The sequence below is a fragment of the Schistocerca americana genome, chromosome 1 (assembly GCF_021461395.2).
Source record: "Schistocerca americana isolate TAMUIC-IGC-003095 chromosome 1, iqSchAmer2.1, whole genome shotgun sequence".
In the NCBI taxonomy this organism is placed as follows: domain Eukaryota; kingdom Metazoa; phylum Arthropoda; class Insecta; order Orthoptera; family Acrididae; genus Schistocerca; species Schistocerca americana.
Window position 1 is genome coordinate 381,095,407 of NC_060119.1, and position 144,179 is coordinate 381,239,585.

Here is a 144,179-nt window from a genome sequence, read left to right on the forward strand (position 1 = left end):
TTACACCTTCAGGTCTTCAAATCTTATCTGATGCAGTCCCCAGCAACCAATCCTTCCTTCTCATCCTGTCCAGTAATTTTCCCCTGACCTGGGGTTCTGGGTGTCTTTTCCAAACTCTAGCCCTTTTATTAAACCTCGGCAGCCCTTTTTCTTCACTCTTCTCTCTTTCCCTTCAATCCTACTGCCAGAAGAAGGAGCCAAAAGCTTGCAAACTGTAATACATTTTGTGTGTGTTTTCTCCTGCCTCTGTTTGGTGATTAGGTTTTTTAACTATCCAATAAAATTATATTTTTGAAAACTGATTATTTTCAAATACTCATATGTAGCAACTTTTGTACATTAAATCTATACTTGCTAAATAGGCTACTTCATAAGTTACACAAATATGACCTAATTTATTCATAACTTATTTTGATGATTAGTTTAATCTGACTACATGTGAATTTGATTTGTCACATTTATTTTTAATGTATTTAGGTAGATGTTCAGAACGAAGGAGATAACCTACATAACATCATCAATAAGAAAAGGTAATTTCCAATTATTACCTTCTGAGTGACATGTAGTTTTAATACTATAATTTGACTTTTCATGTTTCTGTGTAACTCTTTAGTATAACAGCAAATTCTGTAATATCATGTAAGCCACCAACCTCATTTTCTGTAGTTTTTATCCTTTCCTTGGTAGTATGTCTGTCCATTGCCTTGAAACTGAGTACCTCATACAGTATTTGATTATCTTTGTTCAAAAACGCACATAACACCACAATTTTGGTTTCATTTTTTCACACATTTTATTATCCTCAAAGATGCTACATGCTTGTTAGCTTGACTGAGACTGGCCACAGACTGCTAATCTTGAGTCACATTTGATTACTTCAAAGCTGGTATATGAACAGTTGTTTGTTGCAGAAACTCCACAATCATTGAAAAAAGGCTAGGTTAAATTTTGCAAGTCAAAATGGACTAACAAGTACTGATAAAATTTTTGTAACTAAAAAGATGGTAATCTAGGAATTTAGAGAAGGTTATGGAATCAGTTTATGCATCCACATTGAGAGCTTTACTTATAAATAAAAGTGTCATATTCACAATTACTGTAAATTATGAAAAACTCAATAAATTAATGAAGTATGTCATATGGTGCATAAAAATTATGTTAATGATTGTAGTGACAAGATCACAGTCTAATAACCACTGGGGCAAAATCTGCTGTGGAAAATGTACCCAGGCTTACTCCTGCAAATGAATATTAATTATCTTATAAAGTAATTAGTTACAAAGATGAACTGCCAGTGTTTATAAGTAGTGATGCCACTACACCCAGAAATACACATTAACTCACAATGTTTTCTTATTGCATCATGTACAGGAATCTAAAATTAGACAGTCTCAAACAAACCCAACTCACACACACAAGATCATGTCACTTGACAGTGTCATGTTTACATATATAATTGATATGAGTACATCTTTCTATACTTAGAGTGACTTGACATTCATCACAGCAAATAAATACAATGTCTAAGTCACCTTGTATCCTCCTGCAGTCACTCAACAGTGTCATCAGGAAACAGTCACAGATTGGCGTTCATCCTTTCCATCATATCATTTATGTATTTAGAGAATGAGAGCAGTCCTATTATACTTCCATAGGGCACTCCTGCCAAAACTCTTGCCTCTGATGAACATTTGTCATTCATGACAACGTACTGGGCTATTGACTGATTCTAATATCGTGTGCAAAAACTGATTCAGTATGCTATCAGAAAAAGCAAACAGACAAAGTGAAGCAAACATACAAATGAAAGTTTCGGAACCGAAAACAACAAACAAAAACAGTCAACGTAAAAAACAAGATGCTGGCATTATTTATTTATTTTCTGATAGTCATGGAAAAGGACTGGCAAAGATCATGAACCAAAAACTAATAAATGAAAGTGTTATTGGATTTGTGAAGCCAGGTGCTCCACTGCGAGAAGTTACTCAGCATATTGACACACACAGTAACTATGGAAGTTGTAACTCTTGCATTATTTTAGCTGGCGCAAATGATGTCTACAAGAATGAGGCAAAATTCGCTTTGCGATCTTTAAGGGAAACATTGGCAAAAGTTATGGACATGAAAGTTTTCGTAATAAGCATCTCTATGAGACATGACCTCATCAAAACATCGTGTGTGAATGCAGAAATCGAAGCAACTAACCGAATGTTCGAGAAAATATGTAAGCTCTTCAGCAATGGGACATATATTAATGCAGACAGTCAAAAAAGAGAAGATTTCACTACCCATGGATTTCATAGAAACATGAAAGGGAAAGTAGCACTGTGCGATGCAATCATAGAACAATTAAACTGAAATCAGCCAGGCTTAGTGCAGCCTCCAATTGTAGCAGCAGCAGCAATGGAATCACCAATTTCAAATGAAGAGCATATTACTCCAATGACTTCAGGAAGTGTTGAAGCGGCAAGAAGAGGATCCCCATCTAGCCTAGTTGCAGTTCCTCAAATAACAACTCCAAAAATTACAGCAGAAACGCCATCACACTACAAGTCAACTCGGCCAACACGAAACAGGAAAGAACCACAACGTTTTTTATGGCAAGTGATTCCAGAGAAATGTTGATTTCGTCTTCTAAAACATCACTCTGGAAGGAAAACTTCAATTGTAAAAGTGTTAAAAATGATATGTCATGTGCAGCTGTCGAACATAAGGTAGGCCAAAACAACCTAGTAAATAAGTCATCGTCAAAATTTATGCTCCTGCACCAAAATGTACAATCCTTATCAAACAAAGTTAGTGAGATAGAAATATTGTTATCAGATGAACAAAAAAAAGTGTCTGTTATATGTGTTAGTGAGCACTGGTTATCCAAACATATGTTACATCACACAAGGATAGAGGACTTTACCCTTTCATCTTTTTTTTGTAGGAAAACCTCCATGCATGGAGGAACATGCATATATGTTAGAGAGGACGTCAAACACGAAAATTTAAAGTTCACTAACCAGCTATGGGAAGAGCAAAACTTCGAAATTTCTGCTACACAACTGACAAATTTAAATATAATTGTTATTTGCATATATAGAAGCCCAGATGGAAACGTAACTACTTTCGTTGAAAATCTTGAGAAGACACTGAACAGTATAAAAATAGTTAGTAAAACAACCATCATATGTGGTGACTTTAATATTGATTTCAACAAGAACTCAAAAGACAGATTAAACCTTGAGGCCTTATTAAAAACCTACAATATACATACAACTATCAAATCCCCCACCAGAGTCACCAAATCGCCAAGCAGTGCTATAGATCAGATACTAATAAATACAGATAAATATTTATACAAATCTGGAAATATGAATACAGGTTTCAGTGATCATTATGCACAGTTTATTGAATTCCCAGTAGAGACTGCAAGAAATACTGAACAACAAATGACAAGAAAAGGTAGAAATTTTAGCAAGCACAACCTACAACACTTCAGGCACTTACTAAAAAAAGAAACATGGAATGATATAGACAACTATGAGGACACATGTAAAAAGTTTGACATGTTCATGGAAATATTCTCCCATTATTTCAATATTTCTTTTCCAGTTAAAAACCAAACATTAAAAACTAAAAAAAGAAATGTTACATGGCTGGTCATTTCAAGAATTATAAGAGAGTGCTTCACAAAGTCATAAAAGAAGCTAAAAAAACAACAAATGATAACCATATAAAAATGGCCAGGAACAAAATGAAAGCCATGTTGAAGATAGTCAGAGAACAAGTAGGAAATGAGTCCTCCCAAAATGTAAATCTCCAGGTAATCCAAGATGGCAAACAAATTACAAATCCAGAAGAAGTAGCAAATTCTTTTAATACATACTTTGCAAATATTAGTGAAAAATTACTATCTGACATAAAATCTTCAAATAAAAATCCTGCTACAACACCATCAAATCAAAATAGAAACTGCAACTCCCTATTTCTTACTCCAACCAACCCTAAGGAAATTATACTATCAGTTACAGAGTTAAAAACAAAATTTTCAACAGGTGTTGATGAGATTCCAGATTATGTCATTAAAAATGTGGGGGACCTCATTGCAATACCATTAGCCCACATTTTCAACAGTTCATTAACAAATGGAGTCTTTCCTTCCTGCTTAAAGACAGTGAAACTAAAACCACTGTTCGAAAAGGGTAAGAAAGAAGACATAGCCAATTATAGACCTATTGCCTTGCTATCTACATTTTCGAAAATACTAGAAAAAATTTTTCATAAGAGGTTGCTAGATTTTGTAGAAAAGTGCAAAATATTATCCACAACCCAACATGGCTCCCAGAAAGTCCGATCAACAGAAACAGCAATATATGAATTTCTGGGTGAAGTACTCAAAGCCTTGATCTGTCTAAGGCTTTTGACATCATAGACCACACTCTATTGCTGCAGAGGCTTGAAAGAATTGATATCAGAGGTATGCCTAACAGCTGGCTTAGATCATATCTTACTGACCGCAAGCAAGTAGTAGAAATACATTTTCACAAAGAAAATAAATCAACAAGACACTATTCTGATTATAAAGCAGTAAAATATGGAGTACTGCAGGGCTCGGTACTGGGCCCCATCCTATTTTTGATATATATAAATGACCTAACATCAACCAACCAGTACCATAGCACTATCCAGTTTGCAGATGACACAAGCATATTAGTCAGCGGGAATACTGCAGAGATACTACAGACAAGACTGTCTGAGGCATTAACAAATGTTGTAAACTGGTTCAACCAAAACAAACTAATAATAAATAAAAGTAAAACAGTAGCATTAAATTTTCATAATATCAAGAGAAACATTGAAGAGGATATAAGAATTCAGATGTCAGACACGGATATTGCAAGTGTGCCTAATACAAAATTTCTGGGGGTCTGGCTACAGGATAATCTTAGATGGGAAACTCACATTGACAACATATTAAAGAAGCTAAGTACCATGTGTTATTTAATGAGAGTGCTAGAAAACTGCTGTCATAAGAACTGTCTAATGACAGTTTACTATTCTAATATACATTCCATCCTAAAATATGGGATCACTTTTTGGGGTAACTTGCCATCCTGCCTAAAACTCTTCAGGATGCAAAAGAGAATAGTGAAAATCATGGCTGGAATAAAAAGGAACAAACCATGTAGACCATTATTGAAAAGGATGGGGATTCTTCCCCTTCCATGTATTTTCCTATTTGAAAGTGCAATGTTTATAACGAAATATACAATAACAAATCCTAGTATCCTCCCCAAAAATGAAAATGTTCATCATCATAATACAAGACAAAAAACTGACTTTCATGTACTCCATACAAAAACCAGTTTGTGCCAAAAAGGAACATTACACCATGGAAAAATTATCTACAATAAGTTGCCAAGAGAAATTAAAGTAAAGACTGATGTAAAAATTTTTAAAGCAGCATTAAAAGAATATCTGTTGACACATTGCTTTTATAGTGTGGAAGAGTTCCTCCAAAATCCTCGAGAGTCTAAGTGATGATTATGCAAATACTGCAACCATTAATATTGGCCTATAAATACATTCAGATGTAATTCTCAAGTTTCTAATGGGGTTCAAGTATAAGTTGTATACCGACTTGCCCAGTATATGAAGTAAAATTCTGTGAATGTAATTCTCTAGTGTACATGTCAATTCATAGTGTAGAAGAGTTCCTCAAAAATCCTTAGAGCTTAAGTGAGGATCATGCAAATACTGTAATCGTTAATGTTGGCTTATACATGTATTCAGTTGTAAACTTCAAGTTTATAATGTGGTTTAATTATAACTTATACATTGACTTGCCCAGTATATGAAGTGCTTTAAAATTTTGTGAACATAATTTTCTAGTTTCTAAAGTGTTTTAATTGTAAGATATACTTTGACCTGTCCAATATCTGATGTACTGTACTGTACATGTAAGATTTACTGGACCAAATAAATACAATACAATACAATATTAATCAAAAAGTCTTTGAGTCACATTTTTGAGAAGCTATTCCATATGCTCAGATCTTCAGTAATAGACAATAGTATGCCAATGTGTCAAAATCTTTCTGGAAACCTGAGAATACATAATCTGCCTTTTGACTTTTGTCCACAGTTTGCAGGATATAGTACAAGAAAAGGACAAGCAATACTTTTTAAACCCTTGCTTATTTGTGGACAATGGTGACTTTTCTCTCTCAAGGAAATTTATTATATTCTGACTTAGAGTATGCACCAGAATTCTGAGGAAAACTCACAATGAGAATATTGGTCTGTAATTTTTTGAGTCCATTCTTTTACACTTCTTACATACAGCAGTCACCTCTGCTTTTTTCGAGCTGCTTGGGACTATTCTCTGGACAATTCACGAAAAATGAAGTTAAGTAAGAGAACAATGCCTAAGCAAAACCAAATTGGGATTTTATCCAGACCTGGCAGCTTATTTGTTTTCAACTCTTCCAGTTGCTTCACAACAGTAGTGGTGGCTATTTCTACATATGTGTGAAAGACAAGCAATGGTATTTCTATACAATCCTCCTGAGTGAATGACTTTTTAAAATCTTAAATTTGAAACTTCACCTTTCCTTTTGCCAGCTTCTATTGATGCACCAGATGGGTTGATGAGTGACTGATTAGCAGCCTTCTTAGCACTTACTGGTTTTACTAATGTGCCACAGTGATTGTCATTGTATGCTTCATGCATCAATCTTTTTATATTGCTTCACAGTCCTTTTTCAGGTCCCTACAACATGACCCTAACTGGTCCTCTGCGCAACTCCAAGCTCGCCATTCCCTAAAAACTGATGACTCCACTTTGGCACTTGACAGATTAGTGAGGGTCTAAGCAAGCATCACTTCTACATACAGCATCAAGATCCCATCCCTGTATACAAACTGACCTACAGCCACTCCTTAAAACCTCAGGCCCCTCACAAGAACTACCACCTCAACCCATAAAACTTCTTATCCCACCCAAATCATGCACTTCCACCTTTTTTACCTTCCTCTTTCTAAGACCCACAAACCCAATAACCCTGGCCAATCCTTAGATTCCAGCTTCAAAGCACCCACTCAAAGTAGACTATGTGATCAAAAGTATCCAGACACTCCCATAAACATACATGTTTCATATTAGGTGCATTGTGATGCCACCTACTGCCAGGTACTTCACATCAGTGACCTCAGTAGTCATTAGACACTGAGAGAGAGGAGAATGGGGCACCCCTCAGAACTCACGGACTTTGAATGTGAACAGGTGATTGGGTGTCACTTGTGTAATATATCTGCACTTGAGATTTCCACACCCCTAAACATCCCTAGGTCCACTGTTTCTGATGTGATAGTGAAGTGGAAATGTGAAGCGACACGTACAGCACAAAAGCGTACTGACACAGACTGCTGACAGTTGAAAAGGGTCGCAATGTGTAATAAGCAGACATCTATCCAGGCCATCGTACAGGAATTCCAAACTGCATCAGAATCTACTGCAAGTACTGTGACAGTTAGGCAGGAGGTGAGAAAACTTGGATTTCATGGTTGAGCAGCTGCTCATAAACCACATATCATGCCAGTAAATGCCAAATGATGCCTCACTTGGTGTAAGGAGCATAAAAATTGGACAATTGAACAGTGGAAAAACATTGTGTGGAGTGATGAGTCACAGTACATAATATGGTGATCTGATGGCAGGGTGTGGGTATGGCAAATGCCCAGTGAATGTCAATTGCCAACAGTAAAATTTGGAGGTGGCAGTGTTATGATGTGGTCATATTTTTCATGGAGGGGGCTTGCACCCCTTGTTGTTTTGCATGGCACAACCACAGCACAGGCCTACATTGATGTTTTAAGCACCTTCTTGGTTCCCACTGTTGAAGAACAGGGATGTTCATAGTGTGTGACCTGTGGCAGAGTGGTTATAAGACAATAACATCCCTGTAATGGACTGACCTCCACAGAGTCCAGACCTGAATCCTATAAAGCACCTTTGGGATGTTTTGGCATGCTGACTTCATGCCAGGCCTCACTGATTGACATTGACACCTCTCCTCAGTGCAGCACTCCACAAAGAATGGGCTGCCATTCCCCAAGAAAACTTCCAGCACCTGACTGAACATATGCCTGTGAGAGTGGCAGCTATCATCAAGGCTAAGGGTGAGCCAACACCACACTGAATTCCACATTACCGATGCAGGGTGCCAAGAACTTATAAGACATTTTCAGCCAGGTGTCCGGATACTTTTGATCATGTAGTGTATATCTGCCTTAGTTTATCAAACCTGCAACCTTCCTTCCTACATTAAAGACATCAACCATTTCCTAGATCATCTGAAATCTGTGCCTGTCCCACACACATCACACACCTTGCTTGTCACAGTTGATGTCATCTACTGCTATATCAACAACCCCCATGTACATCATCTGTCTGTTGCTGTACATTACCTCAACCAGTGCCCATCTGATTGCAGATCTATAACATCCTTGCTGCTCACATTTAACAGCTTTACCTTTGAGGGGCAGACATACAAACAAATCATGGGCACTGCCATGGGAGCCAGGGTGGCTCCTTCTTATCCCAGCCTTTTCATGGGTTTCTTGGAGGAGGCTTTGCTGCATTCCATAAGCCTTCAGCTCCTGGTTCAGTTTAGAAACATTGATGACTTCTTTACCATATGGAATCAAGGTGAGGCTGACCAGTTAAAAGTTTTGGAATATCTAAATACATTCTCCCAATTAAATTTCACGAAGTCCTATTCCAAAACACATGCCACCTTCTGCGATGTTGATATCATCCTACTATTCACATTAAACCAATGAACTAATGACACTACTTACATTTTTACAGTTGCCATCCTTTCCATGCCAAATGCTCCCTCCCCTACAGCCTTGGCATTTGTGACAAACAAATTTGTTCAGATGCACACTCTTTACAACAATACACCACAACTCTCACCTCAGCCTTCACTGGACATAATCCCCCCACCCCAGACTAGTTACAAATTAACAGATTTAGTGGCCCATTGCATCCCATTCTGGTACTGCTGATCCCTCCAAAAAGCAACTTAGGAGTACAACTCTTGTCACTCATTATTATCCTGGCTGTGAATGTATTAATTAGGAACTTCAACAAGGCCATGAATTCCTAAAATCATGCCTTGAAATGAGATCCACTCCATCACATTTTGTCCACCGCACATAGAACAGCTTTTCATTGCACTCCCCCCACCATTTTGGTCTTACCCGATGCTCCTTCTGCTTTCACTTTCTATTGCTCCTACCCCTGTGAGTGCCCCAACAGTAAATATGCCTTGAGCACCCTGCTACCAGCACCAATACAAGCCCTGTAACTGCCTATACTAATAAAGGGAGAGTCACCTGTGAACTGACATGTGTCATGTACCAGCTGTTATGTGCACACAGTTTCGCCCTCTACACTGAATGATCATAGATGGTGAGGATAAACTGGTAATGCACAATATCCATTTGCAGAGCATGCCCTACAGTATTACAGTCATGACCTCAATGCCTGTTTTAACACATGTGCCATCTGTATTCCCCCCCCCTCCCCCCCCCCCCCCCCCCCCCCCCGACACCAGTTCTCAGAACTCTACAGGTAGGAACTGGAGTTACAACATGTCCTTGGTTCTCACCTTACAACTTGCCTGAATTTACATTAATTTCTTCAATCTCAACCTTTCCTTTCATTAACTAGTCCTTTTCTTCACTCCCTTTTAGTTTTCTATATCTTTTATTTTCTGATTTGTCTGTCCCCTCCAATCACAACTGCCTACAATGCATAACACACTTAGCTTTTTGCCTTTATTAGCTCTTGCATGAAGATTTCTCAGAAATCTCTGTCTTGCTTATTAACCTACTTTTCACCTTTGAGATCTCAGCTTTTAAATTTCATCCAAAGCAGTCTCTTAACAATAAGTCATTCCTTCTTATCCTCACCAGTAAGTATCCCCTGGCACAGCATTCTTGGTGACCTTTCCATAACTCTCCCATATTCCTAAACCTTAACAGTCCTTTTCCTTCATCGCTCTTGCTTTTCCTTCAACCCTTCTGCAAGAAGAAGGAGAAGCCACTGTGTTTTCTCCTGCTGCCACTTGTGAGTAGATTTTTTATCCATCCAATTATATTATGTTTCCAATCCTTCACAATTTACAATCAGTTTCAATAAAAGCATCTAATGTGGAAACTGAGCAATGAAGCTATTTCTGAACAGCTGAGATTGTCATGTTTTGGACTACATTAGTTTCACATTTCTTATGTTTATACGAGGGTGAGTCAAATGAAAACCACAATTTTTTTTTTTTAAATATTATTTATTGTGCAGAAGTGGTACAAAGCTGTATCACTTTTCAACATAATCTCCCACATGCTCAATGCAAGTCCTCCAGCGCTTACAAAGTGCATAAATTCCTTTAGAAAAAAATTCTATTGGTAGTCCGCGCAAACGCTCACGCACTGGGCGGCGTACCTCTTCATCAGAATGGAACTTCTTTCTTCCCATTGTCTCTTTGAGTGGTCAAAACATATGGAAATTAATTGGGGCAAGGTCTGGTGAGTATGGTGGATGAGGAAGACACTCAAAATGCAGGTCTGTGATTGTTGCAACTGTTGTATGGGCAGTGTGGGGCCTTGCATTGTGATGTTGCAAAAGGACACCTGCTGACAGCAATCCACATTGCTTTGATTTGATTGCAGGCCACAGATGATTTTTTAGGAGATCCATGTATGATGCACTGTGACAGTGGTCCCTCTAGGCATGTAATGCTCCAAAATGACGACTTTCTGGTCCCAAAAGAGAGTCAGCATAACCTTCCCTGCTGATGTTTCTGTTCGAAACTTCTTTGGTTTTAGTGATGAGGAATGGCGCCATTCCCTGCTTTCTCTCTTCATTTCTGGTTGGTGGAAGTGAACCCAGGTTTCATCCCCAGTAACGATTCTTGCAAGGAAGCCATCACCTTCTTGTTCAAAGTGCTGAAGAAGTTCTTCACAAGCATCAACACGACATTCTCTCATTTCGGCTGCCATGGCACCCATCTTGCAGACACTTTTTGAGACTATAGTTCATCATGCATGATGTGGTGTGTTGGCCCATGACTAATTTTTAAACATGCTGCAATGTCATTCAGTGTCATTAGGCAGTTTTCCTTCACTATGGCTTCAACTGCTGCAATGTTCTGTGGAGTCACAACTTGTTGTGCTTGACCTGGATGAGGAGCATCTTCCACTGAAGTCACACCATTTGCAAACTTCCTACACCGTTCATAGACTTGCTGCTGTGACAAACATACACTCCTGGAAATGGAAAAAAGAACACATTGACACCGGTGTGTCAGATCCACCATACTTGCTCCGGACACTGCGAGAGGGCTGTACAAGCAATGATCACACGCACGGCACAGCGGACACACCAGGAACCGCGGTGTTGGCCGTCGAATGGCGCTAGCTGCACAGCATTTGTGCACCGCCGCCGTCAGTGTCAGCCAGTTTGCCATGGCATACGGAGCTCCATCGCAGTCTTTAACACTGGTAGCATGCTGCGACAGCGTGGACGTGAACCGTATGTGCAGTTGACGGACTTTGAGCGAGGGCGTATAGTGGGCATGCGGGAGGCCGGGTGGACGTACCGCCGAATTGCTCAACACGTGGGGCATGAGGTCTCCACAGTACATCGATGTTGTCGCCAGTGGTCGGCGGAAGGTGCACGTGCCCGTCGACCTGGGACCGGACCACAGCGACGCACGGATGCACGCCAAGACCGTAGGATCCTACGCAGTGCCGTAGGGGACCGCACCGCCACTTCCCAGCAAATTAGGGACACTGTTGCTCCTGGGGTATCGGCGAGGACCATTCGCAACCGTCTCCATGAAGCTGGGTTACGGTCCCGCACACCGTTAGGCCGTCTTCCGCTCACACCCCAACATCGTGCAGCCCGCCTCCAGTGGTGTCGTGACAGGCGTGAATGGAGGGACGAATGGAGACGTGTCGTCTTCAGCGATGAGAGTCGCTTCTGCCTTGGTGCCAATGATGGTCGTATGCGTGTTTGGCGTCGTGCAGGTGAGCGCCACAATCAGGACTGCATACGACCGAGGCACACAGGACCAACACCCGGCATCATGGTGTGGGGAGCGATCTCCTACACTGGCCGTACACCACTGGTGATCGTCGAGGGGACACTGAATAGTGCACGGTACATCCAAACCGTCATCGAACCCATCGTTCTACCATTCCTAGACCGGCAAGGGAACTTGCTGTTCCAACAGGACAATGCACGTCCGCATGTATCCCGTGCCACCCAACGTGCTCTAGAAGGTGTAAGTCAACTACCCTGGCCAGCAAGATCTCCGGATCTGTCCCCCATTGAGCATGTTTGGGACTGGATGAAGCGTCGTCTCATGCGGTCTGCACGTCCAGCACGAACGCTGGTCCAACTGAGGCGGCAGGTGGAAATGGCATGGCAAGCCGTTCCACAGGACTACATCCAGCATCTCTACAATCGTCTCCATGGGAGAATAGCAGTCTGCATTGCTGCGAAAGGTGGATATACACTGTACTAGTGCCGACATTGTGCATGCTCTGTTGCCTGTGTCTATGTGCCTGTGGTTCTGTCAGTGTGATCATGTGATGTATCTGACCCCAGGAACGTGTCAATAAAGTTTCCCCTTCCTGGGACAATGAATTCACGGTGTTCTTATTTCAATTTCCAGGAGTGTACATCACCATACTGAACCTTCATTCATCGATGAATTTCAATAGGTTTCACTATGCAAAAACCAAATAACAGAATGCTATTCTTCCTTGGTGCACGTCACAAGTGGGGTGGCCATCTTTATACTGATACTGCAACGGTATGTGTGCATCTGCACTATGCTGCCACCTACAGGCCATTCTCCATGCTGTTTGTAGCACGCTTACCAACTGACAGGCCAACTGGCAGGCCAACTGACAGGATAACAGCGCGAAATTTTGATTTGTTATTACAAATTTAAGGTTTTCATTTGACTCACCCTCGTATAAGACATATTTTGATTATACAAAAACATCAGATGAGAAATGTATAGGCTGAATCAAGAGATCATTGTCAACCTTTGTTTATAAAACTTAAGATACTCAAACTTGAACAGATGCATATGTGTTTCATCACTATATCTAAAACTGATTATAAAAGAATTTAATATAAGACAAGATATTCATCAGCACAGAGCTAGTGACAGAATGAAAACTGATGTTTCAAGATACAGACTGATAAAAGTAATCCACTTATGAAGAGTCAGATTCCCAGTAAATTACACCTTCACTGTCATCCATGTCTTAGAAATTGTTTCAAAGTTAACTTTATAGCTGGTTAGCTGATAACTCATTTCATAATATAACTAATTTTTGAGGCACTTAGTGTTAAAGTAATGTGTTTAAATTCAAAAGCATGGCTATATGTGTGGAATTATGTTTGTTTGTAATTAAGTACAACTGTGATTATGTATTTTTGTAATTATGTACAGGAGACAAAGCCTGTTCTATTTTACATATGGTCAATTCTGATATTAAAACACTAGAATTTGGTCACTTCTTGTCTTTTGGCCAAGACAAGACACAGTGGTTTACTTAAATGTTTATTGCTGTTACAAATCACTCTGCTGTCTTAAACATGAGTCTGTCATAACATGGGTCATTATAGTTTATACATTCAATATTTCTTTAATATGACATTGAGCATTTAATAATAAACACCTACAACTTAATTCTACTGCCTTAGGAACAGAAATTTTTTTTTTAAATGTAGAAATTAAAGGAAACAAGAAAAGTGAATTGGTGATGAACTGCACAGATGGGAGTTTTCTTTACAATACGTTCTCCACTCCCAAAATTTTTCCCGCCTCAATCTACAGTAACATACTGTCCCCACACTCTCCACCCAATAGTTCCCACCCCATCTGCCCAATCATCTCCTCCCAATTCTCATCTCCCATCCTGTTTATTTGCAGCCCTCTGCCAATGCATTTGCCTGTCTTTCCCCACTCCTCTCACTTTTTGTTCCTTTTTCCCCACCTGCCACACCCACAATCTCTTGATGCTGCACCTGTTGGCAGTCTAGTCACTGCACACTCCTGTAGACAGCATTCATCAAATGGTTCAAATGGCTCTGAGCACTATGGGACTCAACTGCTGTGGTCATCAGTCCCCCTATAACTTAGAACTAATTAAACCTAACTAACCTAAGGACATCACACACATCCATGCCCGAGGCAGGATTCGAACCTGCGACCGCAGCAGCAGCGCAGCTCCGGACTGGAGCGCCTAGAACCGCACGACCACTGCGGCCGGCAGCATTCATCTCTCTTGCCATCCATACACTACTGTCACTTCCACTTCCCCTTCCTTCCCATCTCCCTGCAGATTCCTGCTTGCACCCTAAGTGATGTTGCATTTCAGCACAAGATGCTGGAGTTGGTGGTCGTGTGTGCGTGTGAGGTGCACCGGCTTTTTAGTGTGTGTGTGTGTGTGTGTGTGTGTGTGTGTGTGTGTGTGTGTGTGTGTGTGTGTGTCTGTGTCTGTGTGCATGTTTGTCTCTTTACTGATGAAGGTTGTGGCCAAAAGCTAAATGTGAGTGTCTTTTAATCATATCTGTCTACAACCTGACATATCTTCTTTATGGTAAGTAGCAATCTGTCTTTTCCTACATATTTTGGAATACTTTTTTTACAATTTTTGTACATTTCTACAATTTACAACTTCATTGTTCTATTATTCTGTGTTAACTGCATAATTTTAGGTTTACATGATTTCTTTTCTATGAAATATTAAATATCAGCAAGTGTGCATAGAGAATCATGCTGTCATTTGTTCTCAAAGGAAATAACAATTTGAATGCAAAAAATTAAATTAGTTTTTAAAAATTAAAACAGTTTTGACTGCATTAAAATAATTATTAAAATGAAACTTCCTGGCAGATTAAAACTGTGTGCCTGACCGAGACTCGAACTCGGGAACTTTGCCTTTGGCGGGCAAGTGCTCTACCAACTGAGCTACGAAAGCACGACTCATGCCCGGTCCTCACAGCATTACTTCTGCCAGTATTTTGTCTCCTACCTTCCAAACCTACTGGCAGAAGTAAAGCTGTGAGGACCGGGCGTGAGTCGTGCTGCGGTAGCTCAGTTGGTAGAGCACTTGCTGGTGAATGGCAAAGTTCCCGAGTTCGAGTCTTGGTCGGGCACACAGTTTTAATCTGCCAGGAAGTTACATATCAACGCACACTCCGCTGCAGAGCGAAAATCTCATTCTGGAATTATTAAAATAGTTGCCTGTTTAAGAAGCAGTTGACTTTCGTGTCTCAATGTACAGAATGTTCTCCATTCACCATCTCCAACTGCCAGCATTACTGAAACTTGGTACCATTTTAATAAATGTTTTCTATGTGATAAAGAAAAGAAACTATTTAGATCACAGTTTATCCAATTACTTTTACAAAAAATTATGTTTTTAGCCCTTGCATCATATGGAGTAAACTGTTCAAAATTACTTAAATATAGTGTTACAAAGATTATATTTATGTGTACATACTAGCTTTTTACCAATGGCTCCAACTGTGTATGTGTGTCTCATATTTTGCACACATCTCCTCCTCCTCCCTCTCTCTGTCCACCTCCTCCTTCCCTCTCTTTCTGTCCATTTCCTCTGCTCCTCCATCCCTCTACTTTTGTTATCTCTTTGACCATCTCCTCTCTCTGTCCATCACCTCCTCACCATCTTGGTTGTAATGGATCCAGTGGTTTAGGAGGGGACACACACACACACACACACACACACACACACACACACACACACACACACACACAGAGCTTGATTTGTAAAAATGAGGTTCTGGTGCTATGATCATCCACATCTTCTTTTTTTTTCTTTCTTTTTCTTTTTTTTAATTTTTACTTAAATCAATATTCTAAGGCTTCCTTATCAAGCAATACCTGGCATATAGTTTTAATTTGCCTGGAAGTTTCATATCAGTGCTCACATTGCTGCAGTGTGACAATTCATTGTGGATACATATCTTAATGCTAGTACTTGCAGTCTTTTATACAATGGTTTACAAACTGTCTGACCTTTCGTTCTGTAATTACAATAATGACACTCTTTTTGTTAAGTTAATAATTTTCATGTTAGGACTGTTCGTATACAAATGAACAAACAAATTTGATCATGCCACATGTTTCTCACCTTCATCTTTTCAAAGGCATAATTAGTGGCAAGGTTTCTAGATGCTGCTATACAGGTGCTATTGGTTTTGTTCTGGGTTTGAAGCTGTTTTTTGTGTCTGTCATTTAAAGTTTCATTAGCCCACCAGTAAGAATATGAATGCTCTTTTACTTCATGTTATGTCACTGATGATGCAACTGTCAATATACACAGATCACAAAAAGTTTTTCATCACCTCGGCTCCGAGAGTTCAGGAAGCTGTACAGAAAATTGAAATAAAGATCAACATAAACATCATTTCTCCTTTTAATTGCTCATGAAAACCACACATTGCATGTTGAGAGCTTCAGAGGTGGTGGTCCAGATTGCTGTACACACCGCTACCTCTAATACCCAGTAGCATGTCCTTGTGGGTTGATGCATGCCTGTATTCATCATGGCATACTATCTACAAGTTCATCAAGGCACTGTTGGTACAGATTGTCACACTCCTCAATGGTGATTTGGCATAGATCCCCCAGAGTGGTTGGTGGATCACCTCATCCATAAACAGCTCTTTTAAATCTATCCCAGACATGTTCAATAGGGTTCATGTCTGGAGAACATGCTGGCCATTCTAGTCGAGCAATGTTGTTATCATGAAGAAAGTCATTCACAAGATGTGCATGATGGGGGCACATATTGTCATCCATGAAGACGAATTCCTCACCAGTAGGCTGCCAATATGGTTGCACTATAGGTTGGAGGATGGCATTCACGTATCGTACATCCATTACAGCACCTTCCATGACCACTAGCAGCATATGTTGGCCCCACATAATGCCACCCCAAAACATCAGGGAACCTCCACCTTGCTGCACTCACTAGTCAGTGTGTCTAAGGCGTTCAGCCTGACTGGGTTGCCTCCAAACACATCTCTGATGATTTTCTGGTTGAAGGCATATGCGACACTCATCGGCATGTTGTTGGGACCATCTGTACCATGCTGTATGGTGTTATGGTTTCAACGATGGACCTCATCATGCATGTCAGGAGTGAAGGTGCACATCATGAAGCCTATTTCACACAGTTTGACTCTTTAACATGACATTCTGTGGCTGCACAAAAAGCATTATTCAACATGGTGGCATTGCTGTCATGGTTCCTCCAAGCCATAGTCCACAGACAGTGGTCATCCACTGCAGTAGTAGCCCTTGGGCAGCCTGAGCGAGGCATGTCATTGACAGTTCCTGTTTTTCTGTATCTCCTCCATGTCTGAACAACATCGCTTTTGTTCACTCCGAGACGCCTGGACACTTCCCTTGTTGAGAGCCCTTCCTGGCACAAAGTAACAATGTGGACATGATTGAACTGTGGTATTGAGTGTCTAGGCATGGTTGCACTACAGGCAACATGAGCCGTTTACCTGCTTCCTGGTGGAATGTGTGGAATTGATCAGCTGTTGGACCCTCTCCATCTAATGGGCGCTGCTCATGAATGCTTGCTTACATCTTTGTCCAGGTTTAGTGACATCTCTGAACAGTCAATATCCACAGTCAATGTCTATCCTCAGGAGTTCTGGGAACCGGGGTGATGCAAAACTTTTTTCGATGTGTTTAATATTATATGCACCTGAGGACAGCAGGACAGCAAAAGTTAAGGATGACACTTTTTTTGGGTTTTGAAGAGCCCCTGAGCTACTGGAGAAACTCTCCAAAATATGAGCTGTATTTCTGATACACATTAAATATAGTAAACACTCATTAGTAAGTGCTCATTTATGCACTCTTTTAGAACCCTTAAATAGCAGCATGTACTCAACTCTTTTAGAACCCTTTAATAGTAGCAGCCTACACTCAGCTTTGAATATATTTCAATATATTTGTCCTAGTTTAAGTCTCTTTGCATTCAAATACCAATCAACATTGTTGCTTCTTTGTTTACAATTGATTGAGCATGATGGAAACATCAGGAATACACAGATTATTATTTTGACTAGTCTGAAAATTTATTGATTCTGGTTTTCCTGTAGTTTATTAATGAGCTGGTTCTTTGTTAACCATTTACTGATCTGCAAACAAATGTTTTATATAATCACATCCACATACACATCCATATAAATCAGGAGAAGGAGGAAGGGAGATTAGAATTTAACATTCTGCCCACAGCACAGTCATTTAGAGGTGAACCACATGCCCAGTTTGCAAAAGGATTGGAAAGGGAACTGGCCATGTCCTATTCAAAGGTACCATCCTGGCATGTACTTGGAGCAATGTAGGGAAATCACAGAAAATCTAAGTCTGGAAGACAGGATGGGGATTTGACCATCATCATTCTGAATGTGAGTCCATTGTGCTAATCATCAGAAAAAGAAGTGATCCCATTACTGACCTGTGAGGGATGGACTCCACAGTTTACTGAGCCCTCTGCTCTGTCATGGCTTTATTATTATTATTATTATTATTATTATTATTATTATTTAGTGAATGTAATTGTTCTTGATAACTAGAGTTACTTGATGTGTGCATGTAATATAAATGCAGTTAGATTAAATTGCCAGAGATCCTCATTGGGAAAACATTGTATTAAATTGAGAAATCTTGTACATAAACACTGAATCAAATTAACATACTTGTCAGCTCTATAACATAATTCTAAAAATTTTGCTTCTCAGATTGCAATATCTGGCTGCACACCTAAAGCATCATATATCTAAGTATTGTGCTACCAAAAGACCTGCAGTTTCACAAATGTGCGAGGTAAGCAGTTTGCTTTACATCTTTGTAAATATAAAAGTCATGTATGAAACAGTTCCTACATGTTGTGTTTGTAGTTTTCTGTGTATACTAATAAAATGAAACACATATATTGATTAGTATGAATATTTTTGTAAATACAAATGTTGGTACGTTAAACCCCAGTAAACCACTAATGATATCAGAAACACACATTTTATGAAATTGCCAACTGAATACATGTGACACTACAAAGAAAATACTCACTAAAACTTAACATGCTACATACTTACAGGGAAAACAAGCACTAAAAGTAAATAAAAGAGTTCAGAAACAGACTTACTCTATACTCCAGTCTTCTGGTGATAGTCTTTGACTAATTGCATCAACACACAACACCCCTCACCCCCCTCATACTCCCATTGCTCCTGGATTGTAGTGATATTTATGCCCTCTGTCCCACAAGGCCCTATGTAAACTGGATGTAAAGTAGGAGAAACTGGGTGATTATTCTGTGATGATTGATCTGGTGATGATGTAGTCTTGTCAGCAGTCACATCGTTCAACAAAGCCGATGGGTGTAGAGACTGGTGTAGTGACAATATCAGGTTAACAGCTGCTATGTGACCTTATGTAGGCGTTGGGTGATGATATGGAGCCCAGACCACACCATCCACTGCCTGGAACAGATAGGCCAGCTTGAAATGTTTGATGGAAACCTTGGTATGCTTGCTGTTAGCCAACATCATCACCATGTGTTTGCTGTGGATGTACGAATTTTGTAAATGGAGCTTTTTATTTATTGCTACAAGGGTGGTTTGAAAAGTTCTTGGAATGGAATAGAAAAAAAGTTCTTACATCACTGAAACTTTTTTATTTTTCAATGAAGTCTCCTTGTAGATTAATGCACTTGGTTCAACGACGTTCTAGTGTCTTGATCCCATCTCGAAAATGAGTGTCCTCCAGGCCTGCAAAATAGTTGTCAACTCGGACTACCAATACTTCATTTGAAGCAAATGGGGGAGAAGTTGTTGAGGTTCTGGAGGAATGTGAATAAGGTGTCCTCACATTCCTCCAGAACCTCAACAACTTCTCCCCCATTTGCTTCACCTGGTCCTACTCAATCCAACAAGTCACCTTTCTAGATGTTGATCTCCACCTCAGAGATGGCTACATCAGTACCTCCATCCATATCAAACCTACTAACCACCAGCAGTACCTCCACTTCGACAGCTGCCACCCATTCCATACCAAGAAGTCCCTTCCATACAGCCTAGCCACCAATAGTCATCGCATCTGCAGTGACAAGCAGTCCTTCTCTAAATATATTGAGGGCCTCACTGAAGCCTTCACTGACCGTAATTATCCTCCCATCCTTGTACAAAAACAAATCTCCCATGCCTTATCTTTCCAGTCTCCCACCACCTCCCAAAGTCCCGCAGTCTGGCCACAGAGGAGCATTCCCCTCAGAACTCAGTACCATCCGGGACTGGAGCATCTGAATTACATTTTCTGCCAGGGTTTTGATTACCTCTCATCATGCCCTGAAATGAGAAATGTCCTATCCACTATCCTTCCCACTCCTCCTACCGTGGTATTCCACTGTGCACCGAACCTACACAATATACTCATCCATCCTTACACAAACCCTGCTCCCAACCCCTTACCTCATGGCTCATACCCCTATAATAGATCTAGATGCAAGACCTGTCCCATACATCCTCCTACCACCACCTGCTCCAGTCCAATCACTAAAATCACCTATCCCATCAAAGGCAGGGGTACTTGTGAAACCAGTCATGTGATTTACAAGCTAAGCTGCAACCACTGTGCTGCATTCTATGTAGGCATGACAACCAACAAGTTGAGTGTCTGCATGAATGGCCACCGACAAACTGTGGCCAAAAAACAAGTGGACCACCCCGTTGCTGAACACACTACTAAACATGATACCGCTCATCTCAATGACTGCTTCACAGCCTGTGCCATATGGATCCTTCCCACCAAAACCAGCTTTTCTGAATTGCGCAGGTGGGAACTTCCCCTGCAATACATACTACTTTCCCGTAACCCTACTGGCCTCAACCTTCGTTAGTCACTGTCCTCACCCGTCCAGCCCTCTCCCTGTTCCCATTCCAGCACTATGAAGCTGTCATTTCACTGTCACACCCAGTCTTTTAATTTATTTTTATTTCTCTCTTTTCTGCTACTTACTACCCCCCCCCCCCCCCCCCCCCCCTGCACTCTCTCTCCTGCCCTCCGTCTAAACTGCAACACTTCACTGTACGCCACTCCCACCATACTATCCCTCCCCCTCCCCACCACAGCCTCCTCCTTACACCCCCATTTGCCACTCCCATCATGCACTGGTGCTGCTGCTCGCAGTGTAATTTCAGCTCTCTGAGACTCCAGACGTGTGTGCAAGTTTCATTTGTGTGAGTGTGTGTGTGTATGTGTGTCTGCTGCTGACAAAAGCCTTAATGGCCAAAAGCTATGATTTTGTGAATCTTTTTATTGTGCCTTTTGTGACTCAGCATCTCCGCTATATGGTGAGTGGCAACTTTCCTTCTCTGGTATTGTTACATTCCATTCTGGATTTTCCATTGTTGCTGACAAACTCAGAAAAACGTCTACATCCATCGGAGGCATGTCCATACTCCCAACATTCTGCGGCGCTCACAGTATTCCAAAGAGTTTACAAAACAAAAGAGTTTACAAACTTTCTTGAGGAAAAACAAGTATCATCACCAAGATATATTATTATTTTATAAACGAATTCAGAAATAAATTTAGTAATTACTGTTAGATTGTGTAATTAATAGTATGAATTTTAAATATGCCAAAATTTCTAATTTCAAACATTTCTAAAAGAAGAATAATTTTAATCATACGTACAGAGTACTAACAAATTGATTTCTTTTTACATATTTTAATCCAAAACATAACACATCATATACAAAATCATATGAAGTTTATTCAGTGAAATAACTGACAATGTTCACCTATAGAAGAATCGACAATATACATGGTATCGGTTACTTCTTTAAAAAAAGGTAGCATTAGAGGAGGGTGTCCCATTACAACATGCAATGCCATTGCTGGTTTGGGGGACCCCAAATGTTTTGTTGTAGAACAAAATATTATGAAATTGCTTATCAAAGAGAAAGTGAGAGTCCAAGTTTGCATTACTTGAAATCAAAGCAGCACTTATTGTGTAAGGCAACTGAATGAACCACACATTTTATCAATGCCTTGGAAATTGTAGATTCAATCATTAGCAATCTAAGATGATCTCAAAATTCAGACAAAATATTGTTAATAGCATCACTGTTCAAAACTTCTTGAATTCAAAGTCTGTTGACTTATGGAGCATGTATTTGCACACTGATGGCACATAATGAACAACGTCAGACAATAACATAAGAGTTTGTTTGTATAAAGCACTGGTGGTTAGATGCTATTCTCCTTTGTCAGTTTATACTTCAATGACAAAATATACAAATCACGAACTGGTGTCGTGCCATGGAACTATAAGTCCAAAGGTAAAAGTGTCACAACAAAGTAAATGCGAGTGTCTAATCTTTTTATTGGCTTTAGCATCCAGTGGAAGTGTGGCGCAATCCTCAGAATAGGTCCCAGGTTGTTGAATAAGTCTGCCTGGAGTCTGTGTTTTTCTATTTAACCATGATTTTTATCGATCTCTCCATGTTACATAAGCATGTTTTTCATCACATCACAGGATGACATCAAAATCAGTGTTTTTGGAAACTTGTTATGCTTTGACATTACTGCATGTCTCCTGAGATCAGCACATGTGTTGGCACAAAACTAACTCAGATACGATTGCCGCAATTGGCATTGTGCAAATAATAATGTAGAGTGACAGAGAGTTTCTCAATATTTCTTGAGCATTCTGTTAGCTGGAATAATGCTAGCTTGATTTCCTGTTTGATACATTTCAGCTGTAATTTAGTGACTGTTTCCTCATATTATTTATTTAGTTAAAGATTTTAAGACAGATAGTTCATGATAAAAGTTTGAACATTTGTAATTATTGAGTTTTCATATTTTCTGTTAAAATATAATATCAATGTTGCTGTCAATTAGCAACATATAAATCCTATAATTTGTGACATATGTTTTAACTGATACTAGAAATGACTGTTAAAAACAACAGTAAATATTATAGTTTGTTTTGAAGTAGATTTGCTGAAGGATTTGTGAACACTGATTTTTTACATATTTCTTTGGGTGCCAAACCTATCGACACAAATAAAATTTATAACTATGGAAAATTTTGTGTTCAAGAGCTAGATACATTCACTAGTATCTGTAGAAATGTTTCGTATAATCTGATAGTGGAAACAAGTTCAAATAATGTTGAAATTTGAGTGGTATCATAAACTTTGCTTATTGAAGAAAAAGTTTCTTTATGCCACATTCTATGAAAATATCCCCCTCACAAAATATTGGACACAAAAATTGTTCAATGTTGTGTGACTTTAGTTCACATCTGAAAAGTAGTTTTTTTAAGACAAGTCTTCTTCAAAGTTGAATGTTCTAGAGTCTTTTAGTTGTAAAATTTGCCTTCTTTAGGCTATTACCTGAAAGGTTTGACATTACATAAAATAGTACTATGAAATTTTTTTTCTTTACAAACCACTTAAATAAATCTTGCAGTAAGGCCACAAAAAATGGTAACCACTGTGTGGTTGAAATAAATTACCTGAATAGCAAGGACAACAGTAAGAGCATGGTGTACAAAGTCTAGCCTGTAAATCTTGGCAATTATATGCACACAAAACTTTTAAATAATAAAAGAAAACTCAGTAAATGAAATTACAGTCCTCTTATAGCTAGATAATACCAATAATTTTATGCTCAAAATGATAATTCAGTTAAATATTTCAGAGAAAATATGATTTCCTTTAGATAATTGACAGTTTTTTCCATGTACGAAATTAAGCTTAAAATTTAAGATAAAGTATGAACATTGATTTACATCATTATTTGATGAATTTTTTATCTGTTTTTTACATATTTGTTCAGTGAATTACGCTATAAAATGGTTTCTGGAATATTTACACTGAAACATGTTTAAAAAACATCATAATATTTCAGATGAAAATTAACAACTTAGTACTCATCCTTGGATGAATCTTGTTTTCTTCATAAGATTTTTACCCTAATTCATCAGGCTCTTTGAATATGTTATGGATTTTTCAGTAACATTTACATTAGGTTTTTGAGAAAGATTGGGTTTTCTGTTTGAAAATATGTTATATTAACAAAAATAATCAAATTTTGGAAATGTAATGCAATTGGATGGATAAAAAATCCACTCACCAGGCAATAGGAGGCGATCACACATAAAAGAAGTGTTAAAGTTCGCAAGTTGTTTAAGCCAGTGGCTCCTTCTTCTGGCAGGTGGTTTGAATGGGATGGAATAGCTACAAAGTAGAAGGATTAGTGTGGTTTCGGAAAAGGGATAAAGTGGGAAATGTTGCACAAAACCCTGGGTGAGAGGAGACTAACAGATAGTATGAGTAGGAAAGACTGATCATTGGGGAGTGCACTGGATGAGATTTGAGAACCTCAGAGCTTAAAGGAGAAAGATATGGTAGTGAAAGTATACAGGTCACAAATAAAAGATGTAGAAAATTATAAAGGGAGTGAGGAAAGGAATAGCTACTGTGAAGAACTATTGAGACCAAAGAAATTAAAATAAATTAAGTCCTGATGGATGGCAATAATTAAGCACATTTTGTAGTACCAGTTCCAACCTATGGAGTTCTGAGAATCTGGCATCTGGGGGAGGAATCCAGATCCCACTTGTGGTGAAACAGTTGCTGAGATCACAATTTTCAAGTCGTAGAGCATGATCTGCAGCAGGATATCGTGTGTTGTTAGTACACACTCTCTGCCTATGCCTATACATCATATTTGATAACTCGTGTGGTAGTCATGCCAAAGTAAAAGGCTAAACAGTGTTTACCTAATGGCTGGTATACAACATGTGTCATTTCACCTGTTGGTCTCCCTTTAGTAGTATATGTTTTGTCAGTTACAGGGCTGGTATAGGTGGTTGTAGGATGGCGCACAGGGCAAGTCTCAGAGCAGAGACAGTCACATTGGTGGGAGCCATAGGGTAGGGAGATCAATGCAGAAGGACCATATGGTCTGACAAGAATATTGCAGAGATTGGGAGGACAACAAAAAGCTATTCTAGGTGGGTAAAATGTCAGACAGAATTGACTTCATTTCAGGGCATGATTTTAGGAAGTCATAGGCTTGTTGAAGTGGCTGATTAATACATTCAAGACCAAGATAATACTGAGTGACAAGTGGTGTGCTCCTAATTTGTGTTTTGGAGGGATCAGCAGTGGCAGGATTGTACGTTACGGCCCAGGAAATCTGCTGTTGGGGTAATCATGTCCAGTGAGGGCTGAGGTGAGAATGGTGGTGTATTATGGTAAAGAGTCTCCATCTGAACAAAGGTGTTTGCCTCAGATGCCAAAGATTTGTGGGAGGGACCATATGACATGGAAAGAATGGCAACTGCAAAAATGTAAGTACTGTTATTTATTCATAGGTTTAATGTGAACAGGAGCATGTAGCTGACCTTAGGTGAAGATGAAATCATCATCAAGGAAAGTGGTTTGGGATCTGGAATAAGATCATGCGAAATTTAATTGAGAGAATTTGTTTATAGATTCCAAGAATTTTAATGAGTGAGCCTGACAATGAGTCCATATAGCAAAGATGTCATCAATGAATCTATACAAAATCAGAGGCTAAAGGCTTATGGCTTCAAGTGACCCACTAAAAAATTGTAATGATAGAACAGGACCATCAAAGATTTGCATAACCATAAAAGAAGATTCACATGATAGAAACTTAAGGTATAACATGACATCTCCAAGGTCAATGTGGATCAAAAAGAAAAATTATTCATTCATTTTAAATTTCAATTAGTATTTTCAAATGTTGCTGTGCTGTTTCAGATGTAATTCATTTATATGGGCCAGCAAGAATACTTCCCATGAATAACAATTATTATGTATAGTTGATTCATTACAATTTGCAAAAGGTGTATCTATTTTTCAGATAGCTGCCTTACATATTCGAAGTAATCTCATATCAGTAAGAAAATAACGTGTGTGACATTAGTGCAATCTTACCCTTATGACAATACAGATGGAAACATCAAGATAGTTATCTAAATTATGACATAGTATCTGATAACATAATGGTCAGCAACCTATAAATTTTTAAAACATTTAAAATTTCCCCCTGTTAACTTTGTTGTATTGCTCGCATAGTAGCTGCAGCAACTTGTTAAAAACATATTGTTGTTTGAAAGAGAGAACATTGTGAAATATCTGGACAACAATATTTTGATTGTAAGTATCATGTTTATGAAGTTTAAATCTTTTACATAAGATACATATTTTTGTTTTAACTAAAAGTTCTTTATCCTTTCTAAGGCTTTTCAAACTTGGATACTTACTACATCTGCACTTTTCTTAATTTCCTGTAATATTCTTTCCACTACTTCCCTTTCAAATATAAGTTTACTGTATTTCCCTGTATCATAAACATTTATCTTTCCAATAATCTATTTTGACTTTTATATATTGGAAACCTAGCTCCTCACTTTTATCCTTTCCTTCAGCATTTTCAAATAATAAATCATTTTCACTTTCTTTAAAATTTAAGTCTTCTACTTCACTTTTACACAGGATTAATCCCTTCCAGTTCTTAACAAGTTAACAGCTACCCAAGACACTTCATTTCTTCTGTCATTTTGTAACATGGGATTTACACAAAATAAACTACTTGTTGTCCCCATTTCTTGTTCATCTGAACTTTCAGTCCTCATTAATTTGGATAAACTGCCTCACTGATCTCAGCTAGTATTTCCCAAAATTGTTCATTTTTATTGTTATTCTCGTAAGCATTCCACATTAATCTTAAAAACTCTTCTTCTTTCTCTTCTCAAGTGATGCATAAATTCATCTGATCCAAACTTTCATGGTTTTCTATTCCTAGGCTTTCAGAGACTAGTGGCTGACAAATACTGTTCAACAATGCCCGTTTCTCTCAATGCTTCTTCCCTAAAACCCCCATTACCTACTATTTCACCAATACTTAGCTTCATTACCTTGTCTACATTTATATCAGTATAAAATCTACCCATAACATCGAATATTACTTTCTTCACTATTATATTATCTATATTATCTATATTATCTATATTATCATTATCAGTATCCTTAATCACAATTGGTTCCCTGTTAACATCACATGCACAGTTTTCTGCCACCAAGCACAATCACTCATACAGTATCTACTTATCTTTCAAAAAACGTCCCTAGAACAGAACTTTTATGCTGGTTATCATCCTTCTTTACTTCACTTCCTGCCCAAGTATAAAATCCAGGTAAATCCTCAGTATCCCCTCTGGGCCTCTTACATTTTTGTGATCATTTTTATTTTCCAAACAATCATTTGCCCTCATAGTACCCCAAACATTTTTCTCGAACTCTACCTAGGTGGATTGCCTGTGCCATTCTCAGTTATTGTTACTGAATTTCCACTTCTAGTCCTGTTATAATTATAGGTCCTATAATAATTTGGTTTGCTCACCTCAAAAGTGTGGATCCTCATTGAGAGGATCTGGAGTTTACCTCTCTGTTTCCGCTGTTATCTTACATCTAATTTGAATGTGTTCAATTTCCCCCATCCCATCTTCTACTCCTGTTGTCATCATTTCTTTCCCACTGTGTGTCTGTTAGATTCCCATTATAGTCTCTGCCCAATTATTCTGATTTTTGCATTTACGATTTCCATAATGTCTTCTCCTATAGTTTCCCCTATTATAAATAGGATTCAGCCCCCACTGATTGTTACGTTCTTGGTTGTAGATCTGCCCAACATTTCTATCCATACCCCTGTCCAGTTTATCAATTATTTTAAAAATGAGTCAAGAGAATCGTCTGGCCCATGAATTAGCTCCCACTGTATACTTTGAGGTAATCTCCTCTTAAGAGCATCAATTTGTGCCATCTCTTCGCAAGCTTTTCTTTCATTGTTTCCTAAAATCTTCCAGAGACCCATTCCTTTCTTTGTAGATAGGACTATTTAAAAATTCACTCTTAATCCTGGCCTCTGCTGATTCTTACCATAATTTAGTTAAAGAACTTTTATCAAAGTCCTGGAATGATGTCCATTGACCAAATTTAAGGTTTGACCATGACAAATCTTCTCCATCAAGAAACCTTTTGACAAATTTGATTTTTAAATTATCTGTCATACCAGACACAAAGATGTCTTTACAATGATGTAGAAAGTCAACAGGGCACAAATTGTCACCGGGAAAAATTGTAACTGGTAAGTTTTACCACATAATGCCCTGCTAATAGTCATATTTTAATGACACATTGCTCTTATATTCTTGTATTTCTAGAAGTTTTTGATACTTGTACATCATTATCTACATCCTTTCACACATTGTGAATCTACTGATTTAAATTTGATATTCATCCCCTCATTTGAGTACTTAAATTACTAACGTTATCTACTATAGCTTTCTGACCAACCTGTAGTTCTTCAGTGACCATATAATGATTGGAAGTATCATCAGCCAATTGAGTTCCTAGAAATACAGCCTTGTTTACACCATATTCTACTCTTTCATCTATTTTCTGTAAATTAGCCTCCATCTGATTTTTGAGTTCTAAAATTTGCTTGGATAACTCTGTTTTTATGGGTGATTCCATTCTCTCTGCTCTAGATTCTACATCTTCTTACAGTGAGTTTAACTGTTCATAATTTGTTTTCATGTCTGTTGACAATTGATCCCTGTTGGTTTACACTTGATCACTGTTTGCCTTCATGTCAGTTTGAATTTCTCCTAAGTTTCCTAAAATTATTCTTAAAATATCCCCCTGGGCAGGTGTCTTACCCACTTGTTTGTCACTATCACTTTCAAAAACATCTTTGCTTGCATATGCCATCCCACCATGCCCCCTCCCCCCAACAACAATTGCAACATTACTATTTTCTTTTTTTTCTTTTTTTCTTTTTCTTTCTTTTTTTTTTACATCACCAGTTTCACTCATCTTAACTTTGTTAGTTAGCACTTTATCCCTAAATGTGATAGCTTCTGCAGTTCTAGTGTAGTTTCTCTTGCCTCTTCTTCTGTAGTCTGGTGCATCCATCATTGGACTTGTTTTTACTTATTTTCATCCAGTCATAATCCATGTATATATGATGGTTCCTATGTAGTTTCAAAATGCAAACTTTATAGTTCTTCAATATTCAGGTTCAATGCTTCTGCCCAGCAAAAAAAGTTAATTCATTTGCATATGATAATCAAAATAAATGGAATTTTGTGGCTCTTATTTGTAATAGAGAAACTGTTAAACTCCAGCTATGACATTGTTTGTCCTGGCTGACACCACTATGTATGATGCTGTTCACCTTTATCAGTTAATACTTCATTGATACACTAAAAATCACGAACTGGTGTAATATCATGGAACTGTACATCCAAAAGTAAAAGTTTCACAACAAAATAAATGAGACTGACTTATTTTTATTGGCTTCAGTGTCCAGTTGAAGTGCAGTGCAGTCATCTGTAATAGAGCCAGCGTTGTTGAGTAAGTGTATTGATCTCTCCATGTTACATAAGTATGTTATTCAACACATCACAATTTGACATCAAAATCAGTGTTTTGGAGAACTTGTTATGCTTTGACATTACTGTATGTCTCCAAAGATCATCACAAGTGTTGGCACAAAACTAACTGAGATACAATTGCCTCAATTGTCATTGTGTAAACTGTGCTGTAGAGTGACAGAGTTTCTCAATCTTTCTAGAAAATTCTGCTAGTTGAAATAATGCTAGCTCAATTTCCTGTTTGATACTATATTTCAGGTGTAATTTAGTGACTGTTTCCTCATATTATTTATTTAGTTAAAGATTTTAAGACAGATTACCCTTCTTAGGGGTTGTTTTTTTTACTCGTCATGTCTGGCAATCTGTTACAGCATAAGTCCTGGAACAGTAACTGTAGGTTTTTACTATAATGCAAAAGCAAAATTTAATCAAATATAGTGTTCCATTTGATATTTATTACAGTTTCAAAATAAAGGCTTCTTAACAAATCTGAAATAAGTTGAAACATACTTACAATAATGAAATAAATTATCACAACAAGCTACATGCTTTCTGTCCAAGATCACACAAAATACTGACCCCCACTGCCAATATGGCTGTAACTATATCTACTTTTTTAACAATCCCAAACAATCCTCAGCATAGTTTAGAAACATTTTTGATTAATTGACAATTAAAACTGTCATCCTAAAACAAATGACACATTTCAATGGTTACCTAGATTCTTATATGTTAAACACATGAGTGAATTTTAGTCTTTACATAAGTTGTAGCGTGTATAAATGCTTAGGTATCAAATGTTGACAATACACTTGTTATATTTACTAATTACAGAAGATTCATATCCTAAAATGTTCCTACCAATTAACAGACTACTACACATTAGTGTAGTTAAGATTCTGTAATTATTTTCTTCGTAACTTTTTCACAAGTACATATTTCAATACACCTCTGTGTCATTAATTACTGTTTATGGTTAAAATTTACGTGTTTAATAAGTTTCTATTAAACTGTTATGTTTCAAGATAGTTCATGATAAAAGTTTGAACATTTGTTATTATTGAGTTTTCATATTTCTGTTAAAATATAATATAAATGTTGCTGTCAGTTAACAAAATATAAATGTTATAATTTCTGACATATGTTTTGACTCATATAAGGAATGAGTGTTGAAAACAACAGTAAATATTTTGTTTTGCACTAGATTTTCTGATGAATTTGTGAAAACTAATTTTTAGCTTATTTCTTAGGGTGCCAAAACTAAGATATGTAAATAAAGTTTATAATTATGGAAAATTTTGTGTTTAGGAGCTTGATACAATCAACAGTATCTGTAGAAATAATCTTGTTGGCTTTTGAGTGGTTTCATAAACATTGCTTATGGAGGATAAGGATCCTTAAGACTCTGTTCTGTTATCTGGTCAGAACGAATTATAGTTTGTTATCACAAATGTCATAGGTGGTAGACGAAAGTTCCAAAATCTGAAACCACAGCTCTGGTTGTGATGCCATGACTGGCAAAGTGACAAACCTTCCTTATTGTGTGGAAGACTTGGTGCAGCTATTGGTATACTGTCCATGGGCTGCATATCACATGAAGTACCTGGTACTTGTCCATCATTTGTTGCCACTGGAATAGTGAGACTTCCATTTGAATTGAACTACTATGTGGCATTCACAGTAGCCATCCTCATGTTTAATGTGCTTTAGGTCATCCTTGGCCTTCTTGAGGGTTACCACTTGTGGTGACGAATGATATAGCATGAGTGACATTCAGTCTATACACTTTATTGAATTGTCAATTGAATATGTGTGACACTACAAAGAAGATACTTGCTAAAATAGAAAAAGCAATACACTGGAGAGAAAAACAAGCATACAAAGAAAATATGAGTTCAGAAACAAAGCAGTTCTACACTTCACTTTTTTGGTGATAGTCTTTGACTACTTGCATTGTCATACATACAAGCAATGTGAAAAAATAAAAATTAAGAGACGCTCATAATTTATAGTTTTAGATTGAAATATGTTACACATGTTATTCATGGAGACTATTGAAAAATGATTTTTAGCTAGATAAGAAGAGAAATAAACAGTCAATGTATTTGACTGAAAGTCACACAAAAATAGTAAGTAACTTTACGCTTCATTAGTTCGAATAAAAGACAGAAAATTATAATAGTGAGAGCAACAGTAATAGTTGTAGAAGTGTAGTAGCTGTAGTACTAGTTTCATTGAATTGAACTGAACTGGACTGTTCTTTATTTCATCCTATAGATTATGCTGTGTACAGTAAATGCATGTGTGAGATAGGACATTTCAAAAACAGAAAATATTCAGTATCACTTATTTTGTAGGAAACAACCATTTTTATTCATTTATCCTACTGTCATTCTACAAGGAATTCAGTTCATCATGATATTACAGATTAAGAAACAAAAATGTAATCCATGTATACAGATACATAAATTCTTACCGGTCCAGTTTGGAAAGGATGGTGTGAGTTTACTGAACGTTTGAATGGATGCCTCATAAATCTTCTTATTCTTCCAGAATGCAACTGTTGTGCAGCTGGTAGCTTTGAACAATTTTTAAGTAATTTGACTCAAGCCTGTCAAAATAGATTTTCATTTTATACTTGTTTAGTTTCACTGTCCAAATCAGTGGTGATCAGCTTTCATACAACAAACTTTATACTTGCAGCATAACACATCAGAAAACCACAGACTTTAAGTAGTCTAAATTAAATGAACAAGCTGCAGTAATAAATTGTCCATACTGAATAAATGTTCAAACGGAAATATACACAAGTAACTCTTCATAATGCAATCACAGAACTTTACTCTGTAATTACCAAATCAGGACGGATTACACACTGAAGAACCAAAGGAATTGATATAGGCATGTGTATTCAATTGCAAAGGTGTGTAAACAGGCAGAATAAGGCACTGCAGTCTGCAACACCTATATAAGACAACAAGTGTCTGGCACTGTTGTTAGATCAGTTACTGCTGCTACAATGGCAGGTTATAGAGATTTAAGTGAGTTTGGAAGTTGTGTTATAGTCGGCACATGAGTGATGGAACACAGCATCTCCGAGGTAGAAATGATGTGAGGTTTTTGTATACAACCATTTCACGAGTGTATTGTGAATATCAGAAATCTGGTAAAACATCACATCTCTGACACTGCTGCAGCCAGAAAAATATCCTGCAAGAACAGGACCAATGACAACTGAGAATTATTCAACTTGACAGAAGTACAAACCTTCCACAAATTGCTGCAGATTTCAATGCTGAGCCGTCAACAAGTGTCTGTGGATGAACCCTTCAACAAAACATCACCGACATGGGCTTTCGGAGCCACAGGACCACTAATGTACCCTTCACAATTGCATAACACAAAGGTTTACACAAAGATTTACACTAATATTGGACTGTTGATGGCTAGAAACATATTGTGTGGTCAGGTGAGTCTCATTTTAAATTGTATTGAGAGGTTGGACATGTATGGGTATGGAGACAACCTCATGAATCCATGGATCCTGCATGTCAGCAAGGGACTGTTCAAACTGATGGAGGCTCTGCAGTGGTATGGGACGTATGCAGTTGGAGTGATATGGGACCTCTAATATGTCTAGATATGACTCTGACAGGTGACATGTACGTAAGTATCCTGTCTGATGAGCTGCAGCCATCCATGTCCATTATGCATTCCAACAGACTTGGGCAATTCCAGCACGACAATGTGACACCCCACACATCCAGAATTGCTACAAAGTGGCTCCAGGAACACTTTTATGAGTTTAAACACTTCCGCTGGCCACTAAACTTCCAGAAATGAACTTTATTGAGCATATCTGAGATGTCTTGCAATGTACTGCTCAGAACAGATGTCCACCCATCGTACTATTACAAATCTGTGGACAGCCTGCAGGATTCATGGTGTCAGTTCCTTCAAGCATGACTTCAGACATTATTCGAGTCAATGGCATGTCATGTTGCGACACTTTTGCGTGCTCACGAGTGCCATACACAATATTAAGCAAGTGTTAGGCAAGTGTACCAGTGCACATACACTTTTAGCTATGTCCTGTGATGGCTAGACATTGACTGACAATATGAACATCACTTTTATGAATGCGTACTATGCACTGGCAGTATAAACATTTCTCATTGAAATTGAATCTAAGGCTCCATCGTATTTATTCCCAGCACCTATTTAAAGATGCACATCAGTAGGTTTTCACAAAATGTTAAAATATATGGTCATTATATTTTTGGTACTAACAAGAAAGACAAGTAATGTAGAGAAGACGTATACACATTACACATTAAAGCCATTTGATTTAATAATTAGTTAAATATCCTATGTTATGTAACAGTAAGTTGGGCATGCAGTTTTTCCCTGGGATTTAGCAAAGCCTGGCAAGAATTTTCTAAAAAGTCAAATATTCTGATATTCATTAATTATAAATTTATTCTAATAAAATTTAAACATTTTTGAAAAAAGAAAAATAAGTGCCATAAGATAAACATACTGGATTTTAAATCAATTACATTCTAAGAGTGAGACATTTTCTATTCCTTAAGATGACAATTACTTTCAACAAGTATAAATGAGGAGCTCTAAATGTAAGGGAGGGCAGTAAATTATAAAAAAAAGGAATACAGAATTAGAAGGTACTAATTCTCAAAAATACACATATTCTGGCCAGTGCTCATCTTCAAGATGCACATCATCTACTACAGGTAAAAGAAACATATAAAAATAGATAATAGCATTCTTAGGTTTTACAGCCAGTGTGATGAAGCAAGCTGGGATCTCTTTACTTTCTTTCTTGTTTGCCATCTGCCTCCTTAAGTTAATTTTATTTTCATATTTGCCTAATTACCATTAACATGCATGAGTATAATCTGCATTTCCATAAAAGAGAAAGGTTGTCCCTCAGTCTTAAGGAATATAGCACCGGGTCTAATTTTGTGCTTAGTTTTGTGTTGTGTGTGTAATTCATTTCCAAATTTATTTTGACCATTCCTAGTTAATATCTTTTGCTACAGATCATTATAGGGTGAAATCAGAAATTGTTTCGTGATTTAGATTCTATTGTTGACTTATAAACAAATATAAATTCTGTACTAATTGTAAACATTTGGGAGAAAAACTACTAGGATTCTTAAAGTACTTATTTGGCTCTATTTGAAAAGATATTAGCAAACCCAACCCTTAATTAATTCCAAAATAATTACCAGATTTGTGAAAAGTATCATTTGTATAACTATATCTGTTAATTTCATTATTTAAACAAATAATTTGGCCTAACCCTTGTGGTAGAAGGAACTGTTAAAAAGAAGGAATTTTTCAATGTATTCAGTTAATTGAATGAGTTATGTTTTAATTGTAATTTCTGTTACTTAAACATCAAACAATGTGCAGTTTCAGTGCTTATTATTGTGAGGATAAATAAAGTACCTATTTTTCATCCCATTATAGTCAATCAGTCCATGGCAGATTTTCATACATAAAACATGTATTGGTTAGATTACCAACAATGCATAAACTTAACGGTGGAATAAGTGTAACACAAATAGGCTGTATGTTAGGACAATTAATGACAATGCCTGTTTAATTTATTTGAAAAATAGCATCAAGCGTACCATATTAGCTCTGTGAACTGTGTTGTTAGGTTTTTACTGCTCTCATATGTTCAACAGCAATTTAGTGTAGCAGTATGCTGATGTTGCCTGCAACCTATTAATGAGGCTTATCAAGATTTATCAATAGTGAACCGACCATATAATTGTGTAATATTGGGCGTTAGTGAACAGGGATTGTAAAGATCTGTGAAATGCAATTGTGCAACTGTTGGCTACATCATTTACAGTAGTCAGTGTTGATTTGATTTGATTTGATTTATTACGTGTTCCATAGGTCAACTGTGTTGAATACACAAGGACGTGGAACGAGTCAGTTTTTTTACAAATACAGTCTGATAATCTTATAGCATATACAGAAATTTGAGTACATAATTATATAAAAACTTATACAGTAAATTCTTTGGGCAGCAATATAGAAAAAGAAAATACATATTTTCTTAGAATTATTAAAACACTACAGAAAACAGATACGGAGCACACACAGATACAGATCTCAGGTTAAATAAAATTCGTAGTGGCATTATGTCAACTTGTATTATATAATATTAAAATATTACAATTTATTTAGTTAAAAATTCATCTAGACTGTAAAAAGCTTTTTCTAGCAGAAATATTTTTAGTGCTTTCTTAAACTCGCTATTGTTATGAATCTTTGTCTTTATTTCGGGAGGAAGAGCATTGAAGAGTTTTGCTCCAGTGTAATGGACACCCTTTTGTGCCAAGCTCAAATTTCTGAGTTCACTGTGTATGTCATTCTTCCTCCGTGTGTTATGCTCATGATAATTACTATTTGGTTGAAAGGTACCACCCCAATTTTTCAGCCAAGAGAACAATGCAGTACATCAACACTGAGGATTATCAATGAAGAAATAAAGCAGATGAACATAACAACAGGTTCCTTCTTTAGGGAGGAAAGAGGAATTAGTTTGAGGAAGTTGTGGAACTAGAAATGGCGATGAGAATAATAGTATTTTTGTGTTAAAACAAGGTAGATTACTCAGCCTGGTTTCTGAGTGATCAGCCTGTCTGTCCAGCACCCTCCAACTAGTTCCCATTTCCTCCAAATTGAAGTTGTCTTTTGTTTTGAAAACTGAGAATTTTGTAATATCCACTGTCATGAGATTTGTGCCTCCTGAAAGTAAGTACTTTCCATCTCTAACTTTATATTCCCCATGGATATTCTGTCCATAATTAGCATTTTCTATTAATCTAATAGTTCCAATTAAGAAGGGCCTGTATTTCTGGAATATTTTACCCCAAAGGAAGTGGCTATGGCCATTTTATCAGAGGACTACATGTTCAACCTAAGTGCACTATCATGCTTCTTGAAACACTGTAGCATGATTTTGACTTTGTGATGTGGAGAGTTATATTGTTGGAATACAACATCAGACAGCAAGAATGCAACAATGTTCACATAGCCCACAGCTGTCATGCTGCCTTTGATTACTATCTCATAATACCACCCCATCAGTTTGCGCCCATGGCACGGTGGGCATTTTGAAGAGCTGTTTACACAGATCTCTGCATATCCATGCAGGACCACTGTAACAAGAAACGTGATTCATCCAACAAGATGACATGTTTGCTTTTATCACTGGTCCAATCTTGTTAGTACCATACCCAATACAATAGATAATGTCATCTGATAAACATGGGGACATATAAGGGTCATCTGCTCTGAAGCTAAATGGTCGACAATATGTGCCTGTGTTCTGAATGGCATCCCACATCTACAATATTTCCTACCCAAGGGAAGAAATTGATAGTGCCCCCTGCCCCCTTTGTGCATTTGAGATAGGGCATCAAAAATTTAGGAAAAACTGACCTTTCATAAATATGTTCATTTTGCAGTGTACATCTTTCTGAAGAGTCTTCTATATGTGTATTTGTTCAAGGAAAGGTAAGACAGGTTATTTTCTCTTAAGTGTGCCAAAGTGCAGTGCCATGTCTCTTCACACAGCATTTTTCTGTCACATGGTACTGTATTTTTCTCTGTGTAATTCAAATGTGTATGTTTTACAATGGAAGCCATCAGACCTATACTTAGGACAGTGCAAATTAAAATGTTCTGTGGTGCCCCTCTTGCAACCAGTTGACTAGTATGAAATCTTACCCCTTGTAAAAATAAAATAAACTCGCAATTAATACTGGGTGGGATTATTTGCAACTGGGAGAATAAGAATGCTTCAGAAAATTTGCACTCTTCATTGTTCACTGAAGAGCCAAAGAAACTGGTACACCTACCTAATTTCATGTAGGGTGTCTGTGAGCAGGCAGAAGTGCTGCAATATGATGAGCCATGGGCTCGACTAATTTCAGAAGTAGTGCTTGAGGGAACTGACACCATGAATCCTGCAGTGCTGTCCATAAATCCATAAGAGTACGAAGGGGTGGAGATATCTTCTTAACAGGCAACCCAGCTATGCTCAATAATGTTCATTTCTGGGGAGCTTAGTGGCCAGCCGAAGCGTTTAAACATAGAGAAGTGTTCCTGGAGGCACTCTGCAGCAATTATGGATGTGTGAGGTGTTGCATTGTCCTGTTGGACTTGCCCAAGTCTGTCGGAATGCACAATGGGCATGAATGGTTGCAGGTGATCAGACGGGATTCTTACATACATGTCACCTGTCAGAGTCATTTCTAGACATATCAGAGGTCCCATATCACTCCAAACACACATTCCCCACACCATTACAGAACCTCCACCAGGTTGAACAGTCCCCTGCTGACATGCAAGGTCCATGGATTCATGAGGTTGTCTCCATACACACAAACACACATCCATCTGCTCAATACAATTTTAAATGAGACTCGTCTGATAAGGCAACATATTTTCAGTCCTCAATAGTCAAATGTCAGCACTGACAGACCCAGACAAGGCATAGAGCTTTGTGTCATGTAGTCATCAAGGACACACAAGTGGGCCTTTGGCTCCAAAAGTCAATATTTGTGATGTTTTATTGAAAGGTTCACATACTGACAGTTGTTGATGGCCCAGCATTGAAATCAGCAGCAATTTGCAGAAGGGTTGCACTTCCATTACATTGAATGATTCTCTTCAGTTGTTATTTGTCCCAGTCTTCAGGATCTTTTTCTAGCCACAGAGATGTCGGAGATTTGATTTTTTACTGGATTACTGATATTTATAATACACTCATGAAATGGTCGTACACAAAAACCCCACTTCTTCCTACCTTGGAGATGCTGTGTCCCATCACTCATGTGCTGACTACAACACAACTTTCAAACTCACTTAAATCTTGACAACCTGCCATTGTAGCAGCAGTAACTGATCTAACAACAGTGCCAGACACTTGTTGTCTTATATAGGTGTTACCGACTGCAGCACCGTATTCTGTCTGTTTACGTATCTCTGTATTTTAATATGCATGGCTATACCATTTTCTTTGGTGCTTCAGTATCATCATCATCATCATCATCATTTAAGACTGATTATGCCTTTCAGCATTCTGTCTGGAGCATAGCCTCCTTATAAAATTCCGCCATGATCCCCTATTCAGTGCAAACATTGGTGCCTCTTCTGATGTTAAACCTATTACTTCAAAATCATTCTTAACCAAATCGAGGTACCTTCTCCTTGGTCTGCCCCGACTCCTCCTACCCTCTACTGCTGAACCCATGAGTCTCTTGGGTAACATTGCTTCTCCCATGTGTGTAACATGACCCCACCATCTAAGCCTGTTCGCCCTGACTGCTACATCTATAGAGTTCATTCCCAGTTTTTCTTTGATTTCCTCATTGTGGACACCCTCCTGCCATTGTTCCCATCTACTAGTACCTGCAATCATCCTAGCTACTTTCATATCCGTAACCTCAACCCTGTTGATAAGGTAACCTGAATCCACCTAGCTTTCGCTCCCATACAACAAAGTTGGTCGAAAGTTTGAACGGTGCACAGATAACTTAGTCTTGGTACTGACTTCCTTCTTGCAGAAGAGAGTAGATCGTAGCTGAGCGCTCACAGCATTAGCTTTGCTACACCTCCCTTCCAGTTCTTTCACTATGTTGCCATCCTGTGAGAATATGCATCCTAAGTACTTGAAACTGTCCACCTGTTCTAACTTTGTTCCTCCTATTTGGCACTAAATCCGTTTATATTTCTTTCCCACTGACATTACTTTCGTCTTGGAGATGCTAATCTTCATACCATAGTCCTCACATTTCTGATCTAGCTCTGAAATATTACTTTGCAAACTTTCAATCGAATCTGCCATCACAACTAAGTCATCCGCATATGCAAGACTGCTTATTTTGTGTTCACATATCTTAATCTCACCCAGCCAGTCTATTGTTTTCAACATATGATCCATAAATAATATGAACAACAGTGGAGACAGGTTGCAGCCTTGTCTTACTCCTGAAACTACTCTGAACCACGAACTCAATTTACCGTCAACTCTAACTGCTGCCTGACTATCCATGCAATGATCTTTAATTGCTTGCAAAAGTTTGCCTCCTATTCCATAATCTCGTAGAACAGACAATAACTTCCTCCTAGGAACCCGGTCATATGCCTTTTCTAGATCTATAAAGCATAGATACAATTCCCTGTTCCACTCACAACACTTCTCCATTATTTGCCGTAAGCTAAAGATCTGGTCCTGACAACCTCTAAGAGGTCTAAACCCACACTTATTTTCATCCAATTGGTCCTCAACTAATACTCGCACTTTCCTTTCAACAATACCTCAGAAGATTTTACCCACAATGCTGATTAAAGAGATACCTCTGTAGTTGTTACAATCTTTTCTGTTTCCACGTTTAAAGATTGGTATGATTACTGCTTTTGTCCAGTCTGATGGAACCTGTCCCGACTCCCACGCCATTTCAATTATCCTGTGTAGCCATTTAAGACCTGACATTCCACTGTATTTGATGAGTTCCGACTTAATTTCATCCACCCCAGCTGCTTTATTGCACTGCAATCTACTGACCATTTTCTCCACTTCCTCAAATGTGATCCTACTTCCATCATCATTCCTATCCCATTCTACCTCGAAATCTGAAACATTACTGATCCTATGTTCACCTACATTGAGCAACTCTTCAAAATATTCCCTCCATCTGCTCAAGGCATCAACAGGATTTACCAGCAATTTTCCTGACCTGTCCAAAATACTTGTCATTTCCTTCTTACCTCCCTTTCGAAGACTGCTCATTACACTCCAGAATGGTTTTCCAGCAGCTTGACCCATAGTCTCCAACCTGTTTCCAAAGTCTTCCCAAGATTTCTTCTTGGATGCTGCAATTATCTGTTTGGCTTTGTTTCTTTCTTCAACATAACTTTCTCTGTCTACCTGAGTTCTAGTATGTAGCCATTTTTGATACGCCTTCTTTTTCCTTTTACAGGCTGCCTTGACTGTGTCATTCCACCAAGCTGTTTGCTTCATCCTACTTTTACACACTACTGTTCCAAGACGTTCTTTAGCCACTTCTAGTACTGTGTCCCTGTACCTTGTCCATTCCTTTTCCAATGACTGTAATTGACTACATTCAACTAACTGGTACCTTTCTGAGATCGCTGTTATGTACTTGTGTCTGATTTCCTTATCCTGAAGTTTCTCCACTCTTATCCTCCTACATATGGTCCTGACCTCTTACACTTTCGGCCTCACAATCCCAATTTCACTGCAGATTAAATAATGATCAGTGTCATCAAAGAATCCCCCGAATACACGTGTGTCCCTCACAGCCTTCCTGAATTCCTGATCTGTTATTATATAGTCAATGATAGATCTGGTTCCCCTGCCTTCCCAAGTATACAGGTGAATGTTCTTATGTTTAAAAAAGGAGTTTGTGATTACTAAGCCCATACTGGCACAGAAATCCAAGAGTTGTTTCCCATTCCTGTTGGCCTCCATATCAACTCAAAATTTGAAACTTCCTGGCAGATTAAAACTGTGTGCCCGACCGAGACTCGAACTCGGGACCTTTGCCTTTCGCGGGCAAGTGCTCTACCAACTGAGCTACCGAAGCTCAGTTGGTAGAGCACTTGCCCGCGAAAGGCAAAGGTCCCGAGTTCGAGTCTCGGTCGGGCACACAGTTTTAATCTGCCAGGAAGTTTCATATCAGCGCACACTCCGCTGCAGAGTGAAAATCTCATTCTGGAAACATCCCCCAGGCTGTGGCTAAGCCATGTCTCCGCAATATCCTTTCTTTCAGGAGTGCTAGTTCTGCAAGGTTCGCAGGAGAGCTTCTGTAAAGTTTGGAAGGTAGGAGACGAGGTACTGGCAGAAGTAAAGCTGTGAGTACCGGGCGTGAGTCGTGCTTCGGTAGCTCAGTTGGTAGAGCACTTGCCCGCGAAAGGCAAAGGTCCCGAGTTCGAGTCTCGGTCGGGCACACAGTTTTAATCTGCCAGGAAGTTTCATATCAGCGCACACTCCGCTGCAGAGTGAAAATCTCATTCTGGAAACATCCCCCAGGCTGTGGCTAAGCCATGTCTCCGCAATATCCTTTCTTTCAGGAGTGCTAGTTCTGCAAGGTTCGCAGGAGAGCTTCTGTAAAGTTTGGAAGGTAGGAGACGAGGTACTGGCAGAAGTAAAGCTGTGAGTACCGGGCGTGAGTCGTGCTTCGGTAGCTCAGTTGGTAGAGCACTTGCCCGCGAAAGGCAAAGGTCCCGAGTTCGAGTCTCGGTCGGGCACACAGTTTTAATCTGCCAGGAAGTTTCATATCAGCGCACACTCCGCTGCAGAGTGAAAATCTCATTCTGGAAACATCCCCCAGGCTGTGGCTAAGCCATGTCTCCGCAATATCCTCTCTTTCAGGAGTGCTAGTTCTGCAAGGTTCGCAGGAGAGCTTCTGTAAAGTTTGGAAGGTAGGAGACGAGGTACTGGCAGAAGTAAAGCTGTGAGTACCGGGCGTGAGTCGTGCTTCGGTAGCTCAGTTGGTAGAGCACTTGCCCGCGAAAGGCAAAGGTCCCGAGTTCGAGTCTCGGTCGGGCACACAGTTTTAATCTGCCAGGAAGTTTCATATCAGCGCACACTCCGCTGCAGAGTGAAAATCTCATTCTGGAAACATCCCCCAGGCTGTGGCTAAGCCATGTCTCCGCAATATCCTTTCTTTCAGGAGTGCTAGTTCTGCAAGGTTCGCAGGAGAGCTTCTGTAAAGTTTGGAAGGTAGGAGACGAGGTACTGGCAGAAGTAAAGCTGTGAGTACCGGGCGTGAGTCGTGCTTCGGTAGCTCAGTTGGTAGAGCACTTGCCCGCGAAAGGCAAAGGTCCCGAGTTCGAGTCTCGGTCGGGCACACAGTTTTAATCTGCCAGGAAGTTTCATATCAGCGCACACTCCGCTGCAGAGTGAAAATCTCATTCTGGAAACATCCCCCAGGCTGTGGCTAAGCCATGTCTCCGCAATATCCTTTCTTTCAGGAGTGCTAGTTCTGCAAGGTTCGCAGGAGAGCTTCTGTAAAGTTTGGAAGGTAGGAGACGAGGTACTGGCAGAAGTAAAGCTGTGAGTACCGGGCGTGAGTCGTGCTTCGGTAGCTCAGTTGGTAGAGCACTTGCCCGCGAAAGGCAAAGGTCCCGAGTTCGAGTCTCGGTCGGGCACACAGTTTTAATCTGCCAGGAAGTTTCATATCAGCGCACACTCCGCTGCAGAGTGAAAATCTCATTCTGGGAACTCAAAATTTACCCATAACCTTTTCATACCCTTCTGTTCGATTTCCAATCCTGGCATTAAAATCACCCATGAGCAGAACACTGTCCTTGTCCTTTACTCTAACAACTACATCACTGAGTGCCTCATAAAATTTATCCATCTTATCTTGATCTGTCCTTTCACAATGCGAATATACTGAGACAATCCTAGTTTTCTCGCTGGACACTGTCAAATCTATCCACATCAGTCGTTCGTTTACATACCTTCAGTATATATTAGCTAATAACTTCCTCTTTTGTGTGACATAAAATTAAATATAGGAAACATAAAACCAGCAAAGACCAGAGACAAACAAGTCAGTACACATTTCTTCAGTCACTAGGTCCCTGCATTTTTTCTCCCTAATCTTGCTACAGCTTTACATGGTATGCTTTTCTTTCAGCAAAAGAATCTATTATCTCATCAAAGTTCGTCAAACATTTTGCTACATGAAAAATCAAAATGTCATTGTCTAATACTGAGAAAGCTGTTAATATGAGTAGTACCCAAGACTGTTGTGGTTTTTGGATTTGATGATGTCTATTTACTCATTGACTGCTAGATAAAATGAAATAGGCCTTTCTAATATTGCAGCAGTTGTAACACATGCCAAATAAGTGAGACTCTTTGGCACAAATGGTCATTTTTATATACCTAATTTACATAAATAACATGACAGAATATAATTCATGAAGCACCAATATCAAATGCCTATTATGCGCTACTACAAGAAAAAAGTTGTATGTTAGAAAATAGTTTCACATTTCATTCATATGCTCCAGTTTCTCATAAATGATATCAAAAAATAGCAGTATGTAATTATCATATAAATTTGGAATCATCATTTTCTTCCATATAACTTGCGTGATTCCCTATTTCTTCTCCTTCTTCATTCCCACTAACAATCTTGTCATCACTAATTCTGTGACTATTACTGCCATTGTCAAAACGTATTCTCCAGTTAACTTTACTAACCCTGTCAGAATCACCAGTTTAGTTATCCAATATTTATTCTCCAGTTAGGCATTACTGCATGTTTGTACAATGTGTTCTCCCTGCATTCTGAGAATAGAACCTAAGTGGCTGCTAATTGGGATTGTCAACTAGCCCTTAGTAGCCTGGCAAAAATTTTCCACCAAAATTTCAAATGGTTCAAAGGGCTCTGAGCACTATGCGACTTAACTTCTGAGGCCATCAGTCGCCTAGAACTTAGAACTAATTAAACCCAACTAACCTAAGGACATCGCACACATCCATGCCCAAGGCATCAAAATTTCATTTGGTTGGATACACCAAGAAGATTAATATTTAATGTTCCTTACTTGTTATTCCTGTTAGTTGATTATTTGCACTCTGGTAGTCTGAATCTATGGATTTCACTAGTAATTAAAACAACACTGATCATTCGCACTCCTAGCCAAAAACGTAAGCAAACAGCAATTGCCATTCACCCATTTTGGTTTATTTGGCTCACTCATATAGCCCTGTCCCTTTTGTCTGTGGGAAGTTTTTTTCTTGACGCAATGGTGATTCCTCTGGCAAGGACTTCATATACATTATGCGTCCATTCAAAAATCAACTTCTGATTCATTCAGAAATCAACTTAGAATGTGTTCAAAAATGTTCAAAACCAACAGGTATGTGTTTCAAAATCATATGAATAGTTAACAGACCATCATGTGATAGATGCTAGGTGCTTTGTGAAACAAAGAACCAACATTTTTTTCTTCAAGAATAGAATTTGGTGCCCCCTGAAATTGCTGCCTGGGACAGATACACTGGTCTGGGGCTGCTGAATGGTTTGCTCCAAAGCACTTGTGCCTGGACCAGCATTGTACTCTGTCATCAGATCTGCCACAAATTGCCACCTATCTTGCTTTACAAACCAGTCAACGATTCCAGCCTCCATGTTCTGTGATGAGGCATGGACATCCAACTCCTAATCACTTCAACCAATTTCAAGTTCTTTGCCATGCCCCACACAATTATAAAGTCAATGATGAAAAGAAAAGTTTTTGTTGCTTCCTCCTGAACTGCAGTTTCTTTTTGTTGTCTTATACTGCTTCCTCAATATGCAGACTGAATAACCTTGGAGACACATTATAATTCTGGGTCACTCCCTTCTCAACCACTGCTTTCCTTTCATGTCCTTCAACTCTCAGCTGCAGTTTGGTTCTTATGCAAGATAACACTTTGCTCCTTTTATTTTGTCTCTGTTACCTACAGAATTTCAAAAAGTGTATGCTAATCAATATTGTCAAAATCTTTCTCTTCATTTAAAAGTGTTGTGTAGGTTAAGGTTTGCATTCCTTCAGTCTAACCATATTGTTAGCATTGCCTTCCGTGATCCTGTTTCTTTGGAGCCCGAGGTCAGCTTCTACCATGGCAACCATGACTACTAAACAGATTGTTCTATAATATTTACAACTCTCACTGGAAATAGAATTGAAATTGGAATTGTTACATTCTTCTTTAAGTCTGCAGATATTTTACTTGTCTTACATCTTTTGCATACCAGGTGGGATAATTTTGTCATGGCATTTTCTCCCAAGGACCTCTGAATTGAGGGAATGTAGTCTACTCCAGGTGCCTCATTTCAATTTAGATACATCAGTAATTTGTTAAATTCTTCACACAATATTGTATCTGCAGTCTCCTTTATCTTTCATTCTTGCAACTATTGTGATGGCTGTAGCATCACTCATTCCTAAAATCAACCCAAGATGTCATGCTGGGATGCAGCATCACTACTTTGTATCCTTTGTACAGCCATTCTATATATTCCTTCTGCCACAGCCATTGTAAATATTCCCTTTGCCTTTCAGTCTGTTCTCTTTGCTTAGATCTCACTTGTTTTCTGAGGTCTTGATATCAGACAGCTGTGTCTTTGTTTCCCAAAGGTTTCTTTGATTTTTCTATACGTGGTGTCTATCTTTCACATTGTCATACATGCTTCTTCAGCTTTGCAGTTCTTCAGCTTTGTAGAAAAATGAATGAAATGAGGCTGGACACACAGTCTCAATAGGATGTTGCAAGTTTTGGGTAAGTAGCAAAATGTTACTCTCGATGATGCAGAGAAAGGTTTGGTACAAGAATAGTGGACATTACTTCAGACTATAATTTAAGAAAACCACTGCACTGGCATAAAAGCTCAGTGAACACATAGATTTGGTAACTGAAGGCCAGACTCTGCTTATCATGAGCTGTGATAAAAATGGTGTGCTGGATGATTAATGCCTATCAAAAGCTCATTAGTACAACTTGTGGTACCTTGTAAGAAACCGTTGCCATGGTGACAGTGAAGTTTTCAGTCTTTAGTAAGGATGGCGAGAATCTCTTGAGTAGACACAATCTCAGATTTCTAGAAGTTTGGTACATCAGCTGTGACAGATATGGTCAAGAAAACTTTAAATGTTGCAGTACTGCAGTGTGAAAGACAAAAGGGAACTATCACATTGTTTTATGCTAGAAGATACTGTTGTATGCTAAAATCATCATAGTGGTATACAGAGAAAAAGGGGCTATTTGGAAGGAGATACCGCATAACTAGAGAATCTTAATATGGGTCAGCATATGGGATGTTAGGACAAAAAAGCAGAGGAAAATAAAATTCTAAGGGAGGAATAGGAATAATAATGAACTGAATAAGGAGCAGTAGAATAAAGGGTTATCTGCAACAAACTGAAATAATATATCTGGTGAAATACAATGGACGTCCTACAGTTGTTGTAATTGTACAAGTGCACATATCAAACATAGCTTTTAATGAAAGCAAAGCTGAAGAATTGTATGATAACATTAATGAACTCATAAAACATATATAAGCTGTTGGTAATTAAATCATAACAAGCAAGTGGAGTGCAGTTATTAATAGAGCTAAAGAAAAAAACAATGAGAAAGATTGGTGTTGACAATTGATACCATAGGAGAGAAAAATTAATAAAATTTCATGCTGGACATGAATTATTGATTTCAAATACAATTTTCAAAAACACTTTAAAAAGAAAATATGCTTAAGAGATACCAGAGTTGAAAACTGGTAAACTGATCATTAACCATATACTGGTAGTCTCTAAAGATGGTAGAAATAAAAGAGTGCATTCTGTTTGCTACCACATGGTGCTCTTTTATAAGTTAATTTACATATCTGTCCTTATTCAAATGTAAGTTGTGTCATAGCTTTATGGAATTGATATTTGGATGATGTACAGCTCTATTAAAAACATGGCTCCAAATAGTCATAGGGTAAGCTGCACACACCTGCTTTCATGCCTAGAAGTACGTTTCACTGAAATATTGTTGTTTTTCTGTGATCCACAGCCAGATTACCCAAGCATTGTCATACAATGTGAATTATTAAGTAACACAATTTGAAATGTGTTAAAACAAGAATAATAAATGAAAAAGGGTTGAATCCAAGTGAATAACAGATGTAGTCAACAACAAAGATTTAAGCTGTGTGTACTGATTTCTTCTGTCAGACAAAACACCAAAACTGATGAATGGTAGTCCTACAGAAATCTCATTTAAATAATAGTATTCTCTAATGCAGCAAAATTTGCATAAATGTGTAAACTCAGTGGTAGCAGAGTCTGCTTAGTTAACTAAACATCACTGGTCCATAAAATGGAGTCTCTGAGATTAAGTCCCACATCAATTGACAAGTATTAGTAAAAATTAAAATATCTGCAGCCATTTTCCACCTGGAACTCAACACTTTCCTATATCTACACATCCAGCTGGAATATATAATTAATGACCTCAAACAGCTCTATTGAAGCATTGTCTGATGCTCAGTCTACTGGCATCATCACATCCTCAGGATACTTTGCCATCTTTAATTTACAATTGTTTCTGATGCTACCCAAACTGACTGACTGTTAAAGAGGTAAAATATTAATTATCAGTCTTGACAAATATGATACAGTAATGTACAGTGTGATGCGAGACTTGACCTGATGCATTTGTTTGTTATATGACTGCAGCAGATTTGATTATCTGACACATTTTATTAATAAAGATACAAAACTGGGAATACCTCAGTATATAAAGTAGATATAAATGTGAGGGGTTGTGGAATGATAGCTGTCATACAAGGCTATGAATAGTGATGTGGAAATGGAAATCAATTAATAAGTATTTGAATAATTGGAAAGAATATTTGAAAAAAATTTGAAAGTAATTCATGTATCTGTGCACAATCCTGGATGAATTTTAACTGATGCCAGTATCAACAGGCCTTGAATATCATTACATTCGAGGTCAATAAACATAATTTGCATTACATACTGCTGCTTTCAGTACTGTGTGGTACCAAATAATCACCACAGCCATTGAAGTCGTTGATCTGTCTATAAGTTCTTAAATAAATGAGGAACAATATTTTTAGTATAAGTAAACCAAATTCAATAGGTGCCTAGCAAGTCTGAGTCATTATGTTCACATTAATTCCAGTGTGTTTAGTCTGACACATTTTATTAATAAAGATACAAAATTGGGATTACCTAAGTATATAAAGTAGATATAAATGTGAGGGGTTGTGGAATGATAGCTGTCATACTAGGCTATGAATAGTGATGTGGAAATGGAAATTAATTAATAAGTATTTGAATAATTGGAAAGAATATTTGAAAAAAAAATGAACCACCCAACGTCCCCCAACAATTCAACAACTGCCTGCGGTTCGGCCACTTGGCCCTCCGCTGCGGCCTGGCAACTCGCTGCCGCGGATGTGCTGGCAGTCACAGACCCAACACTTGCACACAAACACAGCCAAACCAGCGATGCTGTGCCAACTGCGGTGGGCCCCATGCGGCAAACTTCAGACAGTGCAACTCATACAAACAGGCGCTGAAGCGAAAACAAGACAAAAGTAGGGTACTGTACGACATACCATGTCCAAGGCCAGCACCGAACCCAGTAAGGAACGGCGTAATGTTTGCCACGGTTGCACACCCTGGCGGAACAGCACAGGCTGTGGAACCTCAGCGCCCTATACACACACGTGAAACAACCGCTGCAACAGCCACACAACAGCCACAGGCAACACCTGAAACCCAACAAGTATCGGTACCAACACCTATGCCCCCAAACAACACGACCCCACTCATGGAAATCACATGCTGCAAAGAAACGCACCATATACACGTAAACACACCCACACAAGAACCCCCCCGAACCCCAAGCCCAGAGGAGGAATAGACGTACATGCAAACACAGGGCGGGGAACACGAAATCACCACAACAGGCCACACAGCAACAACAGAACAGCAACACACAGGAAAACAGTCAACAAGACACAGAGACTGTAACTCACACTACCATCCCCCTCACCACAGAAGTAACACAGGTGCCACAAACTCTGTCACAAAGCACAAATGCCGCTCCTAACAACACACCAATATCCGCACAAGCGGCTGCTAACTCCACAACAGCACCTCAGGCTGCCACACCCAACACCAACACACCACCTGGGGGAATAGGGGGAATACTGGAAACACTATTCCCCTGACACACGACCGTTCAAATCCTTACCAAGGTGCTGACGGCTGTCACTACACTCATCACCCAGCTCATGAGCGCCGAACCCGGGCAATACTGGGCTGTCATACACACTGCCATCACAACACTCTTTCACACTCTTACATAAATAATATGCCACACCTGGCCCATAATGCAGACCCGCATACACTATCACAGATCCTGTTCTGGAATGCAGACTCGATCCACAACAAAAGGGCAGAATTTGCCGCGTTCATGGAGCGCAAGGAAATCCTTGTCACACTACTGAGCGAGACTAAACTTAAACCGCACAAACAATTAAACTTTCCTGGCTATTGTGTCTGTCGTACCGACTGACCAGGTGACGCTGTGGCAGGTGGAACTGCAATTGTCATACACAAAGACATTGAGCACACAAACATAGAGCTCCCTGAACTGGAAAAAATCGAGGCTACGGCCGTCAGAGTCAAGTTCAACGGAGCCTACACCACATTGATATCGGTATACAACAGCCCTGTAGGCATCTCAACACGCGATATCAGCACATTACTCAACATTTCACCGTGAGTAATAGTTGCTGGAGATCTGAACGCAAAACACCCAGAAAGGAATTCTCGCTTATGAAATCCCAATGGCAAAAAACTGTACGAACATTCGCTAGGCAGAAACTACATTATACTAGCGCCGACTGAACCGATGCACATTCCCTACCAGAGGGGACACAGGCCAGACGTGATAGACATGGCCCTCATCAAGGGCATTACAGCGACACTCAACGTTGCCGTTGAAAACAATCTGCCCTCAAACCAACAACCTGTGATACTATACATTGAGGAAACACTGCAGCACACGGAACAACGCAAGATGTTGGACTACGGGCATGCGAATTGGACATTGTTCAAGCAAACGCTTGATAGCCACATCCCACCTATACACGAAATTAACGAAACAGGACAAACTGACGAGGCAGTAGAAACCCTCACTAACGCCATCCGGGACGCAATGTCAGGCACCATACCTGATCGCACCTCACAACAACGCAGTGCAGCCCTGCCCCAGGAAATCCTGGGCCTAATCTCAATGAGGAATCGCCTCAGGAGACAATGGCAGCACACCAGGCGTCCGTACTTCAAACGGCACATTAACAGACTACAGGGCATCATACACGATAAAATACAAACACATAGAACACAACAGTGGAATCAAAACTCAAAGGGCTGGACACCACATGACCTGGCGTGCGGCAACTAGCCCGACACTTCACCAGGGAGAAAATATACACCCCAACGCTTCAAGGGCCTGATGGACCTGCATACTCAGTGGAAGAGAAAGCAGAACGAATGGCTCGAACACTCGCAGCGTCATTCACACCGAACCTGGTACCATCAGATCCAGTGTTCACACTTGCTACTGACCAAGAGGTGACACGCATTCTAGCCCAACCATCGCGCAACGACATTCGACAAGCTAGCACAGCCGAAGTCTCCTGGGCTATAATGCATTCCACTGCTAGGAAAGCCCCTGGTCATGATGGCATTCAAAACCGTGTCCTCCAGGAGTTCACGGATAAAGCAACTGAGTACCTAACACACATAATGAATGCCATACTAAAACACCAACACTTCCCCGCCTTTTGGAAGACAGCCAAGGTCCTGATGTTCAGGAAGCCGGGGAAAGACCACAGCCTCCCACAAAATTACCAACCCATCAGCCTTCTGAGCTCGCTCAGTAAGATTGTTGAGAAGGTGATTCTCAAACGCATCACTAGGCACTGCATAACAAATGACATCCTGAGACCAGAGCAATTCGGCTTCAGGAATCACCACTCCACAACACAACAACTCTACGGGTCGTTGAACATATAACACATGGTTTCAACATAAACAAAGCTACAGGGGCAGTGTTCCTGGACATCGAAAAGCCTTTCGACCATCTCATCCACAAACTCAGCAATGCGGGATTCCCCGACGGGCTGCTGCGTCTAATACACTCATACCTCACAGACAGGAGTTTCAACACTGACGTGCAGGGAAAACAATCAACACGACACGGTATACACGCGGGAGTACCCCAGGGAAGCATCCTAGGGACCCTACTGTTTAACCTCTACATAAACGATCTCCCAACCACACACAACAAAATGATGGCAATCTACGCGGATGAGACAGCCATCCTTGCGCAAGATTGGAAACCATCAAACATTACGTCACGCCTACAGACTGCACTCAGAGTGGCCAAGCCTTGGTTGGAGAAACGGCGTGTTAGAGTAAACGTCGACAAGTGCGAAGCCGTTCTGTTCACTAGAAGACTGAAGCAACTGTGCAAACACCGCTACAGCAGACCAATAACTCTACATGCAGGTCCAATACGTTTCCGCGAGAAAGTCAAATACCTCGATGTCTGGCAGGACCGGAAATTACTCTGGGGGGACCACATACAACACATGACCAACCAAGCTAGCGTGAGGCTCAAACAGCTCTATCCTATGCTCAACAGGCGTAGCACACTGAACAGAAGGGTGTCGAGGTCCATGTACATGACACTTATCCGACCCCTGATGACGTACGCAGCTCCTGTCTGGGGATACGCTGCACCTACACGCCTGCGCCGTCTGCAGCTCATACAAAACAAAGTACTCAAAATCATAAGCAATGCTCCACGATACACATGCATCGCAGACCTTCACCGCGAATACCTACTTGAGACTCTCACGGAGGTAATCCACAAACTCACCACAAGACTATACAGAAACTCCAGACATTTGCAGAACCCATTTATTCTGAATCTGGGGAACTACGACCACAACCATAGATGGAAACATAAAAGACCAAAAGCCATACTTGTAAGGACATAACATCTATGGCCAAGCATACGCAAACATAACGGCACAGGTGAGCATCTGTTAATCAGATGCCATTAGTGGATATCCAGCTGAAATACACTATCGAATAACTGGCACCACACAGGGAAGCCGTACCGTACACTGCATGCAAACAAGCCCCACACATCCCCCACACAGTGAGATGATCTATGGCCGATCTCCCACTACTGTATAACGATCTCGATTGTTCCAGGAATGTAGCAGCTGCAGCAACTGGGACACATCACCATCGCTTGTCACGGTAATGATGCATGATACCCATACCAACAAATCCAACCTCACATGAGCTATCGCAGCTAGTAAGCCACTACTGCTCTTACTACCCATCCCACTGTCGCAGAGGTTTTTTTCCCACGGCACGAGCCATGACACTTTTTTCCCTCTGCTCTTCAAATCGCTACCCTCACTCGCATTTCATCCACTATCTATCACCTGATGGACCGTGTTAATGCGTAGCCTTACCCAGATGCACGGACAACATCACAGCCCAGCATCCTGTTATCCACTTACTAGACAACTAACATGTTTACGGAGGTGACAGTAGAACTTTTGGTTTGGTCACCACGTTGGTGGGGGCGTGGAGGGGCCCCATCTATTTAGTCTTCAGTATGACAATATTAGTACAGGAATGCTCTTCCAGATACAGTGTTAATTATTCTTGTCCACAACAAACCTCTTGGTGCAGGATCTCAGTGGTGAGTGAAATGAACAGATAGGAGATGAACTTATAACTGTGCAAATAAATATTCCTTTTCTGTTAACTTTTTATGCTACTTTTAATGAGCAGTTAAAATACACATTTTTAACAATGCTGGTATGATGGATCCAAGCATATATCTGTACGCTACCACTTCCTGAAACAAAAGGGTGAAGATACATGAATTAATAAATTGAAGAGCATATTCTTACTTTGTTTCATACAGATATTAGATGATGCGTCAAAACATTATCCTTGCCACAAAGCAAATCATTAATTTATTTTGATTTATAGCTCATTCAGTTTATATATAGCTTACATATAAGAAAAGAAGAGTAAGAAAAATAATATGATTCAATAGAAGTGTCCCCCACTGGGCACTGACATCATATGGTGGGGCACACTGGCTGAACTTATTTCCCCTTCTGAGGCTTGATAATCCTGGCCGGAATAGGCATAGCCTTTATTTTTGGCCATTAGAGTTATCCTGAACTGTTATCAAATTATATGGGCATCAGCATCGGGTCAGAGTATTAATGTTGTGCGTTTACCGTGGCTTCCACTCTACAAATTCATGAAACTTGTGTTTAACGGCGTACCTCTCACTTATCCAGTGGGGAGACTGGCCACACATCTGACATCCATCGACAAGGTAAGTTCCTTGCCTGCTTTTATGATGTTTTCAAGCACAGAAAATTCATGTTACACAAAGTAGTGCCATTTTTAATTTACCATGCACACACCCATGTATTGTTTTAAGACACGTGCACTAAACACTTTCCAGTCAGGTTTCGTATGTTTTTGGGTGTCTTTCATACAGTTGCATTACATAAAGTTTCTGTAGTGTCCTTTCCACATACTGTATGCATAAAATAATAAAACACAAATATGATTATTGCAAATACACTTATCCTATTCATTTGCTGACATGCCAATATTGTCACTCATATGTATATTATAGTCTGTAACATATTTTCTCCCCTTTTTATCTATCAGGTCATTACTTGTCATTTAGTTTTAGTACATTTTGTCAGATTTCATTTTTGTTACATTATTCTGTTCCAATATGAGCACACATTTTACTCTCGTTTGGTTATACATACTTCATATAACATCCATACAATAATAGAGTCTGTTTTCATTTATAGTATAAACTGACATACATTTAATTTCAATTTACAGTGGCTTCTTGTTGGAACATATTTAACATTTCAAAAAGAATCAAAGAAGTAAACAATAGTCACTACAATAGATACTATGTGCCACTCAGATAAGTAAGCATGGCCTCGCCTTTCTAGCACACTCCAAAAATGATCTATACACTACAGGGTTGTGAAAATTCTACAGAAAGGCATTTATGTCCTAAGTTATGTCTTGTTAATAGACTTAACTGTGATCCCAAGAACAAAATAGTTTGTTGTTTCTAAGCAAAACTCAAATCTGATGATACCAATCATATCAAATACTTATTCAATGTTTATAAATGAAGCTTAATAATTACTTGTTATGTTCATTGTATAACAGATAACCATTTCATGTGCTGAGGTTTCCACAATTGTATAATCAATATGATATGTATAAGGAGTTTGTGGCACAACTTGACAAGAAGAAGGGATCAGTTGGTAGGACATGTTCTGAGGCATCAAGGGATCACAAATTTAGCATTGGAGGGCAGCGTGGAGGGTAAAAATCGTAGAGGAAGACCAAGGGATGAATACACTAAGCAGATTCAGAAGGATGTAGGTTGCAGTAAGTGCTGGGAGATGAAGAAGCTTGAGTAGCATGGAGAGCTGCATCAAACCAGTCTCATGACTGAAGACAACAACAACAACAACAATGAATGTAAAACAATGTTTACATATGTAACAAATGTGGATAAAAATTTCAATTTAATTCAGGTGTTTAACACTTTCATGAGTGGTTGATGATCACAGTAGTTAGGTTTCAACCCATTTATTATTTGGTAGAACTCACTCCTAGTTCAGCATCATGAGATGTCATGTACTGCAACTTTTTTCTTCTTCACATACTTTCACACTATCACATTCATACGTATCATAAGCTTACAACTGTATTTACTTGTGATGTGGTCCCTTCTTATGTATATGTGGTACCTAACATTCTAAAAGTATTTATCTTCCTTCACTTTAGAATGTGTGGATACATCATTCCCTGGAAGAAAAAACTTAATACTAACTTAAAACTAAATCTTCATAGATAATGGCTTGACGGCTACTAATACTTTATTCATATACTCAACTATGTATTCATTTACTTCAGGGTGCAGTCGTGTTATCACAAAACTTATTTCATGTCATGTGTGTATCTCTACTTACCTTATAAATCTGAACCATAAAGTGTGTTAGAGGTTTAGTGCGGCCTCTTATTCAGTTTTCCACTTATACTGTACTTGTTTGTTTACCTTCAGCAAGACTTTTATTGTCTATCAAGTATGATTGCATTGCATGGTACCGTGCATTTCACAAGTTCATTTATTTGTTTAAAACTGGGCTACATGCAAGGTGAAGAATTGTCATCATCTCTAGACACACAAAAGTAAAATTCTTTATTGTTACAACCACTCACCATTTACACTTTTGACATATAAGGAAAAAAATACAAACAAACACAAAATTTCCTTAACAGCTAACAACACAAATTCTGGAATGTGACTTTCCAGTACCCTAAATCTAAATATTATTACACACATATACAACTTAGGAGGGTATACAGCCCTTCTTTCAGTATATATACATTTTCAAGTCTTTGTGTGGGTAAAGGCCCTTGTCTTTACCCATGTTCGTGTGTACCACCCTGTATGTTACTGGGTGGGGGATTTTAGTAAATATGTATGGTCCAGTGTATAGCAGTTACCATTTATGTTTCAGTTTTCCCCTTTTTTCAATTTTGGATGTGTTCTAAGTAATACCTTTTATCCTATACAAAATTGTGTTGTACGTAATTCCTTTCCTGTATTTAGCACATGTTCCAAGGCTGATTGCTGATTGTCATAGTTTATCATCCAGTGATAATTCCTCTATCAGTATCTTGGGTGAAAGTTTCTCCCACTCATTTACTTGTTTGCAATTGCACGTCAGCTCATTTGGTGTAACTCCAGTTGATGTATGGGGAAGGTTGTTAAGAACTTGTATGAAGGGAGTGACGTATTCAGTCGACTTGGTATGTTTATGAGGTATATAGGTTCTCACAAAGTTGTTGAATTCCTTAAACATCCTTTCTATGGGGTATGCTTCAGGATGAAATTTGGATACTAATAAGTGTTTGGTTTGGTTAGAATCTACAAATGCTTTCCATTTATATCCAACAAAATATAAGGCATTGTCTGCTAATATGACTTCTGGTTTTCATACTCTTACAAAATAATCCTCTTTGATTCATCTTATAATTGAACTGGCTGAAATGGTCTGTGGAGCACACAATTTTGTGTATTTGGTGAAAATATCATACAGACCTACTATATACTTTACGCAATCCTTACCTCTGGCATAGGATCCAGCCATATCCAAAGATACCTCTTCTAGAGGTTTTTTTAGCCACAATGGGATATAGTTTGGAGATGTTAGAATATTTTGTTTTCTGGCAGACAACACATTTTCTCACCACCCCTAGTACTCTTGGGGGTGGGGAAATAACAGCATTTACCTATTTTGTCAGTGCGCTTTTCAGTACCATAATCGCCCCAAGTATTGTGTGTGTATAAGATAAAATCATCCACATATTTCTCTGGCAAACACACGTACCATTTTTCTTGTTCAATTTGGTTCCCGTGGAACAGAACACCTTTGTAAATAGTGAAACACTTTTTTGACTTTTAATCACCCTTTTGCATAAATTTCACTCTTACCTTACTCCAACATGCATCTTCTGGTGTAATTGCTCCATGTGTTTACACATGTGGACATAGTATGAAGGAGTGAAGGGATATTTGTGCCCTCTGTCCCACAAGGCCCTGTGAAAACTGGATGTAAAGTAGGAGAAACTGGGTGATTATTCTGTGATGATTGATCTGGTGATGGTGTAGTCTTGTCAGCAGTCACATCATTCATCAAAGTCGATGGGCATAGAGACTGGACTAGTGACAATGTCAGCTTAATGTAAAGTACACCAGTGGCAAAAAACAGTCAATACCGTCACTGTGCGATAGCGATGGAAATGTTACCAATGATGGCGCCACTAAAGCAGAGTTACTAAATACAGTTTTCCATAATTCCTTCATGAAAGGAGACATAGTAAATATTCCAGAATTCGAAACCAGAACAGCTGTTAGCATGAGTGACATAAATGTAGATATCTTAGGTGTTGCAAAACAACTCAGATCACTTAAGAAAGGCATGTCTTCCGGTCCAGATGGTATACCAATCAGGTTCTTCTCAGAGTATGCAGACACAATAGTGCCTTTCTTAGCAATCATATACAACTGCTCACTTGATGAAAGGTCTGTTCCTAAAGACTGGAAAGTAGCACAAGTCACACCAATATTCAAGAAGGGAAATAGGAGTAACCCATTGAATTACAGATCCATATCACTGACCTCAATTTGCAGTAGGATTTTGGAGCATATATTGTGCTCGAACATTATGAATCACCTTGAAGAAAATGACTTATTGATATATAACCAACACGGATTCAGAAAATATTGTTCTTGTACAACAAAGCTAGCTCTTTATTCCCATGAAGTAATGAGTGCTGTCGACAAGGGATCTCAGATCGATTCCAGATTCCTAGATTTCCAGAAGGCTTTTTGATACTGTTCCTCACAAGCTACTATTATTCAGATTGCATGCATATGGAGTATGGTCTCAGTTGTGTGATTGTTTTCTTGATTTCCTCTCAGAGAGGTCACAGTTCATAGTGATAGATGGTAAATCATCGAGTACAACAGAAGTGATATCTGGCGTTCTGCAAGGTAGTGTCACAGGCCCTCTGCTGATCCTGATTTATATAAATGATCTAGGTGATAATCTGAGCAGCCCCCTTAGATTGTTTGCAGATGATGCTGTAATTTACTGTCTAGTAAAATCATCAGATGATCAACTGCAATTACAAAATGATCTGGAGAGAATTTCTGTATGGTGCGAAAAGTGGCAATTAGCACTAAACAAAGAAATGTACGAGGTCATCCACATGGGTAATAAAAGAAATCCGATAAATTTTGGGTATACAATAAATCACACAAATCTAGGGGCTATCAATTTGACTAAATACCTAGGAATTACAATTACAAGTTAAGTTGGAAAAACCACATAGATAATATCGTGGGGAAGGCAAAACAAAGACTGTGCTTTGTTGGCAGAATGCTTAGAAGATGTGACAAACCCACTAAAGAGACAGCCTACATTACACTTGTCCATCCTCTGCTGGAATATTGCTGCGCGGTGTGGGATCTTTACCAGGTAGGATTGACGGAGGACTCAAAAAAGTGCAAAGAAGGGCAGCTCGTTTCATGTTATCATGCAGTAGGGATGAGAGTATCAATGATATGGTATGTGAGTTGGGGTGGCAGTCACTGAAACAAAGGCGGTTTTCTTTGTGGCGAGATCTATTTACGAAATTTCAGTCACCAGCTTTCTCTTCTGAATGCGTAAATATTTTTTTAACACCCACCTATGTAGGGAGAAATGATCATCATAATAAAATAAGAGCAATCAGAGCTCAAATGGAAAGATTTAGGTGCTCCTTTTTCCCAAGCGCCATTGAAGAGTGGAATGGTAGAGAAGTAGTATGAAAATGGTTCGATGAACCCTCTGCCAGGCTTTGAAGTGTGAATTGCAGAGTAATCATGTAGATGTAGATGTTAATGGCTGCTGTGTGATGTTTGTAGGTATTAGGTGATGATATGGAGCCCAAACCTCATCATCCACTGACTGGAGCAGATAGGCCAGCTTGAAAAGTTTGACGGAAACCTTGGTATGCTTGCTGTTAAGCCAATATCATCACCGTGTTTGCTGTGCATGTATGAATGTTGTTAATGGAGTTTTTGATTTATTGTTATGAGAGTGGCTTCAAAAGTTCTCAGAATGGAATAGAAAAAAGTACTTACATCACTGAAACTTTTTTATTTTTCAATATAGTCTCCTTGTAGATTAATATACTTGGTCCAGTGATGTTCTAGGGTCTTGATCCCTTCTCGAAAATGAGTTTCCTCCAGCACATGTGTGCAGGTGCGCATCAAGAGTTGTGGCACCCATCTTACAGATAATTTTTTCATGTCTAGTTCTTCAGTTAAAATGTGATATACCCTTCCAGATGACATCTGGCAAGCATGAGCAATTTCATGCCCTTTCAATCAATGATTCTCCATGACCATTTTGTGCACTTTTGCAATGATTTCTGGAGTAATGACAGATCTTTGCCAACCACTGCACAGGTCATCATCTAAGCCCTCACAACCAAATTTAAATTCGTTTATCCACTTGGCAGCAGTTGAATACAAAGGAACAAAGTCCCCCGCTATATTATGGAAATCCACATGAATGTCCCGTGCTTTCTTACCTTTCTTTACAAAGTACTTAATCCCCGCTCAAAACTCAATTTTTTCCATCTTTGCAAATCACTATGCGGGAACCTTTGCAAATCACTATGGGGAACAATAACAGAGCCATGTGACCACCACAGCTCTCTTCCAAGAGTACTGATGTGGCATGTGTTTACAGGCAACAGTCCAATGAATATCAGGTGATCAACTCATTGCATTAGCTCTGACTTCTCATGGTGATTCCAAAAGCTTTTCAAACTACCCTCATATTAACATTTAATAAGCATTGCTTGATGTTCTCGAAATTGGTTTGACATTGCTTGTCCCGTAACCAAGGTCTGTTTTTCTGGAGAATATTGAGTAAAGCATCATTGTTCATAAGTTAGTTAGGGATGAATTTCCTGAAAAGTGAGACTAGGCCTAAATATGCCTTTAATTGACTCTTGGTTTGAGGAACAGGACAGTCCCTAATGGCATCAAGTTTTTAGGGATCTGGCAGTATGCATCCTGTAGAGATTATGTTTCCTAAAAAATTAACCTTTTCTTGTCCAAAATTAGATGTCTTGAGATTTGCTGTTACTCCATGTGTGGAAAAGTGGTTCAGTACTTGTTAATACATCTTAAGTGTTCTACCCAAGTGGGTGTGGTCAATAAAAGATCATCCACGCACACTATTACCTTACTCAAAGTTCAGGTCCTAGCACTTTGAACAAAGTGCAGAGATAAATACACCTGCACTTATGTTCGTTCAATCCAAAAGTTAATACTTGAAATTTGAAGCTCCTGCCCCCACATACAAAGGTGGTATACTTCCAACTTTCTTCATGTAGTTTTATTTGCCAATAATAATACCAGAGATTGAGTATAGTAAGAAATTCAGCATCATGGAATTTTATAAGCTGTTCCTCTAAATATTCTGGACATGTTTGTACTGGTACAATGACCTTACTAATGTTATCTGCGTCAAGGACTGAGTGCACCTTGCCATCTGGCGTACTCACAGCCAAAACAGGACTACTATAAGGGGAAAATAATGGTTGTAATATGCCCCATTCAAGCATCCTGTTAATCTCTTTTCTTTCTGCTTTGGTATAGGATATGAAGTAGACCAGAAAGTTACATAAGGATATACTTCCACTTGTACACATATTCCTTAGTGATACCTGGTCTTTTCTCCATTACATGTATATCAGCAAGTATCAGTTCCTTAAATTCCACTTGCTGTTTACGAGACAAGTGCTTTGATTCACATACCCTCGTGTCTATTGTGTTGATGTTTACTTCTTCTGCTGCCGATTGTTTGTTATTGTATGTGTTGGCAAACTTAACTTTGGGATTTACCAATTGAACTTCAGAGTCATGAGTAATTTCAGTTTTACATCTATTAGTGCCTCCCCTGATCAGGTCTATTACAATTAATTGGTTATTTACAGTGAAATGACACGGGCCTTTTCCTATATCAATTTGTACTTGATATGTCCTGAAAGTATCCATACCAATTAAACAATCAACTATTAATTTCTCTACTACCAAAAAAATTGCATCATACAGAAAACTGTCCTAATTGTATAGGAATTAAGGCTTGTATCTTGACTGACATTCGATTTATGACCAGTGGTAGTTTGTACCTTGCAATTTTGCACTGGCAGTATTGTTATACACCCACATTTCTTCACTTCTTGAAAGAATCCCTGTGACATCAAATTAGACATAGCATCTGTGTCAAACACAACAGGTACATCAAGGTTGAATATTTTGGCTTTAATCGTAGCTTGTACCTTACCCTCTGTCAAGTTTTCCTGTGTATCCTCATTACTTTGATACAGATCATCTTTCACATCACTACCTTGATCATATCTGATGAAGCAAGTGTCAATCAGGCTCATGCCCCCACTCTCCACCCAGGTCATAGAATGGGAGCCTACCATAACTGGTTCAAGTTTTCCAGTGTCGTGGTGGCATCGGTCACTAGGATAGGTGTAATGTCTACTATATGCACTGTTGGTGTTTGATTATACCAGTTAGAATCCTGTGAGGTTCTTGACCTAAATTCTCTTTGCCTTTACATGTTATTCGGCCGGCATACGTGCATTACTTTTTTGGCCAGACTCTGCTGTCTGTGGATTATTCGGCTGTCTGCTATTGTTTTGTGTTTGCCAAGTGATTAGCTGACTCTTCCCAGTAGGTTTGTATCTGTACATATTGTACAGGCTGACTATATGCTACTTGCCTGTTGTAGTTGTTTTTGTTAAATTTTTGCCCATTTCTTTTATATCTGCCCTTGAATTTATGGCTTTTGCTATTGCCATTGTGATTACCATTACCATTGCCATAGGTGTATGTAGGGGGTAAGGCTGACATCCGTGTTGTACTACTTGTTCATCCATAAATACCTGTGGCACTATCTGCATATTAACAGGTACGCGGTGTACTGGTCCCTCTTCGTATATTAAATCTATTGAGTCCTGTACAGATAGAAAGTATTCGGTGGTGTGTTCTGGAATGGTAATGAGTTTTTCCTTAATGTGGGCAGGTAGATAGTGATTTAAAATTTTCAGCACATCTACTTGAGATACAGGGTTTATCCAGTATCTGGTTTTATTCAAATATTTTTCAGAATAGCCCCTTATGCTTCCATGGTTGCTATTGAATGGAGCTGGGTTGAATACTTTGTGTCTGAGCCTCTCTTGTATGGCCTAAGTCTAATATTTATTCAGAAAGGCTCTCTCAAACTGTTCACAGTAGTGGCAATGTTCTGCCATGTCCATAGCAGATAGCAGAACGTCACCCTGCATGTATCCAACAACAAATTCAATTTTCTGGGCTTCAGACCAGGTATGAGGTAAACCATTTTGAAATGCTCTGAATAAGACATTGGGGTTTGTTCTTTTACCTTCAGAGGTAAATATTGGAAATTGTTGATGCTTAGGTAATCCTTCATCTGCAAGTAATGTTGATAAATAAGTTGCACAGTCAGTGCTAGGCATGTTTATGTTTGTTCATGGCATAGTGGATAGCAACTGTGCTTGCTCAACAGTACAGCTGTTGGCAAGTGTGGTGGCATTCTGCAACCTTTGCTATCTTCCTTTGATGGACTAGCCATATATTGTGGGTAACTGGTGAAAGTATCTAACTTCTCTAAAAGCATGGGATTGTTTTCTGTCAAAAGTTGTTTTCGAATGTCAGTAGTTTTAGCAATAAGAATGTCAGTAGTTTTAGCAATAATGCCTTGTAACCATTCCTCTGCTTCCTTTAAACCTGAGTCTATTGTAACTAGAAATTGACTACTATCTCTTTTAGAGCTGCTTCTACTGTATCTATATAAATCTTGCACTCTGATTCTACTTTTTCAGCAAGGGTGCTGCCCTTATCCAGCATGCCGTCTTCAATTTTTTCAGTTATTTCCTTTACATTTGCACATATTTTACCTCTCTGTTTTTTTGGTAAAATTTTGACTCTAAAATTAACTGGTCTGCTCTTAGACTTAACGTTTTCTACTTCTGTAGGTAAGTTTTTGCAAACATCTTGCAGCTTACTGACTGCACCCATCACATTTTTTACCAAAACGTCCACTTGGGATTGCGTCTCCTGAATTTTAGAATACACTTGACTAAGGTTTTGTAACTCACCTGCAAGTTGTTCCTGTTTATTGTCTACAAATGATACTCTTCCTGTTAACATACTTATAGTGTGGAATATGTCAGTAATTATTTCTTGTTTTAATTGTTTACCTAGCTCTATCAACTTCCCAGATAGTTTGTCAGATAATTCAGTGCATATTGTTTTGCTCACCTCACTGAACTGTTGACTAATACTATTCTTGAAACCATTAAATTCCTGATTTTGCTGTGTAAACTGTTGTCCTATATTTTCCTGATGTTTTGTGAACTGCTGTGTCATACCCTTAAGTTGTTGTGTAACACTTCCCCGAAATTCCTGTTGTTTTGTGAACTATTGTGTTATTTGTTGCAAGAGTTATGTCAAATTGTGTGTCTCACTAGTATTTACATTGTTTGTATGAACTGTTTCCTGTTCTTGCTTTGACAATGTCGTGAGTAAGTAATCAAAGGAATTTTCAATGTCACACTCTTAAGTTTCACTATTTGAAAAAATGTTTCCTGGTGAGAACTGAGAAATTGTCCCATCAAGCATCATAGAAGTGGCCTCATGATTAGTTATAATACCAATGTCACCATTTATTGATAGTTGGACATGAACCTCATTGTTTTGATTGCCATTGGCCAGTTCATAAGCTGGCTCATGACCTTTAACTGTCGTCAAGCTCGGATTTCCATCTAGGCATATTGCATTTTGTAATGTGCTATCAGAAAAAACGAACAGACAAAGTGAAGCAGATATACAAACGAAAGTTTCGGAACCGAAAACAACAAACGAAAACAGTCAACGTAAAAAACAAGATGCTGGCATTATTTATTTATTTTCTGATAGTCATGGAAAAGGACTGGCAAAGATCATGAACGAAAAACTAATAAATGAAAGTGTTATTGGATTTGTGAAGCCAGGTGCTCCACTGCGAGAAGTTACTCAGCATATTGACACACACAGTAACCATGGAAGTTGTAACTCTTGCATTATTTTAGCTGGCGCAAACGATGTCTACAAGAACGAGGCAAAATTCGCTTTGCGATCTTTAAGGGAAAGATTGGCAAAAGTTATGGACATGAAAGTTTTCGTAATAAGCATCCCTATGAGACATGATCTCATCAAAACATCGTGTGTGAATGCAGAAATCGAAGCAACCAACCAAAAGTTCGAGAAAATATGTAAGCTCTTCAGCAATGTGACATATATTAATGCAGACAGTCAAAAAAGAGAGAATTTCACTACCCATGGATTGCACAGAAACACGAAAGGGAAAGTAGCACTGTGCGATGCAATCATGGAACAATTAAACCGAAATCAGCCAGGCTTAGTGCAGCCTCCAATTGCAGCAGCAGCAGCAACGGAATCACCAATTTCAAATAAAGAGAATATCACTCCAATGACTTCAGGAAGTGTTGAAGCGGCAAGAAGAGGATCCCCATCTAGCCTGGTTGCGGTTCCTCAAATTACAACTCCAAAAATTACAGCAGAAACACCATCACACTACAAGTCAACTTGCCCAACACGAAACAGGAAAGAACCACAACGTTTTTTATGGCAAGTGATTCCAGAGAAATGTTGATTTCATCTTCTAAAACATCGCTCTGGAAAGAAAACTTCAATTGTAAAAGTGTTAAAAATGATATGTCATGTGCAGCTGTCGAACATAAGGTAGGCCAAAACAACCTAGTAAATAAGTCATCGTCGAAATTTATGCTCCTGCACCAAAATGTACAATCCTTATCAAATAAAGTTAGTGAGATAGAAATATTGTTAGCAGATGAACTAAAATAAGTGTCTGTTATATGTGTTAGTGAGCACTGGTTATCCGAAAATATGTTACATCACACAAGGATAGAGGGCTTTACCCTTTCATCTTTTTTTTGTAGGAAAACCTCCATGCATGGAGGAACATGCATATATGTTAGAGAGGACGTCAAACACGAAAATTTAAAGTTCACTAACCAGCTAGGGGAAGAGCAAAACTTCAAAATTTCTGCTACAGAACTGACAAATTTAAATATAATTGTTATTTGCATATATAGAAGCCCAGATGGAAACGTAACTACTTTCATTGAAAATCTTGAGAAGGCACTTAACAGTATAAAAATAGTTAGTAAAACAACCATCATATGTGGTGATTTTAATATAGATTTCAACAAGAACTCAAAAGACAGATTAAACCTTGAGGCCTTATTAAAAACCTACAACATACATACAACTATCAAATCCCCCACCAGAGTCACCAAATCGTCAAGCAGTGCTATAGATCAGATACTAATAAATACAGATAAATATTTATACAAATCTGGAAATATGAATACAGGTTTCAGTGATCATTATGCACAGTTTATTGAATTCCCAGTAGACACTGCAGGAAATACTGAACAACAAATGACAAGAAAAGGTAGAAATTTTAACAAGCACAACCTAGAACACTTAAGGCACTTACTGAAAAAAGAAACATGGAATGATATAGACAACTATGAGGACACATGTAAAAAGTTTGACATGTTCATGGAAATATTCTCCCATTATTTCAATATTTCTTTTCCAGTTAAAAACCAAACATAAAAAACTAAAAAAAGAAATGTTACATGGCTGACGAAAGGCATTAAAATATCATGTGCTGAAAAGAGGAGACTTTATGAAATCTCAAAAACACAAAATGTTACAGAAGAATTTCTGGTGCATTTCAAGAATTATAAGAGAGTGCTTCACAAAGTCATAAAAGAATCTAAAAAAACAACAAATGATCACCATATAAAAATGGCCAGGAACAAAATGAAAGCCATGTGGAAGATAGTCAGAGAACAAGTAGGAAACGAGACCTCCCAAAATGTAAATCTCCAGGTAATCCAAGATGGCAAAAAAATTACAAATCCAGAAGAAGTAGCCAATGCTTTTAATACATACTTTGCAAATATTAGTGAAAAATTACTATCTGACATAAAATCTTCAAATAAAAATCCTGCTACAACACCATCCATTCAAAATAGAAACTGCAACTCCCTATTTCTTACTCCAACCAACCCTAAGGAAATTATACTATCAATAAGAGAGTTAAAAACAAAATTTTCAACAGGTGTAGATGAGATTCCAGATTATGTCATTAAAAATGTGGGGGACCTCATTGCAATACCATTAGCCCACATTTTCAACAGTTCATTAACAAATGGAGTCTTTCCTTCCTGCTTAAAGACAGTGAAACTAAAACCACTGTTCAAAAAGGGTAAGAAAGAAGACATAGCCAATTATAGACCTATTGCCTTGCTATCTACATTTTCTAAAATACTAGAAAAAATTTTTCATAAGAGGTTGGTAGATTTTCTAGAAAAGTGCAAAATATTATCCACAACCCAACATGGCTTCCGGAAAGGCCGATCAACAGAAACAGCAATACATGAATTTCTGGGTGAAGTACTCGAAAAAATTGATAGTGGACAAAAAGTAACTGGCATATGCCTTGATCTGTCTAAGGCTTTTGACATCATAGACCACACTCTATTGCTGCAGAAGCTTGAAAGAATTGGTATCAGAGGTATGCCTAACAGCTGGCTTAGATCATATCTTACTGACCGCAAGCAAGTAGTAGAAATACATTTTCACAAAGAAAATAAATCAACAAGACACTATTCTGATTATAAAGCAGTAAAATATGGAGTACCGCAGGGCTTGGTACTGGGCCCTATCCTATTTTTGCTATATATAAATGACCTAACATCAGCCAACCAGTACCATAGCACTATCCAGTTTGCAGATGACACAAGCATATTAGTCAGTGGGAAGACTGCAGAGATACTACAGACAAGACTGTCTGAAGCATTAACAAATGTTGTAAACTGGTTCAACCAAAACAAACTAATAATAAATAAAAGCAAAACAGTAGCATTAAATTTTCATAATATCAAGAGAAACATTGAAGAGGATATAAGAATTCAGATGTCAGACACGGATATTGCAAGTGTGCCTAATACAAAATTTCTGGGGGTCTGGCTACAGGATAATCTTAGATGGGAAACTCACATTGACAACATATTAAAGAAGCTAAGTACCATGTGTTATTTAATGAGAGTGCTAGAAAACTGCTGTCATAAGGACTGTCTAATGACAGTTTACTATTCTAATATACATTCTGTCCTAAAATATGGGATCACTTTTTGGGGTAACTCGCCATCCTGCCTAAAACTCTTCAGGATGCAAAAGAGAATAGTGAGAATCATGGCTGGAATAATAAGGAACAAACCATGTAGACCATTATTTAAAAGGATGGGGATTCTTCCCCTTCCATGTATTTTCCTATTTGAAAGTGCAATGTTTATAAAGAAATATACAATAACAAATCCTAGTATCCTCCCCAAAAATGAAAATGTCCATCATCATAATACAAGACAGAAAACTGACTTTCATGTACTCCATACAAAAACCAGTTTGTGCCAAAAAGGAACATTACACCATGGAAAAATTATCTACAATAAATTGCCAAGAGAAATTAAAGTAATGACAGATGTAAAAAATTTTAAAGCAGCATTAAAAGAATATCTGTTGACACATTGCTTTTATAGTGTGGAAGAGTTCCTCCAAAATCCTCGAGAGTCTAAGTGATGATTATGCAAATACTGTAACCATTAATATTGGCCTATAAATACATTCAGATGTAATTCTCAAGTTTATAATGGGGTTCAAGTATAAGTTGTATAGCGACTTGCCCAGTATATGAAGTAAAATTCTGTGAATGTAATTCTGTAGTGTACATGTCAGTTCATAGTGTAGAAGAGTTCCTCAAAAATCCTTAGAGCTTAAGTGAGGATCATGCAAATACTTTAATCGTTAATATTGGCTTATACATGTATTCAGTTGTAAACTTCAAGTTTCTAATGTGGTTTAATTATAACTCACACATTGACTTGCCCAGTATATGAAGTGCTGTAAAATTTTGTGAACATAATTTTCTAGTTTCTAAAGTGTTTTAATTATAAGATATACTTTGACCTGTCCAATATCTGATGTGCTGTACTGTACATGTAAGATTTACTGGACCAATAAATACAATACAATACAATACAATACAATGAATTTTCAACAATGATAATTTCCTTTGACTCCATTGTGAATAGTTTTTAACAAAATTATGAACAAATTTTTCCAAGAATGAAATTTTATCTGTATCAATACATTTCAATTAAAATAGGTTCAGCTGCATATTCACTAATGAACTGATTATTATATGACACAGTTTTATAGAAAATTAATGACTTATCTAGCACTTTAATGATGACTTTGTACAAATTTTCATCTTTTCTGTAGAAATGCAGCTTCCATAAAGGATGGTAATTGGAAGGAAAAGAGATAATCTACTGCCAGAGAGACGGTGCCAAGTGTGGCCACATAAGCATACAATGTAACAGCTTCCTACCTTTACCGCTGAAAATCAGCATTCCTGGCTCATCTCATTTGAAGGCAGAATTTAATTTTAATTTGCTTCTTCAATGGTTTTATCATTCCCAATCTCATGGACACGTAACAAATACAATGAAAGTTTTATTAGTTCCTTGTAACAATAATATGAATGATTTATCTCAAAAAATTTTATCTCAATAATTGACAGATCTGTTCATACTTAGCTAGGTACCATCCTGTCACGGTTGCCATTGTATAATGATGTTGGAAATGTAAATGGATTAATAATTGTTTGAATAATTGGAATAATTGATTGGAAAGAATAGTTGAGAAAATTGTGAAGGTTATTTATGAATCTGTCCGCAATCTTGGGTGAACTCTAACTGATACCAGTATCAATCACCTTGAATGTCATTACATTCAATGTCAGTAAATATAATTTGCATTACATGCTGCTGCTTCCAGTAGTGTGTGGTACCAAATATCACTGCAACCATTGAAATTGTCGATCTGTCTATAAGTCCTTAAACACATGAAGCACAATGTTTTTAGCATAAGTAAACCAAGTTCAATAGGTGCCTAGCAAGTCTGAGTCATTACCTTCACATTAATTCCATCATGTTTAGTCTTGAGTGTGACAATGTCAATGTAGGAATGCTCCTACAGGTAGGCATTAATTATTCTTGTCTGCACCAAACCTCTTGATGCAGGATCTCAGCAGTGAGTGATATGATGACTAGATAAGTGTTCAGCTTATAACCATATGAATAAATAATCATTTTCTACTAACTTTGTATACTACTTTTAATGAATGGTTGCAATACACATTTTTATCAATGGTGGTATGACAGAGCCCAGCATATATCCGTAGCTACCACTTCCCGAAACAAAAGGGTGAAGGTACATTAATTAATAAATTGAAGAGTGTATTTCTTACTTTGTTTCATACAGACATTTAATGATCTATCAAAACATTGTCCTTCCCACAAAACAACTCATTAATTTACTTTGATTTATAGCTCATTCAGTTTACATATAGCTTATGTACAAGAAAAGAAAAGAAAGAAAAATAATATGATTCAATGCAGCTCCCATGGGAAAAACTGTTAATAATCTGCCTACGGTTGTTCCTTTGTCAGCAAGCATGATGTTGTCCTCAAAGACCTACCCTTCAATTGCTGTCCACACTGGCCCAGCTCAGCCCAGCTAAATCTTCCCTTCAGCATCTTTTGAAGTATGTGTCCCCCCCCCCCCCCCCTCCAGCATGTACTACATTCTTGTGTGTTGTTGTTAAGATAGCTCTTGATCACTACTGAGACCTTTTGAGATATACTTCACAAAATTTTAATCTATTCAGATTTTCAGATCCACAAACAAACTCCATTTCATATTCCCTTGAATACAGTGTCAAGCTTTCTAATATGTAATAGTGTTATCTGCTGTTTTTTATTCCCCCAGTGCTTACTGAACTCCCTACCTTCTCTCATGCAGGAATGATGACCACTCAGTTTAGTCCCATCAAAGAATAATCATCATTTTCTCTGTCCTGGAGTAAACATACTTTCAACTCTCTGAAGACTGCTACTACAAGGGACAATACCTTGTTTACTTGTGTATCATTTTTCTTCACATGTATTAGAGTATTTTATAAAATACTGACATCCTCTTGTATTTGTGTCCATGTTTGTGTCATTTCAGTTCTCAAGCTATCCAGTAAGCCATATCCATTCATAGTGTTTTCCTCTACATTTGCTAATCATTGATGGCTCCCAAAATTGCTGGAAGACACTATCCACTTTTTTGTTGTTGACTGATTCAACCAGTAACTCCAAACTGACTCATGTTATACATGCTTCTAACCGGCTATTGCCTTGCTGCCATGTGACCCCCTCTTGCAAATTGTCATCTGAAACACATGAGAAAACTACTATCTCTCAAGGATAAAATAAATACTGGTCAGCCATCTTGGTGGCCCTCTCCTGATTTCTAATGTTCTACATATACCAATCAGTGTAACAGGAGGAGGAGTGGGATGGGCTGAGCTCATAAAAATTCTGTGTCTATATTTGCTAGAATAAATAAAGGTATTTCCTTAACACTTCACAGCCCCCCCCCCCCTCTTCCCACTTGGATTCACCTCTGTTGCCACAATGTGTCAGGTGAAAATGGACAACTTTCGTTTTAATCAAATAATTATGAAGAAATATTTCCTTGTTGTGGAATCGTCCAAAGAGCAAGATACCAAAGCAAGGTTGGTACCTTCTAATGCAACTGTAAGAAAAGATAGTCACTGCAAGCCCATCAACAAATGAGTGATACTGGTGTAGCTATGCCTAGGAATGCTTTGCTATGCCACCAACTGGCTAGTCTACTTATGGCCAAGCACAGGACCACTCAGCCCAGTACACAATCATTGACTAAGATGACAGCATCATTTTCTAATAGACCAGCTGTGTAATTAATGTATTAGGCCAGAACACTGCATGAAAGTTATTGGTAAACTGGTAAACATACACTGAGTAAGAGAATGCATTTTGTCTGTATCAAGTGACAAGTGAAAAAAACACACACACATTGAATGACATATTCACAGGACATGTATTTAGTATGTTTTGTGCAAATGATTACCATTTCAGTCACCTCAGTTCAGCTTGTTTCAGGTTGCCTAGTAGGCATTGGGACTGCCATTGGCCCTGATAAATTGTTTCATGTGGGATGGCATTGATCCTTATAAGGTATGAATGGTGTGCAATGCTGCATTCACCTGGTTCCAAAGTTCATCTGTGGTGGTTGGCATTGGGTCACAGTGTTGCACCTGTCATTTCACCATATCACACACATTTTTGATTGACGAGAATTTTGGTGATCTGGTGGGCCAGCGCAAAAGACTGAAGTCCTGTAACACCAAGAAGGCACATGTTCATGCAGCAACATGTGGTCATGCATTGTCTCACTGAAAAATGGAATCTCTTGTGTTATGCAGGAAGGGTATGGCAATGGGTCGCAGGATGTCATTCATATAGGCCACACTGGTCACAGTGCCCTGAACATTCACTAACCAAACCAAAAAACGACCATCATTTTCAAACAAACAGAACTTGGATTGGTCAAAAAACACTATATGATGCAATTCCTCTCCCTAATGATGTTGTTCCATACACCATTGCTGTCTAGCATGTTTCTACACATTTGTCAAAGGTAGGTGGAGAAATGGATGATGCGCACATAACGCATGCAATAATAAAGAGCAATGGACTGTCAACCCTGATAGTGTGCAATGTGTTACACTGTTCCTCTGCTGTGCCAGAGCCAAGGATGGTGCAGATATGTCCTGCAATGCCATTCAGATGAGACGTCAATCTTCTCAGGAGTGTAGCCTGGGTGGTGTGACCTGACCCATCTCATCATGTTCTACGCCTTCCGTGAACCATTCTGCACACTCCTGTTGCACTGCCAAAACGCTTTCATCTTACATGAGCAGTAGTTTCCCAAATACATGCATCACATTCCCTCATGCCAATAATGTGCCCTCTTTCAAACTCACTGATTTGATAGTACAATTCACACATACATCTGCAAGTCATCCTGCACATGTGCTCAAGTCACACTGATCCATTACCCTCAATTTATAGTGACAATGAGAGCTGCAGGCACTGTGAATATGGACATCCTGTCTCTAATTGTTCAAGGTTTTCTGTTTTTCTTTTTTTTTTCTTGACATGAGTGCACTCATGATATTCCCATGGAAATGGATCAGACAGAATTAAATAATTCATCTTATCTACATTGTAATAAAGTGACCTAATATGTTATGTGTAATAGTATCCATTTGGTCTCTCCCTGGAGCAAACCAAAGAAACCACCTTTGCACCAATGAGTGTATTTTTGTCCAGTACGATAAATGGCACTGAGGCTGGTCATTATAAAGACTTGCCCCACCTGCTTGCAAAGGGTTGATGTGTGCATGTTTGCATGCCTTAGCCACATGGGTTTGCCTTGTCTCTACTTCTATTCTTTCTGTGTTGTATATCAAGTGCTTAACCATGAATCACCACAAGAAATGTCTCTAAATGAAGTTGTTCAGTTTCAGGCACAGCAGATCAAACACCTGCTGCTCAGCATCCAATAAATGACTACCCTCCTCTCACAGCAAGCAGCACCACCACCAGCTGTTCTGCCAAAGTTTTTCCCATTCAGCAGTAACAGGTGCAGCAGGGGCAATGTTCGATGATGGCAGGAACCTAGTTCCACCAGTGGCCAAGACCATTAGCCCAGTCATGTGCACCTGGCCAGAACTGTCGCAGAGCTGGTGACACTGGCAGATGCAGCATCAGATGCAGCAGATGAAGGAGGGACCATTGCTGGCATTCATGCAGCAGCTTCAAATGTCTTTATTGCCCACCAGGGTGAAAAAGTATGAACTCAAAAAATAATCTAAAGCAGCTTCAAGGGACCAGTCGGATACCTACTTCTGCATCTGAGTTTTAAATGCCTGACCCTTGCATTCAGCTTCACCATTAGATTGAGGATGAAATGGGGGAGCTGTAAGGTGGTGAACACCACTAACCTGGCAAAAAGATGCAAATACTTGAAATACAAACTGGGGGCATTATTTGTAACCACAGTACAGGGAAGTCCCTGCATTGTAAAAATCTTAGGCGGGGCCAAAATAGTAGTCGCCACAAACATGGACAGACAATGTGCCATGTAGGGAAACTTTGAATAGGCATCCACAGCAATGAGTCAATACTGATTTAGGGAGGGCCCAGCAAAATCAAAAGGTAGACACTCCCACGGGCACTGTGGCATTTACCAGTGGGAAATAGGTGACTGGGGTCCACCTATTACTGATGGACACAGTGAGTGCATAAGGCGATAAGTCGCATAATGTCCCCTCTATGCACAGCTAGTACACACGCCAACAAGCCAAAGCTTTAGTGCGAGAGGTCCCCCAATGTCCAACATGCAGAAGCCACAGTACATTACAGTGTAAGGAAGTGGAAATCACAGCCTGGGGAGCAGTGTCCTCTGTAGCTAACAAAAGAATCCTTCAAACACAAAATGCAGTGCTGGAGGGAAAAGTAATTGTGCAAGGGATCCAAGGTATGGCCTAGGGTTTTTCCGGCCAACCATACTGCACAAAAAAGAGGACCTGACTAAGTAGCAGATCCACGGTGATGACTTATGCTATCACGGTGTGGAAATACTATTGTAATAGGATGACAGGAGCAGGTGACGTGGTCGGGGTTGTAGGGCGTGGCTGGATAGAAGAAGGTCGCTGTTTTTAGCAATCTTCCTCTTTATTGTTGGCTCTTCCAATACATTTTCTGGCAGCTCAGCCCCACCACTTGTGTCGTGGTGGAGACGTGCTGATGTACACAGACGCTGCAGCTCATGATGATGCCGGGAGTCGCCAGTGCAGCAGCGGGCAATGCCCTCCACCGGCCAGTCCTCGGGGACAGCGTCACTGATGACGACAACGTAACAGCGACCGAATGCCCAATTGTTCGAATCGATGCCGACGCCCACCTCTGATGCCCTTAAATAGTGCAGACTGCTGCTGAATCCACTGGTTACATGGCACCATGTTTATTTGAATGTTCTCGATGAGATGGCTAACGCAACCGCACCACACGCGGCCCGCATCTGCGTAATTCTGCTAATGCTGTGTTCTGGCTGTTGATGGCTGCCACGCATGTACACGCATACCAACGCTCATTGCAAAACTGTGTCACCTGCATAACGCACCGGCCAGCCTTCGTCCACCATCTGCCCTCAGGCTGGCGCACCGCGCACTGAAACACACTAAATCACAATTTCACACCATATTTCCTAAAAATAACACCTTGTCCTCTACAATTCCTCACTCGTACGAAAAGAATTCGTCCCAGAATTCAACCAAAAAGTCAAAACACCTACAATTCATTTCACAAACACCACAAAATGCGATTGATTCACTATTTACACTGTGTTCATTCATTTCTATCCTCAGTCTAATCTTTGTTCATAAACATTACTCAGTGTTCTGCTGCAGTGCCTCACAACTGTTCAGTGATTTTGTCTGGACCTTTAGGTTAAAGGTTGCAAGCATCCAGTCCAAAGAGGCGACCAAAGTCGGGTTTAACATGCTATTCAAAAGAGTGAGATTGCACCGGTTGGTCGGGTACATAGATCAATGTGCGTATTATGTTCATGATTGTAGCTCTAGTAATCACGGCTGGTAAATGGAAAGTTGGCCCTGAAATGTCAAACTGTGTGCCGTTAATTAACAGTCCCTTGCAATTCTATTCTTTATGTACTCCCTTGCTTACCCTGCTCGTAACAAATGCAAATAACAACTGTGTTTTCCATTACTGAAAATACCCAATGTGGACCCACTTGCTGAAAGAACTGCACCATGCCTGCTATAATTTCCTTAGGGCACTCTTCGACTGGTTCTTGAGAGTGGAATAGTGAATACTCACAAGATTTGGGAACAGTGTGTAACAATTTCGCGGGGCAGATGGTAACTGGACCTGTTCGACAATGCACAATTCTTGTGCAGTGAAGAATGCATGAGCTTGTCTGTTATGTGCCACTAACAGTATTTCCCATATGGTTAATTGTACAAATTTCTGCAAAATTTCCCGCTTCACTGGATACGTATGCAAGGCATAACATTCAAATTTACAATCCTTACATGTTAATGGTATTATGATATGAATTCTCAGCAGGGTACCCATCCACGTACTGGTAACAGTGGCCATTTTGTAGTGCAGAGATAAGTGTTCGTCTGTTAATGTTGTCAGTAGCTCCAGGGATGCGGGCAATTCCGATTGAACTTTCCGCAATCCTTCACGAAGTTGTTCTGAAGGTAACAGTACCGGGGTTAGGTGCCCTTGCACTGCGTGCAACAAAGCCTCCTGTAGTTCCATGGCTTCTAAGCATGCTTCCGTAATATTATCAGCAAGAAAACGGAGAAGCTTAGTGATTATCAGCTGTGAATTGATGTTATGCAACCGGTACTTGATTATACCCAAGTTGTGATTGGTTGTGTCAGCTGTGGCCTTAATGTGGGACATCAAGGTCATGGCCAAAGCTCGCAATTGGCACGTATTATTAACTACATCTTTCTCCAAACTCTCTAATTTTGTTGTGTGAAGACCTAGCATTCCCTGGTTGCTATTCACATTATCCTGTACCTGCCATAGTGTTTCATTAATACTTTTAATATCTTCCGCATCAGCAGACCCAAAAACAGTTTTTAGGATACGGCAACCTGCATCTAACCATCCTCTTTTCCTATGGACATGAGGGAGTAACCCTGCAGTTTGCCGCAACTGAGCTTGTAAGCATGCAAAAACTGATCGTAGTAGCTGATATTCCCCCTGTGTGTCATTAAACCTTGACTGATTAGCCACCATGGAATGAAGTTCATTAAATGTATCCTCTAATTTACAGATTTCGTCTTCAACCAGCCAAATATTACAGTCCACTCTTAAAGTCCATTGATGTCTGCACATAATTACGTCCTCTTGTCACGAGAACAAAACACCACTTGATATAGGTCGTACCTACAAGGCTTCAGCTAAGTTGCAACAGCAAAGCAGAATAACTATGCTGAGAGATAGTGCACACCTTCCCTCTTCAGTGCAACCCATTGCGCTGGAACTGCTGGTCTTACCAGAACATCATGCCTCATGAGAAGCAAAAGAAAAACAACTCACATTAGCACTTCCTTTTTACGCTTGGCCTAAAAGCATAATAGCATGTCTGATTGCTTCCACAATTAACTTGGTTCTCTTTTTTATCTACCCCTTTCTTATTCTTTTTCTTAGATTCATCTTTCTCTCCACTAGAAGTTACTGCAGACAACGAAGAAAGTTACTCAAAATTCCCCTTGAAAGGCCTAATTCGGCTCACATGCTCAATAGTAGGGCGAGTTGGAAGCTGTAATTTTACATTCACCGGTGATGTCATCTTAATCACCTGGAAAGAACCTTGATAATGGGATACAAATTTTTTCGTTTTGCGTTTTGGCACATATGGATCAGTCATCATCACCCATTGTCCTACATGATATTTGGGTAAAGCCACCTTTCTGTTGTGAACTTTGTCCTGTCTCTCTAATGCTTTAGTGTTCATTTTTTTCACCTGCCACCAGATTGTTTTCAACTTTCTGGATAAATCCTTAACAACCAAAATATTGGTTCCTGGTGGGGTCTTGAGCAATTCAAACGGAGATGGCATTTTCCGACCGAACAGTACTTTCAAGCACTTTTGAGTTATACGCCGCAGTTACAAATGACAATAGGCAATAGTGTATCCCAATTGTTGTGTTGCGAATTTATATAATAACTTAACATCTTAGCTATTGTACAATGAACTCTCTCGGTCCGACCATTAGCCTGTGGGTGTAACGTGCTCGTTCTCAATTTCTTTACATGCAACAACTTGCATAACTGTTTCATCAAATTGGACATAAAGTTTGTCCCTTGATCTGTAATTATAGTTTCAGGTGTTCTGAATTTCAATATCCATTGATGTACCATGGCGTGAGCCACTATTTCGACTTGCTGGTCCAGAATAGCTGTCACAGACACATAGTGCGAAAAATGATCTATTATTGTTAAAACATAGTGATTACCCACTGGTGTTTGCACAAATGGTCCCAAGATGTCTAAGCCAAGTAATTGAAAAGGTCTATCTGCTTCCGGTAGTCCTTGCAACACAATTTTCTGATGACTCAATTCTGCCCGTTGAGAACACGGAATGCAATTCTTTACATACTGATCGACATCTTGCCTACGCATTGACCACCAATAACTCTGTGCTACCTTCCTTTATGTTGCTCTTTGACCCAAATGACCATAAAACATTGAATCATGCGCTTGCCTTAAAATTTTGCTTCGCAATTTTTCTGGTACGACTATACGTGGACCGTTCCTAGTTTTAAGGTACAATATCCCATCTTCTATGATGAACTGTCACTGCGAGGTAAATCGTTGACAATCTGTGTTGGTGGTTTGTGCCTCCTCCCATTTGTTCTCATTCATTCTTGTGCATTCCATGGCACATAATTTACGACTCAGACCATCCGCGTTTCCGTGCGATTTACCCGGTTGATGAATCACTTCAAAATTGTACTCACTAAGACGCATAGCCCACTTAGTTAATCTACTCATTGGGTCTTTAAGCCCTAACAACCACTTAAGTGCTGCATGGTCAGTAATCACCTTGAAATGTCATCCATACAAATAAAACCGGAAATAGGTTATTCCGAAAATTAATGCCAATAACTCCTTTGCAGTTGTTGAGTAATATTTTTCTGCATTGTTTAGCTGTCTGGAAGCATATGCTATTGGGTGTTTCTGCCCATCTATTTCCTGAGATAATACAACACCCAAAGCAAAATTGCTAGAGTCACAAGATAATATAAACTGTTTACTAAAATCTGGAAAAGCTAAAACCGGACTAGTAGTTAACAAATTTTTTAACTTTTGAAAAGCCTCTTCACATTCTACTGACCAGTGAAATTTTGCTCCCTTCTTCAACAACTGCATGAGGGGCCTTGCAATTTCTGCAAATTTTGAAATATACCTCCTGTAAAAATTGGTGAGACCTAAATAAGACTGCAACTCTTTTACTTTTGTAGGTGTTGGAAAATTCATTACCACCTCTACAAGTTTTGGATCCATGCGGACACCCTCCTGTCCTATGATATGACCTAAATAACGGACTTCTTGCAACAAAAAATGACATTTTTCCATATGAAGGTTTAACCGCGCTGCTTTCAGATGATCGAAAACTTCACGCAAACGGTGCACATGTTCTTGCATGTCCTTTGAGAAAACAGTTATGTCGTCCAAATATACCATACACTGATTAGGTTTCAGCCCTTGTAACACGCTATCTAGTAACTGTTGGAAGGTTGCCAGAGCATTTTTGAGTCCAAAAGGCATTCGCCGATACTGAAAATGACCTGTAGGTGTTGAAAAAACTGTCTTCGGTCGGTCTTCCAGGGCGACCTCCAACTGGTGGTACCCGCTTCGAAGATCCAAGGTCATGAAAAACTGACACTGACCCAAATTATCCAGAGTTTCAGTGATATTAGGCATTAGGTATGCATCCGATACAGTTTTTTGATTCAGGAAACGATAATCACAACAAAAACGATATGCCTTGCCCCCTTAAGGTGATTTTTTACCCACTATTACAACAGGAGCGGACCAGGGATTACTACTGGTTTCTATTATCCCATCCCTAATCTGTTGATTAATAAATTCTTCCATTACAGGCGATAAACTTTTTGGAACACAATATGGATGTTTATACACCAGTGCTTCATTCCCAGTGGGGATGTAATGCTGAACTAATTGTGTGGCGGGCAGTGGACCATAAGAACTAAATAACTCTTTATATTCTGTCAAAAGGTTCTCCATGACTTCTCTGTCTTGCCGTTCTAAGTGTGCTACTTTACCCCTCAGTGTGGACCAGCTGACAGACTCTTCTGGTATTGAGTAATCTTCTGTGAAATCCTTATCCAGTTTATCTTCCCCTATTATCTCCAAATTCACAATTACAGTACCCCGTGCTAACTGCACCTCTTCAAGGCCAAAATTATCAATACTGACAGGCATAACCTTTTTTCCTTCTATCTCCCACACGTAGGACATGCTATGGCGCGTAAAACACTTCATTTTATCCAGCAGCTCATTCTCAGACAAAGGTTCAATGACACACAACGTATTTACTGGCACGCTAGCTCCAACATCTGCCCAGATTATTTTCCCTGTACCCTTCAGTATAGTATCCCACGATTTAACCCTAAGGGACCTTGTATGCAGTTTAGGTGGCCCACCCGACGTCTGGGCGATTCCCTGCAACAGTAATGGTTTTTCGGCCACAGAACCTAGGCAAAATTGTATTCCATCCAGTTCTACTGTACGCCGTTCCAGGTTAACTTTTGTGTGATGCGCAACCAGGAAATCCAATCTGAGTATATCATAGCTGCTGCCAACAACTGGAAGAACCTCTACCTTCACCTGGAAGTTCCTCATTAACACTCGGAAGTTTAACACCGCTGATCCGAGTGACTTCACCTGTCCCCCACCCACACCTCTTAATGCCCAGTGCGGTGGTTTTAATTCTACTTTACAGTACATTTCTACTTGCCACGGATACCTGAGACCCAGTATCCAATAAAAATTTTCAAGGTCTGTCCCTCACCAAGCCGGTCAGAAAAAAGTCTGCCACTGATTCTGCACTAGCATTAATCCTTACCGGGGGTGTTGTCCCATTCAACTGAGGGGGGGTGTGGCCCACTTTGTGGTTTCCTATCATTTTTCTGCCAGGACCCATTGCAATCACGCTCCCCATGACCCCAATGTCTGCATTTCCTGCACTGCACTTCCTTGCAATCGCACCTAATGTGTCCCATCCGACCACATCTGAAACATTTTATTTCTGCATTAAACACTGCTTTCATGTCCCACATCTTTGTTACTGCTTCAACTTCCTCTGACGCCACAGCAATTCCGACTACCTCATTGAGAGTCTTAGGGAATTCCATCCTAATCTTGCGGGAGGTTTTGGGTTGTATTCCCCACAAAAATGCATCTAGTGCCCTCTGCTCAGCTTTCTGCAGAATGGCTTTATTAACCCTATTGGAATGCATTAGCTCATAAGTAATAACATTAATTTCTTGAATTCGATCTACAAAAGCTTCTATTGATTCCCCATTCCTTTGATACATTCTATTCAATTGTTCCCAATAATATCTAGACGAATTTTTCCTCTGATTCCTTTCCAGCAACCCTTTTTTGAATATTTCAAATGTACAAGCATCCCTTAATTCTTCATGGCATGTAACGTACACTCTGGCATCCCTAGTTACTTTCAACTTAGCCACATGCAAAAATGTTTCTGCTCCCCAATTTCCCAATTTAGCAGTCATGCTAAGGATCTGAAAAAAAAATCATAACATCCTCCTCAGCTTTTCCCGAGAAAGGGGTGACCAAAATTGCAGCATTAGTGTCAAGAATTACTGCATTAACAGGAAACCATTCCTTGCTCGCTTCTTTAGACCGAGCAAGCTCTATCTCTAATTCTGACACTCGCTCAAGTAGCTGCTGAATAGCCACCTCTGCTGACACAGACTGTTCCATCACTACCAGTTATCAAATCAAGATAACAGTAAGCCCAGAAAGAAGAACAGGAAGGGAAGACAGACTATGCTACAGGTTCAGACATACCACCAAATGAAAAATTGGCACTTACTTGTCATGTTGCAGGAGTTGCTGATCCATTGTTACCCTTCTCAGGTGCCACATATCCTTGTCGATTACCAGTCACAATTTCCTCCAGGGAGAAGACCACTACTGTCACCAATTGTAACAGGAGTGTGTGATGCGCAGGTTGCCCGACTGACACCACTTGTAATAGGATGACCGGAGCTGGTGACGTGGTCAGGGTTGTAGGCCATGACTGGGTAGAAGAAGGTGGCTGTTTTTTGCAATCTTCTTCTTTATTGTTGGTTCTTCCAATACATTTTCTGGTAGCTCAGCCCCACCGCTCGTGTCATGGTGGAGACATGCTGATGCACGCAGCCTGGGGAAAGCGACACAGTGCTCGGTCAGTGACTGCACAGGCGGTAGGAGGTTAGCAGCATGAGGCCCGGCCTCTAGGTAGAACTCATTCAGTGTTGGAAATAGAGCTAACCTTCAACTATGACAGCTGATGCTTGACCTTCGCTAGCTCGTTGCTTTTGGCCTTCAAAGTTCTGTGTAAAACCAAGTATCATTCACTAAAATTGACTGTTTAGCCTTGATGTCTGTGTACATCTGTTCTGCTGTAGATAGCTGCTTTTTTAGTGAACAGTGTGAGTCCTGAAGCTCTTTTATTGGTGACATGTAGGAATCTGTCAGTGTGAGAGGTGCATGAACAGAAGGTCTGCTGATAATACCAAGTATGGAATCACTGCTATGGCAAAGTATTCCATATATGAAATCAGAGCACTGGTGGAAGTGACATAGGAAATGGCACCCAACAGCAGTTTGTTGACATCTGTCACAGTGAATTTCCATCTAAACATGGTCTTAGACTTAAACTGATTGTTTGTCAGTTGGTAGTACCATAAAGTGTCATTCAGAACCAGGAGCTATGGAAGGGTACCTGAGATATCAGACAGAGCTGCTGCCTTTGGGATTGCACTTACTTCAGAGCTCAAATCAACAAGAAAATACTGATCCTTATTTCTGTCAATATGTCACTGTCCTTGGAAAACTGAGGTGAACTAGTTTGGCTCGCATGCTTAAAATGCAGGCATTCTTGCATCTTATCGCAGCCTGTGAGGCCTACAGGAGGTTGTGAATTGTGTTTGGGCATCAGCATGGTGTAACGCACTTGCAAGCGCTTCCTCCAAAGTGTGAATGAAACCAAAACTAGCAAGTCATCTGCTGGCTGTTGTTGGAATCCTGAGTAATGTCTCCCATGGGCTGACTGCAAGGAATCCTGAGAGATGGCTATTGTTTACAGCTGGGGGCAACATTGTGTTTATCTAAATGCTGTGACTCCTAGTTACTGTGATGAGGTGCATAATAGACACCACTGCTGCAGGCTGCTTCTGGCTCCTAAGCAGTAATAGCATTGATTCAGAGGTGCAAATATCCATCAGTGGTCTATAGTTTGATATCATATGTGTCACTCTCATTTTAAACAAAAAAAACTTGGATTTGAGGGGGTAACTTGTTTATCAGTAGCACCTAAAATCTGTCATCATGCATAAGAACAGTGTCCATTAATTCCTACAGATATCGCAAGAATTGGGAAGGTGTTCTCTCATTTATCTTTTCTGTATCTTGTCGCTTTCATGATTTGCACAACTTTCTTTAGTAGATTACAGGATGTGATGAATGATTTGAAGGAGATTATTTGTGAACCATGGACCTTGCCGTTGGTGGGGAGGCTTGCGTGCCTCAGCGATACAGATAGCCGTACCGTAGGTACAACCACAACGGAGGGGTATCTGTTGAGAGGCCAGACAAACGTGTGGTTCCTGAAGAGGGGCAGCAGCCTTTTCAGTAGTTGCAAGGGCAACAGTCTGGATGATTGACTGATCTGGCCTTGTAACAATAACCAAAACGGCCTTGCTGTGCTGGTACTGCGAACGGCTGAAAGCAAGGGGAAACTACGGCCGTAATTTTTCCTGAGGGCATGCAGCTTTACTGTATGATTAAATGATGATGGCGTCCTCTTGGGTAAAATATTCCGGAGGTAAAATGGTCCCCCATTCGGATCTCCGGGCGGGGACTACTCAAGAGGATGTCGTTATCAGGAGAAAGAAAACTGGCGTTCTACGGATCGGAGCGTGGAATGTCAGATCCCTTAATCGGGCAGGTAGGTTAGAAAATTTAAAATGGGAAATGGATAGGTTAAAGTTAGATATTGTGGGAATTAGTGAAGTTCGGTGGCAGGAGGAACAAGACTTCTGGTCAGGTGACTACAGGGTTATAAACACAAAGTCAAATAGGGGTAATGCAGGAGTAGGTTTAATAATGAATGGGAAAATAGGAACGCGGGTAAGCTACTACAAACAGCTTAGTGAACGCATTATTGTGGCCAAGATAGATACGAAGCCCACACTTACTACAGTAGTACAAGTTTATATGCCAACTAGCTCTGCAGATGACGAAGAAATTGAAGAAATGTATGATGAAATAAAAGAAATTATTCAGATAGTGAAGGGAGACGAAAATTTAATAGTCATGGGTGACTGGAATTCGAGTGTAGGAAAAGGGAGAGAAGGAAACGTAGTAGGTGAATATGGATTGGGGCTAAGAAATGAAAGAGGAAGCCGCCTGATAGAATTTTGCACAGAGCACAACTTAATCATAGCTAACACTTGGTTTAAGAATCATGATAGAAGGTTGTATACATGGAAGAACCCTGGAGATACTAAAAGGTATCAGATAGATTATATAATGGTAAGACAGAGATTTAGGAACCAGGTTTTAAATTGTAAGACATTTCCAGGGGCAGATGTGGACTCTGACCACAATCTATTGGTTATGACCTGTAGATTAAAACTGAAGAAACTGCAAAAAGGTGGGAATTTAAGGAGATGGGACCTGGATTAACTGAAAGAACCAGAGGTTGTACAGAGTTTCAGGGAGAGCATAAGGGAACAATTGAAAGGAATGGTGGAAAGAAATACAGTAGAAGAAGAATGGGTAGCGCTGAGGGATGAAGTAGTGAAGGCAGCAGACGATCAAGTAGGTAAAAAGAAGAGGGTTAGTAGAAATCCTTGGGTAACAGAAGAAATATTGAATTTAATTGATGAAAGGAGAAAATATAAAAATGCAGTAAATGAAGCAGGCAAAAAGGAATACAAACGTCTCAAAAATGAGATCGACAGGAAGTGCAAAATGGCTAAGCAGGGATGGCTAGAGGACAAATGTAAGGATGTAGAGGCTTATCTCACTAGGGGTAAGATAGATACTGCCTACAGGAAAATTAAAGAAACCTTTGGAGATAAGAGAACCACATGTATGAATATCAAGGGCTCAGATGGAAACCCAGTTCTAAGCAAAGAAGGGAAAGCAGAAAGGTGGAAGGAGTATATAGAGAGTCTATACAAGGGCGATGCACTTGAGGACAATATTATGGAAATGGAAGAGGATGTAGATGAAGATGTAATGGGAGATACGATACTGCGTGAAGAGTTTGACAGAGCACTGAAGGACCTGAGTCGAAACAAGGCCCCCGGAGTAGACAACATTCCATTGGAACTACTGACGGCCTTGGGAGAGCCAGTTTATGAAACAGGCGAAATACCCTCAGACTTCAAGAAGAATATAATAATTCCAATCCCAAAGAAAGCAGGTGTTGACAGATGTGAAAATTACCGAACAATCAGTTTAATAAGCCACAGCTGCAAAGTACTAACACGAATTCTTTACAGACGAATGGAAAAACTAGTAGAAGCCGACCTCGGGGAAGATCAGTTTGGATTCCGTAGAAATACTGGAACACGTGAGGCAATACTGACCTTACGACTTATCTTAGAAGAAAGATTAAGGAAAGGCAAACCTACGTTTCTAGCATTTGTAGACTTAGAGAAAGCTTTTGACAATGTTGACTGGAATACTCTCTTTCAAATTCTAAAGGTGGCAGGGGTAAAATACAGGGAGCGAAAGGCTATTTACAACTTGTACAGAAACCAGATGGCAGTTATAAGAGATGAGGGACATGAAAGGGAAGCAGTGGTTGGGAAGGGAGTAAGACAGGGTTGTAGCCTCTCCCCGATGTTATTCAATCTCTATATTGAGCAAGCAGTAAAGGAAACAAAAGAAAAATTTGGAGTAGGTATTAAAATCCATGGAGAAGAAATAAAAACTTTGAGGTTCGCCGATGACATTGTAATTCTGTCAGAGACAGCAAAGGACTTGGAAGAGCAGTTGAACGGAATGGATGGTGTCTTGAAGGGAGGATATAAGATGAACATCAACAAAAGCAAAACGAGGATAATGGAATGTAGTCGAATTAAGTCGGGTGATGCTGAGGGTATTAGATTAGGAAATGAGACACTTAAAGTAGTAAAGGAGTTTTGCTATTTGGGGAGCAAAATAACTGATGATGGACGAAGTAGAGAGGATATAAAATGTAGACTGGCAATGGCAAGGAAAGCGTTTCTGAAGAAGAGAAATTTGTTAACATCGAGTATAGATTTAAGTGTCAGGAAGTTATTTCTGAAAGTATTTGTATGGAGTGTAGCCATGTATGGAAGCGAAACATGGACGGTAAATAGTTTGGACAAGAAGAGAATAGAAGCTTTTGAAATGTGGTGCTACAGAAGAATGCTGAAGATTAGATGGGTAGATCACATAACTAATGAGGAAGTATTGAATAGGACTGGGGAGAAGAGAAGTTTGTGGCACAACTTGACCAGAAGAAGGGATCGGTTGGTAGGACATGTTCTGAGGCATCAAGGGATCAGCAATTTAGTATTGGAGGGCAGCGTGGAGGGTAAAAATCATAGGGGGAGACCAAGAGATGAATACACTAAGCAGATTCAGAAGGATGTAGGTTGCAGTAGGTACTGGGAGATGAAGAAGCTTGCACAGGATAGAGTAGCATGGAGAGCTGCATCAAACCAGTCTCAGGACTGAAGACCACAACAACAACAACATTTGTGAGGTGAAAGGTGAAAATGATTTTATTTCTCCTGCCTTCACTGCTTCAAATTTGCAAGCGATTGAAGGTCACTGGACAACATCATTGACTGATGACACAATAAAGCAGAATATTTTAGTGCATTATTGACAATGTTGTGGATAGTCTGGACAGTCTATGTGATGTCAGTCAAAGTCTGAGATATTTAGGTTGAAATGACAGCAGTTTAGGAAACAAATGAAATAAATGATGTAGAAACATCACTGAAATTATGCCCATACGGCACAAGGTTATGTGATCCAGTGGTGCTGTCATGCATAATCCCATTGATCATCAGCAGTTTAGGAAACAAATGAAATGATGTAGAAACATCACTGAAATTATGCCCATATGGCACAAGGTTATGTGATCCAGTGGTGCTGTCATGCATAATCCCATTGATCATGTGCAGCATGAGACATAAACCGTAATTCTTCTTGAGTGACCTGGCCAGCCAGGTTCAACATGGGAGAAGAAATGGGTTCATTTGCTCAATTTACAGCACAGAAACAGAATGAAATACAAATGGGGCCTAGTGTTGGTGGTGAAATTTCACATGGCAGTCCATTTCAGACACATGAACACAGCTTTGTGCTGAGGTAGTCTGATCCACCTCATCAATAATATAAGACTAGAGGGTTGTGCCACACTAACCCATTGTAAATGTTCCATGTGCTCATCCACGTATGTGGCAGGAGAAATAAAATCATTTTCGCCTTTCACCTCACAAACAATCTGCTTCAAATCATTCATCACATCTTGTAATCTACTAAAAAAAGTACCTGATTGGGTGAAAGGTCTCCATAACTTTTTTATCTATAGTCAAATCAGTGTAAGTTGATCACTGACAGCCTGCATCTCTGTTGTCAGATTTCAAATATGAAGCTCTAACAGCTGCAGACAAAAAAAACAGTAGCCTTCTATGGAGCACTGGCAACAATGAAACTTCGCAATTGAGACATTTACTGTGATTAGTTGCAGTAGGTGCAATGAGTTGCTGTGCCCAGCCCAGTGTGACTGTTGAGGGTGTTCTTACAGTGTCTCAGCTATAGTTTCATGATCCACTGTTTGGTATGAACATAGCACTGCATATTGCCACAGTAGTGATAATTCAATATGCTTGTTGCAGGTCACCAGTGTGTGAAATTTCATGCAGATAAGTAGGCACAATAACACTCAAATTCAGTTTTAATAATTTTAAACCACTTTATTACCATCAACATCAGAAACTGAAAAATACACCAACTTAATCCAGATACCATGAATGGAATAAACAAAGATATAAAAACACACATTTTGTTCCCTAGTCTGATTTCAGATTTGACATCAAACTTTACAAGTCATCATCCGATAAGCGCACTGCTACAGAAAATCAGTTATCTGGCTTATTTACAGAATTCTTATGCAAAGAAAAATGGGAAAAATTGTCACAATGACTGTGAATAAGTAAGGCTGAGTACTAGTCTTACACAGAATTGGGGCAGAGTGGAAGAAAGAACAGAAATGCTGTCATGCTCCTTGTGAGAATGCTCAACATGTGCAGTATATTGAAAGTCAAATACTGCTTCAGTATCAGTTGGTAGTCCCACTTGTAACATGCACCAATGAAGAACAGCAGTCTGTTACGCATTTTATGGGCAGGGGAGGTAAGTCTATTGAAATCCACTGATGAATGGAAGTCCAGTATGGTGGGGCATATTTATCACTTCAACAAGAGTATGAGTGGAGTAAGAGATATAAAAATGATGTGATATCTGTAGAAAATGCTCCCCACCCACATCAATCTATTGCAATAGCTGAAACCATTGTGACATAAAACTGCTATGTGATGTTGGATGAAATAGCCACAAATCTATGTATCAGCATGGCTCAGCACATCACATTATGTATAATGTGCATTGCTAAGCATCTGCAAGGTGGGCGCCACAGGATTTCACTTCAGAATTGAAATAGCAACATGTTGGCATTTGTGAAGAACTACTGAGGTGCTTTGAAGTAGATGCTGAAGACTTTCTTGAAAAAATTGTTACAAGAGATGAAAGCTAAGTTGACTATCACCATGCCGTTCATCACCAAAACCCAATCAGTTCCAGGTACAGCCAGCTGCAGGGAACGTTATGCTGACCCTCTTTTTGGGTTGAAAGAGGTGTTATCTTGAAACACTAGAAGCCTAGGGAAAATACCATCACCAGTGTATCATATTCTGATTTGTTGAAAAATCATTTTCAGCCTGCAGTTGGATAAAACTGACTTTAATGTTTGATTCATCATCACCATCATTTAAGACTGATTATGCCTTTCAGCGTTCAGTCTGGAGCATAGTCCCCCTTATAAAATTCCTCCATGATCCCCTATTCAATGCTAACATTGGTGCCTCTTCTGATGTTAACCCTATTACTTCAAAATCATTCTTAACTGAATCCAGGAACCTTCTCCTTGGTCTACCCTGACTCCTCCTACCCTCTACTGCTGAACCCATGAGTCTCTTGGGTAACCTTGCTTCTCCCTCTGCTAATTACATTCCACAATGGTTTTCCAGCAGCTTGACCCAAGGTCCCCAACCTGTTTCCAAAGTCTTCTCAAGATTTCTTCTTGGATGCTGTAATTATCTGTTTGGCTTTGTTTCTTTCTTCAACATAACTTTCTCTGTATACCTGAGTTCTAGTATGTAGCCATTTTTGATATGCCTTCTTTTTCCTTTTACAGGCTGCCTTGACTGTGTCATTCCACCAAGCTGTTTGCTTCATCCTGCCATTACACACTACTGTTCCAAGATATTCTTTGGCCACTTCTAGTACTGTGTCCCTGTACCTTGTCCATTCCTTTTCCAGTGACTGCAATTGACTACATTCAACTAACTGGTACCTTTCTGAGATCACTGTTATGTACTTGTGTCTAATTTCCTTATCCTGAAGTTTCTCCATTCTTATCCTCCTACACATGGACCTGACCTCCTGCACTTTCGGCCTCACAATGTTTGATTTAAAGTATCATTTTGCAATATGACAATACTTGGCCTCATACTGCCTAAGCAACAGTTGCAACAGTCAATGACCTTCACATTGATATTCTTCCAAATCCTGCATACTTATATTATAGAACACTTTATTTCACAGAATAGCCACAAAATTAACAAATTTTTGACAAACAAACAAACAAAATGAGCTCATAATCATAAATTAATTAAATAGCCTTTAGTTACAGGATTATTTTAACTTTGTATTACATGTGTTGTAGTTCTGAAATACACTAACTGCATGGACCACATCCAATGATTTCGGGACAGCCATGGCAAAGAACCACCAGGCTTCACCCAAAGTGATTACCACATATTTGGACCTCTGCCACATATTTGGACCTCTCCTCAGAGAGGCAATGGATGAAAAGAAATCTCATTATAATGAAGAGCTGCTCCAGGCAGTTCATATATAGCTGCACACATGATCACAAGAATTTTTTCCTACATGCTGAGGAAGTGTGGTGAACTTTTGTTCAATAAACTACATGTAAAAGATATTTAAGTTTTTCATTTAACTTACCCTCATCTTTACTATATATTCAACACTACATAATTATTTTGCAAGGAAGAAATGTTAAAGTTTAGTATCCTGTCACCATCGATGTCATCTGAGATTACGCTAAGTTATTCTGGAGGTAGGAGAAACATATCATTCATGTCATTCATTGTCTGACACATACTATAAATTTTTAATTATTTATGTCTACACGAACATGTTTTATTGAGGATTTTACTTTATTTGATACCAAAAATATCTGGAGATACAGCACAAACATAAGCAGTCAGTCAACTATTTCAAAAAGCTGTTTTTGGAGTGTATATGAAATGGGAATAAAGCTATTACAGGTGTTAATTTGATTCACAGGAGGATAAACATAGAAGTGGAATAGTTATGAAGAGAGTGAAAATTAAAATAAGATGTAATAAACAGATCGGATTATTACAATTTAATTACATATTCATGAGCTGCTAAAAAGCAATATGCCTGGTGAACGTCACCTGCCAGCGTGTGTAGTGCCAACAGTAAAATTCGGAGGTGGTGGTGTTATGGTGTGGTCATGTCTTTCACGGAGGGGGCTTGCAGCCCTTGTTGTTTTGTGTGGCGCTAACACAGCACAGGCCTACATTGATGTTTTAAGCACCTTCTTGCTTCCCACTGTTGAATAACAATTTGGGGATGGCAATTGTATCTTTCAACATGATCAAGCAACTGTTCATAATGCATGGCCTGTGGGGCAGTTGTTACACAACAATAACATCCCTGTAATGGACTGGCTTGCACAGCGTCTTGACCTGAATCATATAGAACACCTTTGAGATGTTTTGGAATGCCTACTTCATGCCAGGCCCAACTAACTGATATCAATACCTCTTCTCAGTGCAGCACTCTGTGAAAAATGGGCTGCCATTCCCCAAGAAAACTTCCAGCACCTGATTGAGCATATTCCTGCAAGAGGGAAGCTGTCATCAAGGCTAAAGGGTGGGCCAGCACCATATTGAATTCCAGCATTACTGATGGAGGACGCCACAAACTTGTAAGTCATTTTCAGCCAGGTGTATGGATGCTTTTGATGACATAGTGTATGAACCCAGTAGAACAGTTCATAATGGGAGGGAACCTCTAAGGTATACAGTCACTGTGAATAAACTTCTAAAGAAACAGAGATGCTGAGTGAAACTTGTTTGTCTGTCAAGAGAGCAATGCATGATATCATCAGTGACTACCATAGCACAATATTGTCAAGTGATTTTCATAGAACCCCAATGAAATTGTAGGTTGTTAGTGGCACCAATATTAGTGTCCAGTCCCAAGTGAATAAGACAGGAACTGATCTTGACGATATAAAGCAAAAGCTGAAATGCTTAACTCCATATTCAAATGCTCCTTTAGAACGGAAAACCCAGGAGAACTGCCCAAATATAATGCTCCTATCAACGATAAGATGAATGAAATAAGTATAGTGTCAGTGGTGTTGAGAAACAGCTAAAATTGTTAAACTTGAACAAATTCCAGGGGCCAATGAAATCCCTATCAGATTGTGTAGTGAATTTGTAGCTGAGTTAGCCCCTCTTCTAGCTATAAACTATTATATAGAGTGAGTCACCAACTATTGCCACCTAGAATAATTCTGAATGTATGATAGTAGCTGAAAAGTTTGTGAACAAATGTTGCATGGGACAATGGGGACCATAATATGACGTTGGTTTTTTGTTGGTAGGTGGGGTCACTTCAGAAATATGAAGGTCAACTTTGTTTTTTTTTTTTAATGGGATGCTAAAGTTTGGTACTTATTTTGTGATAGTGGCTATTGAGGCAAATCCAGTGATGTGTAAGAGTGAGGTCTTTGAAGGTCAATGAAGGTCAAAAAGGTGGCATGAACATCCATTTACAGAAGGTGTTCCAAGTGATGACCATTGGTATCATTTAAGTGCTGCAATCTTCTTACCATGGATTGAGTGGTATTCCTTATCACTTTGGCACTTATCAAAGAACATGCTCTGACAATTCTCTCTAAAATAATGTGCAAGTAGTAAATATTCGCTGAATATTGCATATCTACCTAACGTGCCATTGACATGTAAACACCATTTGACAGTTTCTCAATACAACACTGATAGGAACAATAAGACTAATATTGTCGAACCAGATGAATGTAAATGATGTATTCCTTAGAAGAACAAGTTGATATGCTTCTCATTTATGGAGAATGCCAACAAAATTCACCCCACACGTCATACATTTAAATATGTGTATGATAAATTGATAACAACTGGATCTTTAATGCATTGCAAACATATCTGGCAAAGGAAAGTTACTAATGAGGAAACGGAAATTGGTACTCTGCCACTATGGTTCAAGATCTTTGTGTTAGTTCACCTCAGATTGCAAGGAAATCTGGCATGAGCCAGAGCAGTTTTATCTGTGTTCTGCATTGCCATAAATATCATCCTTACCACCAAGAATTAACTGGTATGGATTGTATGCATCGCATTGAATTCTGCAAATGGGCTCAACAGGCAACTGAAAATGCATGTTGGCTGTGGCATGCTGCACAGTGAAAACCGTGATTGGTGAATGTATGGTGTGGGATTCTGGAGGACAGAACTATAGGTCCCTATTTCATCGAAGGAAATCTTAATGGTAGGAAGTACACCACATTCCTGTGAGAAACATCAGTTCTGTTATTGGAAGAAATATCTTTAAGAACAAGGAACAGAATGTGGTATCAACACAATGGGCATCAGGCACATTTTTCACTGATGGCTAGAAATGAGATGTAGAGGCAATTCTGAAATCATTGGATTGGACATGGAGGAGATGTGTCATGGCCGGCTCATTTGCCAGACTTGATGCCTCTGGATTTTTTCCTGTGGGGATTTTGTAAAATACATTGTTTATAAAGACATTCCAAATACACCTGAAGATATGTGAGAGAGAATTTTCGAGCATGTGATTTGATAAGTGCCAATATGATAAGGAATACCACTCAATCCATGGTAAGAAGATTGCAGCACTTAAGTGATACCAATGGTCATCACTTGGAACACCTTCTGTAAATGGATGTTCATGCCACCTTTTTGACCTTCGTTGACCTTCAAAGACCTTACTGTTACACATCATTGGATTTGTCTTGATAACCACTATCAGAAAATAAGTCTCTAACTATAGCATCCCATTTAAAAGAAACAAAGCTGACCTTCATACCTCTGAAGCGACCCTACCTAACAACAAAAAACCGACATCATATTATGGCCCCCACTGTCCCATGCAACTTTTGTCCCACAAACTTTTCAGCTACTATCATACTTTCAGAGTTATTCTTGGTGGCAATAGTTAGTGACTCATCCTGTAGATCCCTTGAACAAATAACTGTGCCCAGTTCTTGGAAAGAACGGTAGTAGAAGTGATTGAGAAAACCGCCATCCAATGTCGTTGACATTGATTATTCGTAGAATGTTCAAACATATTCTGAGGTCAAACATAATGAGGTATCTTGAACAGAATGATCTCCTGAATGCCAACCAGCATGGATTTTGAAAGCATAAATCATGTGAAACCCAACTCCCACTTTTCTCAAATGACATTCTGACAGCTTTGGATCAAGGCAGTCAGGTAGATGCTGTATCTCTTGATTTCTGAAAAGCATGTGACTCAACACAACATCTAGGCTTATTGTCAAAAGTACTGTCATATGGGACATCAAGTGAAATTTGTGACTGGATTGAGGACTTTTTGGTAGGGAGGACTTTTTACCTTGGATGGAAAGTCATTGTCAGATGTAAAAGTAGCTTTGGGTGTGACCCAGGGAAGTGTGTTGGGACCCTTGTTGTTCATGCTGTATTATTGACCTTGCAGGCAATATTAGTGGCAAAATCAATTTTTTTGCAGATGACACAGTTATCTATAATGAAGTACTATCTGAAAGAAGCTGCATAAATATTTAGTTGAATCTTGATAAGATTTCAAAGTGATGTAGAGATTGGCAACTTGCTTTAAATGTTCAGAAATGTAAAATTATGCACTTCAAAAACTGAAAAAAATGTAGTATTCTATTACTATCATATCAATAAATCACAGTTGGAACTAGCCAAGTCATATTAATACCTAGGTGTAACACTTGTAGGGACATCCAGTGGAACAATCACTTAGGTTCAGTCATGGGTAAAACAGGTGGTAGACTTCAGTTTACTGGTAGAAAAATGGAGCAGTGCAATTAGCCTACAAAGGAGATTGCCTGCAAATTACTCATGTGAGCAATTCTAGAATATTGTCAAGTGTATGGGACTCGTACCACATAGGACTAACAGAGAATATTTAACACAGTTCAACATATACCGTACAGAGAAGGGCAGTGTGAATGGTCACAGGTTTGTTTGATCTATGAGAGAATGTCACAGAGATGCTGAAGGAACTGAACTGGAAGATTCTTGAAGATAGACACAAACAATCCTGAGAAAGACTGTTAACAAAATTTACTCCAGGAATTTACTACAACCCCCTATGTATCAGTCACATAGGGATCATGAGGATGAGATTAGAATAATTACTGCATGCACAGAGGCATTCAAACAATTATTCTTCCTGTGCACCATATGTGAATGGAATGGGAAGAAACCCTAACAACTGGTACAATGTGATGTAGCCTCTGCCAAGCACCTTGTGGTGGACTGCAGAGTATAGATGTAGATGGTAGATGTAAACAACTGGGAAAGGTTGCCTGCAGTTGTGCCTTCACTTGTTTGCTGAAATGTGTGGGAGCTACATCATACTGAAATTGAATTCAATGACAAATAGGTATGTGAACATCATTCAGCATGTCTGGCAGAATCTTTCACATGAATATCAGATACATGTCACCATCAAGTTGATCCACGAAAATGTACAGCCTGTCAAACAGACTCTTATGATGCCAGCCCACGTGTTAAGGGTAAATTTGCATTGTGAGGCATGTGTATGTGTAATATGTGGTTTCTTATCCATCCATGCATGCAGACTGTAAACGTTCATCATGCCCTCAAGTGAGAATGCATCCTCGTCAGTAAAGAGGACACTTGCTGTGAAGCTCCAGTCTGCAGCGAATTACTGCAGAAACTGCCATGCAAATCCTATGCACTTGTTGTTATTCTCCAGTTGCAATGCCTGAATGTATTGAAAATGAAATGGATGCAGTCCTTCATTGTGTATAATGCACCAGACAGAGGGTTGGGGGATATCAATGTTGATGGCATACATTGCACTTCCAGGAATGCTTTCTTCTTTCACAGCTGTCCATGTTGTTTGTTGTCAAACAGAATCCAGCTTGTGCACATGGAAAGGGCCATGTTGCACAATAAGTGGTGCAGGGTGGTGAATAATGTTGGCACAGCACCTTTCTATCAGGATACTTTGCATGATACAATTGCACAGCTTCTCATCTATTGCAGTTCGCCATACCATAAATTAAATGCATCTCAGCCATTTTGCACTATGTGTAGCTAGCCATGTTATTCGCAACGCTTCCACAGTGTGAATAGCAATGGTCTTCGTGGGCTTCATTCATATTTGTATAGTAACTCCCTCTCGTGACTCTAATGCCCTCTACTACCGTTCTTTCCAAGAACTGGGCACAGTTATTTGTTCAAGGGATCTACAGGGCGAGTCACTAACTATTGCCACCAAGAATCCAGCTTGTGCACATGGAAAGGGCCATGTTGCACAATAAGTGGTGCAGGGTGGTGAATAATGTTGGCACAGCACCTTTCTATCAGGATACTTTGCATGATACAATTGCACAGCTTCTCATCTATTGCAGTTCGCCATACCATAAATTAAATGCATCTCAGCCATTTTGCACTATGTGTAGCTAGCCATGTTATTCGCAACGCTTCCACAGTGTGAATAGCAATGGTCTCCGTGGGCTTCATTCATATTTGTATAGTAACTCCCTCTCGTGACTCTAATGCCCTCTCGTGGTGTGAAGCCCAGTTCATATGTGATTACTGATCATTGTTGTATGCCCAATGTGCCATGTCAGTGCATAAAGATTTTTTTTAATCACCCTCTATGTGTGTTTGCGTGCATGTGTGTGTGTGTGTGTGTGTGTGTGTGTTTGTGTGTGTGTGTGTATGTGGTGTGGAATAAGTGGTACCAGATTCAAAGAGCAAACAAGAAAGTGATTAATTTCAAAAATTCATTGGGCATAAGAAGTGCACATGGTGTACAACATGAATACAGCTCTGTTACAACAGATGCTCAAAGTTTGTACCATCAGATGCCACGTACACCAGACTCTGTTGGAGAATTGGTTGCTGAACCTCCTTGGACACACTGCTGGAACTTTGCAAAGAATTCTTATGATGAGATCCATTTCAGACTCCACAGGACTGTGATGCATGAGAGATTTCATGGGTCACCTAAGAAAGAAATCAAGGCTCAATAAATCCAGTGAGTATGTGAGTGCCAGGAAACAGGTCCATCTCAGCCAGAAATTACCTTCAAATGCCCGTGAACAGCCAGTCCAAAATGAGTAGGCATCCCTTCATATTGGGACTGCATGCAGCAGCTCACATTTGCTGGAACATCTTCAAGCAAGCCCGGAAGAAACTGTTCCAGAAAGAGCTGATTACTTGCAGCGATCCAGCAGGATAGGAATAAGTATGGCCTGACCAAGCAGTCACTCCATCCATACATTAACTGGGAAGTGGTGGTGTTCCACAAGGTGCTGCATACTGTGGGGGTTTTCTGGTTCCCAAAAATGTTCATTACGGTGATTGAGTTCACCATCCATAGTGAATGAGGCCTCATCAGTGAACACATAAGCTCATAAATGCAAATCTTGACCACTTTGTTGCACAAACCACATTGTGAAACACTCACATGGAGGATGGTCATTGAGGTGCAATAACTGCACCCTTTAGAGTGAAAGGCACATAAGGACTTGACATTCGGAACACTCTGAACACTCCTACGAGACGTCCTTAATTCCAAGGCAATGGCATGTAGACTGGTGCTTGGATTAGTCTCCATGGCACCTGATACACTTTGTTCCCTAATGACTGGCCTTGTTGGTCACGGCCTGCTGTCACTAGCCCTGTCACTTCTTAAAGACCCATACTTGCAAAAATTTTGGTGCAGATGTGCAAACAAACTGTGGTATGGTTGATGTCTGTCTTGGAAGCATTCTCAATAAAAGCATCCAGTGGCTCATCCATTGTACTCAGCTATTCCATAAATTGAGTGCATCTCTGCTAGCTCACCATTTGTATACCATTCCATGCTCCTTGTATGCTGGCTAATGTTCAAATGAAGAACCCCTCACATTCTCCTCCAGTATTCTCCTGTATGATGTGCCCCACCTCACCTTGAAGTTTGTCACAACATTTCTTTCACGCATTCACAATGTTTATAAAATCCATAATGTTAATTTTTAGTATATTAAGAAATAAATAAAATTATTTGGAGCTAATGAAAATTTTTTTTTTCAGCACACTAACAACAGCCAGGGAACAGAGAAGGAAGCATCACTAAGGAAAAATGTTGGAGCATTAAAGACATCTTGTGACGATCTCAGAGCTAGATTGGTTGCAGCAAAGCAAACTTATCAAAATTTGACAGCAAAATTGAAAAAATATCAATCAGCAGAGTAGCCTATCTTCATACACCATAAATAGCTTATTTCAAGCACTCTGTTAATACTAAAAACACAAGATTTCTGGTATTTTACAACTCATTACTTCAATATATTCACTTGCCTTGTTTGTTGTACTTATTCAAATAAAATTGCTTTAGAAGATTATACAAGGTAAAATTCTTGGTCTTTTCAGGAAATTTCTGGAATAATTTTTTATACCTCTGAATAACAATATGTACTAGCTCTTAGCACTCATAGATAACTATTTTCTAAAATAACTGTAGAAAAATATATGAGAGAACATTCAGTGTCATCCAGAAAATTTTTGGTATAAATTTTTATCTCTGAATAACAATCAGTACTTGCTCTGAGCACTCATAGTTACTATGGTCTGGATATATTTCCAAGTGACAGTTGTTCTCTCCTGTCAGTTAAGAGCCTGCTGTGAGTAGTGGAGGATGTTTCTAGCTGTAGCTACAGGCAGAATTGATTGCCATCAGAGACTGGCTAACTAAGCACTGATGTAATTTTAAAGAAAGTACTATTAGATTACAGTTAAAGCCAAATTAGTTTGTAGAGGTTGAAATTTTTATGACTGCTACTGGAGGGATAGGGAGCGACTTTTATTCTGTCAGGACAGCATGGCTTCTTCCTACCAAGCCATTTTGGGTTTAAACAGTGGTTGTGAAGGACATGAACCAGCCAGCAGGACACAACAGCTACAAATTATTCTTCATTAATCACATGTTTTCAGATACATTGCTGGAGCTGAGTAGGTGTCCCAATCCTACAGGTGTGGTTAGTTGTTGATCTGTCTTGCATAAAGTGGGACTGCACTGTAGTGCTTGCCCCATACAGTAGCACAAGGCTTGGTGGCACCTGATGCAATACTACAGTGGACTCTGCTGGAGTTGACTCGGAGGTGGCTGGTGGTCACAGCCTTCTAGCTTGGCTTATGTTGCTGGCTACAACCTGTAACGGCACTCAGAAATCCTAACCAAAATTAATAAATGTATCATATGTTATATGAGTTTAGAACAACAAATCCCAAATTTGTGAGGAACCAAGTTGTTTGAAAAATTTCTTATCTTGAGTCATGGCGATCTCATGCATGTTGAAACCATGTAGTTGATGTTCCAGAATCATGTCCTGTCCCTTGTAGTTATGTGGTAATGGGTTCTGCATTGTTAAGAATAAAAATCTGGCTGTATAATTCAAATGAAGATCTCCATTTATTCCACCAGAAGATTCAATGTAACTCAATGTAACAAAATATTTCACAATGGACACCACAACTGCATAATACTTGACATAAATGAGCACTACCTAAGTATGTCTGTTTTCTTTTACACCATAAAAGCTTCTGCTCCTTAGCATTTGAGTGTCCAACACATTACAACCAAAATCAGTAAGTGATTACATTTTAACCATTTAATGCAGATGATAAACAGAGATAAATATTTAAGCTAAAAATTAAACAAGTGTTGATGATTTTCATGTACTAATTCTATATTTCTGTAATGACCATCAATTATTTAAATACATTTTATAGTTTCCGTGGACAACAGTAGATGTAGCATGAACTCTGTAGTTGTTTTGAAATTTACTAGTCAAATCTATATTTTAATGTTTGTTCTTCTCTGAAAGTGAATTTTAAGTGTTGTATGTTACTTTAATAGTGCAAAAATCCCAGCAGGTAACTTGCTGTGTCCTTCCTGCAATAAATCCACAATCCAGTTACAAATTGTGCTTGGATACCCAATATGATTGTACTTCTGATAATAGGCATAGGTGTGGTACTGAATCAAGTGCTTTTTGGAATGCAAGGAATACTACCTCTAACTTGCTATCTTGATCTATGGCTTTCCGTGTATTGTGTGAGAAGTGTGAGTCGAGTTTCACTTGATCTTTGTTTTTGGAATGTGTGCTAGATGGCATGGAGGAGATCATACTGTTTGGGATACCTCATTATGTTCATGTTCTGAATATGTTCTAAGATTCTACAACAATTAGACATGTGGAGAGGACTCAGGTTTGGATGCTTCAGATAGAATGATTGAGACTGCAAATACAGACTATGCATCTGTTTTACTTGGTAGCAATACATAAGTTGTGTGTGAATACAACTGAAGCTCACCACCAACTGACTCCAAAGATTGTGCTGACCAAATAGTTTTTCAAATGTTAGCTGATGCAGTCACTGCTGAGTGACTAAAGATGTAAAGGACATCGGACAGTAGTTTTGTGGATCACTTTTGCTATCCTTCTTGTAGAAGGATGTACCTACACTTTCTTCCAACTACTGGACATGTTTTTTTATTTGGGTGGGGGGAGGAGAGATCTACAACAGATTATAGATAAAAGAGGGGCTAACTCAGACACAGATTCAGTATAGATTCTGATGGGAAGTCCTTTGAGGCCTGGAGCTATGTTCAGTTTTAGCCATCGAGCGGGCACACCGTTTTTCGTAACTCAAGCAGGCGCATCATGCAACTTGCACACATGTAAACATGTATGAGCAAAGTCACAGCTTGATCTTAGTTTGATTCAACAATAATATATTAAACTTAATTCTATTAGCTAAAGCACTATTTAATTAAAAATAATAAAATAAACATTCATTATTTCACACTATTCCACATACAAGTGTTACCTCACAGTAATGCCCCATTCGAAGCAGTAAACAGCACAGCTGCATCAGATCCCAGCCAACTGCTTATCTGATCGCTAAATTTCTTGTGGACACCTTCATCATTATGAGATTGTGCTGCTGGTTTATAATGTGGGTCATTTTCTTTCATGGGGCATTTTTTTCTAATATAACTTGCTGTTTATTTTATGTTAGGGCTGCTTCCTTGAACATATGATAACATAGCTTATCAATGTGTTAGCTGATGCATTAATGAAGAAATAAGTATGGACCCACAAATGTAAAATGACAGTGAAATGGTACAAATTAATGTTATTTGTGGTTGGTACACTTTGTACACAGATGTGCCCACTTGAGAGTTAATTGTTCCAAATGTTGCTCAGTGCCAATGACACTAAAATCAATTTTGCTCATCTTTTCAGTGGTATGAGATTTAAATTGGGGTAAAATTCCTGTTTTTTCTTTTTTTTATTTCCTGAAAGAATACTTGAAAACACAGTTAGGCATTTCTGCTTGTGCTTTGCTACCTTCAATTTCAATTCCTGTCTCATCTTTGAGTGTATGGTCACTAACTTTGGTGCTACTAAAAGCCGTTACATATAACCATAATTTCCTTGGGTGTTGTGAAAGATCATTTGAAATATTCTCCTACAGAAGTCGACAATTTCATGCATTGCTGTCTCGACAAGCAAGTGTATTTCATTCAACATCACTTTATCATTCTGTCCATTGTTTTAAACCTGTTGTGCAGTAGTCTCTGTTCCTTTAGGGTTTCTTTACTGTGACTGTATACCATGTAGAGTCACTCCCATCATGAACTGTTCTACTGGGTACATATCTAGATTTGAGTTTCTTGTCTGCTGCGACAAATACACCACCTCTATTTATCATTAGCCTATCCTTTTGATATATGCTTAAATTTTCCCCAAAAATCTCACTGCTGCCTACTTCAGGTCTTAGCCAGCATTCTGTGTCTGGTATTATGTGAGGTTCAGTGCTTTTTGGGGTGCTTCGAACTCTAGCACTTTGTTATGAATACTTTGGCAATCAACCACTAGGATTTTAATACTCTCACCTGTAGAGGGTAGATGGGGAGTTGGGGCATTTCTTTGGATCTTTCATTGAAGATTCCAGTTCTTTTACAGCTGTCATTATCTGGACTGAGTCACCTAATCTAAATCCCTTGTGTGCACCCCACACACAGTCAGCTACCTAGATAAAGCTTAATGCACCCTTGACCTATTTATGGGGCCCTGCAGTTCTCAGCCCAGTGACACAATTCCAGGAAGTTATAGCTTACCTTGTCACAAAACATTTGCAACCTGTAGTTCATGCCTTCCACTTGACTCAGAACCAAGGGGTCACAATGTGTTCTGGGGACAACACTGAAGATTATAAGTCATGATTAGGGCTGGTACTCTCAGCCTTCTCTGCCAGTCACTGGAATGATCCATGTACAGCCTTAAAGCTTAGACAACAGATATTGTTTGTCTTCATGAGTGCCACAATCTACAGTTCGGTGAACAGCTGCCAGAATAATCTCTTCAACATGCTTAATGAGGCCCCCACACATACACACTGAGTACCAACAGCATTTCCTCCTTTCACATTTCTCATGCCATTTCCATGAGAAGTACCATTATTCGCCATATGTTTGAAATGCTGACAATAAACAGATACTACCCTTTCATAGCTGGACAAGTAGGCAGCTCCACACAAGGAATTTTTCAATTGGCCTCAACGTGAGAGTCCTAGGCAATGTATGATTTTCCTAGTACTTTCTGGAACATATGATGGTTATTTATTGTCTGTGCACACAATAAGTATCTGTCCTCATAATCCAGTGCACAAGAAAGTGGTGCTGAACACATTACCATACATAGCAAATGTTATTTTTACTGATGTGCACCTACAGTCTGAACTGCAGCAACTGAGACACATGTTCAGAGAGAATGGCTATAGCAAAAGAGGCATTGCAGATACTTCCAGGTGCCACCAAATAAGGACAGCTTATGAATTGGCAGAAGAAGCCAAGCCAGTGGCTTTCCTGCCTTACTGTAGAACAACAAGCAGGAAGTTGGGACTGAGACCAGTGTTCCAGCCCACTCCCAAGATACAAGATATGCTGCACCCTGTTAAAGACAACATAGCTCTTTATGTGCCCAGTGTGTATGGTGTACCTTGTGAATATGGCAGTATGTACATAGGGCAGACAATCTGCCCATTTGCAGAATGTTATACTAAGTGCAAGAGATGTGTTAAGCAAAGCAAGCTGTACAAGTCAGCCATAGCTGAGCATTGCCTGGAAAACTGACACAAAATTCAGTTTGAAAACATGAGAGTCTTGGTTCATCATACTGGGATTCCGTTAGAAAATAGGTGACTGAGACTAGAATGAACAACAACAGCTTTGGTGGAGACCATGGATACACACTGAGTAGGACATGGGGGCGGACTTTGGATGTCAACAGAAAGTAATGGTAGATGCTTAATTTTTGTAAGGAGGTGGGAGTGGCTGTTTAAAACATGGCATGGGCCCCTCACATCACCTGACATCACTTGGTCCTGTGGCAGCCCTGAACTGCTGTGAGCTGCCCAACTTACTTTCCACATGCACATCTGTTTGGCCCTCTCTAATTGGTGCCAGTGACCACAACCATGGCTATACAAACGGAAAATCTTGCCAGCTCTGGGAGTCAGTAGTTTTACTCCTGGCGATAATGGTAGAGGTAGCCATCAAAAGCTTGAGAAGTTTATTCAAGATGACGCAACTTGAAAACTGAGAAGATTTTTTTCAATAGATATCTGTTTCTCATTGTCATGAATTCAGTGATGAGCACTAGCACTATCAAAGTAATGTCTCTTTAGAAGATTTGCCTAAAATATTTGTTTCAGGCAATGGTTCACCATTTTCCTTGCTGTTATTTCTTCAATTTTGCCAACAAAATGGCATTCAGTATATCTGAATGGCCCCATTTGTCTCCTCAGTCAAATGATTAAACCAAAAGTTTCATTCACGCTTTCAAGGGTCAGATGTTTGAACATCATTCTGTGCACTTGAGGGAAAATGCTTTGTTATTGTCAATCAGCACCTTTAACGCTTTGCCTTTGGAGGTTCTTTACTGGCATAATTGTCACATGGTCATTGTCACCACAATTGGCTGCATCTGTCTCACTCTTGACATGCTGCTCAGATGCTAACTTTACAAAAAAGATCCATATGAAGAACAAAGTTTTCTATCATGTATACAAGAGTTCCCACAACTGCAAATCTGCCTTTGTCACTAAGATAACTGGCTGAGCTCATTATTCTGTTTGTAGCAAAATGGGCAAGCAGTGATGGCACCAAAACTGACTTCTTGCAGGAAATATTTGAAGAAAATAAATACTGACAGCTATAAGTTTATTAATTATTTTATTGGAGTACCAACTTCAGTGTCTCATTGGCACCATCGTCAGGCCCCAATACACACAGTCATCTAAACATCTACGCTATTATAGGGATCACTAATTTCAAATGGATTCTCTGCAGATGCAGACCCTCTGCAGCTCTAATGCCAACTGTCAGCACAAGCCTTTTGAAGCTTCAGAAATCCACAGAAGCCAGAAGATGATGCCAATGGGGCACCAAACCTAGTAGTCCATAAAATAATTAATCAAATTGTGACTGGCAGTATTTATTTTCTTCAAGTATTTGATCAGCCACAGCCCCATTCCATTTATACAAAATGGAACTACAAAAACTGACTTTGTTCTCATGATTATTGAGATACTGCCATAGATTTTCATCACTCATAAATGATATGTGCAGCCCAGACTGCTGCCTTGAGGAGCCTTTCCCAATGCCTGACATTCACACACGAGTCAAAAAACAACTCTTCCTCTTCCATGGAAATTGATCCCTTCCTGCCTTTGCAACTGCTGAAGCAGACAACACAACCATCACAGTTCACAGCAACATCAGTCACAGACAATGAGCACGTGCACAGGCACACAGTCTTCAGCATCCTCAGCATTGCCAATGCTACACACACTGGCAGCGCCACTGCTGCACTCACCTGTGCTGCTGGATGCATGTACAATCTCTGTTTTTTGGTAGATATTCTGAGTGGTTTGGAAAGAGAATGTCAGGATATGGGTTTGTTGGCACAATTGCACTGCATCCAACTGCATCAGCTGCACCATGGCACAGATCTTCTCCATGTTTTCGCTCACACTCACACTATCCAATAGTGATGCACAATTTTTTTGGCTGAGAGGGGGGCAGAGAGGCAGGGGGGGGGGGGGGGGGGAGGGGAGGAATGCAGAATTGAGAATGTCAATGTTGAACACACACAGCGTGCCACACAGTGCTCACATCTCTGCAGAAGATACAATACATAAACTGGCTGCCAGCAAGCGCCACCACTAGCCACACTATCTACAGAGCTCACCATAGTCTTATGGGTGGTGCTACAGTTGCCGCCAGTGGATGTTGTCTTCACTCCCACTCATTGCATTTAAACATGTGAGTTCATGTGACTTCTTAAGATGCCGATCACTGAGTTCCTCCCTTAGATCTCATAAGACTCATTGCAAATAAAAATTTTCATGTTTTATTCATATACTAAATGTTTGGAGCATTCTTAATTAGTCAAGCCACCTCATACCGGCTATGGGCACAATACAGAAGAATGAAAAACAGGGAGAAGCCAACTTCAAGGAAGACAAGGTTGAGTTCTGGAGAAATGTAAGAACACACCAGGTAATGTGACCTCTATGACTGATAATAGAAGATATATTGAAATAATGCATTTATAGCATCTGTAGATCTACAGAAATCATTTGGCAATGTTGACTAAAAACCACACTTTGAAGTGTGGGATCTGGCAGTATGCCTTCTGTAGAGAACGTGTCTCCTAATAATTTTACCTTTTCTTGTCCAAAATTAGATTTCTTAAGATTTTCTGTTAACCCATATTCAGAAAAGTGGCTCAATACTTCTTCAATTAACCTTAAACATTCTACCCAAGTGGGTGTAGTGACTAAAAGTTTGTCCACGTATACTGTTACCTTACTCAAAAGTTTGGGCCCTAGCACTCTGTCAAGTGCAGAGGTAAATACACCTACAATTACATTCAATACCTAAAACTTGAAGCTCCTGTCCCCACATATGAGGTCAGTATACTTCCAACTTTCTTCATGTAGTTTTATTTGTCAGTATGAAAAGTGGAGGTCAATTACACTAAGAAATTTAGCATTATGGAATTTCATAAGCTGTTCCTCTAAATCATCTGGATGTGTTCCGACTGGTACAATAATCTTATTAATGTTAAGTGCATTGAAGACCAAGTACACCTTGTCATCTGGCTTACTCATGGCCAAAATAGTACTACAATAAGGGGAAAATGATGGTTGTATTATGTCCCATTCAAGCATCCTGTTAATCTCTTTTCTTACTGCTTCCCTCTTTGTCCATGGTATAGGGTATGAAGGTAGAACAAAAAGTTTCGTGAGAACACGCTTCCATTTTCTATGTATATTCCTTAATGATTTCTGGTCTTTTTTTAAATACATGTATATAAGCAAGTATCAGTTTCCTAAGTTCCGCTTGGTGTTCTTGGGACAAGCACTTTGATTCACTTGCCTTTGTGCTTATTTTCTTTACTGGCATAATTGTCACATGGTCATTGTCACCACAATTGGCTGCATCTGTCTCACTCTTGACATGCTGCTCAGATGCTAACTTTACAAAAAAGATCCATATGAAGAACAAAGTTTTCTATCATGTATACAAGAGTTCCCACAACTGCAAATCTGCCTTTGTCACTAAGATAACTGGCTGAGCTCATTATTCTGTTTGTAGCAAAATGGGCAAGCAGTGATGGCACCAAAACTGACTTCTTGCAGGAAATATTTGAAGAAAATAAATACTGACAGCTATAAGTTTATTAATTATTTTATTGGAGTACCAACTTCAGTGTCTCATTGGCACCATCGTCAGGCCCCAATACACACAGTCATCTAAACATCTACGCTATTATAGGGATCACTAATTTCAAATGGATTCTCTGCAGATGCAGACCCTCTGCAGCTCTAATGCCAACTGTCAGCACAAGCCTTTTGAAGCTTCAGAAATCCACAGAAGCCAGAAGATGATGCCAATGGGGCACCAAACCTAGTAGTCCATAAAATAATTAATCAAATTGTGACTGGCAGTATTTATTTTCTTCAAGTATTTGATCAGCCACAGCCCCATTCCATTTATACAAAATGGAACTACAAAAACTGACTTTGTTCTCATGATTATTGAGATACTGCCATAGATTTTCATCACTCATAAATGATATGTGCAGCCCAGACTGCTGCCTTGAGGAGCCTTTCCCAATGCCTGACATTCACACACGAGTCAAAAAACAACTCTTCCTCTTCCATGGAAATTGATCCCTTCCTGCCTTTGCAACTGCTGAAGCAGACAACACAACCATCACAGTTCACAGCAACATCAGTCACAGACAATGAGCACGTGCACAGGCACACAGTCTTCAGCATCCTCAGCATTGCCAATGCTACACACACTGGCAGCGCCACTGCTGCACTCACCTGTGCTGCTGGATGCATGTACAATCTCTGTTTTTTGGCAGATATTCTGAGTGGTTTGGAAAGAGAATGTCAGGATATGGGTTTGTTGGCACAATTGCACTGCATCCAACTGCATCAGCTGCACCATGGCACAGATCTTCTCCATGTTTTCGCTCACACTCACACTATCCAATAGTGATGCACAATTTTTTTGGCTGAGAGGGGGGCAGAGAGGCAGGGGGGGGGGGGGGGGGAGGGGAGGAATGCAGAATTGAGAATGTCAATGTTGAACACACACAGCGTGCCACACAGTGCTCACATCTCTGCAGAAGATACAATACATAAACTGGCTGCCAGCAAGCGCCACCACTAGCCACACTATCTACAGAGCTCACCATAGTCTTATGGGTGGTGCTACAGTTGCCGCCAGTGGATGTTGTCTTCGCTCCCACTCATTGCATTTAAACATGTGAGTTCATGTGACTTCTTAAGATGCCGATCACTGAGTTCCTCCCTTAGATCTCATAAGACTCATTGCAAATAAAAATTTTCATGTTTTATTCATATACTAAATGTTTGGAGCATTCTTAATTAGTCAAGCCACCTCATACCGGCTATGGGCACAATACAGAAGAATGAAAAACAGGGAGAAGCCAACTTCAAGGAAGACAAGGTTGAGTTCTGGAGAAATGTAAGAACACACCAGGTAATGTGACCTCTATGACTGATAATAGAAGATATATTGAAATAATGCATTTATAGCATCTGTAGATCTACAGAAATCATTTGGCAATGTTGACTAAAAACCACACTTTGAAGTGTGGGATCTGGCAGTATGCCTTCTGTAGAGAACGTGTCTCCTAATAATTTTACCTTTTCTTGTCCAAAATTAGATTTCTTAAGATTTTCTGTTAACCCATATTCAGAAAAGTGGCTCAATACTTCTTCAATTAACCTTAAACATTCTACCCAAGTGGGTGTAGTGACTAAAAGTTTGTCCACGTATACTGTTACCTTACTCAAAAGTTTGGGCCCTAGCACTCTGTCAAGTGCAGAGGTAAATACACCTACAATTACATTCAATACCTAAAACTTGAAGCTCCTGTCCCCACATATGAGGTCAGTATACTTCCAACTTTCTTCATGTAGTTTTATTTGTCAGTATGAAAAGTGGAGGTCAATTACACTAAGAAATTTAGCATTATGGAATTTCATAAGCTGTTCCTCTAAATCATCTGGATGTGTTCCGACTGGTACAATAATCTTATTAATGTTAAGTGCATTGAAGACCAAGTACACCTTGTCATCTGGCTTACTCATGGCCAAAATAGTACTACAATAAGGGGAAAATGATGGTTGTATTATGTCCCATTCAAGCATCCTGTTAATCTCTTTTCTTACTGCTTCCCTCTTTGTCCATGGTATAGGGTATGAAGGTAGAACAAAAAGTTTCGTGAGAACACGCTTCCATTTTCTATGTATATTCCTTAATGATTTCTGGTCTTTTTTTAAATACATGTATATAAGCAAGTATCAGTTTCCTAAGTTCCGCTTGGTGTTCTTGGGACAAGCACTTTGATTCACTTGCCTTTGTGCTTATTTTCTTTACTGGCATAATTGTCACATGGTCATTGTCACCACAATTGGCTGCATCTGTCTCACTCTTGACATGCTGCTCAGATGCTAACTTTACAAAAAAGATCCATATGAAGAACAAAGTTTTCTATCATGTATACAAGAGTTCCCACAACTGCAAATCTGCCTTTGTCACTAAGATAACTGGCTGAGCTCATTATTCTGTTTGTAGCAAAATGGGCAAGCAGTGATGGCACCAAAACTGACTTCTTGCAGGAAATATTTGAAGAAAATAAATACTGACAGCTATAAGTTTATTAATTATTTTATTGGAGTACCAACTTCAGTGTCTCATTGGCACCATCGTCAGGCCCCAATACACACAGTCATCTAAACATCTACGCTATTATAGGGATCACTAATTTCAAATGGATTCTCTGCAGATGCAGACCCTCTGCAGCTCTAATGCCAACTGTCAGCACAAGCCTTTTGAAGCTTCAGAAATCCACAGAAGCCAGAAGATGATGCCAATGGGGCACCAAACCTAGTAGTCCATAAAATAATTAATCAAATTGTGACTGGCAGTATTTATTTTCTTCAAGTATTTGATCAGCCACAGCCCCATTCCATTTATACAAAATGGAACTACAAAAACTGACTTTGTTCTCATGATTATTGAGATACTGCCATAGATTTTCATCACTCATAAATGATATGTGCAGCCCAGACTGCTGCCTTGAGGAGCCTTTCCCAATGCCTGACATTCACACACGAGTCAAAAAACAACTCTTCCTCTTCCATGGAAATTGATCCCTTCCTGCCTTTGCAACTGCTGAAGCAGACAACACAACCATCACAGTTCACAGCAACATCAGTCACAGACAATGAGCACGTGCACAGGCACACAGTCTTCAGCATCCTCAGCATTGCCAATGCTACACACACTGGCAGCGCCACTGCTGCACTCACCTGTGCTGCTGGATGCATGTACAATCTCTGTTTTTTGGCAGATATTCTGAGTGGTTTGGAAAGAGAATGTCAGGATATGGGTTTGTTGGCACAATTGCACTGCATCCAACTGCATCAGCTGCACCATGGCACAGATCTTCTCCATGTTTTCGCTCACACTCACACTATCCAATAGTGATGCACAATTTTTTTGGCTGAGAGGGGGGCAGAGAGGCAGGGGGGGGGGGGGGGGGAGGGGAGGAATGCAGAATTGAGAATGTCAATGTTGAACACACACAGCGTGCCACACAGTGCTCACATCTCTGCAGAAGATACAATACATAAACTGGCTGCCAGCAAGCGCCACCACTAGCCACACTATCTACAGAGCTCACCATAGTCTTATGGGTGGTGCTACAGTTGCCGCCAGTGGATGTTGTCTTCGCTCCCACTCATTGCATTTAAACATGTGAGTTCATGTGACTTCTTAAGATGCCGATCACTGAGTTCCTCCCTTAGATCTCATAAGACTCATTGCAAATAAAAATTTTCATGTTTTATTCATATACTAAATGTTTGGAGCATTCTTAATTAGTCAAGCCACCTCATACCGGCTATGGGCACAATACAGAAGAATGAAAAACAGGGAGAAGCCAACTTCAAGGAAGACAAGGTTGAGTTCTGGAGAAATGTAAGAACACACCAGGTAATGTGACCTCTATGACTGATAATAGAAGATATATTGAAATAATGCATTTATAGCATCTGTAGATCTACAGAAATCATTTGGCAATGTTGACTAAAAACCACACTTTGAAGTGTGGGATCTGGCAGTATGCCTTCTGTAGAGAACGTGTCTCCTAATAATTTTACCTTTTCTTGTCCAATATTAGATTTCTTAAGATTTTCTGTTAACCCATATTCAGAAAAGTGGCTCAATACTTCTTCAATTAACCTTAAACATTCTACCCAAGTGGGTGTAGTGACTAAAAGTTTGTCCACGTATACTGTTACCTTACTCAAAAGTTTGGGCCCTAGCACTCTGTCAAGTGCAGAGGTAAATACACCTACAATTACATTCAATACCTAAAACTTGAAGCTCCTGTCCCCACATATGAGGTCAGTATACTTCCAACTTTCTTCATGTAGTTTTATTTGTCAGTATGAAAAGTGGAGGTCAATTACACTAAGAAATTTAGCATTATGGAATTTCATAAGCTGTTCCTCTAAATCATCTGGATGTGTTCCGACTGGTACAATAATCTTATTAATGTTAAGTGCATTGAAGACCAAGTACACCTTGTCATCTGGCTTACTCATGGCCAAAATAGTACTACAATAAGGGGAAAATGATGGTTGTATTATGTCCCATTCAAGCATCCTGTTAATCTCTTTTCTTACTGCTTCCCTCTTTGTCCATGGTATAGGGTATGAAGGTAGAACAAAAAGTTTCGTGAGAACACGCTTCCATTTTCTATGTATATTCCTTAATGATTTCTGGTCTTTTTTTAAATACATGTATATAAGCAAGTATCAGTTTCCTAAGTTCCGCTTGGTGTTCTTGGGACAAGCACTTTGATTCACTTGCCTTTGTGCTTATTTTGTTGATTTTTACTTGTTCTGCTGCTGAATTTTCATTATTTTATGAGTTGGCAAACACAACTATGGGATTTACCAGCCGAACTTCAAAGTCATGAGTAACTTTAGCTCTGCATCTATTAGTACTTCCCCTGATTAGGTCTATTAGAAATAATTCGTTATTTACAGTGAAATGACTTTGACACTTTCCTATATCAATTTGTACTTGGTATGTCCTAAATGTATCCACACCAATTAAACAATCAACTATTAATTTCTCTACTATCAAAAAATTGCATTATACATAAAACTGTCCTGATTGTATGGGAATTAAGGCTTGTATCTTGACTCCCTTCGATTTCTGACAGTGGCAGTTTGTACCTTGCAATTTTGCACTGGCAGTGTCGATACATGCCCAAGTTTCTTCAGTTCCTGAAAGAATCCCTGTGACATCAAATTAGTCATAGCACCTGTGTCAAGCACAATGGGTACATCAAGGTCTAATATTTTGACTGTAATTGTAGCCTGTACCTTGCTCTATGTCAAGTTTTTCTGCGTACCCTCATTACCTTGATACAGATCATCTATCATATCACTACTATATCATGTCTGATAAAGCAAGTGTCAATTTCCCCACCCTCCCCCAAGGTCACAGAACATGGGCCTACCATGACCGGTTAAAGTTTTCTGGTGTTGTGTTGGTAGGGGCCTCTGAGTTAGGAGTAACACCCACTAAGTGGACTGTTGGTATTCGATTATGCCAATTAATATTCTGTGAGGCTCTCGACCGAAATTCTCTTTGCCTCTGTGCATTATTCAGCATATGTGCATTACTTTGTTGGCCAAATTCTGCTGTCTGTGGGTTATTCGGTTGTCTGTTATTGTTTTGCATTTGCCAAGTGATCGGCTAATGTTTGCCGGTAGCTTGTGTCTATACATATTGTACAGGCTGGCCATATGCTACTTGCTCATTGTAGTTGTTTTTGCTAAATTTTTGCCCATTTCTTTTATACCCAACTTTGAACTTACGGCTTTCTCCATTGCCACTGTGAATACCATTACCATTAGCATAAGTTTGTGTGGGGTAAAGTTGCCACATGTGTTGTACTACGAATCCATTGTTTACTTGTTGGTCCATAAATCTCTGTGGTGCTATTGGTTTATTAACAGGCTTGGGTTGTACTGTACTCTCTTTGTATATCAAATCTATTGAGTCCAGTACAGATAGAAAGTATTCGGCGTCATGTTCCGAGATGATAATGAGTTTTTCCCTAATGTTGGCAGGAAGACTGCTCTTTAAAATTTTCAGAATGTCTACTTCAGATACCGGGTTCATCCAGTATTTGGTTTTATTCAAATAGTTTCCCGAATAGCCTCTTAACTTGCCACCATATGGAACTGGGTTGTACACTTCACATCTGAGCCTCTCTTGTACGGCATCAGACCAATAATTATCCACAAATGTCCTCTCAAACTGTTCATAATAGAGGCAACGTTCCGCCACGTCCATAGCCCATTGCAGAATGCCAACCTGCATGTATCCAACAACAAATCCAATTTTCTGGGCTTCGGCCACATTTCGAAATTTTCTAATAAATACTACAGGGTGTGTTCTTTTCCCTTCAGAGGTAAATATCAGAAATAGTCAATGCCTAAGTGCTGTCAGTGACAGTAGTATTTATGTTCCTTGTGGTGTAGCGTATGGTAACTGTGCTTGCTCAACAGGTGCAACTGCCGGCAACTGTTGTTGCATTGGGCAACCTTCGCTATTTTCCTTCGACAGGCTAGCCCCATATTGTGGGTAACCAGTGAAGGTATCTGACTTCTCTAAAACCATGGGTTTGTTTTCTGTCATATGTTGTTTTGGAATGTCAGTAGTTTTAGCAGCACTGCCTCATAACTTCTCCTCTGCTTCCCTTAAACCTTAACCTATTTTAGCTAGAAGTTTACTTTCTTTCTCTTTTAGAGCCTCGTCTACAGTATGTACATAAATATTGCACTCTTACACTACCTTATCCAGCATCATGGCTTCAGATTTTCCAGTTATTTCCTTTACATTGGCCCATAAATTCTCTCTCTGGTTTTTGGTGAATTTTGACTCTAAACCTAACTGGTCTACTCTTAGACTTTTGTACTTCTGTATGTAAGTTTTTGCACAAGTCTTGCAGCTTGCTGACTGCATCCATCACAATTTTTACTGACACATCCACTTGGGATTGCATCTCCTGAATTTGAGAATATGCCTCACTGATGTTTTGTAACTCACCTGCAAGTTGTTGCTGTTTACCATCTACTGATGATACCATTTCCTTTAACACGTTTATATTGCAGGACATGTCGGTAATTATTTCTTGTATTAGTTGTTTACCTAGCTTTGTCAACTTCCTGGATAGTTCATCAGATGGTTCAGTGCACATGGTTTTGCTCACCTCCCTGAGCTGCTGACTAATACTATTCTTGAAATTGTTAAATGCCTGATTTTGCTGTGTAAATTGTTGTACTATATTTTCCTGATGTCTTGTGAACTGCTGTGTTACACCCTTAAGCTGTTGAGTTAAACTTTCCTGAATTTCCTGTCATTTATTAAACTGCTGTGTTATTAGTTGCATGAGCTGTTTCAGATTGTGGGTGTCACTAGTATTTACATTGCTTTTTCAAACTGCTTGCTGCTCTTGCATTTGTGATGTGGTGAGCAAATAGTCAGAGGAAGTTTTGCTGTCGTGCACTTCAGTTTTACTATTTGGAATAATGTTTCCCGGTGAGAAATTGTATCATCAAGTATCATAAAAGTGACATCATGATTAGTTATACCACCAGTGTCATCATTTTTTAATAGTGGGACACCAACCTCATTTTTTGGGTAGCCATTGGCCAGTTCATGAGTTGGCGCATTACTGTCAACTGTTGCCGAGCTCGGATTTCCAGCATCTTTGTGTATTGCATATTGTAATGAGTTTTTAACAATGGCCATTTCCTTTGATGCCACTGTGAACAGTTTTTAACAAAAGTATGAAAAAAACATTTTCAAAAATGAAATTTCATTTGTATCATTACTTTTCAATTCAAGTAGATTTGTGTGCGTATTCATGAATGAAACTGATTATTCTCTTAAATAGAGGGAAAGATGAAAGGAAGTGGGTTTTAAGGGAGAGGGTAAGGAGTCGTTCCAATCCCGGGAGCAGAAAGACTTACCTTAGGGGGAAAAAAAGACGGGTATACACTCACACACACACACATATCAGTCCACACATATACAGACACAAGCAGACATATTTAAAGACAAAGAGTTTGGGCAGAGATGTCAGTCGAGGCCTTGTCTTTAAATATGTCTGCTTGTGTCTGTATATGTGTGGATTGATATGTGTGTGTGTGTGAGTGTATACCCGTCCTTTTCTCCCCCTAAGGTAAGTCTTTCCGCTCCCGGGATTGGAACGAATCCTTACCCTCTCCCTTAAAACCCACTTCCTTTCGTCTTTCCCTCTCCTTCCCTCTTTCCTGATGAGGCAACAGTGTGTTGCGAAAGCTTGAATTTTGTGTGTATGTATGTGTCTGTATGTGTTTCTATCGACCTGCCAGCACTTTCGTATGGTAAGTCACATCATCTTTGTTTTTAAATAAATTTTTCCCACGTGGAATGTTTCCATGATTCATTAAAGGCACCATGATATAGTTGTCTGAGAGATAACACAAACACAGGATGTCCGCGACACACGGTTGTGCCATTAGTGTTCCCTCAATTGCTACCAGCCATAGCTTGAAGTCATGCAATGGCTCCCCATGCCATGATTAATGCAGCTGCGCCTCCCTGAAACATTGGAAGGATGTGACCTCTCCCAAGGTCCCTGATCTACTCACCAATGATGGTCAACCAGCATAGTACAGAACTTTGATACATCACTGAAGACAGTTTGATGCCATTCACAGTCCATGCTTCATGGTCACAGCACCAACTCGAGATGCAGGCATTTGTGTTGTGTTAATGGCAGCATACACATTGCACAGTAATTCCATAGTCTGTTTCTGTTGGTCTCCAACAGTGATGCAGGATGGAAAAGAATGTTGCAGGGTGTCCATTATTTGCTGTCAGATGGCATACACAGATCTGAAGGGGTTACAATGTGCACGGTGCACAATACAATGATCCTCGCATGTGGCCAGATGTGGTTGGCGACAAGTATGCTAGCTCTCACATTCCCATGTGGTCTTATACTTGACCACTGTCACATGAGACTACCTCACAAATCTGGATATTGCAAGATTCAACTGGAGGTCCACAATGATGTCCCTTGAAAACTTTTGTTGGGTGCAGATACTCATGTGTCTCATGAATATGCAGCATCTCCGTATCCTTCGCAAGTGATACTTGACATTTGACACTGTTGTCCCTCTGCCATAATACGAGTGTTGTCAAAGGCAAAAGTTATTAACAACAAAATGGGCATTCTGAGAAAACATCTGACATTTTTTTCTTATCATGTCTTGGATAATAAATGCTCTTACAAGAACTCTCTATGAGAAGCCAGTCTGCAACCACCATTATGATAGTTTCCCTCTCTACAGTTCTCACTCACATGTTACTGAGGCAGATAACACTGAGTCATTGCAAAGTAAAACTTATTACTTTCATGCCATTACTCCAGATGAACCTGCACAATGACTGTGACATTTTCAAACAACAATGCTGGAAGATGACTTGGCTACACATAAAAATATAAGCCCAATTAACTTTGGAACACAGTATGCTAAATTTTGGGTATTGTGATTCGTAAAGAACATCTACAAAAAAGTTGTAAACAGGCATATGTGTTCCAGCAGTATTTAATGTAATTAAAGTGACTGAGTTCATACAATAAGTAATTTACATCACGGAAATCTCCAGTGTATTTAAAACAAACCAATAGTTGTTCCTCTGATAATGTGATGCTGAAGATGAAAAACTACTGGCACATTTACCTGTTGCTGTCATTCTCAAAGGTAATAGAATCAATTATGAAAGACAGACTAAGGAATAACTTGAATAAATACAAGGTAAGTGAATCACAGTTTTGGTTCCAAATTAGTAACAGTATAGTACCAGCTGAAGTAGAATTCCCAAAAGTGGTACTTGATGCTCTTGACAAGGATGTTTGTGTCACAGGTGTATTCTTTGACTCTGTCTCTAATGACTTTGATGTCGACAATACATTAAACCTAATCTTCCTTCCATTATATTCTTTGATCTTTCTAACACTTTGATACTGCTGACCACAAGATTAGCTAAATAAACTACATCTACATCTACATCTACATCTATACTCCGCGAGCCACCTTACGGTGTGTGGCAGAGGGTTCTTATTGTACCACTATCTGATCCCCCCTTCCCTGTTCCATTCACGAATTGTGCGTGGGAAGAACGACTGCTTGTAAGTCTCCGTATTTGCTCTAATTTCTCGGATCTTTTCGTTGTGATCATTACGCGAGATATATGTGGGCGGTAGTAATATGTTGCCCATCTCTTCCCGGAATGTGCTCTCTCGTAATTTCGATAATAAACCTCTCCGTATTGCGTAACGCCTTTCTTGAAGTGTCCGCCACTGGAGCTTGTTCAGCATCTCCGTAACGCTCTCGCGCTGACTAAATGTCCCCATGACGAATCGTGCTGCTTTTCGCTGGATCATGTCTATCTCTTCTATTAATCCAACCTGGTAAGGGTCCCATACTGATGAGCAATACTCAAGAATCGGACAAACAAGCGTTTTGTAAGCTACTTCTTTCGTCGATGAGTCACATTTTCTTAGAATTCTTCCTATGAATCTCAACCTGGCGCCTGCTTTTCCCACTATTTGTTTTATGTGATCATTCCACTTCAGATCGCTCCGGATAGTAACTCCTAAGTATTTTACGGTCGTTACCGCTTCCAATGACCTACCACCTATGGCATAATCGTACTGGAATGGATTTCTGCCCCTATGTATGCGCATTATATTACATTTATCTACGTTTAGGGAAAGCTGCCAGCTGTCGCACCATGCATTAATCCTCTGCAGGTCCTCCTGGAGTACGTACGAGTCTTCTGATGTTGCTACTTTCTTGTAGACAACCGTGTCATCTGCAAACAGCCTCACGGAGCTACCGATGTTGTCAACTAAGTCATTTATGTATATTGTAAACAATAAAGGTCCTATCACGCTTCCCTGCGGTACTCCCGAAATTACCTCTACATCTGCAGATTTTCAACCGTTAAGAATGACATGTTGTGTTCTTTCTTCTAGGAAATCCTGAATCCAATCACAAACCTGGTCCAATATTCCGTAAGCTCGTATTTTTTTCACTAAACGTAAGTGCGGAACCGTATCAAATGCCTTCCTGAAGTCCAGGAATACGGCATCAATCTGCTCGCCAGTGTCTACGGCACTGTGAATTTCTTGGGCAAATAGGGCGAGCTGAGTTTCACATGATCTCTGTTTGCGGAATCCATGTTGGTTATGATGAAGGAGATTTGTATTATCTAAGAACGTCAAAATACGAGAACACAAAACATGTTCCATTATTCTACAACAGATTGACGTAAGCGAAATAGGCCTATAATTTTTCGCATCTGATTTATGACCCTTCTTGAAAATGGGAACGACCTGCGCTTTCTTCCAGTCGCTAGGTACTTTACGTTCTTCCAGCGATCTACGATAAATTGCTGATAGAAAGGGGGCAAGTTCTTTAGCATAATCACTGTAGAATCTTAAGGGTATCTCGTCTGGTCCGGATGCTTTTCCGCTACTAAGTGATAGCAGTTGTTTTTCAATTCCGATATCGTTTATTTCAATATTTTCCATTTTGGCGTCCGTGCGACGGCTGAAGTCAGGGACCGTGTTACGATTTTCCGCAGTGAAACAGTTTTGGAACACTCAATTCAGTATTTCTGCCTTTCTTCGGTCGTCCTCTGTTTCGGTGCCATCGTGGTCAACGAGTGACTGAATAGGGGATTTAGATCCGCTTACCGATTTTACATATGACCAAAACTTTTTAGGGTTCTTGTTTAGATTGTTTGCCAATGTTTTATGTTCGAATTCGTTGACTGCTTCTCTCATTGCTCTCTTTACGCTCTTTTTCGCTTCGTTCAGCTTTTCCTTATCAGCTATGATTCGACTACTCTTAAACCTATGATGAAGCTTTCTTTGTTTCCGTAGTACCTTTCGTATATGGTTGTTATGCCACGGTGGATCTTTCCCCTCGCTTTGGACCTTAGTCGGTACGAACTTATCTAAGGCGTACTGGACGATGTTTCTGAATTTTTTCCATTTTTGTTCCACATCCTCTTCCTCAGAAATGAATGTTTGATGGTGGTCACTCAGATATTCTGCGATTTGTGCCCTATCACTCTTGTTAAGCAAATATATTTTCCTTCCTTTCTTGGCATTTCTTATTACACTTGTAGTCATTGATACAACCACTGACTTATGATCACTGATACCCTCTTCTACATTCACGGAGTCGAAAAGTTCCGGTCTATTTGTTGCTATGAGGTCTAAAACGTTAGCTTCACGAGTTGGTTCTTTAACTATCTGCTCGAAGTAATTCTCGGACAAGGCAATCAGGATAATGTCACAAGAGTCTCTGTCCCTGGCTCCAGTTCTGATTGTGTGACTATCCCATTCTATACCTGGTAGATTGAAGTCTCCCCCTATTACAATAGTATGATCACGAAACTTCTTCACGACGTTCTGCAGGTTCTCTCTGAGGCGCTCAACTACTACGGTTGCTGATGCAGGTGGTCTATAGAAGCATCCGACTATCATATCTGACCCACCTTTGATACTTAACTTAACCCAGATTATTTCACATTCGCATTCGCTAATAACTTCACTGGATATTATTGAATTCTTTACTGCTATAAATACTCCTCCACCATTGGCGTTTATCCTATCCTTGCGGTATATATTCCATTCTGTGTCTAGGATTTCATTACTGTTCACTTCCGGTTTTAACCAACTTTCCGTTCCTAATACTATATGCGCACTATTTCCTTCAATAAGAGATACTAATTCAGGAACCTTGCCCTGGATACTCCTGCAGTTTACCAATATTACGTTAACTTTTCCTGTTTTTGGTCTCTGAGGACGGACGTTCTTTATCAACGATGATAATGTCCTCTCTGGTAAGCCGTCAGGTATTTTATCGTTTCGCCCAAGCATAGCTAATTACTTGTTCACATCATACCAAGTAGCTAGGTACAAAGTGTATATAATTTTAACAATAGTGTTAAGTCATAGCAAAAAAAAAAAAAAAAAATTGTTGACGGCAATATTAGTAAAGTAAATTAAACACATTACATTTCATGGTTAGTCAGTATGCAATAAAGCCCCACGATTTGTAACAGGTACCTATGAAGACTACGTAACATAAAGTGAGCTAAATTTGGATGAACCGCACACCTTGTATTTGAATTGTCTTAGCATTCTTGTTAGTTGAGGTTTCACATGTTTATGCGAAGTATTTGAAAAGAACAGAAGAACATTTGCTAGATTTGTTTGAATGTTTATCAAAGGTAAATAACAAACCCATTCAATTGTACAGTGGATAACCCAGGATGGAATGCAACAATATTATGAAAAGGAAAGTTTATACTCACCATATAGCGGAGATGCTGAGTCGCAGATAGGCACAACAAAAAGATTGTCACAATACAAGCTTTCAGCCAACAAGGCCAACACACACACACAAAAGCAAATGCAGCTCCCACATGCATGACCGCAGCCTCTAAATGAAAAGTCACTTGTGTGGCAAAATATTCTCAAACTAGTCCTGGTTACAGTGTTTGTGGCTGCATGTCAAAACCCAGTAGCAGCACTGAGTTTTCATGTGTAGCACCCTATTATTATACAAAATTTTCTAAATGGATATTTTGATGTTTGCTTGGGACAGCGTGTTCCAAGTTACAAGGCTGTCACAAATTGTCAATTAGACTCATAAATTTTATATTTATATATTGTCTTTATTGAATTGCTAAAAGGGACACTTTGTAAGTAAAAGTTACACTTAATCTGACTGCGGACAAAATGAATAAAATATAACACTCTAAAGCTGTTGGTACTAGGAGTCATCATCATTGTTTGGCTGAAAAAGTTGGAAAAAACAATGACAAATGAAAAAGCTGGATTAACACATTCACTGCCACATGGCCACAGCAGGCAGCACCATGGCAGTTAATGTGTTAAGTTGTAGGAAAGCAGTTGAGAAATGTAGTTCTAGTAAAACAGTAGTTGGACACATAAAATGAAAGCATACTGGGATATTTTGCCAACTATTTGTTATAAACAAATAAGATATAAAGATATAGACAGAATGCACCAAAATATCTTCAAACTGGGGTTTCTCTTTTGCTCCAGAATGACCTCTCTTTGATAGTAAAGACTTTTCTTGATCAAAAGGGTGTAGTAGGGAAATGACTCAAGAGTAATATGCCTGAAAAAGCATGGGTCTGTTGGTTCATTGAAAGGCAAAAGAGATGATTATAAGACTGCTTGCGTCAAAACATTAAACTTTCCTGAGCAGCAGTATTAAATGAAACTATAGAATAATATTCTAACATATTAGAAACTTCTTTGGCTGGTCCTTTCAGAACTGACAGTTAACAATGATGAAATGAACAACACTGTTGATCCTGGCAGAAAAAGAATTATATCCAGTCAATAAAATCATCATCCAGAGAAGATAACTGACCATTATCTGACCAGTTTTTCAGTGAAGTCTGGTGGCTCTGCCAGTGGACATCTGCTTCCACTAACTGTGGTATCAAGCAGAAAACGTACTATTTCTCGACTGCAGGGGGACTGGAAGACATATTTTACAACCAATCAAAAAAGCACATGGTTCGTTATAGTCACATTGGAAGGCAACTACTCTCCCTCAGGTTAAACATTTTGACTGTGCTGTGCTAAAAGTAATGACTGACGACAATTTACACTTTCATTTTTCACCATCTGTAATTCAACAGTGTGAGAACCTAATGGATGGATAAAAGAAAACCTGAAAGCTGGTTGCAGGGTGACTGAAATTTAAACCCTCAATGAAAATGAGGTGCCTTCACCAACTATGTGCAGGAATCGCTTGCTACAGAAACTCAACCTCTGAAGAAAAGGATGACAAAACTTGACATTTCACTTGGCAATAGCTTTGATTCTTCCATTCTCTCTGATACACAGCAAGAGAAATTTTAAAAAAGCCGTCAACATATAGAAAGAAACAAAAAGGCAAAAGTGCAGCATCTTCTTCAACCAGGAGAATAACGAAAAGCATTGAAAAACACATCAAGTTCTGATGATGAAAGTGAATGGGACTTTTCATTGTATGAGTAAAGATCTGAATAGGTCTACTGTTTGTCAGACAGTGAAGCTGTACAAATACTTGTGAAGCCAAACAAAGGCATAGACGAAAAAGTAAGTACAGAAATTTTATTTATTGGGTATTTTTCTGTTGCAAAATTCAAATGCCAAAACAAAAGAGCAAAGAAGGTAGCTACAGATGGTACGATTAAAAATTTTGTAGGTGAAGTGATATGCCATTCTAAAGACTTCAGTGTTGTGACATTAAACTTTATGCAAAACTTGACACAAAAGTTTTTATTTTTCTAGCTGTAGATGACATTTACCGGTTTGAATTTTCACAAATTGTTTGTTAAAGCCACTTAATGGCACTAAATTTCCATTGGCACTTGTTTATTTATTTATTTATTTATTTAATTATTTATTTAGCAGCTTTGATGTACATCTATGGAGTAAGTGTACATATTTGCTTTGTCAGTTTTCCAATAAAATACATTACTTTTACTGATTCTAACTATAGTTTTGCTAAGATAACTAATAAATTTTAGCCACAACATTTCTGGAAATTAACATCATAGTTACAAAATTTTAGACACTCTAAACTGAACGGATTTTATGAGGCATACATAGTCTATGTACCTAAATTACAGAACATTTAATTGCAATAATTTTATACTATGGGTCCATCATCTTATATATATGATTTAATACAGTCATATAGCTCATACATATTCTAGATCCCGTTTTGTTTACATTTATAAAAAAATTTAACAGCAATAATACTGTAGAAAACCAAATATTTAGATAAAACAATGCTGTTAAGAAGGTAACACATTTTACATTTTCTTTCTCTCTATACCTGTGTAGCTTTTTTTAGTGTATTATGACTGTTTGCTTCAGTTATTTTTGTGTGAAAGAAATTTTCTGATTGAATATAAAGGGGTTTCTAATAGTAGCTTTTTGATCGACTGTTTAAACTTATCCTTCGTTTTGGCATTAGTAATGTGTGGTGGTAAAGAGTTGTACAACTTTACTGCCATGTAACCACTGCTTCTCTCTTATTGAGTTGTGTTATGCAGCGGAATTCGTAATTTCTTGGTGTTTCTGGTGTGGTGGTGGTGTACATCTTCATTTTTGTTGAATTTATCATTATGATCCCAAGCAAGGAGCAGAATTTTATATATGTACAAGCTGTAGAAGGTTAGAATCTTATATTTTTTGAGAAGAGGCTTGCCACTATCTCTTGTTCTTTTATTTCCTATTATTCTAATTGCTCTCTTTTGTAATTTGAATATTTTAATTGCCTCAGTCGAGTGGCCCCATATTTCTTTACCATAGCTCACTATAGCATTGAAGTATGAAAAATACACCATGTTCACATCATCTACAGTTATTAGTGACTTAATTTGTCTTGGAGCAAAAACAGCACTGCTACGTTTATTGCTTATATTGGAAAAATGATCTTTCCATCCTAAACAACTGTCCACGGTGATCCCTAAAAATTTAGCACTTTCAACTACTCTTACATCTGGCTCTTGCAAATTTGTCAGTACATTTGTTTTTCTTTTGTTGTTCCTAAATAGGATTGCATTAGTTTTCTCATAATTGAGGATTAACCTATTCACTTCATGCCAGTGGGTGATCATTTCAACTGTTTGATTACTTTTACTTCTGGCCTCCTGTAAGCTTGGTCTCACAGTTATGCTTGATGTGTCATCTGCGAAGAATATCAATTCACTGTCTATGTTACAAGGTAAATCATTTACATGTATAAGGAAAATTAGGGGTCCTAGAATACTACCCTGTGGCAGCCCATGTTTTATATCTTGTAGTTCTGAAAGCTGTTTCCCTTGATTTTGTGACACGTCCACTGCTTGTTTGCTGTTCTGCAGAAATGACTTTACAACATCAAGAGCAGTTCCTCTAATTCAATAGCGTTGTAGCTTCATTATTAATATGTGGTGATTGACAAGGTCAATAGCTTTAGATAAGTCAAAAAAAAACGGGATTTGGCCTTGATCTAGGTCTGCAGAGATTATATTAATACGTTCAAATGCAGCTATCACAGCACAGTAGATTTTTCATTCTGGAACCCAAACAGTCTACAATTTATGATACAGTTTTTATCAAAAAATGCCATTATCCTAACAAATATTATTCTTTCTAGGATCTTTGACAAAATGGGAAGGAGGCTAACTGATCTGTAATTATCTGGCCACATGTGATCACCTTTTTTGAGTAGTGGTAGTACTCTGGCAATCTTCCTTCTATCTGGGAATATTCCTTTTTCAAGACATGAGTTAACTAAGTGACAGAGGGGTTTAGCAATTTCCCTAGGAGTTAGCTTCAAAATTTTATTTGACAGGCCATTTATGTCTGTGGATGCTTTATTTTTTTTAGTTTCTCTATTATTTTTCTAATCTCTTGTTCAGTTGCCGGATACAAGTAGCATGAGTTACTGAGTGACTTTTGTTTATTCTCAACTAGTTTTTGGGCTTGCAGAGAATCACTATTGTTACCCTGTGTAAGTTGTTGGCAGATGCTGGTAAAATATTGGTTGAAAGTGTTGCTAATGATTATTGGATCTTCTGTTACAACATTATTGATTTGTAGGCTTAGGTTTTTATTGTTTTTTCCTGATGACTTTCCTGATTCTCTGTTTATTATCTTCCAAGTGCTACTGACTTTGTTGGGAGCTAGTGTAATAACATTTAAATTATACAGTTTTTTGCAGCTATTGAAGTTTTATTGTAAATCTCTTCATAGGCTCTATAATATTCAACAAAATGAATAGGCCTAACTGGAGCTTTCCAAATTGCATGAAGAAGTTTCAACTTTTTAAAGGATACTAATAGACCTTTGGTTAGCCAAGACTGATTTCCTTGCTTTTTCTTTATTGGTTTAGTTTTGGTTGGCAAACACTCTACAATGATTTTTAAATAGATATCTGGGAAACTGTTATATTTATCATTAACACTATTAGATAAGTACATTTCTGGCCACTTTTCATTGTGTAGTTTTATCTTTAGGTCTGTTATGTTAGAACTTCTCATAACTCTGTAAGGGATGAAGTTGAGTGAATCTAATTTCCCTACTTCTTTTATTATTACTGTCTGTGAGTTATGATCTGATAAATTCATGTCTTCTATAAGGCAATTATATCTGACAGACTGAATATTTGTAATGATTCTGACTGCTGTAATTGTTTTCTGAAAAATAATACAAAATTGAAGTTACAACAAATTTTCTCTCTCCTAGGTGTCATGTCTTACATTACAACTGCACGTTCTAACTTAAGCCAAGCTGAGGCCAAACAACTATTTTGATTTAAAATATATTGAGTCCGACATCAGAAGGAATGACTAGTACCTGGGGTCACCAATATAATTAAAACACTGACTGCCACATACGTAGTGTTCGATGTTCCACTGCCAGGCCAGGCTTCATTTTCAGACATAAAGGGTCTGCTGTGGCTGCCAGCAGCTACATGTCTTCAGCAGTAAAGACACTGTTTGGCCACCAGTGTGGCAATAAACATGTTAAACATAAAAATATCAATAAACATTAAAATGTATAGTCTTAGTTTATCACAAAGAAATGACAATAGCTATAAATCTCAAATGAAATCAGGTTGCGATGTAGTCCAAAAATGTTAGTGTCCCACATTATCTCACTTTATGGTATTGATTCTCTTTTGAAATGGAATGAACACTCAAAGATATTTCAAGAGTGTCACCAGTATGTTACGTCCATAATGCCTCATTAATATGTAATAGCCAGTGTCTTCTAGTCATGCACTATTCATGTACACTCAGTTCCTAGCTATGATATTTTTTCTTGGGAACAAATGCACAATATATGAACACACTATTGCAGTTTGTCCACGTGGTCATTATCAAGTGGAAATAATTGCACTTCACCTCTTGTCAAAACAAAACAAAAATTAATAAAAAGTAAAATTAATAAAAAGTATGATATACATATACTTCAGATGGTTTCAGTCTCTCACTTCAACCCAGCCACAACTGAGTGAATTACCAAGCAATTTCAACAATCTCTGCAATTGCCACTGTGTTGAGAAGTTCTGCTCTGGGTGAACTGTTATGTTGCAGTTGATCTCCAAGAATACTTGCAAAAAATAGATTAAATAAAACTGAATTCAGTATAGGAATGTACCATTTTGAAATGCTTTTCTTGGGACTGTAAGTTACGTTACAGAATATATTACAATTTTAAATGATGCCAAGTGGGTTTTGAACATCTTTTTAGTGTGCTAATACAATTTGTCCTCAGTTCCTTTTCATTCATTAGTCTTCTACACTGCCCAGTCACGTTAATGTGACCATCTGTTGATAGCCTGAATAACCACCTTTTGGAGTGTAGACCACTGTGAGACATATAGGAAGAGAGTCAGTGAGTTCTGGAAATACTGACAGGGACATGGAGCTATGTTGACTCCAGTGTCATGGCCAGCTGCGCTAGGTTTGCCAATTGAGGATCCATGGTGTGAACAGCTCAATCAAAGTGGTCCCACAGACTCTCTCGATTGTGTTTACGTCTGGGGAATTTGGTGGCCAGGGGAGTATGGTAAATACATTGTGATGCTCTTCGAACTATGCACATGTACTGCAAGCTGTGTAACATACATTATCCTGCTGATAGATGCCATTGTGCCAAGGAGAAGCCAACTGCATGTAGGGGTGGATGTGATGCCCAAAGCTAGGTGCATACTTGTGTCAATCAACTGTGCTTTCCAAAATGATGATATCACCCAGGGAATCCCCCTCTCCTGGACTATTCTAACAATTTTTGCAGTGTGTATGCTTTCAGACATTTCATGTTGTACCCACCAATGGCCATCTGTCTCATGGAGCATAAAATGTGATTCATCTGGAAAGGCCATCTGTTGCCCCTCATTGGACATCTAGTTGCAGTACTGGCATGCAGATTTAAGCCTTCATTACCAATGAAACGCAGTTGGCATGGGTGCATGAATGGGGTGTCTACTGTGGAGGCCCAGTTGCAGTAATGTTTGCTGAACAGTCATTGAGGAAACACTATTGGTAGCCCCTTGGTTCATTTTGGTGGTCAGTTGCTCAATAGCTGCATGTCTGTTCATCCGTACGCATCTCTGCAGCTGTCATTCACCACTGTCATCTATGATTGGGGGTGCACCACACCTGTCCCAGTGCCTGTTTTGAATAGTATCATTCTGCTATGCATGGTATACTGTAACCATGGCAGCATGCAAACAGTTTACAAACTTAGCCATTTTGGAAACGCTTTCACCCTTTGCTTGAAAGCTAATGACCATGCCCTTCTGAATATCAGATAAATCACTCTATTTCCAAATTATGACAATGGCTGCACTGTTTCCCACATCCCCCAAACACACTGCATATAAACTCGACTGCTACTTCTGCCATCTGCTGTCTGTGAGTTGTTATTTCATGTTGGTGCTGAACATAGGCCATTGTCACATTAACGTGAATGGAGCATGTAGTTTAACTGCAAGTATGAGGGTTGACTGAAAAGTAATGCCTCCACCTTCGCAGCTCTTCAACAGCTGGCAGAACTGGTATGCAGCAGGTACTGGCTTGCACATAGCCTCTTCTCTATAGCTCCAGTTGGTAGGAAGCCTTAACATTGAACAGTTATGTTGTTGCAGTGTAAAGTATGGAACCCTGTGCAGACGGTCAGTCAATGCAATTTGAGCAACATGCAGTCATTGAATTTTTGGCAGCAAAAGGTGTCACCCCAAAGGAGATTCATCAGGGAATGTGTTGATGTGAGTACTGTGTGTTGTTGGCAAGTAAGTTTCAATATGTTGAGGTGGGAACATCTGACCTGCATGACAAATAAGGAGTTGGACGTCCTGTCACAGCAACCACCAAGTTCCACAAGCAAAATGTTGACAGATTGATTCAGGACGACTGTCATACCACTCACAGAGAAACTGCAAGCATAATCAGCATTTCACAAGAATGTGTGGGTCACATTATTGCTTTGCTTGGCTATCAGAAGATCTGTGCATAATGGGTACCTTGGATGCTGACTTCTGAAATGAACGTGTGCAGACTTGAAATTTGCCAGGAACTGCTCTCACGTTACAAGATGAAGGTGACACCTTTCTCCATTCAGTTGTAACAGGAGACAAAATGTGGGTACACCATTACAACTCGGAGATGAAATATCAGTCTATGGAATATTGACACAAAGACTTGCCCCAGAAAAAGAAATTCAAGATGCAGCCCTCAGCTGGAAAAAAATAATGGCCAGTGTTCTGGGACGCAGGTGGTGTTATCCATGTTGATTTCCTCGATTGTGGAACAACAATAAATTCAGAGCATTACATCATAAGGCTGCGAGCTCTGAAATGATGGCTACAAAGAGTCCAGATGGAAAAGGGAAATGCTTTCCTGCAGCCTGACAATGCGAAAACACACTTCACATGCCCCCACAGCAGAAGTTCAGAGACTAAACCTCACCACCATATGGCATCCTCCATACAGTCCAGATTTAGCATTGTCTGACTTCCATCTGTTCCTGATAATGAAAGACGATCTGCAGGGACATCATTATGCTTCTGATGAGGACATTGAGAGAGCTGTGACACTGTGGTTGTGGAACCAGAGTGTCAACTTCTTCTGTGATGGCTTCAGAACTTGTTCATCATTGGCAGAAATGTGTCCAACTGGCTGGTGATTATGTGGAAAAGTGAATACTGATAATTAAAGAACACATTCTAATGGCTATTTCAGTGTTTGATTTATTAAACTACTCGCATCCAAATCCAATTAACAAAGGTGGAGGCATTACTTTTCATTTAATGCTTGTATTTACATAATTTGTTTCCTGATCTAGATGTATTTATAGAAATGTTGTTAATAGTAGTATTGCTGATAACCATAGTTCTTGTTATTAATTGTATAAAGGAGAGAGTCATTCTACGAAATGACAAAGGCCTTCACTGTAGATACATAATAGATTTGCCTTAAATATACAAATTCAAATGTCCCTTAACAGTATGATGTCATTTTGTTTATGGTGGCTCATTGGTGAAGTACTAATCCAAAAGTCTCAGGTTCAGTCCCCTGCCGTACTAGGATTTTTATCTATCACATATCACTTCTTCCCACTCTGGAAATGTTAGTTTAATGAAAAATGACAAGTTGCACCATGGTTCAGAATCCATGTTAACTGTAGATCTCTCTGCAACTGGCTGGTTATGTCACTTCAAAGGTCAGAGGAAGGCAGTGGCATACCACCTCCGAAGGACCATGTCTAGTAATGAACTGTTCAACCAATTTTCAGATTTATTACTGCTTTATTTATGTTCTTATCATTTTAATTAGAACTTGAAAACTTTCATTATGTATGTGGTGGCTTCATTAGATGGAGCCCAGTTTATTATGACTATTACTATGAACTTCTCATCAATTCTGCGTCTACAGTACAAGCTTCAGAATCCTAAATGCTACAAAATCAGAGGATGTCATGTTTTGTATTTGTACAAGCCTTTTCTCATAATGTGAATAGTCATTGCAGAAAATGTCATTCCCATGTAACTTAGACTGCAACCTTGACATTATAAACTATTCACATAGAGAATTATGCAAATTGAGGAGCACACCTTTAGGTACATGATTCGCATTACGGTAAGTACTATACAATGTACACATTTGGCTACAATATTTGTTTAACTGAAGACCTAATTCTACACAATGTTTTTTGCTGCACTTCCATGCACTAGAAAGAATAAATTCTGGGGTGAACCTATCCTAGAGCAAGTGGGTGCGACAGGGAGATGACAAGTCTGCTTCACAGTATCTAGTAAAGTGCTCTGTTCTATATTTATCATGAACAGAAATGCAAGTCACATGGGAAATTGCAGTCTCCAGAAGGTGAAGGAGAGGTCTGTTGGAACAGGTGACATTTGTGGGATATACACTAATTCACTTTCCTGTTATGATGGCAACCTCAATCACACTGGCCAGTATCTTTGAACACACAGCCTTGTCCTGTTGCCAAGGTTTGGTGAATTGAGTTCTCAAAGTGAAGTAATTGTTACTTCCAGTTTGAGTAAAAGGTGATGTGGCAGAAGATCAGCATAAACAAGCAAGTTCAGGAAACGTATTACTAACCACGTAGTATCATCGGCATGTATCACTGCATCAATAGTTTTGAACTCAGTAACTGCATCTGGTAACATGTCTAGTATTCTACTCTTAACTTCATTTATGTATTTTTTAGATGCAAGAATGGCCTGGCATGCCACCAATGTGTAGATTGAAAGCTCTTTGAAATATCAAAGTGGAAACATCATCTATGAACTCTGTAATGGAATACACCAAAGTGCAAAACCGAGGTGGTGACTGTATACTGCTTCACTAATTGATGGGTACTCTACCTTCTCAAATTCCTACCACCTTTTGAGAGAACAGTTGTGCAGTGTGATACCTCAGAAATATTCTCATGTTTTGTTTCAGTGTTACTTTTTGCAAATATCCCTACAAACACAATTTTTCACTTGCGTTGATGCATCATTGTGTGTAGACTTTGCGATGACCGACAAAGATTAATGAGTCTCCACATTAGAGTAGCATAGCTCCTACCATTGTATGGTTGTTACCTCTTAAATCTTCCATAGTAATGTCTCAGTGACAACACCTCATTGTTGCTGGTGATATGTAGATGACAAACATTATGACTTTATAGTCGGCTGCACTTCACATTTCAAAGCTGTCTGCATTTTTCCCAATTGCTAGGACTTTCTTTACACTGTATTGATTATTCAGATGCCTTGTCACCATGGTATATGTATCAGCGATCCATTTAATACATGTACTGTGTCTGTCTATCTCATCCACTGCTGTCTCTATGTTCATCCCCGCAATCTCTCTGTCTATGTCCTCCTTCCCAACTCCCTTTGTCCATCTCCCCTATAATTGTCCATCCTCTCCTCCCCCTGTGTCCATCCCATCCTCACACCTCTCTGTCCATCTCCTCCTCCACACTCTATCTGCCAATCTCTTTGTCCACAGTCTCTCAGGCCAGCTCCTCTCACCTCTCTCTGTCCATCTCCTCCTCTTGGCTGTCTCTGTTCATCTCTTCCTGTTGTCTGTTTCTGACTAACTCTTATTGCCCCTTCTTTATCTGTCTTCCTATCTACTCCTGCTAGCCATCTGTCTGTCCATCACCTCCTCCCCCCCCTCAATTTGTCCATCTGTACTACCCACACTCTGTGGCCATAGCTTCCTAACCCTGCCTCTGTTCATATCCATGCCCTTCCACCCGTGTTGCCCCTACAAAACATTCTGATTCAACCTGCACAACATTGAATTGAATTGAATTGAATTTGATCCTGTAAGATTACATTGTGTACAGTAAATGTACGTGTAATATAGGACATGTCAAAGTATTAACATTCTTTATCACTTATTTTTCTACACCTTTAGCTTACATTTTTACATCACTGATAATGAGTAACAATATATACAAATTTAATGGCATAAGTATTCTGCAACACTGTAAAACTCTTTTTCAATGAGATAGTCTTTAAGTTTCTTTGGAAAGTCATTGTGAAGTACACTATCTTGGGGGTTTTTGGGCAGACTTCTTAGTAGTCTGATACCAGAGACAGGGGTCCTTTTTCCAGCATTGCCAGTCGGTGGGGTATGCTCCGTACTTCATTCTTCCTTCTTGTATTTTGGGTGTATACACTAGCATTTGTAATCCAGTCCTCACTACCTTTTGTGATGTACATTATTGTTTTGTATATATACAATGATGAAAAAGTTAAGATACCTAAATTCTTGAAACAGTTTCTGCACGTTTCAGAGGTCTTTCTTCTTAAAATGGTCCTAATTGCTTTTTTTGTAATGTGAACACTTGTTTTGTCTCTTGTTTGTTTGAGTTTCCCCACACAGTCACTCCATACTGTAAGTATGGTTCAAAAAGTCCATGATACACTGTACACAGAAGATTCTTGTCTGAATACTGTGGTAGCTGCATCATTAAGAATATGACAGAGCTCAGTTTCTTACAGACATTATTAATATGTTTTTTCCATTTCAGTTCATTATCCACAAGAATACCTAAGAATCTAGCAGATTCTACTTCTTCCAGTCATGTTCCATCAACCTCTAAATCTATGTCTACAGCCTTTTCCTTGTTTTTAAACACTGCATACATAGTCTTTTTTTTATTTATAACCAGTTCATTTTCCAACAATCACACTGGCCAGTATCTTTGAACAAACAGCCTTGTTCTGTTGCCAAGGTTTGGTGCATTGAGTTCTCAAAGTGAAGTAATTGTTACTTCCAGTATGTCATGCAGGGCAGCCAAAATGTCAGATGTTGGAAAACCCTTTTCACCCATGTTGCCACTCCTATGGGAACTAGGACGTTCTAATACCAACTGTACTGATTCACAGATAGCAAGTAGAATGAGTATCAAATTTGGTTGAAATTGATCCATTGGTTCAGCAGCAGATGCTGGACATGTGCAGACACATGTACAAACATCCATCCATGGCACCTGGCGTGATGAAGTTGTGAACATTTACATGTAATCCCCAGAGGTGGTAGCCAATAAAACAGACTGTTACTATCCCCACACTATTGTGCCTGTTGTGATATGCAACCTACACAGTTGAGTATTGAAAATTGTTGTAAGCCTGTATCTCCATTCCTATGGGAGCCAGGATGTTCTAATCCCCACAGCACTGATTCTCAATAGGGCAAGCAGTATGTATACCAAATTTGGTTGAAACAGATCCATTTCTTTGGAAAGAGGTGCTGGACACTCACAGATACATTGTATTTGCAGCTGACCTCTGCAGGGATGGCTAAAATGTTAGAATGGCAGGCGGCAGAGGGCTGAGACAGGGTTGCAGGCCGGACTTTGCTCAGAAAGTTGTAGTTGTCAAAATTAATATTTTATTTTCTACTCATACAGTATCACTCCATCAGTCTCTGAGTGTGTAGTTCTGACACCTGCACTCATTGCATTGCATGCAACCCCATTCCAAGAGTCATTACACAAACACTTGACATCAGCATTGCATCAAGACAGTTGGTAGCCAGGACCGCAGTGGATGACTACATCCCAGCATCCATTGGTCTATAGTGTGGGCCCAACTGTACCAGCTTGGCAGAACACAGTTCCTATGCACAAGATTCCCTGTGAGAAGGAGACTAGTTGGTGTTGGAGTGAGCCCGGAAGGCATATTAGAAGACAGCAGTGCAACTTTTATGCCAACGCACCACTTCTACTCACATATTTGGCAACATCACTGAAGCTGCTGGCACAGAAATCCCCTTGCTTGTGTTATGCATTATGTTGCTGTCTCAAGTTTGACAGAGTGAGGCTGCCCATCTTGCAATAATTCAATAGCTCTGTTGGCGTAACCGAAATCGCAACACCCTGTGCTTGCCAGCTACCTGTAACTGCTCCAATACTCCACCACATATTCTCAAAGATTTGCCCACAAATGGCAGTACTATTACTCTATCCCCATGTTCGGAAAGATCCTGTCTCTCAGGTTTCACTTGGGTTGATCTACAACAGTGTATCACATGCACAGCACAAATTTCCATTATAAAACTTTCTGGCAGCCCAACTCACAAGCTTCAGAGACCACATTTAACTTACAAACTTTACTTGCTGTATTTCCTCATGCTACTATGTTCTGTATCACTATCCTACTATACTATTTAACAGACCTTTAGTTCTTTTGGAATGCACATCACTTCGTACCTTTATACTATGTCTTGCCAGTCTTATACCCATGACAGTTCTCTTTGGAAAATCTCATAGCTCGTTATGTGGCTATTATCCTCTCAAACCCTAGAAAATACTCTTCTCATCAGCATTCACCCTACAGTATTCCACATTCATTCAGTTTGAGGCTTTACTGGTCCAATCTACTAGAACCTATTACAATCAGAGTTTGGGCTTTTAGGCAGCTCTCTGCCTCAAGTAGAAGGAGGTTATGCACAGAACAGTTAGAGTCACTGCGGAACTAGGTAGAACATGGCTAAAGCCACGGTCACCCATTGTTGCCCTACTCTAAATTGCTTAACATGCTCTGTCAAGTGCTCTGTAGAAATCAGCCCTTCTTTGTGTCTTTTAATTGGTTCATTGAATAGATCCATTCCAGTTTCAATGTTTTATTTAGGAAGGTTAGATCCAGCATTGGAAGTGCTTCTAACAGTTCGTATGGCCAGTACAACTGTGGGTACATCATGTTCAACTGGATAATTCCCATAACTGTGGCTTGTGGATGGAAGGTTGGCCACATTATGTCTCATGGTGTCCTATTAATCAACAACCCATTACCCCTCTGCTCTAATTGCCTTGGCTACATGAGCCTTCCATGCTTGTAGCAACTTGCCATCACCCCTGCCACATTACTGTACACAGAATAAATCCAATGTAACTGCACTTGCTGGAAATAAATGTTTACATTACATAATGTCCCTCAGATAATGCTGTCCTCCTGTTCTTCCCACAAATAGCCACACCACGTGTTGAATGGATGCACTATAATCATCTCCCTCCAACAATGCTGCAGTTCCTCTTCTGACATCACCTCATACTTGTCCTCCTGTACAGAGGTGAACAACCCACCACCTGTCCTCACTTGTGGATTCCCTATGACTTCGCATTTCACTGGATAGGGGAGAATGGTATAACATTTGAAGTGTGCATTTTCCCCAACACTGCGAACCAGTATGTAGAGCCATGCCTGGTTAGTCCTCATCTCTACTGATGCCATACGGTAGTAAAAAAAGTAAACTCTCATTACTCCACTCTGCTAGCAATCTCATCTCCAGTGATAGTTCTCTCTTCACTTTCTGCAGTCACAATAAGTACTACTAATATGATAACAGGATCGGACACAGCTGCTCATGAAATGCATGATGTATATCTTCCTGTAAGCTCACCATTACCACTTGTGTCCCATACACTGGCTGCTAACAATTTTATCAGCCTTACCACAATGACCCCTGCATTCAGCACATCTACTCATACATGCATAATCCTCAGATCTCAGTTTACTGTGTCGTCGGATGCCTTTGCACATTCCATCATCTTATTCGTCAGCTTCCGTAGCATACACATCTTATTCAACACACTGCTCTCCAAGGTTGCTATCTGCATGGTGTGCCACTCTACCAATGATTCACTGTCTTCTGCCAATTTCTTCACTGCCTCCACTGTCTCATTGAATTCGCTGACATTACTGGCATCTGCTGTTCTAAAAACAGTCTATTCTTCCCCCTGCATCCATCAAACATCTCTTCCATCTGTGTTCTGAACCCAGCACAATCTCTATCGCTTGATGCCTCTTTCACTGTAATTTTTCAAAATATTTACACAACTTATCACATTCACCAGAATCTACCCCAGCACAAACTTGCCCTTGGCTCACCATCAAAGCCTAGAAAAGATATCCACCAGCTTTCTCCCTTCATTCCAGAATTCCAATGCTTTAAAAACTAAACTCAGCATCTGTTGATGGCAAATGATCACAAAATCCTCTTGTTTGAAAAAAGATCTCCTTCCTCCAGCTGCTGACCCCACAGCAAGCACACTCTACTCCAGGCAAAGAGGTTCAGCACTGCCACCACTAGCATCCTTCACATTCTAATGCTCAGTGTACAGAAACCTGAGGACAGTTACTACCATCATCCTCTCCCCCCCCTGCAGAAGGCTGCTGCCAATGATCAGCATTCATATACAAAGAAAATCAAAACAACCCTTACTCAGACACAAAAACATGTTCCTTTGCTTTCAATATATTACAGTCTGACATGTCACTCATAATTCTCTAAACGATCATTAATAAACATAATACAAATATATCTTTCACTTTCTTGACCTTAATGCGTATGGTATCTCCTGTATAAGTCCATCCACATTCTCATGTCTACCCCCCTGCTGCTTCTTCTTCATTGCATCCTTTTGAGGCTCTGCTCTTAACACTCCAGAGATCAGCTCTGGAGGTCCTAGGAATGGTCGCAGACTTCCAACATGCACTATTGTCGACTTTGTCGGAAACTGTAACCTACATGCAACTACTTTGGAGATTCTTAGTAACTTGTGACAAATTTCTTAGTCTTGCCCTTTAGTCTGTAAGGACTGGACAACATTACCCACTGTCCTGCTCTGTGATGTGGTAAGCTTCCTGTGTGTTTCACAGCTTCTTCCTGAGTCTCCAATGCCTTTGTGTTTGCCTTCTACACTCATTTCGATACTTCTTCACTATTCTCATGAAATCATGGAAGCCGGCCGAAGTGGCCATGCGGTTAAAGGCGCTGCAGTCTGGAACCGCAAGACCGCTACGGTCGCAGGTTCGAATCCTGCCACGGGCATGGATGTTTGTGATGTCCTTAGGTTAGTTAGGTTTAACTAGTTCTAAGTTCTAGGGGACTAATGACCTCAGCAGTTGAGTCCCATAGTGCTCAGAGCCAAATCATGGAAACACTCTCCATCTTTGGTCCTTCTTGCCTTAATCATATCAAATAGTGATGACATTTTTGTATCATATACTACCTCATTTGGAGATAATCCTGTTTTGGTGTGAAACTTTGCATTGTAAGCCAACACTACAAATGAGAGAAACGTGTCCCAGTCATTATGATGCAAGTTCATTTAGTAACTTAACATCCCTTCGATGATATGATGCACCCATTTCATTCTGTTGTTTGAATATGGCTGGAATGGACTAGTTCACACACAGCAAATGACATAATTCCTTTGTCAAGTAGGACACAAAATTTTGCCCTTGTTCTGTATTCCATGGTTATAACACCAGAAACAAAAACAATCTACATTTAGAAATGAAACGTCTCACTCTGGTACAAAAAGGAGTTTACTACTCCAGCATTAGCTGTTCAATGCTCTACCACTACATATCAAATGTGTTCATACAGAACTGCCAAAATTTAAACAAGTTCTCAAAGATTACCTGACAGAGAAATCTTATTATTCTGTGGATGAATACCTGAAAGAAAATGTATACCATCACTAAACGTATTATGTCTAGAAGTAGTTCAATTGATTTTATTGTGCATTTGGGCATTAGCACACTTTTTGTAACAACAGATTGGCTGTACATGTATTTACTCTTGTAGGCCTAATTTCTGATTTTAACTTTGTGCTCTTATCCTTAACCTTTATTTGAAACTCCTTTTTCTGTCAAATGGTAGTTATGTTATCTAGCTGACATTGTATCTGTTACTGTATTTATAGTATGTCTTACTTAAACTATGTACAATTTGCCATTGAAATGCCCTTGTATTTATTGTAAGTTTAAATTGAAACATGTACAATTTGACACGTTCCACATCCTTGTGATTGACTCACTAACTGGATCTACAGAACAAGAAATAAATAAATAAATCATCTCTGGCACTCCAAACCTAAGTAACCAACTGTTGATTGTTGCTTGTACAACTGTAACTGCTTGCTAGATCGACATAGAAATCATCTCAACATATTGGGAAAAGTGATATATTATTGTCAATACAAAACAGTTCCTTCCTGGAGCCTGATTAAATGTTCCTAATGCATCCTTCCCAATACTTTTAAACAGCTTCAGCACCTCTGGCAGTCTCCGTAATGGTATTTGTTTATGACCCAAATCCATGTGCTGCACACATAGCAGACAATGTCTCACATATCGATCTCCATCTCCCTTCCTTCTACTCTACCAATATCATCCAGCCACTAATCAGTTCTGCACACTCCTTGACTGGTCAACATATGATAATGCACCTCTCTCAGGACTTCCTCCTTCAGCTTGGCCAACACTACTACACCTACCTCTAACCTAGTTATCTTACACAACAGACTGTCACACATGATGAATTGTAGTTGTGTTTTTATAGCTTCCATTCACAGTCAACATTTTGCACGGCTAGCCATTCAGAAAGGCTATGACTTAGTGCCTGTACTATAACTAGTTTTCCATGTTTCTTCCTCGGCTTGTGCATCAGTTCATACTCAAATTCATTGAGTCTTAGCGCCCATCTTGTTAGAACACTGGAAAGGTCTTTCAACCCTAATAACTATTTCAGAGTGGCATGGTCAGTTGCTATTTTAGTTTTGTTCTCATAAAAGTGACATCAAAAATACATGACTCTGCACTATAAAGTTTCTTAATGCAAAAGCCCAAGGATATCCCTTAGTGTTAATCTCTTGACTCAGAATGAATTCAAAAAGTGTAATTAGATTATTCAATCTGGGAAAATCAAAACTGGACTTCTGATTCTTGAAACTTTCCAGGAGTAAAAAGTATTCCATGAAGTTTCCGGGATACCAGCCGGATAACGACAAATTCTTGTCATGATATTTTGGCTGACAACTATTCATACGTCTTCAGGTGAGTGTTTTGCACTGAATGCTAGTTTACTTCACTCCCTTTGTACCAAAAATTGATATGTTACATGAGTGACCTCTATTGAGTTTCACAGCCTCTTCAGATGTTGCTTTCTCTACAGCACACAGGTGCATGATCAATGTAATACTACATACACACTGTCTGTCAGAATGTGCACTTGCAGAGATAAAATTCAGATGTCAAAATTAATAAAATTAAGTGGTACTAGGTGTGTCTTTAGTCATAAAATGTTTTCTTTCTGAAGAAATTACAGAAATCACTGGGTCCCACATGTTATCCAGTTGAAAGCTGCCATCATGACTAAGAAGGTCTTATGCTAAATGTATTTCCATCAGTGCCTTAATGACTGAATCCCAGAAGGATTTCTGTGGCAGAATAACTCATGGAATGTCCTGTGGTGGCACAATGCTTGGCCATGGCTGACTTATTGGGCTGCAAAAGACCAGTGCAGAAATCGTGTTCAATTCATCTTTCGTGCAGTGTGCACATTGATTGACCAATGTAGGCTTTGCCACACTGGCAAGGTATTCTGTAGATTCCAGCCTTTCACAATTCCAGATCATTGTTTGCTGATCTGAGAAGAGCACAAGTGTTTGTAGGTGGGCGGAAGATTACGTTGGCATAATGTTTCCTTACGGTTCTGTCTAACTTCAATGAAATATTGCCAATGTACCAAAACGAATGCCCTGGGCTTCAACTGCTCATTCTCTTCCTGATATTGTGTATGGTAACATTCCTTCTTCCTTAAAACTGTGCTCATCTGATGTGAAGAATATTGATTATCTTTGAATACTGATTATAGGTGTTCCACCTCCTTCAAGGCTGTCTCTATTAGACACAATGTGTGCCCAGTACACCAGATTTGAAGAATGCCCATAATTTGTGATGGGTGGCAGCAGCTAGACCCTACAACTCCAGTATACATGGGCTTTTGGTGAATGGAATTCCCCAATGATCCATCCACTTTCCGACTGACCCAAATGTCCAGAAATGACAGTCTACTCCCTTCTCTACATCCATTGGAAATTTGACATTCTCCTGGATGGAATTCAGATGCTGCAAGAAATACGACACTACCAAAGGTTACACTACTAAAGTATCATCCACATACCACCAAAAGACTTTCGGTTTAAGTTATGATGAATCACAATATCTTAAGATCCTGAAACTTCATGGAATAAAACTGGACTTGACATTAAAATTTACTTCAACTCTTTGAAAGTGCCCTTATACTCCTCTGTCCACAGGAATTTTGCACCCTTTTTCAACTGCTGCATGAGTGGTCATGTTGTATCAGCATACCCTCTGAGCAATCTCCTATAATATTTTGAGAGTCCTAAAAACAACTGTAGCTCTTTATTCGACTTGGGAAGTAATCCTGTACTGTTTGTACCAGTCTTGGAACCATTCTCCCCACATCCTTGTTAATCAGATGCCCTTACCTTCCCCAAAGGAACAATGCGAAGTGGCACTTTCACTTACGTAATGTCAGATGTGTGGCCTGCAATCTCTTAGACATCCCTCTCAGTTGTTGCCTGTGCTCCTCCATGCCCTTCAAGAACACAGTTATATTGTCCAGATACACTAAACACTGGCAAGACTTCAGTCCCCTCAGTTCTCCATCCAACAATGGTGAAATGTCACAGGAGAATTCTTCCGCTGGAATGGCATCCTCTGATACTGATAATGACCTCAGGAAATTGGCGGGTACATTTGGGGGCCACATTGGGCAGTGCCCCCCCTTGCGGGGCCACCTGGAATGCCACCCACACTGCCCCCACCAATTAGACTGTACACTATCTTCTCTTTCATCAGTCGACTCAAATGAATCGACTTATCGAGTTGTTGTACTTTCCTGTGTAGCACGCATGCCTGCATTGTCGTATTTTATATGTTTCCATCTGGTGCACATAGTGATCGAATTAATAGCTTAGCTCTGTTGAACACTCACCCTGACATTGATTGTCCTATTGATGATGTAATTAACCAATTGGCCATGATGAAATAGGCACACAGAATTAATCGTTTAAGGAAGAGAACCACAATTGTAACTTTTTATATCGTAAGATGGCATTATCTTGTATTTGTGTATAATCGGTTTAAAGATCTTAAGTATTTTTTATTACAGTAAAAGTAAAGGTAGCTCGAGATATCTTTAGCACCCCTCCGTGAGGTTTTTCTGTATCCGCTGCTGCCTCAGGATACCAAGAAAGCTCTGTTTGGTTAGTCCTCTGGCACACCTCCAACTGAAGGTATCTGCTTCTTAAACCCATGGTAGAGATATACAAGCATGCTTAGGCAAACAACTGTTGCTTCATTTCCCATGAGAATTTTTTGTTGTGTCATGGACCCTGAGGAAAAAACAAATCTTCAGATTCCAATAGCAACTCTTCCATCCACACTCTCTCTACTCCCACTGGTTGCTCCATCTTTTTATGTCTTAGCAGTTTTAGTGGTGAGCTGTGAGTCTCCACGGTTTACACTTTCTGTGCATCAGTCCTCCCCTTCTGGAATGTCCAAACTTGCTGCTAACACCCTCTTCATCAACTTACTTTTTTGATGCCAAAATTATCTTAATTCACAGGTACTGCCTTCCCACCATCTTTCTCCTGTATGGCTATTAACGAAACGACTAGCTGAACACAACACATAATTTACTTTCAGCGGCTCTACTATACATAAGGTATCAACAGGCAAGTCTGGCTCCACACTCACCCAAAGTGACTTTCCAGTGCCAGCTGGCACACAATAATGTTAATCAAGCCTTAGTGTATTTGTATGCCACTTAATCAAATTGCCCAGTATGATAGACTCACCCTGTGACAGTTATACATTGGCAATGGCTTCCCATAGCTGCAATATCTTCCCATTAAGTTCCACAATACATTACTGAAGGTCAGTTTTGAGATGGCATTGATGCAAAAGATCCAACCTCAGGGTCATACTGTAATCCTCACTTACATGAAGCACTACCTTGGTACACTGCTTAAACCAAACTGCTTCTATTTGAAAGCATATCCCCATTAACCCTAATGGTCATACATCATTGTCTCCCACCCCATGCAACATGTAGTGCCATGGGTTACATTCCCTCTGATCATCATGTCTCGATGGCTACTGGGACATGTGCTCTGGTGTACAACAAAGCTTATACTTCTTGCCCTGAACAAAACCTACTGTTGCACATTCTGCCTTTCTATATGTACTCACTACATCTAAGTCTAACAGGATATACCTAGTGAATGGTTTTGTTGTAGTGGCTTTCTGCAATGCGTAAAAATAGAAAAATAAAATATTTAATCTGGTGGGTGCAAATTAATGCTGCTTTATATGTTATCTCAGTTCTTATTTTCAAAAACAACAAATAAACTATTAATGCCTGAAGTTTAGCTTTCTCTTTTCACGTAATATTTTTTTGGGCATATCGTCACGTCACATTACTCATCATAAGTGGAGGACATAAACTCATTTATGTTATGGGTCCAGGTTCAGGGATATATGCAGACATGAACCCCTAGTTTCTTCCTGTTCATTTAATACCTTTTATTCAGAAAAATAGGAATGAATTTTGAAAGTGCTACATATTGATGTACTCAAATTATGTACTCTAGTACAGAAGAAATAACTGAAAATTATTAGAATCTTTTTTGATTAACATTTAAAGCTTTGTCAAAGTAAGGAAATTCTTCAGTTATTTTCTAATAGTCGAAGCTCCTGTGACTGTATTCAAGCAAAATTCTGCAGTATGCCATAATGGTGGCCAACAATCAAATAATGCAAATACAGTGAAGGTGTTGTTTTTGATAGCAAATATTGTCCTTAATCTAACATACAGCACAGGATACTATTTCCAATGAATGAAAAACATTTATGTTTAACAGTACTTAATATATTTTCATATTAACTTACAGGTAATACACTTAATAGACGTGAGGAGATAAAATAGAACACAATGCTTCTGCTGTAACTTGTGTGTGCCATGAAAACTGCTGCATTTACTCTTTTCAGCAGTTCTACGACCCTGTGGCCTCCATTCTACTTCGCAACTGCTGTTAACTGTAACTTACAGTCACCAGGCTCGTGCCTTGTTGCAACTTGTGCGATCAGAGATACTGCACTGAATCTAACTATCCTATCTTAAACAGTGGTGCCGCTACAATATATATATGTCTGCATTCTTCCAGTTCTTTGATTTTCACCTGGGATAATGTCTTCCACTTTATCTAGCATCTGTTGTACCTTACAACCAACAAACAGATAATTTATCTTACATTCTAACTCCATTTTTATTTTCTAACAGTATACGTCCAAATCCTCAGTTCGTTTTTTCTAGTTGAGTACACCCTAGGAAAAAATGTCAGTTAAATGCAGGGAAAAGTGAAGATCTTATTCCACTAGACCAGGCGTGTCCAAACTACGCCCCAGGGGCACTAGTGCCTGCGGCCAGCACCCCCGGCGAATTCATATGTTGTCACAGTGGCTGAGTCATGTCGCTTAGCTGGCCGTGCGGACCGCCTGCCAAACCTCGCCATGCCTCTGTACGCGCGCTTCTTACAGACGACAGACCACTGTGCCAGCAGCAGTCAAAAGGGATACAAAGTTATTAGTCAACAAATGCAAGGCCACAGTGGATCGAGATGAACGGCCAATAGCAGCAGACAATAAGAAAAAGGAGCGGCGTGTCCACACTACTTAACGCAAGAGGGAAATTAATTTCCTGTGTACTGCTATCAAAAATCATGACAAATGTTTAGTATGTCATTGGAACCTCATGTATTTAAAAAAGTACTCGATTGAATGGCACTTTAATGTCTGTCACAAAGATCAGTTCGAAAATTTGTCGCAAGAGGAACGCCAGTCAAAGCTTGAAGAACTGAAAGAAAATTTCAAGCAGCATTACAATGAACTAAGTGTTTCCTATCATATGACTCTTTATTATTTATATAGATGATAAGTGAAACTATATTTTATAATCTGATATGTCACTTACCAATGTGACAGTTATCGAATATCAGATTGTCAGCAACAAGGAACATTTCTTTCCAGTTAATTTTTATATTTTGGTTGCATTAAATCACATATCACAGACATAAGAAAAAGTTTCAGGTGTGTTATGTTTTGCCACTTTCTGAAAAGCCGTCACAAATGCTCTCTCAGGCAGCAAAGTGTCATTAAGAGTCATTCTTTGTTTTTGTGTGTTTATGGATGGGGAAACATATGTTGTAGTGAGCTATGTTTTCAATTAATTAAAACACAAATATTCCAACAGATAAAAATTTATTTTGCTACCACATTTCGCTGTCCTTTTCAATGGAACTGGGGAAAAACGCACCTAAAACCTATCTTTTTTGTTAGTTTTTTATCTGAGTTTCAAAAAATGAAACAATTAATTGTTAAAATGGTAAAAGTGTTTTAAAAACAGGATTGCACAAAATTAATTGTATGTTCGTTTTTTGCTGTCGTAGGAGAGGGAAACAGGTGGGCAAAGTTTCTACGTAAGTTACAAATGGTCACTGAGAATTGGGAAAGCAGGGAAACCCTTTGTGGCTGGGAATCTCATCAAGGATTTCCTGGTTGAAATCGGCGGCTTGTATTTGTCCAGCAGACCTCACGGAAAAAATTGAAAAAATAGTTCTTTTGGCTCAAACTGTTGCTCGCTGAGTCAAAGATATGGCCTCAGATATGGATTTTCTATCGCTCTTGAAACTAAGCAGACCAACTGAAATTGCTCCAGGCATCAGATTATGAGATAAATCCAGCTGCTGCTAGCCTAATCATTCCCCTTTCTGAAAGGTTGTCTGAGGATGTGTTGTTTGTGGAGGACTTGATGATGTTGGTGGACATGGATTGTTGGTCTGACAGTAAGTTTGGATGGCAAAATTGTGTATACTGAGAGAGGAAAAAACCTTTGTAAGATATACAGAAACTCAGAGGAATGCAGAGATGTTTGAGCAATTGAAGCAAGAGTTCCTGCAGATGTACAAGAGGGAGAACAAAGCAATGTTCTTTTGTGAATGATTGATTACTATTACGAAGAGGAATGAGGAAACCTTAGAGAATTTTAATGATAGAATAAGAAAGGAGAATTAACATACATGAGTTGGGAAGAATGATGAAGCATATAAAATGCTGCTGAAGGAAGCCGTGGAAAAAGTGATTGTCGCTTTCATAAGGGGCTTACCACCAGATATGTCAAAGAGGGTGCATGGCAGGTGCTTCTAATTATCTCCATTCTGCTCTTAGTTTGGCAATGGAATGTGTGGAAATCATTATCTCAACAGAAGTACATGATACGTGTCGGATGTTACAAATGTGGGAGTGCAGAGGCACTGCCGCCAGCCTCAGTGGGACAGAGGTAATATGCATCAGCAATGGAATATTGGTAACAGTAATAAGGGTGGAGAGGGAGGAAATAAGCAGCTGTTAAACACAAGATGGAGCCCAAATTCCACCAAAAGGTGTTCCTTCAGCCGTCTCCTGGGATACCATAAATGGGAGAAAAACAACTGTCCTAGTGTGTCAAGTGCAAATTGTCATAAGGTCAAAGACTCAATGGCACACAGTAATAATTAACAGTCAAACAGAGAACATCAATATACAAAGATGCTATAAAGAAAAGAGCACCGATATCAATTGTCTGATGTGAGCTTTATCATTTTTTTCTTGGGTACTTTGTGAAGCATTGTGTTCTATTTTATCTCCTCACGTCTATTAAGTGTATTACCTGTAAGTTAATATGAAAATATATTAAGTACTGTTAAACATAAATGTTTTTCATTCATAGGAAATAGTATCCTGTGCTGTATGTTAGATTAAGGACAATATTTGCTATCAAAAACAACACCTTCACCGTATTTGCATTATTTGATTGTTGGCCACCATTATGGCATACTGCAGAATTTTGCTTGAATACAGTCACAGGGGCTTCGACTATTAGAAAATAACTGAAGAATTTCCTTACTTTGACAAAGCTTTAAATGTTTATCAAAAAAGATTCTAATAATTTTCAGTTATTTCTTCTGTACTAGAGTACATAATTTGAGTACATCAATATGTAGCACTTTCAAAATTCATTCCTATTTTTCTGAATAAAAGGTATTAAATGAACAGGAAGAAACTAGGGGTTCATGTCTGCATATATCCCTGAACCTGGACCCATAACATAAATGAGTTTATGTCCTCCACTTATGATGAGTAATGTGACGTGACGATATGCCCAAAAAAATATTACGTGAAAAGAGAAAGCTAAACTTCAGGCATTAATAGTTTATTTGTTGTTTTTGAAAATAAGAACTGAGATAACATATAAAGCAGCATTAATTTGCACCCACC